Source organism: Rattus rattus, chromosome 11 (assembly GCF_011064425.1).
Source record: "Rattus rattus isolate New Zealand chromosome 11, Rrattus_CSIRO_v1, whole genome shotgun sequence".
Lineage (NCBI taxonomy): Eukaryota > Metazoa > Chordata > Mammalia > Rodentia > Muridae > Rattus > Rattus rattus.
Window position 1 is genome coordinate 72,631,362 of NC_046164.1, and position 143,197 is coordinate 72,774,558.

At 46.8% G+C, this 143,197-nt stretch overlaps 2 protein-coding genes and 1 long non-coding RNA gene across 4 annotated transcripts; 1 reads left to right on the forward strand and 2 right to left on the reverse strand.

Annotated features, from left to right (window-relative positions):
- Positions 1-5,513: 5,513 nt before the first annotated feature.
- On the reverse strand, positions 5,514-12,578 carry LOC116912605. Its single transcript, XR_004389473.1, has 3 exons — positions 12,154-12,578; positions 10,408-11,158; positions 5,514-8,868 (listed from the first exon to the last, which is right to left on the reverse strand). It is a non-coding gene; the product is annotated as an uncharacterized LOC116912605 (long non-coding RNA).
- A 2,290-nt stretch (positions 12,579-14,868) lies between these two features.
- Morc2 (MORC family CW-type zinc finger 2) lies at positions 14,869-57,561 on the forward strand. 2 transcript variants are annotated; one of them, XR_004389472.1, is made up of 27 exons: positions 14,869-16,015; positions 24,120-24,173; positions 27,235-27,269; positions 35,145-35,213; positions 35,718-35,808; positions 38,604-38,712; positions 42,458-42,617; positions 42,734-42,845; positions 43,297-43,422; positions 44,034-44,113; positions 44,912-44,994; positions 45,217-45,302; positions 46,350-46,490; positions 46,575-46,729; positions 46,879-47,007; positions 47,710-47,815; positions 48,312-48,444; positions 50,145-50,219; positions 50,301-50,678; positions 51,199-51,330; positions 51,800-51,854; positions 52,359-52,500; positions 52,612-52,836; positions 52,927-53,020; positions 55,142-55,330; positions 56,129-56,273; positions 56,441-57,561. XR_004389472.1 is itself a non-coding variant. In XM_032916729.1 (26 exons), the coding sequence occupies exons 1-26, from the start codon at positions 15,948-15,950 to the stop codon at positions 56,195-56,197; spliced, it is 3,096 nt and encodes a 1,031-aa protein (XP_032772620.1). In that variant the 5' UTR covers positions 14,869-15,947; the 3' UTR covers positions 56,198-57,561. The 2 variants fall into 2 exon arrangements, 1 of the variants encoding a protein (XP_032772620.1); XM_032916729.1 differs by having other exon boundaries at positions 56,129-57,561.
- A 16,000-nt stretch (positions 57,562-73,561) lies between these two features.
- Osbp2 (oxysterol binding protein 2) lies at positions 73,562-95,971 on the reverse strand. The gene is made up of 13 exons (XM_032915909.1): positions 95,863-95,971; positions 94,827-95,158; positions 85,970-86,162; positions 85,226-85,343; positions 83,565-83,619; positions 83,147-83,293; positions 81,945-82,190; positions 80,720-80,840; positions 80,401-80,504; positions 80,233-80,328; positions 79,981-80,156; positions 73,967-74,193; positions 73,562-73,740 (listed from the first exon to the last, which is right to left on the reverse strand). The coding sequence occupies exons 1-13, from the start codon at positions 95,969-95,971 to the stop codon at positions 73,598-73,600; spliced, it is 2,067 nt and encodes a 688-aa protein (XP_032771800.1). The 3' UTR covers positions 73,562-73,597.
- Between the last annotated feature and the right edge of the window lie 47,226 nt (positions 95,972-143,197).

A 143,197-nucleotide genomic window follows, 5' to 3' on the forward strand; every position in this document is an offset into this window, starting at 1 on the left:
TCCTGTGGCCTCAGCATGGAGAGAATGAGCCTATGGGTCCCCAAGCGATCTATGTTCAACAATTGATGAGATCAATGGTCTGTCTTTATTCCACTTCCTGGATCAATGAGAGATCTAATTTCATCTATTGTGTCTAAAGTTGAAGGCCTGATGGATCAGGATGACAGCTAGAGGTAAAGCTGTAAATAGACATAAAGCTATGCTAATAGTTTAGAATTATAACTTAACTCTGATTCTCGTTGCTGTGCAAGTACAGGATTTTTTCTTGGAGATGGGCTCTTAATATGTTGCTTAGGTTTGCTTTGAATTCAATCCTCTTTAATTAAAAAAGTATGAGTATGAATGTTATGCCTACATGTGTTTATGAGCACATGTGTCTAGTTTCCGGAAAATCCTGAACAATGTTTTTTTTTCTGGCATCTGAGAGCACCAGGCGTGAACATGGTGCAATGCATATATGCAGGTCCCTCCCACACACAAATCTTAAACAAAAGACAAGGAACAGCTACTAGCTATCCTAAGCCTTACAGGGTGTCACCTTAATGTCATTACCAACAGTTGACATTTGCTGAGGGCTTACTGTGTACAAGTCACAGTATGTGTGACTTTCTAACTGGCAGTTTGAAGGATGGAGTGCTATTTTTTTTTTAATAATATTTAACTAAACAGACTCAGAGATGATGGTTAGGATATGTTCAGATAGTGGAAGAGCATTGGAAAAGACAAAGACAATTCAAATATTCTCATCCAAATGAGGAAGGAATAGATAGTGGGCAGATAAGAGTGACAGATATCCAATGCAGAGGTCTCTTGGAATAGAAGAGGGCCACCTAGCTGATAAACAGTCTAATTTGTTAATTTTCAATGGGAGATAAATGCTTGATTCATGACTCAATTGTTCATCTACTTAGGGTGCTGTGCTGTCTTGTCTATAAGCCCAACAGTAGTCGAATCAGTAGTACAAATTCAATGAGATGTTCCTAAAAATGTTTCCATCAAGGGGTTGGGGATTTAGCTCAGCAGTAGAGCGCTTGTCTAGCGAGCGCAAGGCCCTGGGTTCGGTCCCCAGCTCCAAAGAAAAAAAATGTTTCCATCAAACTATTTAGGTCTGAAGGAAGGAACAATCTCAAATGCAATATAAAGAAGCCCAACATGTATTCTAGAAATGAAGCCCAAAGGTAAAAAGTTTAGGACCATGTTCGTCAGGAGCCTTCTGCTCTGTGGCTCTACCAGCACCCATAGAGAGGTCTTTCTTCCTCATAGTCCAGCAACAACATGCCTTGGATGCAGATATTGGGTTTACCTTCTTTCTAACTGGCAAGTGAAAGAAGAGGGGATGGGTACACTTTTAAGGCAAGTCTCAAAAGTTGCTTATGCCTTTGGCTACAAAAACCTAGTAGGTATGATTGCTAATCTTGTGTCATCTGTACTGGATGAGGGGGGAACAAAGAAACCAAGGAAAGCAATATTTTTAGTGTGTCAAGACTAAGCAGCGGAAGATCTACTTCCAATGCAGGTAAAGAGAAAGAACCTTTGTATCTAGATTGAACCATTTTCCCAGTATCCTGTTGGTTCTGCCTCTTTAAGAACCTGAATTTAGTGTGGTTATACTCGCCTAACAGGATAAGAAGTGTGTTTATTTGACGAACAGATGCAATGGTTCTCAAACTTCCTAATGCTGTGACTCTCTAATACAGTTCCCCAAGTTGTGGTGACCCTCAACCACAAATTATTTTGTTGCTACTTAATAACTTTTCTATGACTATGAATTGTAATATAAATATCTAATATGTGACCCTGTGGGATACAGACTCCCTGGTTGAAAACCACTGAATGAAAGGATGACCGATCTTCTTTCAGAATGTGGCTATCTAATGGTCAGCCCTTTCTCTTCTGTAGGAAGAAGTCTATCCAAAGGTTGAGCTTCGGTCATCTGGAATGCAAACATCTTCAAAGGGTAATTTGTGCAATTCATCTTTAAAAAAAAAACAAACAAACAAGGGGTTGGGGATTTAGCTCAGTGGTAGAGCGCTTGCCTAGCAAGTGCAAGGCCCTGGGTTCGGTCCTCAGCTCCGAAAAAAAAGAAAAAAGAAAAAAGAAAAAAAACAAAACAAAACAAAACAAAAACAAAACTAAAACCAAAACCTCCTGGAACTAGCCATGCACCAGGCTGGCTTTTTTTTTTTTAAGGTATGCTTAACTTTATTATTCCCATTTTATATGAGTCCACTGTAGCTGTCTTCAGACACACCAGAAAAGATGGTTGTGAACCACCATGTGGTTGCTGGGATTTGAACTCAGGACCTCAGGAAGAGCAGTTGGTGCTCTTAACCACTGAGCCATCTCTCCAGCCCCAGGCTGGCTTTTTACATGCATCACTCTTCCTCCTCTGTAGTTTTAGTGCTGTGCTGCCTATTTGAACATTACATTTTGATTAGAAAAATTCCAGGTTCATTGTAACAATATTCAAATTATATTCAAATTATTTTATTTAGAAACAGCATTTTCTTTTGTTAGCACCGCAGGTGATTGCTGTTGTAAGCTTTTGCCATCTGATTGATGTGAATAGTACATTTTTGGTGGTTGATTTATTTCACTGATGGCTTTGGCTATTTTCATATTTATAGAACTGCTGAAGAGCACACCGGCTCATGCACAGATTGAATTGGGCCACTGGAGGGAGTCACGGCTCTACCACTCACTTTAACATGGGCAAGTTACTTTATTCCTTTAAAGGCTGTCTCTTTTGCAGGAGTATTTCCTCTCTTAAAGCAGACTGTGAAAGACTGAAACAACACCTAGCATAAGTCAGCACTAAGTGATCAGCAATTCCATGAATGTGCCATGCTCTGATGAGCCACCCATTCTACAGTAGTCCCTTGATAGATTTAGGCTAGGGGCACCGGGTGTTTTAGTTTGTGTTGTCTACTCTTATGTTGACATAATAAAACTATCTAACAACGCATTTCTCAGGATATATGCCTGTTGTTACAGGACACACAATTGCTAGTGCGGTTAATTTATAGGAATCCTGTGTATGGGGACAGTAATCATAAGTCTTTTACTTATGTTGGAGATGTGTCTTTAACAAATCTTTTACAGGTTTGTTTTATATAGACAGACATATCTATCACACTATTTTATGAATGCCTACTGGTTTTCTTTCGGTTAATGTTACTTTTGAAGATTTTAGCTATACTATAAATTTAGCTCAGTCTTTTAGAAATTTGGGAATTCTTTAAATGCTAGTTTGCACAAAGGACCAGGATTTTATTTTTTTGCCTAAAGCCATGTTTCTGGAAGTAACTATCTCTGTTTCCCAACCTAATGGTTTTGGTTTCACATCCCCCATTCACATTTGCTCTTTTTGTACACTATTCCCCTGAATGGAAACATAAAATAATAAAGCTTTCCCTCTAAGACTTCTACAAGGGTCTCCCTACTTTTAATTCAGGGCAATAATAATAATAATAATAATAATAATAATAATAATAATAATAATAATAATAATATTGCTTTCATGATGGTCTAAAGTTTAATATTTTATTCTCTGGTTCCTTCAGGTCATTTAGCTACCACCAATAGAAACTCACTTAAAAATTACATTTATGGGTTGGGGATTTAGCTCAGTGGTAGAGCACTTGCCTAGCAACCGCAAGGTCCTGGGTTCGGTCCCCAGCTCCGAAAAAAAAAAGAAAAAAATTACATTTATTTGTATGTACGTTTGGCACAAATGTGGAAGTCAGAGGACAATTTGCTGGAGTTCGGTCTCTCCTAGATACTGGGTACTCAGCCCAGGTTGTCCGGTTTGGCACCAAGTACATACATCTGCTGAGCCATCTTAGAACCTGTTTTGTTTTTTTTTAAGGTGAATTTATAAAGATGTGTGATAATCTACAATTAAAGGAAAATCTGAGTAACAGCCCTTGAAAATCGGCTCTCAAGGGGATTTTACATCATTGTTCATATCATTTCTTTGGGACATTTTCATCGGAACTATTCAATTCCTTTTGCCTCTGTAATTTCTCTTTAAAATCAGAAGTTCTGGGCTGGAGAGATGGCTCAGCGGTTAAGAGCACCGACTGCTCTTCCAGAGGTCCTGAGTTCAATTCCCAGCAACCACATGGTGGCTCACAACCATCTGTAATGGGATCTGATGCACTCTTCTGGGGTGTCTGAAGACAGCTACAGTATACTTATGTATAATAAGTAAATCTTTAAAATCACCACTGCCAAACAGTGGTGGCACTTGAAAGCCAGGGGTAGATAGATCTTGAGACCAGCCTGGTCTACAAGCAAGTTTCAGGAAAACTTGCCAGGGCTACACAAATGGTCTCAAAATATCAAAAACAAATCTGAAATCCTAGTGTGGCAGTAATTTTGATAGTATATGCTTAGACTGCTTGAATCTTCGCCAGGAGTGTGAGGTCAGTATATTGCCATCAACTGTTCCACTAAAGCCACAGCATTGGGAAGCAAAGGGGTAGCTTTCCAAAGAAGAGAGCTCTGCTAGTGACAAAAGTGATTCGGGACAGGTCAAAGCAATAGATGTCCATTAACCCAATGTTTAAATGGAGAAGACACTCTTCAGTGGACCAGTAGCTAGGATGTAAATGTATACTGTCACAGCAGTCAAGAGTGTTTTAAGATATGGAAATTCGTCTAAGTTGAAAATTCAAGGTACATGTGTAAGATTTAGCAACCCAAAAGGCCTTTCTGACCTTTATTTCTGTGATACAGATTTTAAAAAGTGACTCATTTCTTTCTTTGCCTAATGTGTGCAATGCAATCAGGATTTAGTAGCCATCACTTTAAAATCTGGGGTAAATTTTCACGTACGATGAAGCTATCAAGTGTTGAATCTTGAGTTTTTAAATTGGATGCTTTAAAAACTAAGGAACAATTCCTAAATCTTAAGCTTCCTAATGTGAAGCAGTCAGCTCACATAATGTAAGAATATATGTATTAGATTCACTTAGGGGGTATTTTTTAATCATTTGATAAGCTCAGGGTTGAGTAACTTGCCAATGTCAAACAGTGGGCATTTATTTTTAAAATTATTTATTTTTAAATAAAATTTAAGATGTAGTCTAAAATAGTCATATAGAAGTTGAATCTCATGTAATTTACACTGCTCGAGTCAGTAACAAAACCTTTCTCTGCATTTACAAAGATAAGCACACACCTTTAAATGAATTCACACCAGACACACTTCTACCAACTGTTTCACTTAGCCCACTGTGGTCATTTTTCTATGTGCAGTCACAATAAGTGTACCTTATTTATGTTAACTATGTAGATTTTATCACTGAGTCATAGTGTATTCACCAAGTTTTGCTTGAACTTATGTACCTGTAAGTTTTATGTTTCTGTATTGTATTGTTTTGCCTTTAGAAAATAATTTCAATGTGGCCTTGACCTCTAGTTTAATATCTTGAACGTTCCAAGCAAGATTTCATTGCTGCTAATTACCGTTAGCCCTCAATTTTGAGTAATAGAAACACAACTCAAAGTAATTTAAACAAAAAAGGGAATTTATTGGTTCACATAACTGAAAAGTCCAGGTGATGTACTATTAGCTTCAGGCACAGTTGGATACAGGGGCATAAATGTGGTCATCAGAACTCAAGTCTCTTCCTCTTTTGGCTCCATTTCCCTCTGTATTGGCTTCATTTTCTGCCTGGCTTACTCAACATAGTAGGCCCTGATGGTTTGAGTTTTCTTCTACAAAGCTAAAGCATCTAAGAGAACTTCTCCACAACTGAGAACACCTAGGGTTGATTATCATTGGACAAACTTGAATCATGCATCCATTCCTGAACTAATCACCAGAGTCAAGATAGACTTTGCTGTGATTGATGAGGTTGCAACAAAATGTCCAGCACAGAAAAGAATGTTTAAACCACAAGGACTGAAAATTGGAAGAGATGGTTCCAAAAAACATCAGGAGGTTGTTAAGAGTGAGATGGAAATGGTCGTTGGGCAATAAAAAACTGGCATCCAGGATAAGACCAGATATAGAGAGCTTAATCTTTGCCCATAAAGTTGACTTTTAGCAGCTGGTATTTCTTCCTTGGTTAATCAAATTCTAAAAATCACCAGGAGTGATGTCTGTTCTGTCCTCAGGAAACCTACAATTCACTTGAATAAACAATTTCCTTAGCATCATAGTCTAGGATTCAACATAAGGTTCCCTTTCAAGTCAGTTTCATCAAAGCCCCACTGCAGTGGTGATATGAAGCAGGAAAACTAGCCACCTACTTGGCAAGCAGGTCTGTGATGCTATTTGAGTTAGTGGCAAATTAAGTTCAGCAGTAAACTTCTGGTGTTTCTGTTTCTTGTCAAGTTGAACTTATATTCATTTCTGAGTTACCAAAGAGAGAAGCAATGCAGTCTGCTGCCAACCTTCTATACGCCTATTAGATCAAATAGATGTATGTATCAGGTGTTGAAAATAAGCAGGGTTGTTCTCTAGAGTTGCTGGTCAAGGAATATGCAGCATGTTCCTTTCTGTTACGAATATTAGTTCTGGTGGGGGTAAGGTATGAGTTCCTTCTAGTCAAACTTCCTTGGTAGAATTGGGCACGAGAGGCTGAAAGTGTAGTTTTCTCAAAGTCAGTCAGTCTGATTGCAGTAGCATGTCAAAAAAGGCAGGTTAGGAGCTGAAGACAGGTAAGCAGGCAAACAACTTCAGCAGGGCCAGCCACACCAATAGTTAAGCTATAATCTAGAAGAACAGGCAGATTAATAATGAAGCTCTGTAAATTAGTTTTTGTCCTGGGTACTCCACAGGGTTTACTCCAGACATTATTTTTGGATCTTAAAGGGCCAGTTGGGTATAGCAGCTTTCATTTTCTTGCTCATCTGTGCAAGAACTGTCAGCTTAGAAGGCTATATCCTCAACGCAGACTTGAGGTTCTAGTTGAGTCTATGCTACATCTGGGAGCAATAGGATCGTAGAGCCAGGTTTTGTCATAGTTGGCTCTACTTTCTTTGGTAATCAAGTCTTCACCTTCTGTAATACAGCCCATCTCTAAGAATCATCTGAAAAGCAAGTCAAGACCTCAGACTGGTTGGGTGATACTGTTGATTTAGATGAAATCCAAGACATGAAGATAGTAGAAAAAGGCCCTAGATTAAGGCTTTTTTTGCCTTAAGTTTTGGTTTTTTCTACTTATCCACTTACTGATTAGATTCCCGATTCTTCATTTTAACTGGGTATGGCAGGAGGGAATAATTGGCAGTGTAGCTTAGTTTTGTTTTGAATATAAACACAAAGAGCAATGTAGAGGAATAAAGTGAATCTCTAATTTCTTTACAAATAGTAGTTGCATATACAAGCAGAAGTCATCCAGAGTTTGATTTGTTAACTGTGAGCAGTCTAACCAGATCTGAGTGATTTGCTGATTTGTGGTAAGAATCATGTAATCATAATTAGTTTAGAGAAGAAACAAGGATATAAAGAAGGCAGTTCCAACGTTTACCCAGTGCACTCAGAGTAGCTGATGGCGTTTGGCCCTTAAATTGACTATGAAGTAGAGAAATGAGATTTTTCACAGGTCACAAATTGAAGTCTTGTTCACTATGATGATTGGATAGTCAGGAATTTTATCCTTTCTATAAAAGTAATCTTAATGTCTTAAGAATACTTCATAGTAAGGAATAAAGTCAGTCACTCTGTTCAGTGAAGGGACAGGTGAAATTCCATTGAAATATCCCAAGGACAGAAACTCAGGAATACTGAAAAAAATTCTTAGCTGCCATTTATAGATTTTTCCAAGTTAGTCTATTTTTCCAGCAAACAGGTTGACAATATGCTACTTGAAGTGACTAACAAGCTATCACATCCTAGAGTCAAATGCCTATGTCAAACTTTGCCCACCACATACATATATCGATGGTATCAGGCATGAATGAAGACTAATCATTAAATATTTCACTGGGTAGAGGGAAACTGTCCAGCCACATTTTAAGTCACATGTATGATAAAAGATGCTCAAAGAGCGTTATCTTCAGAATCATCTGTTCCATGTAGTGGTGAGTAGTTAATTTTGAATAGACAAGTACAGACATGTTGGAGAAATTTAGTTTTGGTTTTTTAAGCCCTGGAAAGAGTATTTATTAAATAACAAAAAGACATGGAGCAGTTTAATAACTACTAGTTGCATCAAAATGACTTGAAACTCGAGACAATGAATAACCAGGTTGCAAGTCCCTTTAGGAAAAATTGTATTTCAATTCTGCTTCATAGTTAATGGTTATCCTTTGTACATGGAGTACCATAGTTAACAAACGAACAACTTGGTCTAAGATGGCCTCAAGGAGGCATCAGCTTCAATACCAGCTCTCAGGCAATTTACACAGACTTCCAAGTCACGTACTTCCAGTACCACTAGTTATAGGTTTCTGAAAGTTAACGGGGTTCTTCAGTGTAGGATACATATGAATTGTTCTCTGGTTATATCCAACTCCAGGAAGTCCACCTTGGATGGAATGCTATTAAAACTTCATTAGACAATGCTGTAGTTATCATTCTCTGGATAAAGCATCTTCAGACATGTTGAGCATCAACTGAATATGAACTGTTCTGAGTTAGAAGTACATAAAAGAATGCCATTCATGTCAAACACGTTTGTCTAGGGCAGTGGTTTCAAGCAGTATTTTCTGAAGAATTTTACATAAGGAAGTCCCTTTAGGCATCACCATGGTGGTAAAAGATGGTTGTGGCAGGTTGCAGTCCTCAACTTCCACTTCACTCCTTCATCCAGAGCAGCTTCATGTTACTCTGGACTTCCACAGAGCGTCCCTTCAAAGAACTTCATGAGCACAAAGCCTTTGTTAAATCAGTGATAAGTTGTTCACAAAATGCTGAAATACAAAAAATAGGTCATGCAAACCAGAATGTGGGTAAGCAAGCTCAATGCTAAGACAAAGTAGACAAAGTTTTTCTAGTCTTTCTCTAATGTGGATCATGTTACAGATCAACAAGCTTTATTATAAATTCTGATTAAAGTTGGGTTTAAAAATGAAGAGTGAACCATGACCTAGTGGATGTCTCATTAAGTATCTGATCAGCACAAACTGGGGGATTAAAAAAAAAAAAAAAAGATATGAAATTGAAAGAGGGTAGGGGACAGTTTTGGGGAAGTTAGGGGAATATAAATACATTGCATGAAATTCCCAATGTATTTTTTTTAAAAAATGACTACTAGGGAACAAGATTGTTGGTTTTTTAAGTTCTAACAGCACTGGGAAATATATCCATTTCTTTGCAAATATTACTTTTGAGAAGTCCATAGTTGGATGACTTCACTTAAGCAGTAAGATTTCAGAGGGCCACAACTCTAATTCTATGAAAAATCTCTTTTCTTCTTAGATACCTGAGGAGCAATCCCCTTAAAAGTTACAGGACTCAGTGGGAAGTTATTGCTAATTCAACTAAGACAAAAGTCATTTCCCCCCTATTCTTCCCTATTATCCCACAAATATTTTAGAGGTTCCCTTGAGAAAAAGGTAATAATTAAAATGTGTAATCCTCAGATGTAACACACTAATTCAATCAGTTAACGACAAAGTATGAGAAAGGGCGTTTCAAAGACAATGAATTTATTATGGGGTCTCCAGGCCAATCTGCCAATAATTAAGAATCACTGGTTATACAGCTGAGTCTCCCATTCTGTTAAAAAGAATGTAGGGAAGAAAAAAAACAAAAAACCACGCAGCACTCCATGTGTCTGAATGATGTATATAACTAACACACTGGATTAAATGAAGTCTTGCTGCACATCTTGAGACCTAAATACACTACACATACTACATATCTTATCACCTCATTGGACAACAAAAACTATAAATTATACACACATATAAAAGCAAATGGCTCATTCTACCTATTAATTTGGAAACAGAAGACTACAAGTAAACTTTCTGTGTCCAAGAAGATTAATAAAAATTAAGAGAAACAAGTGCAGATCTGTAGTTAAATAGTTCTTGGGGAGACCATGAAAATGAACAAGAAAAATCTAAAAACCAACCACCATGGAGACTGCTTATTCCTGCACTTTAGGGATGTTATCAAGGGATTCTGGTCTAGCTGTAGTTATCACAATTGCACTTCAAACATTGTGCCCTAATAAGGGCACCATATAAATCGGAAGCAGATGCATTTTTCAGTCTCTGGCCATTTTAATACTGTGGATAAAGTGAAGGCTAAGATAATGCCAAGAGTAATACTGGACTGGGAGTCAGAAGGACTAACTTCTACCACAGTGTCACCTTAGAATTGCTGAAGTACTTAAACTTCTGTTCCCTCATTTCAAAAAGTAGTGTGACTATGTTGGTAATTGGTATAAATGTATATGAAAGTGCTTTAAACCTGTAAAGTGCTATATAAACAGAGGAGATTACCATGTAGGTTCTATCTTGATATATCAAGAGGTCTTTTCAGGAATCTGGTTGAAGCCTTGTGAGATGGTTAGATAAAGGGATTCCTCAGTAGAATTTCTTAAATTGGTGTTAAAAGTTTTGGTTCCTGAGTAACCCACAGATGATACTATGAGGAATTCAATATGCCTTGGTTTCAATCCCAATGGGTCAGAATATCTGCTTTCTCATTCAGTAGACAGCTACAGATTTGAAGTAGGAAAATAAGAGTCCAGTGACCTTGACAGGATCCTAGGCAGTTCATGAAACTTCAGTCATTTGAGATTGTGGAGTAGGGTCCAATGCTGTTCTCAGAGATGATGCCTTTCTTCAGTGTTGACAATATAAACAAAACAAAATCCCCTGGTCCAAGTTTACTATGTGTCTCTGAAGAATAAACTGCAGAAATGAACTGTACATTTATGGAATAAACTTGGCCTTTGTTGTGATAAAATAGCTTCAGTTATTTGGCTTGAAGACTCTTGACTGCACTATAAAGGGCTGTGCTGAATCTGGGCAGAGTAGGACAGGAGTGGAGGTAAAGGCCACATCATGATGGCTGAATGCTTCTTGGGTCACAGTGGTCCACTGGAATGGTGTCTTCTTCAGTAGTAAGGTGGTAGGAATCACCATGGACAAAAATCCAAGTACCAGGTCTGTAGGCTGATGGAGTAGCAGAAGGAAGGTCATTGGACGGTCCAGGTGAATGAACATTCAGCAATCAGGAGGCACGGGACTAGAAGGGGCAGGGAAAAAACAGGTAAGGTAACAAACACATGGAATTATAAACAGAGGAGTCTTAACACTAGGGTGGGGGTCCACTGTCAGCATATCTACTGTCTGATGGGTATTCACAGGCCTGGCTTAGATGATGATAGAGAAATTGCTAGAGGGTCAGCAAAAAAAAAAAAAAAGCTGAATGAACAATGAAAAAAGTACCCTTAACTTTCCTGGTGCTGTCCTAATGCTGTCTTATGCTCTTGTCCTTTAAACACTGCCCTAACTTTACATTAACAAATTCTTTTTCTTTTTAAAGATATTTTTATTTTATGTATGTGAGTACATTGTCGCTGTCTTCAGACACCAGAAGGGGGCATCAGATCCCATTACAGATGGTTGTGAACCACCATGTGGTTGCTGGGAATTGAACTCAGGACCTCTGGAAAGGCAGTCAGTGCCATCCAACAAGTTCTATCTTGAGCAAGACGGTGTAAGGCCTTGTTTGGTCCCCATTCTTGTTTATAACACACCTAATTTGAATCTCAGTTCCTTTTTAGGTCATATGGTTCCCTAGATTTTTTTAAAATCTAGGACTAAGAAATAAAACATGAAATCCAACCAATTCTTTTTATCTAGAGTAATGTTAATTATAATGTAGCAATTGTACACTCACTGAAGATTAAGGATCCCTGCTTTTAAAAAGGCTTCATTAGAAATGGTGGTATGTTTGGGCAAAGATACATAAAACCAAGACTCTTACTTTCAGTGTTTGCTATATGGAAAGAGAATAAATGCATGCAAGGAACCAGACTTTGCATACAAGAGATTAAAGTTATCCTAAAGATGTTCTTTTTAATATTAAGAGAGTTACAGGGAAGAGAGCATCTTAGTTGTATGAAAATGGCAGAGATCTGCCAGGTGAAGAACCACAGAAGTGTATTTCCAGGGTAAAGAGTATGAACAGTAGAAGTGCAGAAATGAAAAGTAAGGCATTTGGGAAATGGCAAGTACCGTAGTTCACTTTGGATGGAGTGTTGTCAGTTTGCACTGAGGGTCTGGACAGAAGCTTGGGTCTTCAAGTTCCCAGTGACAGTGCTGGTGGCAGTGCTGGGTGAGTTGTTGCCTCTTTACTCACGGCAAGATCAGCAGTTCCAAAATCGAATACAAAACGTCCACCTCCAGAGTTCTGTCATATCTTGACAAGCTCTTCTGGGTCACAGGTCCACTTCTTGAAAATCTGGGACCCTGGAGTTCATGGTGGTAGCTCCAGTGAAAAGCGTATCCACTCCAACTACTGCAGATACTTCACGAACTCCAATCCTGGACATCTGTGTTTTGTCATGGAATTTCAAGCTTTTAAGTTCCAGTTGATTTGTTTCTCTCTTTCTCCAGAGGAAAGCCTTTTAACACCACAGTCTTATAGAGTCTTTTGAGGTACATCCAGATTTAATTACAAAAGAGCTAAGACCAACACAGTTTTTCTTCAAAACAGTCATTTCTCTTGAAAGGAAATCAGTTGTGTCTGGCCCTTTGGTAAAGGGAATAGTCAACTTATTTTTTAGACATTTGAATAAAATATCAGAATTGGTAACATCTAATCATACAAAATACACTTAAATATGTTTGTGTTCACTTGCTTAGAGAGCTGTACCACTTGATAAGCACCACTCCACAAAACGAAAATGTTTGAAACCCAACTGTTCAAACATTTTAATAGTGTTTGCTGGATAATGGCCTGGAATTTGATAAAAGCAGCTGACAACAAACAAACAACAAACAAACAAACGGCATTTTGGCCATTCAGTCTCACATTTGCAAGCAACTAGAATACAAGGCTGGCTAGGAAAAAGTTAAGCTTTAAAATGATTCCGAATATACTGATTTTGTGGTTCAGCCAGAGTCCAACAAAACTTTTTGGGTAACTTTAACCTTCAATTAAAAAAACAAAAACAAAAACCCAAACATCTTCGGGAATCCAACGCCTGGTTCAGTCTGTTCCAAGGAGCCTGCTTGCTAAAAATCCATGTGCACCATTAGCTAGTTTTGGCAGCACCGTTTAAAAATAAGCCTGTTCACTACCAATCACGCAAACCAGGGATACAAAATAGGAGCAAATAATGGCTGTCAATCATGGTTGTAAAAAACAATGAAAGAAAAGTAGTCAGGCACCAGTACGAGCAGCAGAAAACAATCGCTGGGCCAAAGATTACACTTCTTGTTACTAGAGAACACATTCACTCCTAATTGTAGCTGCTTTATATTGGGTGCCATTGTACCATATGCCTCAGCGACCCTTCAGGCACCCTATGGTGAGAGGAAAGGGCTTAGAATAAAAGCCAAGCAGTGAAGTGATGTTACCCGAAACAGCCATTATGCATTAAGAAGCAGCTCACATATACCAGGGACTCAAATGGGGGCTTCATATTGGTTGTGAAGGGTCCCAAGTGACATGTAGGCCTCAGTTTCCTCCTGGTGGCAAAAAATGTTCTAAACTCTTCTGGGTCACAGCCCCCTTTCAAAACTTGCTACTGAAGGATCTACTCATTCCCCTGGAAAACATTTTCCCATGTGTTTCTGTACAGAAGTTCAGGGAACCTTCCGATCTCCAACTTCAAAAAAAAGGTTCCCGGATTTAATTTCAGGGAATGAGCAATTGCTATGTCTTCTTGCAACTCAAAGAAAAATAAAAACAATAATCATCTTTATGTAAACCGACGCTTTTGAAGAGAGCTTCCAATTCCATACACACACTGATAGGCAGAGGAGGAAACTGAGGCGCAGACAAATTACAGAGTGACTTGCCTAAGGTCACTCGGCCAGCGAGTGGCTAGGCCCGGAAGCAAACCCACATCTTCCGACTCCGGGGCTCGAATCCCCACCCCGGAGCTGCCGCCAGAGCTCTCGCTCCCTACTAAGGTGGCATAAGTAGGAAAAGGCAAAGGAGAAAGCCCACCACCAACCATCCTCCAGCTCCCTCCTGACCCTCCAACTGGGTCCTAGCAGGCCCTGAAGGGTGGCGCCAGGCCTCCAGGCCGGTCCCGGCCACCCCAGCCTCCCCCGCCGCCTCCCCGGGAGCGGGGCGGAGCAGTTGCCCGCCGCCGCCAACCACCCGGACGACCCCTCGTCGGATCGCAAAGGCATAGGCCGCCGCCCGAGTTCTGCGTACGAGAAGAAAGACACGGCGCGAGCGCCAACGGCCACCGGGCGCGCGCCGCGGCGGCCGGGCCTGCGCCCCAAGAGCTGGATGCCAGAGCAGGAGAAAGAGCCGCCAACCGATCGCTCGATCGACCGCACGCCCGCTCCTTCGCCCTACCAGACCGGGGAGGGGGGGAGGGCGCGCCAGGGCTTCTTCGAGTTAGGGGCCTGACTCCCCGGCGACAAGACAAGATGGCTCCTCCGCTCTGCGCTGCAGCTACCGTCCCGGCTGCGTTGCTCGGCCCGCCCCCGGTACTGTGCCTTTAAATGGCGGAGAGGGTCAGGAAAGCAGGAAGAGAGGCGTGTGCCCTCACGTGATGGGGGAGGACCGGCTAAACAAGATCCGGTCACGTGGACCAACGTTGCCCGCCAATCAGAAGGTGGAGTCTCAGGGCGGGGGCGGGAAGACTTCGAGGTCTGTGATTGGCCGAAGGTGCGGTGGAGGCCTCGGCGGCAGGGCCGTCGGGAGTGAGCGAGGTGATTCGCGCTGCGTGCGCTTACGGAGACAAAGCGGTGCCTGAGGTAGCGGTGGCGGCCGCTGCACGGGACTCTGAGACGTTCTAAACGCTGAATCTCGTGACGCTCGTCCTGTCATCGTCTTTTCTGGCGCGGCGTGTCGCGGCACGGGCGGCGGTGGCGGCAGCGGCGGCGGAGGCAGCGACAGCACATGGTTCCAAGAGCGCGCTGCGGTGGTTGAGTTCCAATTCCGCGGGGAGGGACAAAGGCATCTGCGAGCTGCAGGCAACGCCCGATCCGATCTGGTGGTGCACTCACCACTGTCCTCTGTTCTCCCAGGATCTGGGACTAACTCCTCTCTGTCAGTAGCGAGGAGGTGGCCACAGGACCCAGGCCTGGGAAGGCCTGAGGGCCCGAGGCCATCTTCTGAAGGGGGTGGGGGAAGGGCGCGCCTGAGGTGATTCTGGAGGGTACATTGTGAGGTGTGTCTGTGGGCCACTGTGAGTAATTTCACCTGCTACCTGTGGTGATTGTGGCATAATAGCAAGCTGTGTTGGGGCGGGGTTTGGGAAAAGAAATCTGTCAGTCAGCACCAAGGACCTTTCTGTTGAGAAGCCGTGAAGCCAGAAGTAGCATCCTCTCCATTGCACTGTCCAGTAGAGCACTTTTTTTGAGGAGCCTGATGTCTTCGGTGGTGACAAAGTCTTCGGTGGTAATGATGTAGATGGACCGTCAGCTTTATGACAGAAGTAGGTCAATTTCCTGAATTTAGGAGAACAGAAAAGGACTTGAAGAACGTGAAGTTGAAGCTGTAATAAACCGCCAAGTTTGAAGACCATTCAGAACCGTTCACTTTTGATGTACGTCGGAATTGTGTGAAGGAAGCTTGATCCCCAGAGCACTTTAACGACTGTAGTTTAGAATATAGTACTTTCCAAAGTAATACATCAGAGTCATCGAAGTACGTAAATCACTCGCAGTTTCAAATATCTGACTAATATCCAATATTTTGGATAGATATTTGGGAAATTTTATTTCATGTGTCACTAAGAAAGGACAAACTTACACTTTACTGGACAGAGAATCCTGGGGAAATCTATTTCACTATATGTACTTTCCTGTTTACGGACAAAGACTGAAGACTCATCGCAGTCATGGCCTTCACCAATTACAGCAGTCTCAACCGAGCCCAACTAACCTTTGAATATCTCCACACAAATTCGTAAGTATCTTGCAGGTGATACTGAGGTAACCAGTAACTCCTCCTTGATGTTAATAAGGAAATCCTGTCTCCAGAAAATTTGGCTTTTTTTCTTTGGCATGTGTCATTGGAGTAAGATGTATCACTGGATGTCTTGAGCTCTGTATTGAAGAACTGAGATCAGTGAAATATTTGTAATCTAGAAGAAAATTGTTTTCACTTACTGGATCAAAGTGATATATTGAGTTGTTTCATCCAAGCGTTTAATAGGAATTCAACAGAACTGCTCTTTGGATCACCAAATTTGGACCATCTAGCATCAACTGTTGCACATCTTTAGTAACAACCTAGACAACTGGGTTTATAACAAGTGTTTCTAACAACAGCAACAACCAAGATAATGATGACATATAAATGACCAACTTGGAAGAAGAAAGCGTTTGTTAACTTTCAGCAAATGATTTGTTTTATCTTTTTTGTCAAGTTGGCAGTACATCCAATGTAGTTTATATATGCTAAGGAGGAGTTGAAATTTCTTTAAAGGCCTTGATTTAGGTAGTCTGTTCCCAAATATGTGAAATCATGGAAGCATGGTGTGTTCATGGTTCTTGAGTAAGTGAAGAGATAACATCATATGGTGTGGAATATTTTAGGGTTTATTTTTTTTAGTTTGGAAGCAGGATCTTTTTACCTAGCCCTGGCTGGCTGCAAACTTACTGTTACTGACCAGAGGTCTGCCTGCCTCTGCCTCCTAAGTGCTGGGATTATAGGTGTGTGCCACCAAGCCTTTCATTAAGTTATCTTGTCAAAATCTAATCTTTCCATTCACCTGTTACTTTTGGGCTCAAGGTAAGTATTAGAGTACTTGGATGAGGACGTAATGAAAACCCTAAACAGTCTAGTTAGAAGGACCATCTTCGGAGTAGGACCATTAGACTTCACGATAGTACAATAATTTTCTAGTCTTTTGTGATTCCATAATACTTAAAAAAACAAAACAAAACAAACTTCTGAATAGAAAATTTTTCTGAGCGGTGATTTGTAATGCTGAGAGGTTTTATTTTGTATTATTTAGGAAGGCTTGTTTCTTTTGATTGAGGCAGATCAGTTTAGAGATAGTACATTGGATACAGATTATGAATTTGGAACCTAGGTCACTGATCAAAGATGTTAGCATGGCCTTTGGCCACACTTTCAATATTCTTTATATTTAAGCTACATAGTAAGAATAAGCAAATGAAAGCACTTAACTGTTCATGGCTGAGCATGTTCTATAAAGGGGTCAGATTTGAATTTTGAAGTGACAAAACAAATTTGGAATTATAAATATTCTGAAACTTGGAAGACCCTGAACTGGCCTTCAGAATCTGTCTTATCCCAGCATCACTATAGACTTTCTGCAATAACAGTAGTACCAGCAATTCATTGCCTCCAGCTTCTTACTGTTTTAGTTATAAAGTAATTTCTAAGACAAATCTATAGGTTTAGAATTATTCTTGCCTTGCATTTGAGAAAACTAAGGTTCAGAATAATTAAAGGCTTACAGAGAGGCAGCTGGAAAGGCAAATTAAAGGTACCCAGATTTAAGACAGTATGAATTGACTATAGTACTTAATATTTTTAACCCAATATTGACTGTTACCTTGAAGGTTTTTCTGTCTATAAGGCAGAGAATTTAACTTCCTGATTTATTAGTCTTCCATTTTGGTTTATTTCATTAAACTTTTGAGGATTATCTCTCCTTTGTTATTGTATACATTATTAGGAGTATGTGAACACTGCCAAAGCAAGGAAGTAAACAGAGTTACTTGAATAAGGTGATGTTGAAAATTTTCTGTGAATTTTATCCATGTTGAATTGAAATTAGTGCTTGCTTCAACATAGAAGGATTGGCATATCATTTTGGAAACTCTGAAGTTTCTTACCTGGACCACAAATTTGATATTTGAAATGATTCTACTTTGAATGTGTCTTGTTTTATTTGAAGAAAACATTTAACTGTAGAACACCACAATGAGGGTGTTTTTCTTTTCTTTTTTTTTTTCTATTCTTTTTTTTTTTTGGAGCTGGGGACTGAACCCAGGGCCTTGCGCTTGCTAGGCAAGCGCTCTACCACTGAGCCAAATCCCCAACCTCGAGGGTGTTTTTCTTTTAGTCAAGGCATAACTGTGTATGTAGCTCAGGCTGGCTTGGATCCTCATAACCTCAGCCTCTTAAGTGCTGGGATTTCTAGTGTGGGCCTTGGTCAAGTTTTTTGGTTGTTGTTTGTTTTGTTTTTGTCATTATGACTTGATTGGAAGTTCATTCTTAGAGAAAGGTAAAACTTTAAAATTTTGTATATGTTGTAATAGTAGAATAGTAGAATGGTTCAACAAGTCAACTCCAGAGAAGGAAAGATTGGTCTGATGGTACCTTCTTTGTTCTGTTAAAAATTGTAAAATGCCAATTTCAGATGTTATAATTAACCATATTTTGAATTATAAAATTAACAGCATTTTATTTTTCTTTTTATGTAGACTTGCAAGCAGGGCCCTGGTTAGAGGGTAGAAATTTTTGTGGTTTTGTGAAAAGCCTGTTCTTAGAAATCTGACAACCCTATATTTGAATGCTGCTTTTCCATGCCTATACGCAGGGCAGCTTTTTTTTTTTTTTTTTTTTTTTTTGGTACACTGTTGTTATCTTCAGACACACCAGAAGAGGGCATCAGATCCCATTGCAGATGGTTGTGAGCCACCATGTGGTTGCTGGGAATTGAACTCAGGATCTCTGGAAGAGCAGTCAGTGCTCTTAACCACTGAGCCGTCTCTCTCTTCATTTGTAAGATGGAGCTAATATGTTAGTGTTTGAAGATTGTGCTATATAACAGTCAAATGGTGGTGTTTATTACTTTCTTTATATTGTTTATCTTTTTTTTTTTTCTTTCTTTTTTTTTTTTTTTCGGAGCTGGGGACCCGACCCAGGGCCTTGTGCTTACTAGGCACTTTATATTGTTTATGTAGAGTAATGCAGCCTGTCATTGGTGTTAGACATTAGATAAGTTTTAAAAATATTTTTTGTTTTATGTGTATATCTGCATGTCTGAATATGTAGGACATTCCTGCCTGATACCTACAGAGTTCAGAAAAGGGCTTCAGGGCCCTTGGAACTGGAGCTAGGGATGTTTGTGAGCCACCACGTGTGAACTGGGAACTGAACCTGAGTCCTGTGTAAGAGCAGTATGTATTCTAATGCACTGAGCCATCTCCAGTACCTAAGCAGGTACATTCGGAAGGATATGTTGGAAAGAGTAAACAGGTTTCAATTTTCATGAAAATTAAGTCCTATGATACTTAACTATTGATGGTTATTCTAGGTTATATCTGTATCAAGGCTGGAAACAGGTGCAAGTTCTCAGCCTGAGAAACCTAGTTTCTTTTGATACACATTTGTTTTATGAGATTATACAAGTTAGGGTTTTCCAATTAAAGGAATCTTTTTTTTTTTTTTTTTTTTTTTTTCGGAGCTGGGGACCGAACCCAGGGCCTTGCGGTTGCTAGGCAAGCGCTCTACCGCTGAGCCAAATCCCCAACCCCCAATTAAAGGAATCTTAAACTCTTTGGTGGTAGGCTTTGTGCCTGCCATCTTCACTATAGTGGTAATAGTAATGTTCCTTTGACATAAGATGCAGATCTTAAGTCATTTGATTTGTTATACTTTTATGTAGTCAGGTGAGCATAATGTTTAATATAAGATAACAGTTTTTTTATGTCTGTTACTCTTGGAACATCCTGTGACTTGCCTTTGGCATATAGTATTTTGGGGTAGTTTTATCAATGTGAGAAATGTACAGGGACCTGTCAAGTCAAAGACTTCTGTATTCCATATGACTGATTCCATATGTATTTCGTATGACTTATAAGCCTGCTGAAATATAGGTTGACTATATATTTGTGTGTGTATATACCCATGTATGTATGTATGTATGCATGCATGCATGTATGTGCACACACACTATTTGAATATAAAATGATTCCAGAATTTCTCAGCTGCCACTGCTTCCTCCTCTTCCTCCTCTTTTCTTTTTCTTTTGAGACAAGGTCTCACTATGTAGTTCTGGTTGTCTTGGATGGAACTCACAGAGATTTACCTCCCTAGTGCTGAGATTAAAGGTTTGTGCCACTAGCTTTATTTTCTACTAATCAAGGCAATTAACTATTGTCAACAAATTAAAAAACTTGGCAGATGGGGTTGGGGATTTAGCTCAGTGGTAGAGGGCTTGCCTAGCAAGCGCAAGGCCCTGGGTTTGGTTCTCAGCTCCGGGGGGAAAAAAAAAGCTCGGCAGAAATTTTAGTAGCTTTGAGCTTGTGGACAACTCTTTAAATTCAGGTTGACTAACTAGAGAAACCATTTTCTTTACATAACGAGCAAAATATTAGTTTGTTGCTGGAAATGCTGAGCTGGAAAACTGTTTCTTCTGGGTCACAAGTGTAAAATCAGGATTGAAAGTATCAGTTTGTAAAAAGCCTTTGTGTACCTATTAGTTGACTTTGGATAATGTGCAAATGAAACAGGTCTGTGAAGAAGGGGGTTTGGTGTCAGGTGATTTTTGAGACAGGGTAACCCCAGCTGTCCTGGAACTCAGTATATAAACCAGGCTGGCATCAAACTCAGAGATCCATCTGCCTCTGCCTCCTCAGTGCTGGGACTAAAATGTCTACAACCAGACTTGACTTGAGAAATTTTTTTTTTTTCCTTTTCTTTTTTTTCGGAGCTGGGGACCGAACCCAGGGCCTTCCGCTTGCTAGGCAAGTGCTCTACCACTGAGCTAAATCCCCAACCCCGAGAAATATTTTTAAAAATACTTATTTGTTATGTCTAATATGTACAGTGTGCCCTTTGAAATATTTGGCAAAAAAAAAGGAAACTTGCATTTTTGTGTGTTATGATTTTTAAGAAATATTTAGAACAATGGCTTCAGCATTTATAGGTTCCTATCATTTGAGATTCTGAGTATTGTTTCTGATTTTACCAAGAACACAAAGGCCCTTTAATGATACGTACTACTATACAAAAATACTCCTTAGCAACATTTTAATGTTGATCAGCTTATCTGAAATACGTATGTATAAAATACCACTCTTACTGGTAGCAGCAAAATTTGAGAATTATATGAAACGATTGGATGTAGTGCTTATGGTATTTTTTGTTCTTATGGAAAAGAGTATTGTAATTTTCCCCATAATTCTTTTTTTTTTTTTTTTTTTTTTCGGAGCTGGGGACCGAACTCAGGACCTTGCGCTTGCTAGGCAAGTGCTCTACCACTGAGCTAAATCCCCAATCCCTTCCCCATAATTCTTACTTACAGTTTTACAATCAAAGACCAGAAACATTTTCTTTTTTTGAGATAAGGTCTCACGTAGTCCAGATTGACCTGGAACTTGGTAAATCACCAAGGATGACTTTGACCTTCCGATCTTCTTGCCTTTACATCTGAGTTATGGCCATGTGCCACCATACCTAGTTTTATCTTGTACATGTTAGTCACGTACCCTACCAACTGAGCTACATTCCCCAGCCTAGAAACATCATTTTTTTAAGACAGAAGAATTTGAGCTCTATTTTATAAGTGAATTGGTACTATATTTTGATATGTCTTATTGTTGTACTCCAAAGGCTAATTTTTTTGAGATTTATTGACGTATATTAAAAATGTTTGTGTTTAAATAAATGAAAATTATTAAAAATAGAGTTGGCTATTTTATATTTCTAATACACATTCTGGATTGTATAGGAAACTAATTTGATATAATTTTCTGGCTTACATCTAACAGGAAGATAGATGACTGAGAACTTGAGAACAAATATTTGAATCCTGTTTTTTAAAAAAATAATTTGAGTCTCTATAGAGACCATCAGGAATTGCCAATGCTGACTATATTTCAAGTCTTCATGGTGAGGTATTGGGATAATTCAGTTAGCAGTAATTACACCTCAGAGAAAACTTAGGATATAGCCACTGTTCAAAGCTAGATTCCCCTCTTAATTTTGTTTTAGAGATAGGATCTAGCTATACAACCTGGACTTGCCTAAAACTTCTCTTTGTCCTCCCTTGGCACTATGGAATTACAGTTTGTGCCATAATGCGTATTGATTGGCTTTTTTGTTTTTTTAGAGTAGGGATCTAACCTAGGCAAGTGCTCAGACACTGAGCTACAGTCTGGGTCTCTAGGTTGACTTTTAATTTACATTATCTTTAACAATTCACTTTAGGTTGGGGATTTAGCTCAGTGGTATAGCGCTTGCCTAGGAAGCGCAAGGCCCTGGGTTCTGTCCCCAGCCCCGAAAAAAAAAAAAAAAAAAAAAAAAACAATTCACTTTAATTTTCCAACCTGTCACTCAGTCTGCCTGCCTGCCTGCCTGCCTGCCTGCCTGCCTCTCTTTTTGGTGAGGATTAAGTATAGGGCCTAAGCATGTTCGACAAATACCACACATGCTTATATCCTCAGTTTTTTCCTTAGATACAGTTCCTCATGTTGTGGCGACTCCCAACCATAAAATTATTCTTAAAGCTACTTCACAACTGTTATTTTGCTACTGTTATGAATCATAAATATTTGTGTTTTCCAGTTATTTAGGGGGGTTTCAACCCATAGGTTTGAAATTTGAAATTTACTTTTTTTTTTTTTTTTTTGGATAGTATTTTGCTGCATAGTCTGGCCTTGAGTTCTTCATCTTACTCTCTCTTCAATGATACAAGGAAATGATAGGCTCATAAAAATATGGGCATTGCTGCCATAACTTGTAGACACTTATTTGTAAAGAGAGGATTTTTAAAGGCAAGGTTTCTTTTAGAAATTTAATGTTTCCAGGTCAAATACTTAACATTTGGATTTTAGCCAAAAGAATAATTTGAACTTCATTCCATAAGTGAAATGGTGATCAAAAAAAAAAGTCTGAATCTGTGTCTTGCTACAAAGTATCTCTTGGATCTACTACCTTTGGATTAACAACAGATATATTTACTGATCTCATGGGAGAAAATTTCTTACTAAAATTCTAGGAAGTGATAATTTTACTTACTAAAAATTCACAGTAGAAAAATGAAGAGTAACTGACAAAAATCAGTTTTCCTGGATAGTTCAGTTAGGAAAAGTTAAACACCAATGGTTTATAGTTTGTTTAGACCAATATAATAAGTGGTTCAAGATCTTAAATGCTAGGTATTAGTGTTATATTTCAATCTAAATTTTTAGAAAATATCATCTTGACTATTGACTGAAATGAAAAAGCAAGAATAATTTATGAAAATTGATTATGGTTTGTGTCTGTTACTTTCTATTTCCTTTAAAAGTCAAGCTGGTTTTCTGGATGGTTCTTCCTGGACCTGTTCTACTTTATGATTAATGAAGACTGTTAGAAGAAAATACATGAATTAAGACAGGGTTAAAATGAGCATCTCTTTTAGCAGTTTGTGTTATAAATACCTGAGTGTGATCTGTACCAGTGAAAAGAGAAAACTCATCCTCTTGGGCAGCTTATAAACAAAAATACTTATTTTTTACTTTCTCAGATGTTGGGTAAAAACCAAGTCTTTGTCTAGATCCTTTTTTTTTTTTTAAATCTTTCTGGAATTTGATGTCTTTTGGGTATCTAGGAGGAAATTAGCTTTTTAAGTAGAGACTTCAGTGGTTATCTCCTGGAAGCTTCTGAAAGTTTGGGTTTAGTAATCATTTCTTTTCAGAATTCAAGATACTTATTTACTTCTAGGATTATATGTTTATAATTCCTTCTATGTAGAAACTTAGAGGTGCTTAAAGCAATGAAAGATAAAATACAAGCATTTTCCCCCCTAGGAAGACTATCACTACTTTTAACAGTGCATATAGAAATTCAAAGATTCCTTAAGGTGGGTTTTTCAATTAAACACAGGAAGAAAGAACATTTCTAGCAAATGGCAGGACTTGATAATTTGAGAGGAATTGTTAGCAAGGCGTGTGTTATGGAGAAGTTTAAATTTAGTACTATGCATCATTAATACACATGGGGATTTGGAATTTTTTTCTAAAGTCTCTTAAATGTTTTATAACTTTAAAACTCATGTTCAGTTCATAATACTTTTGTTGACTCTTAACATTTCTTATTTCAGAACCACTCATGAATTCTTATTTGGTGCTCTTGCTGAACTGGTTGATAATGCAAGGTACGTAGTCTTCTAACCTATAATTGCTTAGAGTGGGACTTTATGTATCATCAATACTTTTGCTCTCAGATGACTTGAGAGAAAGACATTTTTGTTCTATTTGTTGTAACTCCTAAGAGACTTGTTAGCAAGAAGTATTTTTATTAGCACAGTAATTGATACTTTTCTTGATTACCTTAAATTCATTCATTGCTCTTTGTGATCTAACCTAAAAATAGGAAAGTATCCACTTCCAAACCACCCTCCCTTGTGATTAGAGTGTGATAATTGTGAAAAGTAGGGAATTAAGTTAGGAGATTCAAACTGATGGAACACATACTATATTTGTGCTGCTAAGATGTTATACCACTGAATGCCTTTAAAACTAGGCCAGAGTTTTACATCTTCTCCCAAATACATGGTTTCATTGCAAGTAGCTTTAATCTTCCACTGTGGGTTGTTTGTTCATCATTTTGAAACAGGACCTCACTGTGTAACTCTGGCTGGCCTGGTACTCACTGTGTAGACGGAGCAGGGTGACTTTGAATTTACAGAGCTCCACTGACCTCTTCCTCTCATGAGCTTGTGCTGTGTGCTATTATGCCTGGTCTTGTATCTTCCATTGTTAGCAGCAGTGTTTGGAAGGAATCATATTTCAGCATTCATATATTGTGTTCTTAGTGTTAAACGAATATACATATTACTGTATAAGACCAAATAAAAGTTGGGGTTTGTTCACAAAGACTAGTTCAAACAAAGATTCTATTTATAGTTATATTATAAAAATATAATATTGGTTTTATTGAATGTAAACTAACACTCAGATGTATTATTTATTGACTAGTGTTGATAACTAGTGGAGGAAGAAGAGGTCATGGTTGATTGTATAATTTGGAACATCCTCAGTTAGTGAACTGATTAATTAATTCCTAATGTCTTTTCAGCTGACGTATGCTGTTAGTACTTTTTGTTTTTTTGAGACAGGCCTTACTGTATAGCATAGGCCCTTCTGCCTCAGTCTCTTGAGTGTTAGCATTACAGATATGCGTTATACTTTTTTAATTTTACTTTTGCTACTCTGTTTGACACCTGCTTATGGAGATGTACTAGATGACACATTGTACAACTACAAAATTCCCATTTTGTTTTAATTCTGATTAGTTCATAATTTTCCCATTCAGTTAAAAAATGTAACTTCATAGAATTATGTTTGCATTTGCTGCTAATTACTTTAGTGGAACTATGATGTGCTGCTGTGGCAGATAATTTTTTTTTTTTTTAAAGCATACTTTTCCTTTTTTCTTTCTTTCTTTTTTTTTTTTTTTTTTTTTTTGGAGCTGGGGACCCGAACCCAGGGCCTTGTGCTTGCTAGGCAGCGCTCTACCACTGAGCTAAATCCCCAACCCTGATAATTTTTTGAGATAGGGTCTCATGTAACCCAGACTGGCGTCAGACTTCATGTGTTGTTAAGGATGGCCTTAAACTTCCAATTCTCCTGTTCCTTTCTGAGCACTGGGGTTACTCAGTTCCTAGGCCCGCGTCACTATGTCCAATGTCAGGCTAGGGATCCAGCCCAGTGTTTTGTGCATGATAAGCAAGCACTGTACCAACTGAACTACATTCTCACTTCCTCAGCCTCGTATGTTAAAATATGTTTATGCCTTTAAGAATAGGTACATATGCAGGTATGTGTATCTTCTTTGTTTTGGTGCTAGGATTGAACCCAGACCTTACATGTGCTAAGCATGTAGTCTACCACTGATCTACATCTCCAGAGCTATGTGAAGTTTTAGTGGAATTTTTTTTTCATTTAAAACCAATAAAAGTATGCCTGTCTTTTTGTCTGTACTTAATAGAACTGTAATTCCAGACCTTTAAAGAGGTTATTATTTATGACAAGTTTGCATACTTCAACTGATTGCTGGAATCTAATGAGATTTCTTTCAAGATTAGGGAAGATAAAATTGTGGTCTCAGGACTGATTTGTTCATTACAATATTTGTCACAGATCAAGGTTCTCTGGTGGGTTATACTTTTTCAAATGTTGGGAAGAAGGAAAAATACATGTTGGAACATCTTTTTATGATTGCAGTAAAGTGAGTGAAAGAAACAAATATTTGATCTTGGTGTGTGTGCGCGCGCGTGTGTGCGTGCACAGGAGTGTGATGTGTGTGACTGCTGTTCAAGAATGAGACCCAGCACTCATAAAAGCCTAGCCTGAGAGTACATGCTTGTAACTCCAATGCTTGAGGATGAGGAAAGGAGAAAAGAAACCCTCTGGTACTTGCTGGCTAGCCACTATAGTTGAGTCTTCAAGATCCAGTAAAAATAAGGTAGAAGGTTCAGTAAGATGGCTCAGTCTGCCGCTAAGCTGATGACCATGATGAATACACACGGTAGAAGGAGAGAACCACTCTTCCAAATTGTTCTCTGACTTCTGTGCTCCAGGACCATGCACAGTAGCACACAACACAATAAGTAAATGTAAGGAAAAGGGAGAGCATATGTAAGGAGGACACACGGTATCAACCTTTGGTCTTCACATGCATGCTTGCCCAGGTACATTCACACATACATGAACATATACATGCTGTGTACATATACATATATAATAATGAACGATTTTTATAGTGAAATCAACATTGAAAGAATATCTAGGGAGGTTGACTAGTACAAGTTATAGAATGTGCACTAACACGCACAAATCCTATGTTTTATCTCTAGCAGTGTATCTATGGAGCATGGTAGTGCACACTTGTGTTCTCAGTGCTTAGGAGGCTGAAGTGGAAGGATTTGAAATTCAAGGCCATTCCTGGCTATATAGTGAACATGGAGCTGCTAGGATGTATGAAACTGTTAATAATGTATCCAGGTCCTATGTGTCATGTATCCTAAATAATTTGGAGTGCTTGAAATAGTTCATGCATATGTCAGGGAAATTATGTAATCATGTAAAAAAAAACCAGTCTTTTTTATAGCTTGAATAATTCAAAATAGTATGCATTGCACTGTGCATTTGCTGATTGATAGTTCATATTCTCATTTGTATCTCAAGGGTTTTTTTCCCCCTTTAATTTTGCAGAGATGCTGATGCCACCAGAATAGACATTTATGCTGGTAAGCCAGACTTTGGACCTTACATTGCTAAGCTTTCTTTTTTTAATGTACTTGTTTTTTTGTTTTTTTTTTTTGTTTTTTTTTTACTGTGGTTAAGGTTTCTGGAGCCTGGAGATGGCAGAATTTCTTTGTGTTATAGGTGGAAATGGCGCATTTCTGATCATATATGTCTTAGAACCTAGAAGATTTATGAGGATAGTGGAACAAAATAGTGGGAAGTAAAATGACCCAGCATTTCTCATCTTTCTAGAAGGCAAGATATTGTTGGAATTAATCCCTCACTACTCTCGGTAGCAGAGGTCCCTCCCTGAAAAGTTGCCGATGTAGCAGCAATAACTTGTAATTGATTTATAGAGATGTCGAGACCATGTATTAGTCAGGATGCTCTAGAGTGATAGTAATTAATAGAAGAAATACACACACACACACACACACACACACACACACACACACACATATGGGGGATTTATTAAAATGATGTAGAGGCTACAATCCTCTTTGGGATTCCCCCAATCCAACAATCCCAATCCAACAATGGCTGACTGTGAATGGAAGGAGAGTCCAAGAATCTAGTAGTCTCTCAGTTCACAAGACTGGATGTCTTCGCTAGTTTTCAGTATACAATGGAATCCCAAAGAGGTAGGTTCTAATGGCAGTGAAGGAATGGATGTGCTAGCAAGATGAGGACAAACAGGCAAAGAGCAAAAGCTTCTGTCTTCCATGTCCTTATATAAGCTTCCAGCAGAAGGCATGGCTCAGATTAAAGATGTATATTCCTGCCTCAAGATTCAGATCAAATTCATGTGCCTTTCTGTCTCAAAGGTTCAGACTAGAAGTGGATCCATCCACTTCAAACCAAGCAGAAAATCCCTCACAGGTGTGACCTCTAATTTCGAATTCCAGTTAATTCTAGATGTAGTCAAGTTGACAACCAAGAACAGCCATCACAAGTCCACCCTTGTCAACTTGTCACACATTCATTTCTCTATGTTGTGATTAATTTCCAAGTGAAAACAATAACCAGGTCATAATAGCCTAAATCATAACTATCCCACATATAATTGCAAGCATATTATATATTTAACAAGGTCATAATTACACCTAAAATGATATAACTATCCCTTGTAAAACCTCAAACTGATTATAAATTTAGAATAGGTGGAGATGTCCCTTGGGGGACATTGTTTTAGTATCTCAAACTTAAATATAATAACCATTAGTATTTCTTAATTGAAGTCATATTGCAGGATAAGAAAATTGAAAGAAAACACAAATATCTGTACGAACACATTCTTAACAAAACATGATAAAAACACTTATGTCAATTATAACCCTTGTTTCTGTAATTGGCCATGTGGCCTTACCTGGTATTTATAACTACCTTTTTCTACTACCCATTCCGTTCCACCCCTATCAAGCATCTCATTGGGTCTTGCTTTTTTTTCCCCCCTTGGAGGAAGAAGTGACTCATATCTTCATTCCTGAAGGATCTGTGCCTGGATTAAGCTGTTGTTATTCCCCATTGACTTAATCACAGGACCTGGTAGCACCAAGAGACACCCTAAAAGATCTTCTGCATTCCAGACACAATTCTTGTGACCTCCATTGTGCAGAAGCATTCCAATTTCCCCCAGGGTGATTTGGATCAGTCACCCCTCCTAACAATGTTACTCTTTTTTTTAGCCTGTTGGTTTAAAGGCATTAGAAGCCCAAAGTGGCCAGGAGGAAGTCTGAGCTTCTAGTTCAATGACGTGTTTGTTTTGTCTCCCGGTAGAAACATTCCCCATTCTGAAACCAAAACTTCCAGGACAGCAGAACTTAGGGTTGCAAGAAGAGTAGACAAATTTTCGTAATGGGGTCACTAGTGGTGATAGTGAGTGGAACTATTACTCTCTTTTCACCCCTTGATTCCTGGACCCATGAATTCTGGCAGTGCGAGAAACTGTACCATATATTGTATTGGATACTGATTCAAAGCATATACCGCCTTCTGGAAACCTTGCCACAGCTCTCCAGGCTGAAGCCACTTAATTGACAGTGCAATTCTTCCAAGGCCATTCCATCAGTATTGTAGGGAACATGGTAAGACCAGTGGATTCCATGGTTGTGGGCCCACTGTTGCCCTCTCTGGCTGTGAAGTGAATTGCTTGGTCAGAAGCAATACTGTGTGGAACACTATGATGGTGATTAAGGCCTTTCTCTAAGTCCATGGATGGTGGTTTTGGCAGAACCATTATGTGCAGGAAAGGCAAATCCATAACCAGAATAAGTATCTACTTTAGTAAGGACAAAGTTGTCTTTTCCAGAGGAAGGGGTCCAATGTAGTCAACCTGCTACCAGGTCACTGTCTCTGGTCACCCCAGGAATGATTCCATATCTGGGGCTCAGTGTTGATCTCTGTGGTTGGCAGATCTGGCACTCAGCAGTGGCTGTAGCAAGGTCACTTGTTGAATGGTAATTGATACTGTCAAGCCCATTATAACCCCATCCCCTGCCACCAAGACCATTTTGTTTGTGGGCCTATTCATCAATGACAGGAATGGCTCGAGAAAAGAAGCTGACTTGGACAGTCATTCTGTCTACTTGATTATTGAGCTTCTCCTCTGTAGAACTCACCTTTTGGTGAGCATTTACATGGAACAAAAGTATCTTCATATAATTTGTCATTTGGAGGGATCTAGCCATATACTTCTTCCCCAGATGTCTTTCTCACCAATTTTCTTTCTTTTTTTTTTGGTTCTTTTTTTCGGAGCTGGGGACCGAACCCAGGGCCTTGCGCTACCTAGGCAAGCGCTCTACCACTGAGCTAAGTCCCCAACCCCTCTCACCAATTTTCTAATCATGCTCTTTTAAGGTCCCTGATCAGCCAGCCAGTCCATTGGCTACAATGAGCAACTATACATTTTCTATTTCTCCTTCAGAGAAAGTCATTGCTGGTTTAGTAGACAATGAGGGTTTAATTTTCTCAGTCTAAGATGAAAAGGCAGTATTTTTAAGGAGTGAGGCTAAGAGTACCACTTAAGTGAAAAAAAAAAACCCTTGAGAATCAGAAGGTTCAATAGGGTCCTCCCACACATCCCAATCCGAAGTTAGAGGATCCCATTCTCTACTAAGTAATGCCCTTTAACTATGGACCCTCTGACTCTGGGACTTGAATTTTCATTGTTGGCTTGCCAACTTTATAATGAGGGCTTCAGTTTGATTTTCCATAACTTGAGCTCTGTGGCTTCTGGAGAGAAAACTTTCTTCTAGGCACACTTAGAAACTTCTAGGCTGTTTATGCACATCTGGAACTGGTCAGTTTATCACTGAGTTCTTTTTTGCCCTTCACCGTATTCTGAGATCTAGAAGCTGGTTGATTTTATCATGGAGCTCAGCCCTATCCTTTGTCAGTTACCCATAGATAAATTGCATAACAACCAGCATTATCCTGTTCCATACTTTCCCCAAACTGTCACAGTTTTAGATACAGGGTCACCAAATCTATTACTACTCAAAATTGGTAGATCAGTATAGTCAAATGCATTTATCTCCTTAAGTTCATAAATAGTTCATACCATGGGCTTTTAGTGCCCTTCACCCTCCTAGGAGACAGGACCGTTGGAGAGGCTTTACTTCATCCTTATACTTCTGTTGTTCTGGAGCTACTTCTGGTACCAAAACTTGTATTAGTCAGGGCAAAAGACATCAAAAACTCTGTCTTCCATGTCCTTATATAGACTTCCAGATAGAAGGTGTGGCCCAGATTGAAGGTATGTGCTCCTGCTTCAAGATTCAGATCAAAGTCAGATGCCTTTCTACCTCAGAGGTCTAGACTAGAAGTAGATCTACCCACTTTAAACCAAGCAGGAAATCCCTCACAAGTGTGCTCTTCATTTTTGCATTCAACTTGAAAACATTTGGAATTAACTGGAATGGAAATCATAGACCACCTCTTTGAAGTGTTGGGCTTAAAACTGGACACTGTGGCAGCCTCTGCTATTTTGCTTAGTTGGCTCTGCTGTTATATTTTAAGGTCATCTTTCTCCCAGAGTGATGGCAACAGTGAAAGGGCTTATAGTCATTATCATTCTCCTTTTATTTTTAAATAGTTTGTGTTCTGCCTATTCAGTATTTATAGCAATACCCTTTTTGGTCATTTTAATACTAAAACCTTGAAAAATAGAATTGAATCCATTCTTTTTTTTTTTTTTTAAAGATTTATTTATTTTATTTATATGTTAGTACACTGTAGTTCTCTTCAGAAGAGAGCATCCCATTACAGATGGTTGTGAGCCACCATGTGGTTGCTGGGAATTGAACTCAGGACCTCTGGAAGAGCAGACAATGCTCTTAACTGCTGAGCCATCTCTCCAGCCCAAATTGAATCCATTCTTAAATCCAATTTGGTTAATGAGATATATTTTATTGATATTCTTTTCTGAAATCTGGAAGGTTTTTGGTCATGTTTTGAGCAACATGCTTAGCTTTTGGAAATCTGTGTTTATGTGGAACATAGTTATCAGATAACCTTCTTCATGGAATCACTTGATAGTGGGAATAAAGCCCAGAACCATTAGAGTTGTATTATTAGGAAGACTTTCTAGAAAAGATGAGGCATTTGGACTAAGTTATTTGGAGAAAACAAAGCATTCAGAATACCTACATAACAGCCATCCTGCCCAAATTCTGAAAGCCTTCTGTTAAAAAGAGTGCCAAACTGGTTTTGTTATTGTTACTTGTTTTTGGTTTTAGACAGGGACACACTAATTAGCTTTTTACTCTTAGATGAAAGTAACAGAAAAAGTAGTACAGTAAGAGACTTCAGGATAATGATTGCCAAATCTCCTACATGGTGCCATCTTCCCAAGCTATAGCTGAGTTTGCTTGTAGGAGTGCTGGCAGTTAGCTCTCAAAGAAACAGCGAATATTCAAACTATTGTCCTGAGGATTAAGAAAAATGAGCCTCTACTTCAAGTGTTACTAAAGGGACACATCCTCATAGCTTGAGTCCTTATAAAGAAAAGATCATCTTTGTTCCCTTTGACCACCTTCTTTGGGTAAATTTTAGAAGGAAATCCAGAAAAATTAGATTATAAATAGAGTGCTCAGTGTGCTTCCTATTTGCCTTTGGAAAAGTCCAGAGGGTGAGATGAAGCCTTTGCTCTAAGAACCTAATATCCAATTGAAGAAACAGCACAATACAAATGGTTACAGACAGATAACTAGACCTCAAGGGAGCAATCATGACAGTAAGAATCTGGGCATTGTGGTTCATGCCATTAATCCCAGCTCTCTGGGGGTAGACAGGAGGAACACTTCAATTGTCTCTGCTACATGGGGAGTTCAAGGCCAACTCTGACTCTGTGGTCATACAGCACTTGTAAGCTGCATGAAGAAACTTGTAAAAAAGGGTTGGGGATTTAGCTCAGTGGTAGAGCGCTTGCCTAGCAAGCACAAGGCCCTGGGTTCGGTCTCAGCTCCGAAAAAACAAACAAACAAACAAAAAGAAACTTGTAAAAAAAAATTCTCTCTCTCCTCTCTCCTCTCTCCTCTTTCTCTCTCTCTCTCTCTCTCCTCTCTCTCTCTCTCTCTCTCTCTCTCTCTCTCTCTCTCTCTCACACACACACACACACTCACATGTGCACGTGCACACACACACGTGCACACAGCATGGGGACATATGGAGGGCAGAAGAGAACATTAGATCGTCTGGAGTTGGAGTTTTAGGTGGTTGGTGAGCCACCATTGTGATTCCTGGGAACTAGACTTGGGCCTTCTATAAGACACTATATGCTCTTTTTTTTGTTTGTTTGTTTGTTTTTGTTTTTGTTTTTGTTTTTTTCCCTTTTTTCTTTTTTTCAGAGCTGGGGACTGAACCCAGGGCCTTGCGCTTGCTAGGCAAGCGCTCTACCACTGAGCTAAATCCCCAACCCCGACACTATATGCTCTTAACCATTGAATTATCCCTCTAGCCCCATAGAAAAAAAATTCGAGATAAATCTTTGAACTAGGAGAACTTGAAACCACAGTTGAAGTTATAACTCTGCTAAAATAGTTTGGCAGTTACCCTAACACAAGGGTCTGGAAAGTAACTTCTTAGGTATTATTCAAGGAATTTCAGTGGTCTTGGGACTTTTCAAATGTATATGGCTCCAGTTTTTAAACCCCAAATCAGTCTTCACATAATTTTATAGCATAGTTTACATTAGTCTGTGTAGTGTCCATCTCTGGACAGGTCTGAGACAGTGCTACCATCATGCTCTGTACTTTACCCAGTTTGAGGCTTCATTAGACACTGCTTTTTATAGATGGAAAATTGGACGACTTTTAATACCTTAAAGACAGGAGTAATAAAAGCCCGTGTTCCTACTTGCCACGTTTCACTTGGCTTACCTAGATTTTGATAAGAGGTACTACCTTAGGGAGAAATGTTCTCATCTACAGGATCTTCCAGGAAGAGCCTCCTTCTTGAACTTTTAAGAGGCATTTTAATGAAGGTTCAGCCTCCTGAACATTGAGTGATACTTGAAAATCTCTGTGCTTTATGGTCCATCTAAAACAGTATTTTAATTCACATTAGTTTGTCTATTTAGCAGAGGGTAGTCATGACTCATTTAGTTTTACCCTGAGGGGAGGACAAAAAACATTTAAAACAGATTTGTCAGGATAGATAATTGTACAACGTGAACTGAAGCTTGGGCTCTTCTTTAGGGAGTAGGCTCCAAAGTAGCCTTGGGCTTGACTGTCTTACACAGACTTCCTCCTTTTTATTAGACTTGTTCTTGTCAACTTTTACACTTGTGTTGAGCAGTGGACCGTGAGCAACATGTCTACTGAGAGGTTGATGTTAGTGTTCTTTACATGGTTTGTTTGCATTCCCTGCTTCCACTTCTGCCTCACTCCCTTCTCTATTTTATATCTACAGATCTGATTCCCACTGTTTATGTAGGCTTCATTGAGTTAAAGGGCACCTCGATACTTGGTATGGTCTTTCCCCTTATTTAAGCGTCTTCTCCATTGTTACGACCTGCTCTGAGTTGCCACTTGACGCTGCATAAGACAGACACTAAGGGGTTGGGGATTTGGCTCAGTGGTAGAGCCCTGGGTTCGGTCCCCAGCTCCGAAAAAAGAAAAGAAAAGAAAGAAAAAAAAGACAGTCACTAAGCACATTGCTCATCTGCTTACTGGTAGCCACAGTCTGTTGTGTCTCCTTCCCGTTAGCCAGGAAGCCCTGCCACAGCAGCTCTGTATCTTCTCGCTAGAGGACTGTAGTTCTGATCAGCAGGTCCTGCCCAGAACCAAGAATCTCTTGCTGCGTCTTATATCATCTCTTCCTTCCAAGGACCTATATCTAGGAGAGGATATGACACAATCTGCATTTAGTCTAGTAGTGATCATATGTAAACATAGTAATTCATTGTTTAGGTAGCAGCTGCCACCATTGTACTCATACCCATCTGGCATCATTTTGAATATTACCTCAGACTTAAACCACACAGGAAGAAACTGTTGAGTTTGAACAGTTGGTGAGGCATAGTACATAGTAGACTACTCAGATGACTTGAGGTACATGGCATTGGGCAGATGTAAGAGCTGTAAAGAGAGGAGACGTGCATATATAAAAGATAGGCATATTCAGTAGTCGAGTGTGGTTCAATACTGGCCCCTTCCAATAGATCTTTGGGAGTTTTGTTGTAAGTTAGAAAGCCCCAGAGAAGCTTCACATCCTCAAGTGCCCTGACGTTTAATTCATACTAGCTTAGTACTTTTGGAAGAAACTAGATTTGACCTAACTCTTTTACCAGGCTTCACTTTGGTTCACCTTCTGTTCATACCCAGGCTGTCGCCCTATAAGTGGTAACAGCTGAATAATGGCAGCCGCTTCTTTTATAGAGAGGCGGGAAGACCTTCGAGGAGGATTTATGCTTTGCTTTTTGGATGATGGAGCAGGAATGGATCCGAGTAAGTGGTTATATGATGATTGTTTGTTTTGTGGAGCATAACAATTTATTATTTAAGTTTTTTTGTGACCTCACTGTTGTGGCTAGAAGATCCACCTGGGGAATGAAAAGCCTGTTGCAACATCTCAGCTTAATTACACTGTGTGTTTGCCGGGTCTTGTCCTAACATGGGAGGTGTTCAGATAACATGAGTGTCAACCTGAAATCAGTTAGATTACCGTTCTCTTGACAATACATTAATCAGCTTGTGCAACATCCTAGAGCCATAACTACTGAGGCTTCTTCCCCTGAGATTGTTTCCCATATTTTGGTAACAACACAGGACACTGGTGGTATTGATGGGCCAAGCAAGGATGTCCTTCTTATGCCTCATGACTGAATTTCCTTGGAGAGAGGTTTTGCTGGCATATAGCCATGCTTGTATTTAACCTGACTCATATTGCTAACTTTGAGAGGTCCGAGAAACTAATGCTAACTTTTTATTTTCTCTTGTCTACCATTTGAGGTGATGCTGCTAGTGTGATCCAGTTTGGGAAGTCAGCCAAAAGAACTCCCGAGTCCACCCAAATTGGGCAGTATGGCAATGGATTAAAATCGTACGTATATATATTGGAAGCTTGGCATAGGGCTGGGCACAAAATCAAATGGTGCATTCTTGCTGTCCTTCTTTTTGTCCCTCTAGGACTATAAAATCTGAAGCAATAGGCGAGTCAGAAAGGAGTAGTAATGCGGGTAATTAACCAACTGTCTAGCTGAATTTGCTCAGTATATTGATTAGTACGAATATCTAAAACATTGTTCTCTAGAGCTCTCTCTCTTTCTCCTATTACTGAATATTATTTTTATCTGTGGTTGAGGGTATGGGTGGTTCTCTTCTGGGGTTGGGGCATATCCGAGATGTCAAGGGAGTCACTTCACAATGTTATCAGCATGCTTGTGCCAGAAATACAGGCTTTCTGTCCTGGAGCAAACTGTCTTATGTGGACATCTTGCAAAGCCATATAGCAGGAGATCCATCTGATACCTTTAATCTGTTGATCCCTCAGACCTTGGTTTCCATTGTTTAGTGCTTAGAGTGTGTTTTTCTGTTTGGAGTGGAGCCCTGAGAGAAGGGGTTTCTATTCTGAAGTTGCTATCTCCATCTGCACAGAGCCTTTTGGTGGAGTGAGGGTTAGTGGAGTTGGAGTTTGTGCAGATGGAATTGAGTTGTGTTCCTGTCCTGCTGTGGAAACGTGTTGTTTATTTTGGAAAAGGTCGTGGTTTGATCTGTCAACAGCCTTGATTGGGCCTCAAGTGCATTGTGCTTTGGGTGTGGAGGAGAGAGTGCTTCCAAAGAGTCCAGGTGCTTGGTTCCTGGGCTTTGATTTCTTCTCAGCACAGGAACCAAATGCTAATAATAAGCACTTATTCATGTACGAGGAGGCACTGTGCTAAACTTCATATGGATGATACCACTTTAGCCCATGATGGGTGGGCTTTATTAACATTCTCAAATAAAAAAAGTTGAGATGTATAGGAACTGACTTGCCTGAGTGTACAGGTGTCACAGGAAGTGGTTGTCCATTTCACTTTGGTTAGACAAAGGTTCAGATCTTAATCTAGCCATTTAGTCTCTAAAGTTGTGACTTCTTGTATATGATCAGACTTATCAAGAGTTAAGGATCAAGTGCTCTTACTGCTTTGAGAGTTCCTAATCTGTGATCACAATGGGAGCTTTCCCCAGAGGATTCTGAAAAGGTAATCTAATTCCTATGAACCTGGGGTCTTGATAGTCCTTCGCAGACTTAGCTTTAACTTTATGATGTTTCCTAACCTAAAAAATGAGGTTCTAACTTCTGAAATTCTCCCTCAGGGGCCAGTAAAACGTGACTGAGAAGTGCTTAGAAGATGGAGAAGGGACTTGTACAGAGTTAGAATGCAGTTGTCACATGTTTAGGAGGTTTTTATGAAGGTCTCGTTGAATTGGAGCCATCTAGTGTTCAAAGTTCAGAAGTTAGGTGAGGTGATTTATGGAAAGCATGGGATCGATTGAGCAAGGAAGGTGATGTTTTAGAGTTTCTGGTAATCAGACTCTATAATCAGGATCAAAACCACAAACAAAAAAAGAGGTATGAAGAAAGTTTTGCCAAATTTGTGTGAGGGCAGTGCTGTCCACAAGCTGTGGGGAAGGAAGGAGCATACTGAGGTTTAAGGAAAATGAGTCCTGTCATCAGGAAAGAGAATTGACAGCCCTGAGGGTATCTATGGAGTGTCTTGGGAGTTTTCAAGAGTGCCTGGGAAATGGGATGTGACATTCATTTGTATGCCTGACATGCCAGGCTGGATTGTATGTAAAGATTAATGAGGCTTCTACCATTGTCTTTTCTCAGGGGCATTGTAAGGACTAATGAGATAATAGCCATAAAACTTAGAAGCTGTTCAGAAAAATATGGAACTAAATAGCCTCATTGTTGAGTAGATAGTCTTTCTACTGCTGCTTCATACTTCTGCCCTGCCCTGTGTGGCCAGGAAAAGCCTGTCTCTACCTGTTCTGTAGAAGGATTAACATGGCCTAACAGGAAGGAAGCCATTGGTTCCATTTAGACTTTTGCCAGATGAATTTTGTTTTCCATTGATTTTGGGGATTGAATCCAGGCTCTTGCACATGCTAGGCAAAGGTTCCACCACTCTGCTCTATGCCAAGCTTCAAATTTTTGCCTTGTTGAAGACAAACTCAGGGCTATAGAGTAAGCTCAAAATAGCAAAGCAATTCTGAGACAGAGAATGGCTAGAGTTACTGGACGTGGATATAGGCCATGATCTTCAAAGATCAAATTAGCATTTGTATTTGGTTAAGTGTCTCAGTCAAGTTTTGAAAGACTTCTGACACTTCTCTGGACAGTGTTGGCATTTGATGAGTGGATAGGAAGGGATTTTGTGTTAGTGAAGGAAGGACAGTATAGGAAGAGGGTGTGGCCCCAAAAGATGATGATGAATTGAAGGTGTCAGCTGCAGGAGTGAAATTTGATAACGTCACAGAAGACCACAGGGGCCCAGAGATCAGGCACGTTCATTTGTTAGGGTTGTGGCAGTAAGCTGGGAGGGACGCTAGGCCAGGGCTTGGGGCCTTGGTGAGTATATTCTAGAGGGATTGTGAGTAACCTAAAATCCCGAATGAGGGAAGTTTGCTCAAGGGAGTTATAGGTTATAGACTAAGGAATTAGAGACCCTTAAGAAGGCACAGCATGGAGTGCTGGCTGAGTGGCAGGGAACAAGGGCTGTTGGGACTCTGGGGTATTGGCGCTCTTGAGAAGAACTCTGTGATCAGCTTCAGTTATGCCTGGAAGGTGTGCTCCCTTTTCAGATGAGCTTCAAGTCCTTGGGGAATAATTGTTTTCTGTTTCCCTTTCAGGGGCTCAATGCGGATTGGGAAGGATTTTATCCTCTTCACTAAGAAGGAAGATACCATGACTTGCCTCTTCCTGTCTCGCACCTTTCATGAGGAAGAAGGCATTGATGAAGTAGGTTTTATCCTTGTGGCCTGAGTTGCTACTTGACATTTACTGGATTTGTCTGTGGTTCTGGGCTCCTTGGAGCTGTAGAATTAGAGCAGTGCCTGCTATTACAGGATGAGATGGGTGGATGCATTGGTTGGAAGGTGGTAAGGCAGATAATACCTTTATGTGAAAGGAAGTAAAATCTCCAGGTACTTCAGACAATGTCTATTCTGCTTCTGAGAATGAGACTGTGAAGTGGTAAGAAATAAGATTTGGATTTGAAGCTTTTTCATATCTTCAGGATACTCCACTTCTGTGGAGGGTGTCTCCATGGAGAACTGTTACCAGAGCAGTCATTTTGGGCTTCCCTAACTGATAGGAAATTATAGCTGGTGGTAATAATAGAACATCATAGTCTTTCCCCTATGACGATTATTTTATGGAGTATGTTGTGAACACATTTTCTTATTGAGGAAGTGTGTTGCTCTAACTTATATCAGAAACCATGAGTCAGACCCTAACCGGGTGGTAAAGCAGGTAGGAAGACATCAGCATGATCTTTGTTAATAGCGCTTTCCACCTGGTGTTACTAAAAGATGCTTCTTGCCCCCATAATTATTACTGTCCTGGAAGACAGGCTTAGTAATAAATCTTAACTTCCTAGAATATATTGGTAATAGGGACTAGCAAGATGGTTTGGCAGTTAAGAGAACTGGTCCCAGAGGACCAGGATTCAGTTCCTAGCACCATATGTCAGCTTACTACTTACCGTCTGTAACTCCAGTTCCAGAGGATCTAATACCCCCTTCTGGCCTCTGGTGCATAGACATACAGTCAAGCAAAACATCCTTATACATTAAAAAAAAATAAATAAATAAAATGTGGGGTTGGGGATTTAGCTCAGTGGTAGAGCGCTTGCAAGGCCCTGGATTCGGTCCTCAGCTCCGGAAAAAAAAGAAAGAAAAAAAAATGCGTGAGCTAAACAAAAACCTACCTGATTCTCTCTGTGGTCTGGTGGCTCAGACTAAAGAGCAGCTTTTCTCTTTTGAGACAGGGTTTAACTATGTGGTTCTGGTTAGCTAGAACTTGTTACGTATATACCAGGATGGCCTCGAACTCACAGAGATCCACTTGCCTCTGCCTCCTGAATGTAGCATTTAAGAACATATACCACTGTGTTTGTCAAGAGCGGGAGTAGGGAAAGTCTGTCCAGTGTCCTTTCAGGTCTGAATGATAGAGGCTTGAGAGAGACCTGTTAGAAAGAAATTCATAGTTGTCACTTAAGTAGATGGTCCAGTTGAGAATTTCAGTTTGTTCCTCTGTTGGTTAGCAGTGATCGAATTTGTACTGGTCCTGTTGAGATCTGAGCATAAATTTGTGGCAAACTAATTGATGTTAAAATGGGAACCTTTTTCTACCATTTTTAGTTATCCAATGAGTGGATTTTTTTTCACTCACCTACTAGATGAGGTTTGTCACCTTATTCAGCATATTGGAGAGAGATGCAGTGAGGCTGTAAAGAGCAAACCTGTTAGAGAAGATAGACAGCCTGGGCTGTGGTACTCAGCAATGTCACCTGGTGGAAGGAGTCTTGGCGTGAGTCAGTAAAAACATCCTTAAACCTCTGAGGTCGGTGCTGGGGAGAGAGTCTTGGGAGAACAAGGCCAGGTTGGGCCGATGCTTGGGGCCTTATTTGAGTGAATGGAATTTTAATAAAGCAGTTCCTAGTATCAGGTTCTCTTTAGAAAGTCCATGTGGTTACTTTGCAGTGATTGGATTAGAAAGATTTGGGGTGGACCAGCCGAGAGGTCCTGTCTATGGTAGCAAGCTGGGAGCTAAGAGAAATGAAGTTACCTTTAGAGTGAGACTGATACATTATTTGATGATTATTGAAGGGGGAAAAGAAAGGGATTAGAGAGACTTGCAGACTCTGGTCTGGTGGTTGGAACTAGTGGGCCTTCTGGGGCTGGGGAAAAATGTAAGAGAAGTAATAAAGAGGAAGGACATTGTACAGTGTAAATTAGTTTGGGACATGTAAAGTGAAGTCTGTCTGGAGTTTAGAGTCAATATTAGCTCTAGGCTGGCTGGCTGGCTTCCTTCCTGCCTGCCTGCCTGCCTCTGCCTTTCCTCCTCCCCACCCTCCTCTCTCTCCCTCCTTTCCTCCTACATCCCTAGTCCTAGACTCTGGAATGGTTAGTAGCAGAGAACATCACTTAAAAAAGAAAATGGAGCAAGAAAAGAACTTAAGACCTAAGCAGGCCAACATTAGAAGGTGTGGGTCCGGAGAAAGTCTAGGAGGAAAACTGGGAGATCGGCGACCTAAGAGCTCAAGCAGGAGTGACAGTGAAAATTAGTGCCTACAGATTAGAGAGGTGCTGCTCTCACCTGGGAAGGTGTAGAGACACGCTCACAGAGTGCACATGTGACTTGCTTCCCTTGAGGGAAAGGGTGGATTGAGACTGTTCCCTTACTTGGTGCTAGAAGGTCACTGTTTTGGATCGTACTCTAGTGCAAACTCTGCCAAGATTTCAAAATAAGATCATTTTCAGTCCAGGAGGAATGCGTCCAAGCCAGGGCTGTGGTTGATATGATTTCAGCATGAAGCTTTTCAGAAACTAGAGTGTTAGAACTCCTAAGGAGTTTTCACCCAGGCCTGTGCGAGGTACTGAATTTCCCCTTTGTCTGATGTGTGTGCCGTGTGGCTTGAGCACATGAGTTGCTTCATTTGGTTTCTGCACAGAGAGGATCCCTTTAGCCAACAAGGGATGATGAAGCCACTAAGGAAGACTTGAAGAAAAGGGACTCTTTTTTTTTTTTATTTTATTTTTTCTTTTTTTTGGAACTGGGGACCAAACCCAGGGCCTTGCGCTTGCTCTACCACTGAGCTAAATCCCCAACCCCTGGGACTCTTTTCTAATTAGACATAAAATCAAATTCCAGATATGTTGAGGAATTGTTATAATAAAGTATAAATCCATGTAGCCACAATTATAACCCAAAGTTAGAAGTCCCTTATGAACACCGGACCCATATTGTCCTCAGTGTACCCCTGGGAGAAATCACCACCTATTAATTTTTAGGATGATCACTTCCTTTATGTGGGCTGGGGGCATTGTCTGTCATTGGTGTTTGTGTATTAATTTCGTTTTGTATCTGTTCATGTGGACTGACAATATAGAAATTCATTTGTATCTTCTTCAGATAATACTACTGTGTTTGTGAGATCCATTCATATTTGTGACTGTGCCTTTACTTGCTTTTATTACCATAGACTGTTTCAGCGTAGTCATCTGTAGTGGGTATTCGGGTTATTCCTATGTTTGCTGGTATGTACATGCAAAAGTTCCTTTGGATGTATTTACTCAAAAGTAGAATTACTTTTTTTTTGTTTTGTTTTGTTTTGTTTTGTTTTGTTTCGTTTTTGTTTTGTTTTGTTTTTTTCCGGAGCTGGGGACCAAACAAAAGTAGAATTGCTAAATTGTAGATTGTAGTTTATATCTCTAGATTCACTGGATAATTGCAAATATATTTTTCCCTAATGGTACAAGTTAGAATTTTTACCAAATTAATGAAATGTCCAAAGACAGCCCAGACAGGCACACAGACTTTAGAGACACAAACCAGCATAGTGACAGGAGTTTGGGAAGGACCTAAAGCTACAGACCTGATGCCAGTCTACATAGCTGCAGGGACAAGAAAGCGGCATGTTTGGAGGAGATGGCTCTGGAGCCCCAGTCACAGTGTGTTTCTGTGCTAACCCCAAACACAGGTGATTGTCCCATTGCCTACCTGGAATGCTCGAACACGGGAACCTATCACAGACAATGTGGAGAAGTTTGCCATTGAGACAGAACTTGTGTACAAGTACTCCCCCTTCCACACTGAGGAGCAAGTGATGAACCAGTTCATGAAGATTCCGGGGAATAGTGGTGAGTGGGCTTTGACCCTGCAGCCCAGAGAATCTGGGAGCTCTAGATAGAGCTTGTGGTAATGCGGAGGGTGGGCCAGGGTTGGCTGGCAGAGAGAAAGGATTTCTCTTCCTCAGGAACACTGGTGATCATCTTTAATCTCAAGCTTATGGATAATGGAGAGCCAGAACTAGACATAATCTCAAATCCAAAAGATATCCAGATGGCAGAAACCACCCCAGAGGGCACGTGAGTATGGCTGGGAAGGGTGGCAGGATCTGGGACTGGTCTTCACTTCCTTAGATGACTCTAGGGAAAGCTGGAAGAGACCTTTCCTGGCTTTCTCTTGGTAGTAGCAGTATTGATCTGGAAGTCTGAGATTTCCTGCCTGCTTAATTGCAGGCAGTGATTCCTCAGCCAGGCTAAAGCAAAGATTAGTGGTTTCCTCTTCTAACTCTTTCATTGACAGAAGAGACTGAGGTCTGGGTCTAGGGATAGCGAAATTGCACTGGGGTTCCTGTAACGGCCAGGTGAGGTGTCTGTGGGGCACCTGTGCTAGGGACATGACATGGCAGGATGGAGTACCTGTGGTGAGGGACCATGTCAAAGTGGCATGAGCCAGGATGAGAGGAAGTCTATACCTATCTTTGGGCTTACTGTGGTGTAGGCAGCAGGATGTCTCAGTTCCTGCTTTCTCCAGGAAGCCAGAGCGACGCTCCTTCCGAGCCTATGCTGCTGTACTTTATATTGACCCCCGGATGAGGATCTTCATCCATGGACACAAGGTGCAGACCAAGAGACTCTCCTGCTGCCTGTATAAGCCCAGGTAAGGGCCTAGCTACCATGATCTGGACTGGGAAAGGGAGCCTGGCCACATTTCTCTGGGGTATTGTGAGGGTGGTGCAATGCAAAGCCTCTAACACTGCTGACTGTACCTGTTTACCAGAGATACTTCTCTCTGGAGGACAGAAGTGATCGACAGGCTGTTGGGTTAATTGACCAGGCCATTTAAGGGAAGGGCCTTCTGAGATGCGGAGAGTGGCACAGGGAGCTGTCTTGTCTCAAGTTCAGGAGCCTGTAGACCCTTTACAGGAAAGGAAAAGAGACTTGTTCCTGCTGTGAGATTAGATGGTGATTCCTGGGAACAGTGGTGAGAGGATCTGGGAGCTCTAGAGCCTCTGGTAATATGGAGGATGAGCCAGGGTTGGCTGGCAGAGAGGAAGAATTTCTCTTCCCAGGAACACTGGTGATCATCTTTAATCTCCTTAACCTGCTGAACACCAAAGACAGATTAAGTCAGGAATTGAGCCTGGATTCGTTCCATCACAAGGAACCAGGGTAACCACATGGGAGGAGGCAGGGTGCTTCCTGAGCTGCTCAAGTTGGCTGCCTGCCCCACTGCTGCTTGGCCTTCAGGTTGCTTTTTCCACTCTTCAGGATGTACAAGTATACATCAAGTCGTTTCAAGACTCGGGCAGAACAGGAAGTGAAGAAAGCAGAGCATGTAGCCCGGATTGGTAATGCTACTCCCTGTGTTAGGAGGAGGGATGGAGCTGGGGGCACTGCTTCTATCTGAAGCCTGGGCACAAGGCTGTTCTCCTACCATAAGTCAGTTCCTCTCCAGGTCCCCCATATCTAACCTTCCCAGTACTTTTCTCCACACTTGACTCCTCCTCCCACTGTTTCTAGGACTTTACGAAGGGCGGCAGTGGAATTAAACACACCTATAGAGTCTTACTTTAACAAACCAACTCTTTGGCTTGACCGGTTGAAATACCTTATAGTGCATACTGCTTGTCCTGAAACAGAAATCACAAGGTTTCTCTCCTAGAATAACCATAGTTCTCTTGGCTGTTTGATGAGGGTGATTGTCTACAGCATTCTTCAGGCTCCAACTCATGCTGATGGCTGAATTCCCATCGACTCTTATAATTCATTTGTAAAGCTTGAAAAGCATGTCAGGGTATAAATAATGCTTTCCTCGGGGTTATAATTTTTATTTAATAGACTTATCTCTGTCCCGTGTTGGCCTCAAACTGTGTGACCCTCCTGTCTTAGCCTGCCAAGTACTAGAATTACAGGCGTGTATATCTTGAGCATGACAGTTTTGAATGTCAGGTTTTGTTGTGATGGTTGTCTGTTTTTGTTTTGTTCTGAAGCAGTTCTTTAGTCCAAGCCTAGAGATGCCCATGTGGCCATCGCTCCTCTAGGTAGCCTTTTCCCTGTTAGCATATATTCCTTGTGCAGCAGGGACCATTCTGTGAAGGAAGGAAGGATGGTGGAGTTCTGAACCTTTGATTGCTTTTCGGTTTCAGCTGAAGAGAAGGCCCGGGAGGCAGAGAGCAAAGCTCGGACTTTAGAAGTACGCATGGGTGGGGACCTGACACGGGACTCCAGGGTAAGTCTTTACACTCAAACTCTCTTCTATGGCATATGTGGTACTGGGATCCAGTATCCTTAGCTTAATAAGATGAAGTGTCCCCCGTAAGGTCACTTTTCTGTGGAAAGAAGTAATCTGGAGGTAAGTTTTAGCATCCAGGTAATAGCAGTGTAAAAATGTCATCTTGTTTCCTGTGGCAGAGCAAACCTCTTCCACTCACCTGATGTCACACATTTGCAGGTGATGTTGCGGCAGGTGCAGAATGCAGCTATCACCCTGCGTAGAGAAGCCGATGTCAAGAAAAGGATCAAGGATGCCAAGCAGCGGTGAGTTCTTGGACAGCCCGTTAGTCTTTTAAAATGATGTAGCACTCGTACAGACAGGCTGCCATTTGGCACCAAAGCACTCTGTGCTCTTTCTGCGGATGCAGTCAAGAGCTTCTACTGACCTGTGGAAGGCAGGCAGGTTGACACTTGAAGTCCTAAACTCACTTCTTCACACTGTTGTACTTCTCTTATTCTTTTCTGTTAAGGTTGCCAAGAATGCCCGTTGTAATAAAACTTGAAAAATGTAAACTGTTTAAGTAAAAAAGTGTGAAACTCCCTTATTCTTCTGAAAATATGCATTTGAATTTTTTCTATGCTCATAGTTCATTCTCCCTACTGGCTACAGATAGAGAATGATACTATGGTTTGTGCAGTTTTATTTAGAAGGTACTGTGTGGTATAAATCGTCATCCCACTAGCTGTGTATCGCGTGACTCAGCCTCTGGGGCATGAGTTCCTCGCTAGACTCTGGTGGTTTCCTCACACAGTTTCAGCTTACTTCACTCCAATTTGTCCCGAGGTCTTCTTGACATGTCATGAGTATCTTCTGTATTTTTGTTACTTTTTTGCCTTTAAAGCTATTATATAAGCCAGGTGCAGTGGTTCACACCTTTAATCCCAGCACTTGGGAGGCAGAGACAGGTAAATCTCTGTTGTAGGCTATCCTAGGCCACAGAGTAGTTTGTCTAGGACTCTATGTTGAAGAACAAACCAGACTGAACTATTACTGTTATATATGTAACTGGGATTTTGCGGAATGTAAGACTATGATGTTATATTTATTCTACCATGTAACTCTGCGGAGATTTGCAGCAGTTTCACAGTTAAATCTATCCCTGTTTTGCTACATGAAGTTCTATGTATACACAGAGGGTCACAAGCCGTGCCGATCCTTATCAAGTCTAACATCACATATTGAATAGAGATGTAGAACTTTAACATGTCTAAAACTAAACTTAACATACCATTGTCACCATGATGTTTTTCTGCTAATGAGTTGATATGCTTGGTTGTTTTTTTTTTTTTTTTTTCCTTCTCCTTCTTTAGAGCACTCAAAGAACCCAAGGAACTGAATTTTGTTTTTGGGGTCAATATTGAACACCGGGACTTAGATGGCATGTTTATCTACAACTGTAGCCGCCTGATCAAGATGTATGAGAAAGTGGGCCCACAGCTGGAAGGGGGCATGTGAGTACTCTAGCAGAGTCTGCCAGCCCTGGTGAATGGCAGGAGCGTTTTGGTGACATAGCTGTGACTGCTCTGTCTTTGCAGGGCATGTGGTGGGGTTGTCGGGGTTGTCGATGTGCCCTACCTGGTTCTGGAGCCTACGCATAACAAGCAGGACTTTGCTGATGCCAAGGAGTACCGGCACCTGCTGCGAGCGATGGGGGAGCACTTGGCACAGTACTGGAAGGACATCGCCATCGGTAATGTGACCAGGCCACCAGGCCTCAGCCTCTCTTTATGAGCCTTAAGGTGCTTATGTGGCTTGAGAGGGTGACTTAGTTAGGACGAGTGTTTCACATTGTCACATGCTACAGCTCCTTCCCTCCTAATGTGTGGCATTGTCTTCTAGCCCAGCGTGGGATCATCAAGTTTTGGGATGAGTTTGGCTACCTTTCCGCCAACTGGAACCAACCCCCGTCCAGTGAGCTGCGTTTCAAACGCCGGAGGGCTATGGAAATTCCAACCACCATCCAGTGTGGTGAGTTGAGTGGTAGGACCTCTCTCCAGACTCCTGTCATGATATTCTTGTCTTTAGTCTCAGCTGGCCTTCTGACTTGACTAATATTCATGAACTCGGGTTCCACAAGGAACAGGATCTGTTTGGCAGTGGCTGTGTGAGCACAGTCTTGTGACCTGCTAGTTCCTCCTGTTTCTCTTAGTTAGGTAGACAGTCACCACACCTCAGAGACACTTCATACCACTTGGGCCAGGCTCAGTAGGTTTGGTACCATGTAGGGTTTAGAATGACGGACTGAGCCCAGAGGAAGGAAGGACTGATAGATCCTGATAGATGGGAAGGACTGGTGGATAGGACTTTTTTTTTAAAAAAAGATTTATTTATTTATGATATACAAGTACACTGTAGCTGTCTTCAGACACACCAGAAGAGGGCATCGGATCCCATTACAGATGGTTGTGAGCCACCATGTGGAAGAGCAGTCGGTGCTCTTAACCACTGAGCCATCTCTCCAGCCCTAGATAGGACTTGATACCATCAAGATCCCATGATATTTTTAATCCTTGCTGAAATCACTGTCTATAAGGTAAATCACTGTTTTGTAATAATAAAGAGGTTGAAAATCAAGGACATCCTTGCTATGAGCCTAGATGTAAGGAGCCAGGATTCCAGTAGTTGTTGATAGGTGTGTGTGACCTGTTGAAGGATATTTTTCTCTTGCAGATTTGTGTCTGAAATGGAGGACTCTTCCCTTCCAGCTGAGTTCAGTAGAAAAAGATTACCCTGATACTTGGGTTTGCTCCATGAACCCTGATCCTGAGCAGGACCGGTGAGCCTTTCTTTAACAAGGATTGTGGGTACTCTTCCCTCCCTGTGGTAGTTTTCTTTCTCTTGCTGTCAGAGACATCAGGAACAAAAGCAATTTAGCTACATTTCCAAGCATAGTCCATCATTTAGAGAAGTCAGGCAGGAGTTGAAGCAGGACCTTGAAGTAGAACCATAAAGAAATACTATATACTAGGTCAGTAACTCTGGCTCATGCTTAGAGCTATGTATGCTTATATATCCCGACCACCTGCCTAGGCATATGACTGTGCACAGTGGGCCAGACCCTCCTACATCAGTCTAACAAGGCAATCCCCCATGGGCATGGGATGCCCACAGGCCAATGTGATATAGGCAATTCCTCAATCAAGTCTATAGTTAAAGCTAACTTGGACATTCACTGTGCCTGCCAGTGTTCCCTCCAGCTCTGTGGTGGTTGCAGGACAGCGAGTCTCTTCCCTGTTGGAGCCTTGTTTTGCTACCAGTCTCTCTTTTCACAGCTGTGAAGCTTCTGAACAGAAGCAAAAGGTTCCCTTGGGGACATTAAAAAAGGACCCAAAGTCCCAGGAAGAAAAGCAGAAGCAGCTGACAGAGAAAATTCGCCAGCAACAGGAAAAGCTAGAAGCTCTTCAGGTATGAGGTCATGGGCAAGTGAGCACAGCCAGCCTGTGGCAGCATTTGTCCAGGACAGGAACCTTTGGTGGTTTTCCTGTCCCTTCCATTCCCCATGTGTTCCCACCAAGATTTTTCAGCCCTGAATTCTTAGTCCAAAAACTTCCAGTACACTTTATTATTTAGATAACAAACTATTTTGTTTGTATAGCCAAAGTTTATACAATGTATTTAGAATATATAAGCATTCCAGAAAATAAATATCCTATCGTAAAGAAATCACCATTAACTCACTCAATAGTTTTATAACTTTTCCTCCCCCCTCTCCTCCTCAACCCCCACCGCCATCCTTACCCCCAAGAGCAGGCATTAGCCTAGGGCTCTGTATGTTATCAGTCAGGCACTGCCACTGCGTTGTAGCCCTAACCTGTTCTTGCTTTTTATTGTATTTTTTTCTTGTACAGTGTCTCACTGAGATCAACTTAAATCTGAAGAACTTAAGTTTCTCTGGAGTAGCTAAGATCAGCAGAAGTAGCTGTTTCCAGTTTTGCATAAATACCTACACATAAAAGTCTCTCTAATGTGTAGTAGTCATAGGGAAGCACTCGCATTTAATACATGCACATGTTATTTTTAGTATATAATAATTTCCTGGTAATTTGTAAAATTGGAAAAGAATTCGCAAAATATTAAGGCTCTTTACAAGATCTTTCTCAAGGCATGCTCATTTAACCCAGTACTTGAGAGGCAGGCAGATCTTTGAGTTTGAAGACAGCCAGGGCTACACAGAAAAACCCTGTCTTGAAAAGACAAAAGCCAACTAAACAAGAAAAATCTTTGCGTTGCAGAAGATGTATTATTTTGTATTATTTTGCACTTTTTACCAGTGTTGAGAAAAGTAAGCAAAGATTAATTTTAATGTCTATTTGTTTATTTTTGTTTTTTTAAGATGGGTTTCTCTGTGTAATAGCCTTGGCTATCTAGGAACTTTGTAGATGAGACTGGCCTTTAACTCACAGAGATCCACCTGCCTCTGCCTCCTAATTGCTGGGATTAAAGGTGAGCACCATCATCTGACTAATTTTTATTTTTAAGGTTGATCAAATTTTTATGTGTATTTAATGTTTCCAGTGTTTCATGATTTCATGTTTTTTTTAATGATTTTTTTTTTTATTATTTTAAAGTCATATGTGTGTGTGCTCATGTGCACATGCATAAGGAATTTGAGTCAGATACCTGTGTATTCCAGAAGAGGGCATCAGATCCTTGTTGCGAGTGATGGGACCTTAACTCTAGTGCCCTACAAGACTAATCTATACTCTTAACCAATGAGCATCTCTACAGCCCCCAATTTCATATTTGTTACAAAAGCATTTTTCCTTCTTCTCTGTCTGTACAATGTACTAAACTTACAATCTGTAAATGTCTTAAGCATGTTGATCCTATCCAGTTTTCTGGCCTCATGACAACTTTTCTTCACCAGTCCTTTCCCACCTTTTTGTTTTCCTGTTTAGGAAATTTAAAGACTTCCCCAGTCTCTCAGTTGTTGAATCAATCACATAGGTACCCTTCGTGTGTGTATGTGTGTATTGTCTTTCAAGTGATAATAAAAGTTTTCAGAAATAGAACTGATCACTGTCCCAGGCACATAGTGAAATTCAGAAAGATACTATTTCATTATACCAAGATACACAATTTCATTGTTATATTTGTTTTTGCAGAAAACCACGCCCATCCGCTCACAAGCTGACCTGAAGAAACTGCCCTTAGAAGTGACTACAAGACCTTCTATTGAAGTAAAGCCCCGGGACATAAGGGAGGCAGGGCTCTGCTGGTGTCTAAGCTCAGGTCAATGTTCTCACTGTGGGCTTTTTCAGGAACCTGTACGGAGACCTCAGCGTCCTCGGTCACCTCCTTTACCTGCAGTGATCAAGAATGCTCCTAGCAGACCCCCTTCTATTCAGACTCCCAGACCAGCTACCCAGCTCCGAAAGACATCTGTTATCAGCTCTCCAAAACCACCTACCACAGCAGCCCGAGGAGAAACTAGTACTTCCAGGATACTCCAGCCAGCTGAGGCACCCCGAAAGCCTGCAAACCTTCCCATCAAGACCGTACCCCGACCCACCCCTACTGTCCAGACTCCCTCACCATCTCTAATCCCCAATTCCAAGAACCTTCGGGAGGTCCCTGCTCAAAAAGCCATCAAAACTCCAATGGTCAAGAAGCCGGAGCCGCCTGCTAAACAGTCCATGGTGAGATAGATGCTTTCCCTTCTCCATGTTCCAGCTCATTAGCAGGACCATAGGAAAAGTTATCCTGGGGAATCCAGGATTACTGAATCTTAAAGCTTTTCTGATGCGCCTGAAGAAAAGGCTACGTAGCTGAAGAGCCTTGCTCAGGACTAACACAGCAAGATCTTTACCCAGGGAACTTTTTGTTTTCACTCAGCACACCCAGCCTTGGTCTGCAGAAAACTTGAGTTGGCTTCTCACGGTGTGGGCATAGATGTTAACTTGATGACAGATGGCTTTGGTAGGTTATGGTCATAGTCATTGAGCGTCGAGGAGGTTTCCGCTGGCCGACAAGCAGGTTAAGCAGAAAGTAAGCTGAGAACTTCTCCTGTGGTCAGACCAGGAGGCTGTGTGTGTGTGTACTGAGTAATCCCAAGGGGGCTGGCATAGCTGCTCTGAATAGTTCCTTGAGGCTGCATAAAATCTTCTGCATCTTGGGAACTGAGCGTGGTCAGTTCATGCTTCTGCGCTTCTGCTTTAGGCATCCTCAGGTCGGAAGCGGAGTCTCGTAGTCTCAGATGAGGAAGAGGCTGAAGAAGAAGCTGAGAAGAGGAGAGAGAGGTGCAAGCGGGGCAAGCTTGCTGTGAAGGAGGAGAAGAAGGAGGCAAACGAGGTGGGTAGTCACATGCAGTTCACAGGGATTGCCTCCCTGGGCCTGTGCCAGCTCCCACTGAGTTAATGACTGAGGCTTTGCAAGGACTCTTGTTACCCAGATGATTAGAAATACGGGCCAGGGGTTGAGGGATTTAGCTCAGTGGTAGAGCACTTGCCTAGCAAGCGCAAGGCCCTGGGTTCGGTCCCCAGCTCCAAAAAAAAAAAAAGAAAAAGAAAAAAAAAAAAAATACGGGCCAGGTAGGATCCTAAGACGTCCTAATTACAGGCCAGCATACACTTGTGTGCATCTCGGTGCCCAGAATCACCTCAAATGTGCCGCTTGCCTGCTGTTTTGTTTATAAAGGTGGCAGAGGGTAGATAAGACACGGCGTGAATGTTACAGTTGATGACTATGGGTAGCCAGGTACACAGAAGGCTTTGTTGTAGGGGCCATTGAGGAAGCCTCTGATAGACTGTTCTCCTTGCAGCTCTCAGACAGTGCTGGGGAAGATGACCCGGCTGAACTCAAGAAGGCGCAGAAAGGCAAGTTTGGGGCGATCCCTGTCAGGCTGTGATGGAGATGGAAATGGAACCTTCACTGTCGCAGCTTCCTCCTGAAAGTTATCAGCTTCCTGGGTTTGGGCTCTGTTCCATCGTTGGTCCAGTTGTCCCTTCTTGGTTTTTTATGTTTCATTCGTGGTCCTAGAGGTTTTTGAGCAGATACTGATTGTATAGTTTAGTTTGGCCTTGAACTCGGAGTCTTCTGGAACACTGTCCAAGTGCTGAGATTGAAGGCATGTGCCACCCTGCCTGGCTTATTTTTTTGTTTGTTTTATGCTTTTGCCCTTTTTAATAGTTTTTCTTTGGTGTTTGCCCTTGGCAAATTGTTCATCCTGTGCCTTGGCTCCATGACAGCTGGAAGAACCAGCATTGCTAACCCTAGGTGTATACCTAGGGTCCACCTGTGGACTGCTTTATACATACAGCCTGGCTGAGGTGGGAACACGGATACAGTTCTCTGATTCTCACTTGTGTCTGAATTCTCAGATAAAGGACTGCATGTAGAGGTCCGTGTGAACCGGGAGTGGTACACAGGCCGTGTCACAGCTGTGGAGATGGGCAAGAATGTGGTTCGATGGAAAGTGAAGTTTGACTATGTGCCCACAGACACAACACCAAGAGACCGCTGGTAATGCCCTCTTCTGGGAGATCAAAATAGCAGAAGCCAGCTAGGGCAAAGAGAGGAGGTACCCCCATGTCCCCTCCTGGCACCCTCTTAGGAGCTCTGTGTCCCCCATAGGGTGGAGAAAGGCAGTGAAGATGTACGACTGATGAAGCCACCTTCCCCAGAGCATCAGAGCCCTGACACGCAGCAAGAAGGTGGAGAGGAGGAGGAGGCTATGGTGGCCCAGCAGGCTGTGGCCTTGCCAGAGCCTTCCACCTCTGATGGTCTTCCCATTGAGCCTGACACCACTGCCACCAGTACCAGCCATGAGACTATTGACCTCCTGGTCCAGATTCTTCGGTTTGTGTTTCTCTATCCTTCTCCTTGGGCTAACAATAATTCTGTACTCTTTCCACGCTGTTCTGAGTTCCGTCCTCCTCTCCTACTTAGGAATTGCCTGCGGTACTTCTTGCCTCCAAGTTTCCCGATCTCCAAGAAGGAGCTGAGTGTTATGAACTCAGAAGAACTAATATCCTTTCCTCTGGTGAGTCAGACCTAACTCTTGCTGTTTATACCGTGCCCGTGCGTGCTTATTGTCACTAGCTTCCCTCTCGCTGGGAAGATCTGAGTAGACAGGACTGCTGTGCAAAAAAGGAAGGCAGCTCCACCTCGGATTTAGGACAGATGCGCTTCCCTCTCCCTCTTCTTTGTCAAACCCGTCCTAGGTAACATTGATGGGATTAGACTCACTGTGCTAGAATGTGAGATCGCAGAGAGGTAAAGTGAGACTAGTGGCAGGTAGAGATGTGCATGAGGGCCTGGTAGCCCAGCGCACCTCCTGCTGGCTTTCTGCTTCACCGGCTTAGAAACCTGCTAGAGGTGGAGTTGCTGCTTCTAGGTAGCTGGCCACGGGACTGAGGGAAATGTTGCTGAGAGGCAGTGTCCAGAGCATCTTGGCGGCTTGGGTCGAGAAGAAAAGCCCTTGTCTAAAAACCTAACCAACCAAACAAAACTCAACCAGGGCTTCAAGTGCAGGGGACTCTGAAGTGGGGCAGGAGACTTGTGAGCAGCGATAGGCTGAAGGAGTTGGAGGTAATGGTACATCTTGAGTATCAGTCTTAGCTCAGTTTTATGTAGGAAATGGTGCTGAAGGAATTGTTGATCTGAACTAATGCTGAGGGCCAGATAGCAAGGAATGGGTTTGTAGGCTGCCTAGTGTCTGATCTGCTCTGTAGTCAGCATGAAAGTAGCCAGAGGCAGTTGGCAAATGGCTTGCTTTATAGAAATGTGCACTCAGCTGATTTTTGTCTGTTGCCCTTGCCTTTATGGGGGCACAAGACCTACCACATTCTTGTCACACAGTAAGCCCAGCCTGGCTTTGGCTTTTGCCCTTGTTTAGACCAGGTTCTCCAGACGTTCTAGGAGAACAGACATCTTCTTGCAGTTTGATTTGTTACTTTTGGCATCAAATTGTGAAATACAAAGCAAAAGCCATGGCCCAGCAGAACCTCAGGAGTAGGCACTGTCCACGTCTGAAAATAATATCTAGCTTGTTTTTGCAAAAGTGCATACCAGTACTAAGGCACAACTTTGTCTTCTAGTTACATTAATTTTTGTCCTTACCGGTGTGTAAATGGTGTCCGCTAGTATTTTCACAATTAAATGTTTAATATAATTGCCTTCAAGATATTCACTTGGGGGCCGAGAGGTGGCTCAGTGGTTAAAAGCACTTCCGGAGGTCCTGAGTTCAATTCCCAGGAAACACATAGTGGCTCTCAACCAACTGTAATGGGATCTGATGCCCTCTTCTGGTGTGTCTGAAGACAGCTACAGTGTACTTATATATAATAAATAAAACTTTAAAAAAAGAAAGATATTCAGGGGTTGGGGATTTAGCTCAGTGGTAGAGCGCTTGCCTAGCAAGTGCAAGGCCCTGGGTTCGGTCCGCAGCTCGGGGGGGGGAGTATTCATTTGAATTTGACTTAAAATTTATTTTGTGCAACCAAGGTATTTTTTATGTAGAATGTGAAGTTGCTCTTGCTATCATGGTATGAGATGATAGTCTTGACACACAACACAGCAGTCAGAAACCCCTCAATGCAGCAGCTTATGTAACTTCCACAGAAGCAGATGAGTACTAGAGTTTAGACTTCAGTGGGCAGCGGGGCCTGTGGTGGGTCTGTCATTGAAGATGCTTCCCTTTGTCAGTGGGTGTTTCTGAGCAGACACACAGGGGTACTACGTGAGTTGTTTTAACTACTTCGTAGTGAAGGTTCTGTTGCTGTGCAGCTATTTACTGTATAAAGCTGGGGATAGTTGCTGTTGGTTGGTGCTTGGTAGCTCTTTGGTTCTAACACTGTTAGGTAAGTCTGTCCTATTTTGGAGTTAGATAGGTGTGCTTGAACTAGAATGATCCCACCGTCTTTTTTTTTTTTTTTTTTTTTTTTTTCACGGTTAAAAGGTAAGATTTCCTTCTTTTTTTTAGCATTTGGCTGAATGCACGTGTCTTCATCCTCATGGTATCCCCAAAGGACTGCCACTGAGGTCACTTTACCATGATTCTAGAAGACTGCTTTCCCCTTATAGTGAAATAAAACCAAGCATCCTATGAACTCTTTGCCCTCCCCTCCTCTTCTCGTACCCCATATCTTGCTTCCTTCCACAGAAAGAATACTTCAAGCAGTATGAGGTAGGGCTCCAGAATCTGTGCCATTCCTACCAGAGCCGTGCTGATTCACGGGCAAAAGCCTCCGAGGAGAGCCTACGCACATCGGAGAAAAAGCTTCGTGAGACAGAGGAGAAGTTACAGAAGTTGAGGACCAACATTGTAGCTCTCCTGCAAAAAGTGCAGGAGGTGAGCCAGGAGCCCCCTCAGGAGCTAGAACAACTGGTCTCAGGGAGGGACTGGATGTCTCTTAGGACTCAACCACTCACAGGAATCTTTGCTTCCAATCCTGGCTGCTCAAAGCCCTGACCAGAGGCCTTGGGATGTTGGAGCTGCCGGGCCTTGTCCCAACCAGACCCCCCGGCAGTGTAGTTTGTGTGAGAGCCCTTTAAGCCACAGCAAAATCCTTATCTAAATGATACCCCAGACGTGCCTGAGTAGAAGTGGGACATTGCCCCTTAGGGATCTGGTATATATTTTCTCCATGGTAGACACTGAGAACCTGATTGATCTCTGGGGACGGACAGGCTGGTGAAGGAGCTGGAGCTATTAATGGGGTGGTGCTGTGAAATAAATAATGAGAGGCCGAATCCTGGGGGAGCCACTTGACTAGGTTTCTCAGGGTAGGGATACTTGCACTGAGACTGGGAGTTCACTAAGCTATAGTAGGGAATTGTGGACAGTAGGAGAGCTTGGAGACCTAAGTATGTGGTTTGAGCCCAAGAGTAGAAAACCACAAGGGATGTGGCATAGTCCAATTTTTAATATAAGACACTAATTAGTTTGAAGGTGTGCCGGTTAGAACCAGGGAACCTGATAAGAAAGCTCCCATACTTTGGGCATGCGGATTTAACTGAGATTTAGAAGCAGGGCAGGAGCAAGAAACAGAAGCCGACAGCAAGGGGAGAAGATAACAGGATTCCGGCTTAGCCCTATTCTTCAACCTGTTTTCCTGCCCCATCTGACTCCCGCCCCACTCTGTTCCAGGACATAGACATCAACACAGATGATGAGCTGGATGCCTACATTGAAGACCTCATCACCAAAGGGGACTGAGGAGCTGGGAGTAAGATCAACTCCTTCGCACACCCGCCCCTCAACACAGCAGCTTCTGGGGAGGGGAATTTCATTTGTGAGTTGGTGGACTTAATCTTGGTTTGAGTCATGTCAGACATTTGTGCTTTGGGAAGGAGATTCTTTGAATCTTCTTCCCTAAGTTTACATAAATATTTATTTTTTAAAAGAGAAGATGTTAATGCCTGCTGTGAGACCGTACTTTTTTTGTGTGACTCTTGAAAGGGCACAGAGTCTGAGCCATTCAGCTCCTGGCACCTCAAGATAGGATGAAGAAAGCGCCATCCTGAAGTTGGAGAGGCTCCAAGGGCATCAACAATGGGATATGAAAGATATATGGCCCCAGGGACTCAGCTCTGCAAGACCCTCCAGGGGTAATCAAAACAGGCCCAGTATCAGAAAGACTCTCCCTGTAACAGATTTCCTGGTGTCCAGTCAGGGCTGTGAAGGTCTGTAGGCTACCTGAGCAGCTGTCAGTCATCCTGGATGTGGCAGTATCCAGACAGCTTGGAGATGTTTGTTAATGCTCAAATTTCCCAATACACCACCTACTTTGTACTGGAGGAGCCATTTCCTGAGTCAACCACACTATCCAAGCTCAAGCATAGACAGCTCTGACTGGTCAGACCCTGGGCTGGATGGCTCTGAATGTTGAACTCCAAAGATTCTCAGGGTGTGCAAGGTGTGAGAGAGCTCTCTGGAGGAGACGGCTTCCTCAGTGGTGCTAGTTCCTGGAGAGCCTTTGCTGCTGCTTTTCTACTATGTACTCTCTGGGCTCCAGAGAGCCCTGCACCTCCCATGCTCTGGAAGTGAGGAGGAGGGACCATGTGCTTCAGACAACTACTCAGAGCCGGAAAGGCAAGAGCTTCATCTGATGGCTGCTGGAAGAATTCTGGTTCCAGTCACAACTCTTCACACTCCTGTTCAAGACTGACTTTGTACTCTTGACCCAAACCACCTTGGGATTTGTATCCATCAAGGCGAGGCTGCCACCTTGTGTCCCGTGGTCTCTGCGGAAGATGGGGGAGTGGTGGTGCGGGAACTGCACACATGGCTGGAAGTGCCTGCTTGAGCTCTGCCATCATGTTTAGGGGGTAGCATTCAGAATAGTTCTCTGAAACATTCTCCAATAGATGGGTTTCTGAGTTGGTGCACTCACCCCCCCATCGCCCCCAGCCAACTTTCTGTTAACCCTATCCAGGCAGGGTGTGGTCCATTTTTGTCCGTAAACCCACTGTTTAAAAGGAAATTGGCCCTGCATTTTTATTGGCAGGTAATACTCATTTTGATTTTTTTTACTTACACATGTAATCAAAATGTATTACTATAAATTTCTATTGGTGAGACTCCTGCGTTCAGTACATTCTTATGTGAGACACAAGACCTTTCTCTTCATTCTGTTACATCTCCACTCTTTGTTTTTGGCCTCACTTGCTTAATATGCACAGACACAGAAAAACTGCATTTCCTAGATGTTTTAGCTTTAACTTCCCTGGATGTGCTAAATCCAGCCCCACCTTTTCTGAGTGTGGGGTCTTTCCTGGGAACATGGAATAGCTGACCTGGAACTTGTTGATGATAAGGTGTTCACTGGCCCTAAGGAGGAGGATGGGGTTTAAGATGCTAAGTAACAGTGGACATGGTAAGAATTCAAATACTATAAAAGGCTGAACATGAAAAATAAGTCTCTCTACTACCTGATTCCTAAGTTCTCCCTGGAGATCAGAGTATTCATCTTGGGCACCCAGCTGCCCGTCTGCCCTCTTGGGTTGTTCCATTATTTGCCAAGGGCAACATTGCCCCGGAATGGCCTGTATGGGTCTACTTTGTTCTGAACCATCCCAGGGCACTTCATTATCTCGGACGTGTTGTCATGTAACAATATAAATACTTAACAGTCCTAATCTCTGCAAGAAAGCCGTGGTATGTGCCTTTATCTGTCACATTCGTATGAAGGGTGAGTTCCCGGAAGGACTATCAGATAGGTACTCATCTGCTGCCAACTTCCAGTTTCAACTCGTTAACTGCGAGTGTCTCCAGTCCTAACTGCTCACTGTTAGTAAAAGATTTCCTTTTCACGTAACTGAGCAGTTCCACTGGCTTGCCTAGGCTTCTGCTTTGTTGGTAGAGGTGTATGCAGTGCTGAAGAATCTAGAACCAGGCATCTGTTTGTAGATCATGAGTTTGCAAAATCCTCAAGGAAATAAGGATTTGTGATTTCTAACTCCATTAAGGAATAAAATGCTGTCTACCACCAGATAAAGATATGGATTAGAACAGGCTGAAGAAACTTCTTACCTTACAGGCTCATTATGTTTCCCAAGTCTGCATGACGTTCAGATACGCTGGCTGCCTGATAGTTTGCACCTTTAGGTTAAGCCCGATAAAATTCCAAATTTGCTGTTTACGCAGAACTCAGGTTTTGTGCCTGCACTGGCTACTTGATCCCTGTTGGGAAGATCGTCCGACAGGGTAGGGTGAGCCTAAAACATCCTAAGAATTCTACTGCAAGGTTCTGGATTGGAGATGAAACCGCAGGGTTCCATGTTCTACAGCTACATGGTACTCACTTCTCAGAGCAGCTGCGGAGCCAACTTGACCCAGGAGGCAGGACTCCAAAAGGTTCTACCTTCACCACTGCTTGAGGGACCGACTCCACGGTGAGCAAGGGTGGTAAGGCAAAGTGTTGCCATGCCTACACTTCAGTCTTGCCATTTTTCAGTAGTAATCTGCCAGGTGCCGGGCCCACCCAGGGCCACTGCTGGGCTCAGCAGAAACTTGCTTCTTACTTGGAAGGCAAACAAGGCCCTTACTCTTACTTCCTTCTCAAAAGGGCTTGTACGGCAGATCTTCCAGTTTAGTAAACATCAAGGGCAGGTTCCCCCATGAAGTTAGACAGTGCTTCTGAAAAGCCATTAGTAGTCTCTGCATTCCACCGGTTACCTATAGGCCTTCATCTGTTTACTGAGTGGGCCATACAGGGCTATGCTTTCCCAGGACTGCCATCAAGGCCATCTATTTAGCCAGTTTCATCAGTGTCTCAAAGGTACAGCTGGGCTTCCATTTGGCTTCTGCCAGACTTTTGCCATTTCTTAGGGCTCTCATCCTCAGCAGTCGCCAGCTAATACCTGAAGAGGAGGGGGCCAGGGGGTCATCCGCCCTTGAGGGCAAGAACACTGCAAACTCAGGTCCTTTGAACCTTCCTGGAATGCTACTAGGATTCTCAGGATCCCTTGCAGCCCCCATTTCTTTTAAATCCGTGGCCAGCTCTACTCTGCTACTCTGACTTGCTGTCCTTTCTGCCCTTCTTAAGCTCTAGGTTCTCAGTGCCCCTTCCAGATGTCTCACCAGTTGTGAGACTTGGGGTGTGTCTTAGTCAGGGTTTCTATTCCTGCACAAACATCATGACCAAGAAGCACGTTGGGGAGGAAAGAGTTTATTCAGCTTACACTTCCACATTGCTGTTCATCACCAAAGGAAGTCAGGACTGGAACTCAAGCAGGTCAGGAAGTAGGAGCTGATGCAGAGGCCATGAAGAAATGTTACTGGCTTGCTTCCGCTGGCTTGCTCAGCTTGCTTTCTTATAGAACCCAAGACCCCCCAGCCCAAGGACAGCACCACCCACAATGGGCTGGGTGGTTCTCCTTTGATCACTAGTTAAGAAGATGCCTTACAGCTGGGACTCATGAAGGCATTTCCACAACTGAGGCTCCTTTGTCTGTGATAACTCCAGCTTGGGTCAAGTTTACGCACAAAACCAGCCAGTACACAGTGCTTCACTTGACATTGGAGAGGGGCCTGGCAGTCTCTGTGGGTAACTAATGTTTAGTCCTGTAGGGCACTGGCCTTCCAACTGGCCAACAGTAGTGGTCGGAAGAGTGCACCCTGCCCCCAACCGAGACAGCATTTGCTCAGAGTTGCATAGGTGACCGTACGCAGGGAGGTTGCCCTGAGGGACTCATCAAAACCTGGGTTTATCTTAGAGGTGAGCAAAGATTTATTTTTTTATGTATCTGAATGTCTTGCATTCTTAGATGCCTGCGCACCACTTAAATGTGTGATGCCCTCAGAGGGCACTGAAACTGGAGTTTGTAAGCCGCCTGTGGGTGCTGACAAGCCTGAGTCCTGTCCAAGAGCAGCAGGAGCTCTGACCTGGAGCCACAGCTCTGGCCTCCAGTTTTCTCAGCTCATTCGGATCACTCCAGGTGACACTGCAGACACCCTTCTGTCCCGGAGCCCTTGTTTCTGCAGGGTGGGGGACCTGGGAAGGGCCTGCTTGTGTTCAGTTTGCCTTGAAAGGCCAGCCTGTGTTCAGGCTTAGCAGCTTTTCTGTGGGGCCAAGTACCTGAGGTCTCTCGTGTTCACAGCATAAATAGGTCTGCTCTTAGCTCCACCGCGGTGGCTGTTGAAAGGTAAACTCTGTTGTTGGCTTCGTTCTCTGTAGCCATGGCTGTTCTAGAGCTCCCACAGCGGGCTGACCTCTTAACAAGAGACCGCCATGCCTCTGCGTCAACTGTACTAGGATTAAAGGCTTGCGCTACCATACCTGACTAAACCTAAGTACTTTTAGGTTTGGGGGTTTCCTAACTGAGGAAAATCACTTTCTTCCCAACCTTGCCTCCACATCCACTTTATTGCAATGATTATTTTTATTCAAATCAGCCTCTGTGGAACTATTTGAGTATAAACAGTAAAGGTTACACCAAGATTTTTCTCCTGGGAGGAAATAGGTTTAATTGTGTTTGAAAATATAATTGCTTTAAATACATTTTACCTTTAAATATGTTTTGAGGTTGTTGACATTTTTATGTTAGTAGGCTCCCAGAAGGTTACAAATGGTTTCGCATTTGTTCATCATCTTTTAGGGGTTTGGAGCTAGCTCGTTGGTTAAGAGCAGTTCTTCCTTTTCCAGAGCTGGGTTCCCAGCGCTCATGTCAAGTGGCCGACACTTGCCTGTTACTAACTCCAGGGGATCTGATGCCCTCCTCTGGCTCCTGGCCCATGCACATAAATTTTTAAAAATCAGCTAAAAAGATGTTTTAGATTATCCAGTAGGGTTTTATATTTTCCTTGCAAGGGATCTACAGTTTTCTGACTAAATAAGCCTTTATAATTTCTTCACACAGCTCTAATAGGTTTCTGACTGAAGTTATTTACTATTTATTGCTGTTGTCACTATTCCAACGGGTACCTTTCTCTGTATCTAGTACTTACGGCTATTCATATGAAGAAACGCCAATAATACATGTAATTTATTTCTATTTTATGAACTGATAGTTATGAAAGCTTGTTTTTAAGGTCCTTGCTCAAGCACCTCCTACCAAACTATACCCCCAGCCAAGGGCTCCCCTGTTTTTAGACACTTTTTGTTTGGAAACAGCGTCTAAGTTGCCAAGCTGTCCTTTAATTCATTAGTCCAAAGCAGGCCTTGTATTTGAGAGCTAAGATTACAGACTTGGGCCTCTTCCCAACTAGCCTTCTTCTGCTTTCATGTGGTTGTGTGTGTGTGTGTGTGTGTGTGTAGATTGTTTACAGGAGCACAGGCCCCTTACTAGTGATTATAACACTGAGGAAAATCTCTCTCCCCACCAGTCATTAATTTCCTATAAATCTTCAGAGAGCGGTGGACCCCCATAAGTGATCCTTCTGTTTCCAGGAGAGGGTATTGATAGCCCCAATCTTATGAAGATTGTGCGCAGGTCATTACAGCTGTTGTGACAGCCATATAATGTCCTCTCATGCATGCCCCCTTCTTGGCTCTAAAATCCTGTCAGATATCCCGTTTATGTCTGAGCATTCGGCAGTCATTTATTCTCAGTACTTGGATCAGTTATTGGTGACCAAACAAACGGAGTCCTCTCTGATCAGATGATTAATTTAAAGGTAGATAGATACCATGATCATTTAGCAAACCAGCAGTTGCTTCCCCACTAGAGCCTATGACCTCTAGGACTATGGGCTTCTGACTGGTTTACGGTACCAGATAAAAATCTCTTTTGTGGGAGTGATTCTCGGATCTGATCAGAGAGCAGCTGGTACCCCCATTACAGACCTGCCACTATTGCACCTGTGGGCACATCTTGCCCAGCCAGTCAGTAATTTGCCTACAGAGTCCACATCTGAAAAAGACTGCTGATGGAAATTCTACAGCAGCCTGTGCAGAGGCTACAAAGGTCTTTTGAGGTATTAAAAACTGTTGGCTGGGCTCCCTGGCTCAGTAACATGTCTGTGAAAATATTCCTTATACCCTTTCCAGGTTATGATTATGTTTAAGATTTTAAAATGTTGGGGCTGGAGAGATGGCTTAGTGGCTAAGAGCCTGGTTTTGCTCTCAGAAGACCTGTGTTTGAGTCCCAGCATCCACGTGGTGGCTTACAACTGTCAGTAATCCAGTTCCAGCAGACCTGATGCTCTCTTCTGATTTCTACGGGCACCCGGCATACATGTGGCGCGCGCACACACACACACACACACACACACACACACACACACACACACACATATATATATATATATGAGCAAGCATTTGTTCACATAAATAAAATTTTAACAAACTATTTTAAAATGTCCAGTATATCTAGTTTTCATCTTTTTAGTGAATGTATGCATTGTTAAACCCAATTGGCCAGGAATTTACCACTTAGCTGTCTGTCTTTTAAAAGTCTACATTCTATTTGTATTCTATGGTTTTATTTATATTTGTGGGGGAAAAATTCCTGGTGATGAAGATGGAACACAGGACCTTTCATGCTTGAGAATTCTTTTTTTTTTTTTTAAGATTTATTTTATGTGAGTGCACTGTAGCTGTCTTCAGACACATCAGAAGAGAGCATCAGATCCCATTACATACAGATGGTTGTGAGCCACTATGTGGTTGCTGGGAATTGAACTTAGGACCTCTGAAAAAGCAGTTAGAACTCTTAACTGTTGAGCCATCGCTCCAGCCCCAGCCCCCAAGAATTCTTTTTAATGTAACACTGGGCTGAATATGTTATATTTTAGCTGTCTTTGTTGAATTTTGTTATCCATGCTACTAAAAAAGAATAAAACAGTTAAAATAGACAGATAAAATGAAAAGTTATTCCAGGGCTGGAGAGATGTGTCAGCGGTTAAGATCACTGAGTGTTTTGCAGAAGACCCACATCTAGCACCCACATGGCAGCTCACAACTATCTGTAACTCCAGTTCCAATGGATCACTCGCCCTCTTCTGGCCTCCTTGGGAACTGCATGCACATGATGCACAGACACAAGCAGCAAAAAGTCCATACACGTAAAAATCCTTAAAAGGGAAATGTAGTCTTTGTTGCTGCTATTCTGTAGGTCGTGTATTGAAAGTTGTCTCTCTCGTCCCAATCTCCCTTCTTGCCACCTCTTCTTTCCTATACAGATGATTCTTTTAGACACCCATCCCAATCTGTCAGGAGCAACAGTTTGGACCCTATAGTTTGGTTGAAATCAGGAGTTTCCTGGGTCATTCTGTGCAGCTCATGTCTAAGGCCCATCTGAAGCTGACACGGCAGCAATGCTGCCCAGGTACTGCCCGCATCTCCTCTCTACTCTGGCTGGTCTGTCTGCCCTGGTATTCATTAAAACAGCACACTTATGGGCTACTATCCTGCGAAAGACACTGGGGATGCCACAGTGTATGTGACAGACGCCCTCATGAAGCTCCCAGGCCACATGCAGTAGGAGACAAGCACAACCTGTGGTAGGTGGTGACCAGTGCATTGGAGGAAATGACGACTGCTTGACGATTTGTAGCTTGTGTATCTGTAGTTAGTTTTGATTTTGTTTTGACAGGGTTTCTCTGGGTAGCCCTGGCTGTCCTGGAACTCACTCTGTAGACCATGCTGGCTTCACCTCCAGAATACTGAGATTAAAGATGTGTGCCACTGTTGATTCTTCATTCTCCCTTCCCATGCCCCAACAGTTAGTTGAAAAACATTTATACTTTTTTGGGGGGGAAGGGGGGAGCAGTTATCTCACAGTCACTCGGACAACTTTTAAAAAATATATTAGAGTTCTGATAGGCAGCACGTTCCATTTGTAGATTTCCTGGAGCTGCAGTTACAGGCAGCTGTGAGCCTCCACACATGGGTGCTAGGAACTGAAATCAGGTCCACAGCAAGAGCAGAATGTGCTCTTAACTGTGGCAGTCTCTCCAGCTCCTCTCTAGCTCCTCTTCCCAATTTGTTTTCCCCCCAATTATGAAAATAATTATGAAAATTGTGGGCGTTATAGAAAACTCAATCTCTACATGGCAAAGCAAAGCACAAAAAGATAAGCCAGCGGCTCTCATCTCTCCCTTACAACTAGCGAGATTTAATTCTGACGAAGATGGAAACCCTTACGGTGGGAATTCTCAGTTTTGTTTCTGGTGGTACCAGGGGTCAAATTCAGGGTCTGGTGTGTGATAGACAAGTGCTGCACAGTTGGGGCACACCCTCTGGCCTGTGGCTTTTATTTAATAGGTATGGAGGCATGACAAGTTCTAGTTAAGATTAGTCTGAGTGACAGGCAGCGATGACATGATCTGAACAAGGCTCTTACAAGCTAAAGCACACTCTACATTGATACAATGCTGATTCATAACCAAATCAATAAGACTTCAATACGATGGTTTTCCAGTCTAGTGAACAAAGACACGGCCTCTCCTGACTCCTTTTTCCTGTGAACTGTATCTCACTTTCTCTTGCTAAGCTTCTGCTATGACTTGTTGCTGTGAGGGAAATGCTCTTGTCCAGAAAAGGGTGAGGGTTGATTTTGTTAGAACTAGCAGGACCTTGACTGGAAGCATCCCAAGGAGAAGCTGGGATTGTGTTGTTGTTGGCACATGCCTTTGATCCAGCAGGAGAATCTCTGTGAGTTCCAGGCCAGCTGGGGCTACACAGAGAAACCGAGTCTTAAAGGATTAAAGAAAAAAAAAATCCCCAGGAGGACACTTCTTTTAAAAAGCGGAGTTGAACAGGAGATTAGGTGAAACCCGCTTTAGTTATGGACTTTGAGGTGATCATGTATTCTGGGAACCATAGCACATGAACAGACACCCCACAAATCGTGATCAATGATATGGTAGGGAAAAGCTTTTGACTAAAGTAGAGGAAGAGAAGTAGAGAAGATTTACACTAGGAAAACAAACTGGACTAGGCAAATCCATGGCGTTACTGGACCTTAACCATTACCAGGTTGCTTTAAGCTTCCGGACCCTTTCTCTTCTTCTCCTTTCATTCTTGCTCCTGTTTCCTCCCTGGTTTGGAGATGAGGGTTTGTAAGTTTTCCTGTGGAATCTAACTCTGCTTACACATTCCTTCAGAGAATTGTTCTCTTTAGATCGCCACCAAGGGTTCAGCTTTCCTTCGTGTAGCTTGTAGTTGGGACAAGTCAAGCTCGCTTTGAGATCAAATACTGGTTTCTTCCTAGTGCCTGGAACCTGTTTCATTGTCAGCTTGAGCAGGCTGACAACTGCAGTGGATATTCCTTTCAGTGGCCTTTAGCTTGGGTGTCCTGGATGCAGCCTGGCCCTTTGAAGAACTCCCAGGTCGGGTCACCTGTGGAGACTGGCTTGCTCACTGAAGTCAGCTCATTATCCTTAGAAGCAGCTGGGAACTTGGCGTTCACTTCAGTTGCAGACAGCACTCGTCTGGCCCCTTCAAACACAGTTCCATGACTTTCAGAGCCATGGGGCGGGCCTTGAGAGCGCTGCTGCCTGGCCGGGGTGCAGAGTACAGAGAGTATGGAGTCTTCCTCCATGGACCTGGGTCAGTCTCTGTGTTGTCAAGCTGAGTTGGCTCATTAAGCGAATTGTCTTACATGTTTCTTTGGATCCTATTTTCCTTTGTTTTTTTTTTTTAAGATTTATTTACTTTATGTATGTAAGTGCTCTGTCTGCAGGTACTCCTGTGTGCCAGGAGAGGGCATCAGATCACATTATAGAAGCTGTGAGCCATGATGTGGGTGCTAGAAATTGAACTCAGGACCTGGAGAAGAGCAGTCAGTGCCTGTAACCACTGAACCACCTCTCTAACCACCAGGGCTCCATTGCTCTTAAAAGGCATCTTAGGAAGCTTGAGCTAGTGGCTGTAGACCTTTTATTGTTCCTGAGTTTGGGGACCCCCTGAGCACAGAGAGGTCTTTTCTCCAAAGGCCCCTTTGGAGCTTTACTGTGTTTTATTTTTCCTGAGGAAGCTGCAATCCCGTCTTCTTGGCCCTGGTCTGGCGGAGAAGAAACCTTTGTAGTAGTTCTGAGGTGTTGGTTTTCCTGCTTTCCTTAAGTCTGAAATGTAGTAGGATGGCTCCTCCTTAGCTCAGACTGATGACCATTTCTTTTTTCTTTCTTTCTTTTTTTTTTTTCCGGAGCTGGGGACCGAACCCAGGGCCTTGCGCTTGCTAGGCAAGCGCTCTACCACTGAGCTAAATCCCCAACCCCCACTTTCCCATTTCTTAACATAGGCACCTAAAGCCTACAAACTCCCTTCTTAAGACAGCTTTCATTATATCCTACAGATTTCAGTGTGTTGTCTTTCCATTTTCATTACAGGCTAGGTATGTTTTGCATTCCTTATTTCTTCAATGACCACTTCACTATTCAATAGTATGGAACTCTGCCAGTTAATGCATACTTTACGGTTTCTCCTCTCTCTTTTAAAGATCTATTTATTATATACACAGTGTTCTGTATATATATCTGCATGTCAGAAGAGGGCACCAGATCTCATTACAGATGGTTGTGAGCCACCATGTGGTTGCTGGGGATTGAACTCAGGACCTCTGGAAGAGCAGTCAGTGCTCTTAAACCCTGAGCCATCTCTCCAGCCTTACAGTTTCTCTTGATTTATTTTTTTCACCGTGATCAGATAGAATGCAATGGGTTGTTTCAGTTTTGCTGTATGTAAGACTTGCTTTGTATTCAAACAATATAATTGATTTTAGAGAAAGTTCCATGGGCAGCTGAAAATATGTATTTTGAAGTGTATTGATAGAATGGTCTGTAGATGTATGTTAAGTCCATTTGATCTGGGATGTCATTTCAGATATCTCTCTGGATTTTGTAGGAATGGCCTGTTGAGAGAGTGGGCTTTTTTTTTTTTTTTTTTTAAGATTTATTCATTTATTATATATAAGCACACTGATGCTGTCTTCAGACACACCAGAAGAGGGCATCAGATCTCTTTACAGATGGTTGTGAGCCACCATGTGGTTACTGGGAATTGAACTCAGGACCTCTGGAAGAGTAGTCGGGTGCTCTTAACCGCTGAGCCATCTCTCCAGCCCAAGAGTGGGCTTTTGAAGTAACTCATTGTTGTGCTGGAGTTAATCTGTGACTATGTCTAGCTATATTTGTTTAATGAAGCCAGATGCTCCTGTGTTTGGTGCTTATGCTTAGAATTGCAATGTCCCTTGATGGATTGTTCCTTTAGTCAGTAGACAGCGACCTTCTCTCTTATTAGACTTGAAGTCTACTTTGTCAGGTATTAAAACAGTGAGGCTCGCTTCCGTGCTCCATTTGTGTGGAATACCTTTTCCATTCTTTCGCAACAAGATAGCATCTGTCTTTTATGGAATGTTTCTTGAAGGCAACAAATAGTTGTATCCTGATTTTTAATCCACTAGTCTGTGCCTTTTGATTGGGGAATTAAGACCATTGATAATTGTTTTTATTGAAAGGTGTGTATTAAGTCCTGTCCTTTTGTTAATTCTGTAGTATTTATGGTTTACCTTTTCCTTTCTTGATTATTCAAATGTTGCTAATTCTTTTTGTGGCCTCACATACTTGTCTTCCTCTTTGGTCTGAAGGATTTCTTCAAGTATCTCCTGTAGAGATGGCTTGCTGGTCATGAATTCCTTTAACCTGTTTTTTATTGTGGAAAGTTATCTTTCAGTTAAGACAGATAGCTTTGCTGGGTATAATAGTCTGGTTCAATGTTGCCTTTCATTCAAGCCCTCCTGGTGGTGTGTGGGAGACTTTTCCTGGAGAGATGCAACACGAACAAATCTATTCATTACAAAAGCGGAACTCATGGCAGACCAAAGTATTGATTGCACCAAAGAATGACTTGGTAAGCCAATGAGTTTTTTCTTTGGGTTTGGATGAGGAGTTACTTACAGGAGCAGGGGTGACTCAATAGCTGATAAATTAGCATAAAGCCCACCAATATAGGTGTGGGCTCACCAACCCCAGAGCTCTCAGTATAATTATAGGCAACTTAACAGGTCCAAGAATCTTTCTCCAGCTTGGTTAGTCAGGTTCCTCCCTAATAGCTGTTTACTCATGAAATGCTTGGCGGGGCCTTCAAGAAACATTCTGCTTCCCAAGACAGATGATGTGTAGTTTATTTATCTCTGGAGTTAATGAACCTTCCTCCTTCCTCGAGGGAATGTTTTAGTTTGGAGGAAACTGCTTTTAAACTTGCTTTTAAAGTGTGTGTCAAGAAATCTCATGGGTCTGCCTTTATACAGTGTTGGTTATATGGTCATTTTCTTATCTGGACTTAGCCTCCAGTAATCATGACAAGAGGACAATAAAGTAGAGCCCAGAGCTATGGGAAATGGTAGTGGAGGAGGAAAGGGTCACAAGATCCTCATCTAGGTTATCAGTTACTTCTCAACGTAAGTGACCTGGGGAGATGCTAAAGCAGGGAGTGGAAAGTTACTGGAACCAAGTAGTCTGTGATGCAGCTTCTATGAGGTTGCCATCCGTGATGGGGTGGGGCTAATGTGATGATTCAGCTGCTTGGCTGTATCCAAGCTCCTGCAGCTGACTGCTCACCCACGCTCTGTATGTCAGCCTTGTAAACTCATCAGTAAACCAAGATGGACCTTCGGTCTGCACCAGCGTACCTCTGGGGTGACTGATGACTGTTCACTGGGGTCCAGGTCACTGTTGAGGGTTTTTTTTTTTTTTGTTTCCCAGAGCTGAGACGAACCCAGGGCCTTTGCTTGCCATAGGCAAGCGCCTACCACTGAGCTAAATTCAACCCCGAGGGTTTCTTTACCACACTTTCCTATGCTTTCCTTCTCTGTACACTGACTGGTTTAATTACCCTGTGACCCTTTTTCTGGTCATCTGTTCTGAATGCCTCTCATTATATGAACTTCAATCTTTCTCCTAATTTTGGGAAATTTTCTGCTATGATTTTATTGAAAATGTTTTCAATGCCTGTAGGAGGAAAAGCCTTGTCCATATTCCCTTTAAAGTGCTGTAGGTACCATATTGTCTGTGTGCTGGGCCTTCCCAAGTTCACGTCTTCAAACTCAGCTCTCCTAGCCTGTCTGTGACTGTGAGTGAGGCTTTCTGCCGAGCTTTTACATTTAACTGAGTTTTTCATTTCCAGATTACAGTTTTTCATTGTTTGCATTTCTTGAACTCCTGTCAGATCTTGCATTGACTTTACTCCATTTGGTCAATTGTGTTCTCCTGGAACTCAGTTTATTAACTTATTTGGACATGCAATCATTCTTTTGAGTTCTTTGTCTTGGATTTCATCAATTCATTCTTGGTGGAGGGCACTGCTGTAGGATTAGAGATTTCAGGATGTTATATTGCCTTGTTTTATGTGTTACTTGTGGTTTTGCATTGGGACTTGCGTGTCCTTCCCCCACACCCCCACAACATGATTTCTCTGTGTAGCCCTGCTGGTCCTGGAACTTGCTCTGTAGACCAGGCTGGCCTTTAAGAGACCTGCCTCTGCCTTCTGAGTGCTGGGATTAAAGGTATGTGCCATGACCGCCTAGCTTCATTATCTTGAGTTTAGTCATTGGTTGAGTTCATTTTTAAAAATATTTAGATTTTTTTTTTATTCTTTCAGAGAGCATTTGCGTGGTTAAAGGTGGACTAAGTTGTTCTGGTGACATTTTCCTCAGCTGGACACATGGTCAGGGTAGAAGGCACACAGTACAAACTTGCTTTAGAGTATTATCTGCAAATCCAGTCACTATTAAAGGTGCAAGCCTGTGTCGAGAGTGCAGCACAGTCAGAGAGTCCGCCATAAGCACCCGCCATTTTAGGAAGAAGGGGTCACTGATGGTCATGTGGTAACTGTTTTGGTAACTTCAGGTATCGGTGGAAAGGAAAAACAAACTCAGACTAGTGGTTCATATTAGCTTGACAGAAAGGGGGAAGAGGGATGGGCAAAGGGAATAGTCAGGGGCAAAGCAGAGGTGGTGAGGCAGCCTTGGCTAGAAACTGAACCGAGAGGCGAGAAGTTATGCAGTCAAAAGATGGACAGCATACCCCAATTCTGGCAGGCCGCTGAGATCCCCATGCCTGGGCTGCCTGGGCTTAGTGAAGGAAACTGGACAAGGAAAGAGGAGGCAGGAATAAAAAGGAGAGGTCTGAGGGGGGAGAGTGTGTGAATGCCCTCTAGCCTGTTTCTGTTTCTGTTTGAATTGGCAGCCTGACTCTTCCACTTGGGTGGTCTGGGTGGTCCTCTTTTGAGTCATCTGAGTTGCTTTCACACCCGCCACACCCTTGGCCCTTTACCTTGCTACCGTGTGCCCACGCTGCTGTGCAGGCCTTTGCTGCCCGGCCTGCACCCCACTCACAGTGGCACTTGGCACCACACAGCGCATGTCAGCACTATGTGCTTCTGGATGGCTTCTGTCTCCCCTCCCCTTGGGCTGCTGGGCTTCTATACATGTGGACTTCTCTGCACCACACTCTCTCCAATACCCCGTCACTCTGTGGGTCTCTGACTTGCTTCCTTTCTGTGTCTCTATGATACAAGTTCTGACTCTTTTGCCGGTTTAATCTGTGCTCTCGTCCAGCCAATCTCAACATCCTACTGGACCGTGATGCTCGGCAAGCTGGATAGGCAAGCGCATGCGCATGCGCATGATCTGAGGCCCCACACTGATGCCGAGCATGGTCCTCAAGCACAGTCCACTTGGTTGAGAGGGCTTTGCAATTGAACCCAAGATCGCCAGTCAGCTAGTCTGGCTAGCCTGCTTGCTAGCCCTACACTGGCCCCTGCACTTGTCTCTGTCCTCTGACAGCATGTGGCTTGGGACCCAAACTCCTGTCCTTAGGCTTGTGCAGCAAGTGCTTATCTGCTGAGCCACCCCCCAGACCCCTTAATTTGTTTTTATTGTCCCATGTGACCCAGTGATTTCAGGTCTTGAGTGGGAGAGTGAATCTGCCTGCTGCTGTGACTCTACCAATTCAGCTATCATGCGAGCCCTGCCTTTAGGGAACCAGAGTGAAGGTCAATTTTTCTAGGACATTGCGTTGCCACTTCGACCTGTTCAGAGTTGTGCTGGTCCATTCCTGACTCTTTGGATCCCACTTTGCTTCAGTGTGGAAGCCTTTGTCCTTTCTGAACTGGGCCCAGTGTGGCTTGTCCCCTCCCTTGTCTTCTGAGACAGGTCCATCCCAGAGTTGCACCCCCTGCTCACAGTGGCCACCCACCCAGGTAGGTGGAAAGACTGGATGCTGTTTTGTGGAGCCCGGTTGGAGCCCGGGGTGCTGGGCTTCTAGGCAGATAGCGAGTCCTGGCTCTGGTATGGTGGTACCCAACACCACCACTTCCCTCACCTAGAAGTCTGGGCGGTGGAGGTGGAACCAGCAGGCCAAACCACCAGCCTCTCTGCCTCCAGGCTCAGAAGCCAGTGGTCTGAGTTGCCTGGCAACAGGACAATAGACGTTGCCTACACCACAGTTGTCAGGCTGCATGGAACTCGCCAACCTTTTGTGAGGCTGTGGGGTCCATGGCCATGATGCCTCTACCTGGACCTTTCTAGGAATGAGCAATAGATGCTCCTGGTGGCCTTTGGGTAGCTTGTGGGCAGATCTGGGCCCAGTTCTGCACCGTGGCTGTGGTGTCAAGGGGTGCCCTTTCTCTGGGTCGGTAATTGGTGTCCCTCTGTCCCATCATGTCTTCCCCTTCCCCCCTTGTGGCTTAGGAATTGAGCACAATAAAGCGCCACACCTCCATGCTCCAACCCCCAGGCCTCCATGCTCCACCCCCAGGCCATCCACATGGCTGTAACCTTCATCAGCCACAGACAGACTCGGAACAGGGCTGTGGAAAACTCCAGAACCAAGGTTTTTATTATGATCAGAAGGTGCTTGCTTGCTCAGCCTGCTGGGAAGGGGTACATTCCAGCTCTAAGGGAGACCGGGTGACCTTCCCTCCCCCGCCCTCCCCACCCCCTCTCTAGAGTGGGCATTGTAAGGCATTTCATACGTGGTGTTTTCTTTTTCTTTTTTAATAAAAAACAAAACAAAAAACAAAACCAGGCCTGGAGTAGAAAGAAAGGCCCTGCAATGAACTTTCCAGATCAAACTGAAGTGAGATGGGTTGGAGGCAGAGGGTCTGAGGGGCAGGTTTCATTTCTAAGGTTGGCAGAAGCCACTGGGAGGGCTACAAGGAGAGGGCGGGGCTGGCAAGAGGCCAAACTCAGACAGGCAGTCTGTCTTCATCATTTTTCACTTTCACGTATCATAGAAATTTAAGCAAAATAGCTATGTCATATATATTTGTATATCATATATATATAAATTAGGCAAATAAAGATGTCAGGACTTCGGAGTGAGGCACCCTGATGCCGCCGAAGGACAAGGCGGGAGGCCAGGTGTCGGGAGCCTGGGTCACCAGCCCAGGCTAAAGGAAGGGTTTGTTCCTTATTGCTGATTTGGGGGCCTGATTCTTGGGCAGGAAGCACCTAAGGGCCCTGCCTTTCAGCCCTTCCTGGCCTCTTTGGGACTGGGGTACTGCCCCACCATGGCCAAGGCCTGGCACGGGGGCTGCCTTTGACTGCCTTCCCCCTGCGGGCTCTGCATGCCATGCTGGGCCGGCCAGCCAGGCTTCCTGCTGTCTCTGCGGGTGTTGCGCTCCTGGAGCTTGGACAGTCCAGCTAGAAAGCCCGGCTGTGTTTGAAGTGTTCCCCATTCAAAGGGGCCTGGCTTCCTCGTGTCTTTAAAAACGGGCTTCTTGCCAGAACCGTTCTGTGGCAAGAACGAACACTTGGAAAGTGAGTCTTCTAAGTGATGTGCTAAAAATATTTACTAAACCTCATCGTTGGAAAGAAATGGTTATTTTTTTTTTTCTTAAAAAAGTCAAAAGAGGCTCCCTAGGAGGGAAATATTTCCTCCCTGGGTTGGGATTAGTGACCTGGGCAGCCCATGGCCCGGCCAGCCGGCCTGAGTTGTGGTAACTGGGAACTAGGGTGCCCATGGGGCCCAAGTCAATGATAACAACGGGCACACGTGACCCGGCAACCTGGGGCTGGCAAGAACCCAGGTCAGCCCTTACCCCTTCTTAAGCGGTGTGGTCACGCGCGTGCGCACACGCGCACGCGCATTGGTGGGTTCTGTATTAAATCGGGTGCATTAAAGAAAAGTCTGACAGGCAGTGCAGGTGCCTGTATTTTCCGCAGGAGTGGCTCAGAAGATGTTGGGGCACATGTGCCAGTCCTTCTTCTCCTTGGCCTCCCAGTAGCCGCCCTTGTATATGCAGGCCATCTCCCCGGTCAGCGGGTCCAGCCTCTTCTCAAACCACAGCGGCGAATAGCCATCTGACTCCTTCTCTGCTCCGCAGGCACAGTGGGCGGGGTGAGTTGCCTGTTGCCTAGGCCACGCCCGGGGTTCACCGCCCCCTCCTGAGCTCTCCACACCCGGGTGTATATTACCCCTCCTCACCTTCTCTTCTACCCTGGGAAACCCTTCCTCACCGCCCCCCCCCACCTACGCCACACCATCACTCCCTGGGTGGGTGTCCATCCGTTCCCCCGCCACGCTATGCTCTGTGCTCACCTTCCTCCCCGCCACAGCCCGCCGTGCACGACTCCAGCCGCCGTCGCCGGTTCAGGCGCTGCTTCTCCTCCAGGCGCTGCTTCTCGGTGTTGGCCTCGTCCCAGCGGCCCCTCTCCATCAGCCGCTGGTCCGGCCGCAGGCGGCTGTCGGTGGGCGCCACGCCCTCCTCCTGCTCGTTGAGGGTCAGGGCCAGCTCCGAGAAATAGTACATGTTCTCCGCGTTCTCCCTGTGGCGGTGAGGCGGTGGTGAGCGACAAGGGTAGCCCCTCCCTTAGCGGGCTCCTTGCCCATCCTTTAGGAACGCAGCCCGGAGAGCCCACCAGCTGCGTGGAACGCGCCCTCTGCAGCCCTCACCCGGTACATCCACCCGCAACTGCTTCTCTACACTGGACCTCTCTTGTCCTTGTCCTTTTTATCCGTGTCTTGTGAAGGTTTCCCCTACTACTCTGTTTTGCAGTGTCAGGCATAGCCATGTTGGCTGCAGCACCTTGCCTATGTTGAGCACTCAGGTCGGAGATGCCTGTATGTTCATTGGTTGGAGATAAAATGATGCCCTTCTTTAGGGTTTTCTGCTTTATCACGCACAGCATTCCCTCCTACCTGGCTGGAACTGGTTCTTCGTTTGTTTTCTGATTCGAGATAGATGCTTAGCGCACTGTTTTTATTTCGTGTTTTTCTGATGTGATCCGCATTTCAAAACTGCACGTCAATCACTCCAAGTATGGCATTAGCTGAGTCGCAGCGCTTACCAAGCGCTTACCAAGGTCCAGTGATCACTCATGGTCTTTGGCTTTCATAATATTTTCTCTGTCCTACCGATTAGTTTGAAGCATTTTTTTTTCTTTTTTTCGGAGCTGGGGACCGAACCCAGGGCCTTGCGCTTGCTAGGCAAGTGCTTTACCACTGAGCTAAATCCCCAACCTCAGTTTGAAGCATATTTTGTGAATGGATAACCATGGGTTTTGGTTTTCTTCTTCTTTTTTTCTTCCTCTAGTATAATTGCTCTGGAGTCAGATACCACTGGTACATTTTTAGTACTCTGAAATGTGTCCAGCAGTCCAGCCTATGGACAAGTTGCATGTGGCCCACATGGGTTTGCTGCAGCTGGGCGACAGTATTCTATGGCTAACTAGTGGTATTTGCTGTTATTCTATGGCTAACTAGTGGTATTTGCTGTTCAGATGTAAAGCCTTCACTTTTATTTGTTTTCCTCCCCACAATTCAGAGCAACACACACACCCACACCCCACATGCATGCCTGGTGCCACGAATCCCCTGGAACTGGAATTACAGTTGTGCACTGCCATGTGGGTGCTGGGAATTGAACCCTGGTCCTCTAGAGGAACAGCCAGTGCTTTTAACTGCCGAGCCATCTCTCCAGCCCCATTCTTTACTTTCTTCCTCAGGATACACGTTTTGTAGATTAGTTGGGAATTGAAAAGCTTGTCTCCGTTTTATACCTAGACTGAAGCACTTAACACGTCAGGCTGCACCCTTATCCAGAATGCTGGGGAATTTGGAGCATTGTGCATGCATAATGAGATATGTAGGGGATGGGACTTAAGGCTAAACCGGAAACGCAGGTGTGTTTCGACTCGATCTTAAGTACAGCCTAAAGCAGGTAGAACACGGTATTGTGTGTGTATTGTTCACCCGCCGTGTCCCGGAGGATTCAGAGCTCTGGGTTTTGGTTCCTGACACTACACTGATGCCTCAGGCTTAACTCTGTGACCTCTGTTTCCTTGTGGCTCCATGTCCTTCTTTGGACTTCAAGCAGATGCTGTTCCCTATCTACAGGAGACTGGCCCATGGGGATGGGGTGGAAGTGGGGGTGTGTTCTTCCAGACATGAGGTCTGGCTTGTTCCAGGCTGGCTCAACCAATGTGAGGATGCTCAACCTAAGAGCTGAAGGTTAAAGTCTCCAAGCCTGGCCCCTCCATTTGCTAATCAAATGAATACAAAATGGTGCCTTGTGGTACACTGGGTTCCCACTTAGGATTATTGATTTTTGACACAGGGTCTCTCCACAGAGCCCTGGCTGTCCAGGAACTCATTGTATGGACCAGGCTGGCCTTGCCTGAGTGCTGGGATCAAAGGTGTGAACCACCACACCCAGCCTGTGTTTGGGCTTTTTAGAGGGTCGCTTTGCTGGGGCTCTGGGTGCATGCTAGGTGAGAGCGCTGCCTCCCAGCTGCCTTCACTGACCTGTGTGGTGGTTTTTCACAGCTAGGGAGTCACATGGTCTGCTGTGACGCGCATTTCCCCGTTGGATTATTTTTGCTTTTATTTTATTTTTTTTAAAAAGTGTCTATCTGCATGTGAGTTCCTGCATATGTGAGAGCAGACACCCAAGGGAGCCAGAAGGAGGCATCAGATCCCCTGGTGCTGGGGTTACAGTGAGCCACTGACATAGGTCCTGGGCAGCCAATTCAGGCCATCTGCAAGGGCGGAGAGCATTTATAGCCTCTGAGATACCTTTCTAGCTCCTAGGGTTTTTTTTGGGGGGGGCAGACTCTCATTCTGTAGCTTGGGTTGGCTTGACCTGCCCACCACCACCTCTAGGATGCTGGGGTTATAGCTGTGAGCTACCACTCCCCTCTTAAATCCTTTTCATGATAAAATAATCTTAATTTGGATGCTAGGGATTCAGCCCAGGACCTCATAAATGCTAACCATACTCCATCACTGACTTGAGCTGTAATCTAGCCCTCTTTCCTCTTTCTGTCTTTTTTCTTTTTTGAAACAGGGTCTTGTTGCATAGGCCAGGCTGCCCCTGAACTCAAGACCCTCATGCCTCAGCCCCCTCTGTCCTCCAATCACAGGTAAGCACCCTGGTACCCAGCCCTTCCTTCTTCCCTTCAATATTTATTTGGTTAGTTGAGGGCTTGTTTTGTTTTGTTGTCTGTCTGTTCATTTTTAGAAAACAGACTCATGGTGGTTTAAGTAAGAATGTCCCCATGCAAAGGCTTGCGTTTGAATGTTTGGTCCCCAGTTGGTGGAACTGTCTGGGGAGGATTAGGAAATGTGGACTCATTGGAGGAAGTGTGTCTCTGGGGGTGGACTTAGCTTAGGCTAGGTGGAGTCTATCTTCCTCTCCCACTTTTTCCCCCTCTCTCCCCATCCTTGCTCCCTGCAGATCAGGGTACAGTTCTTAGCAACTGTTCCAGTGCCTGCCTCCGAGCTACCATGTTTCCTGCCACGATGATAATGAACTAACCAAGCCCCCAGTGAAATGCTTGCTTTTATACGTTGTCTCTTCACAGAGACACATCATGGTGTTGTCTCTTGACAGGAATAGAACAGAAACTAACAGGATCTTACTCTGTATTTCTAATGGCTAGGAGCCTAGGCAGCGATCAGGCTGGCCTTGAACTCCGAACTCCTCTGCCTCTGCCTCCTGAGTTGCTGGGATTAAAGGCTATATCAAACATTCTGTCTTGGTTCTTAGTAGTAACCCTTTGCTAAGAACAGGGACTGTGGGTGCGCTCCCTCTCTCTCTTCGTGTACCCTTTCTTCATGCTTTTTTCCCCTCTCTTTTTGAGGCAGGGTCTTATGTAGCTGAGGCTGGCCTCAATTCACTGTATATCAGCTGGCCATAAACTTCCTATGGCCCTGTCTCTACTACCTGAGAGTGTGTGTGTGTGTGTGTGTGTGTGTGTGTGTGTGTGTGTGTGAGAGAGAGAGAGAGAGAGAGAGAGAGAGAGAGAGAGAGAGAGAGAGAGAGAGAGAGAGAGGGAGAGAGACAGAGAGAGAGAGAGGAGAAAGAGGAGGAGGAGGAGGAAGAATCATTCTCATAAGGGATAGAAGGTCAGTCATGTGTAGTTTCACATTCAGTGTGTGAATTATTTCTTAACAGGAGACTATCTCACTGGAGAGGCCGTCTGGCATTTCTTCTCTTACAAAGCGAGGTGTGTGTGTGTAGGAGGGAGGCACTGGTTGGTCTTTTTCCTAGTGGGACGACCATTCTGCCCCAGACTCTTTAAGTCTTATCCACAGGATCTGCTGTGCCTCTGCTATGTTTCACAGATCCATAAACCTCTGAGGGGCACGCTCCAGGCACTAGACAATCTCTAGGCCAATCGCTATTCCATTCTACTGCAATCTCCATGTCCCAAGGCTTAGGATAGGTCTTTCCTCTGGCCTTCAATATGTCCTGGTCTCTCACTGTTTAAAATAAACTGAGGGGCTGGTGCTATAGTTCAATGGATAAGAGCACTGGCTGCTCTTCCAGAGGACCCAGCACTCAACATGGCAGCTCGTGACTACCTGTAACTCCCCAGTCCCAAGTGATAGGACACCCCTTTCTGCCCTCTTAGGGCACCTGCATGCAAGATGTTGCATACATACATATGCAGCACACATTCATACATAAAATAAAAGACATTTAAAATACCTTGAAAGGCTGCCTTCTTTTTTTTTCTGAGGTAAGGTTTGTAGCTCAGGCTGGCCTTGAACTGCTGATCCTCTTGCCTTTGACTGTTTTGACTATAGTAAGTTCTAAATGAACATTTTCTTTAACTTTACCATTCATTCTATAGATTCTCTTGACCCGAGGTCTTTCTTCTTCTCCTGACTTTTAATGTGGGATCTTGTCTTCTGTGCTGGCACTCAGTGCTTGTTATGCCAAGCACCGGGGCTCTGCCATTAAGTCACGCCTCCATCCTCAGTGAGAGGCTTCACATTAGTGCTCTGCCACTAAGCCACGCCTCCATCCTCAGTGAGCAGCTTTCATCACTAAGCCACGCCTCCATTCTCAGTGGGCTGCTTTCATCACTAAGCCACGCCTCCATCCTCAGTGGGCTGCTTTCATCACTAAGCCACGCCTCCATCCTCAGTGAGCGGCTTTCATTGTTAACCTATTCTGCCTCCTTTCCACTTTTATTTGCTTCTTTCCTCCTGGAAAACTTGGTTTGCTGGTTACCGAGGGATGGCTGTATTCCTCCTCTTCCAGTCATTGGTAATGCCAGTCTGTCAGCACCTGGAAGGTTCCCGATATTGCTGAAGACAGCTGTTGGGGTGCAGGATTTCAACAAGTAATAGTTTTCTAAGAATCTGGCGGTTTGGGGCCAGGCACAGTGGTACATGACTGAAATCCCAGCTCTTGGGATGTTGAAGCAGGAGGATTGCAAATTTGAGGTTTGGGCTACATAGCAATTCCTGGGCCAACCTGACATGACCTGTAGCGGGAGAAACTGGCTACTTTAATAGACGTAGAACACCCTCTCCAGCAGTACCCATTTCCTTCTGGGACCCTGGGCTAAAAGCACAGCAGCTAGATACAGCTCCTGGCCTTGCTGTGGACCTCATGCAGCTGAGGACTGCTCAGGGAGTCTAGGGGTGAATTCTACACACACTTTCAGGAAGTGCTCTGGGACTCACTTGTGGTGACCAACGTGTAGGCCTTCCCATTTTACCTCTCTCTTTTGGCTTCTTGACCCAGAGTCTCACCATGGAGTACAGGCTGTCTCACTATGTAGCTCAGGCTATCTCACTCACTATGCAGCTCAGGCTGGCCCCAAACTTATAACCCTTCGGCTCTAACTTCTGAGTGTTAAAGTTGCAGGTATCCCCAGAGTTCCCATTTATGCTGCAACGCCTTTCTTCCAACCTGTATCCCGAGGCCATATTTGCTCTACTGAACCTTGCTGTGGATCCTCAATTTCAGCCATTTTTTCCTCCATAGGTTTCTCTTTCGTCTTGGCTGTAAGTTTCTCGCTCAGTTTCCTGTGATTTGTTGTCAAGCTTGACTTTTTTTCCTGTGGCGTTCGTTGCAGGGAAGAACTCTACTCGGTCACTTTGCTCAGTGTCTACACAGCATTTGCTGCCACTGACCGTCTTCATGCCCATGAGCTGTTGGGCCGCCACTGTTGGCACTGGGATGGCAGCCTCCTGACCCTGTTCTCTGCTAGACAGGTGGGGTGAGGGGAATCCTATGCCAGTCTCTTCCCTGCCCTCTTCTCTGCCTCTGTCTTGGCCCCCTTATCGCCCAAAGATGGCGCCCCACCCTGACTCACGGCAGTGGGTATTTCCTCCATAGCAGCTTGGCTGGCAGCGTCTGGTACACGGTTTTCTGCTTCCCATCAGAGCTGGGGCTGCTGTGCACAATCTTAGAACACTCCATCTGCTCATCCCAGGAACCTGACAGCACGTAGTGGGCCTTGCCCTGGCTGTCGCTCACCACTCCAGTCACCTGCGGATGTTGGCAGGACACATAAGCACACGGTCTGCTCTGGGCCCACAGGGCTCCAGGCTGCGACCCTGGTTACCTTTCGGGCTGCCTCTTTGGAGAAGTAGCTGTAGGGCACGAACTTCAGCTGGCACCGGTCCTTGGTCTTGTGGTTCACAATCTCAATGTCCCCTGACTAGTGAGAGCAGGCGGTGGTCAGTGGTCAGTCCCTGGGCCACAGGCCCCACCTCCCCAAGGATCCCCTGACCTGGTCAATCCAGAGCTTGCCCACGATGATGTTGTGCACGGTGGAGGTACTCTTCCTCCACACGTAGTGATTGCCACTGGCCTGGAATTCGAGGTGGATGGCACCTGGAGGCCAGACAGGTCAGAGGCCATGGGTCCCTCATGGCGGCTCTGGCCAGACCACCCACAGACCCAGGGTCAAGAACCAGAGGGATATCTGCAAAACCTTGGAGGGACGGGGTATAGGCTAGGAGATCAGTGGTCAGTGGGCCTGGGGGTCACAGCTGGCTTTCAGATGGGCAAAGCCAAGGATCCTCCCATCCAGGGAGCCCTGAGCTCACCAAGTGGCATGATGGAGATGTATTTCCCCCGGAACTTGCTGGCGATGGTGATCTCCTGCCAGAGGCTCCAGCCATGCTTAGAGAACACGTGGTGGGCAGCAGATGGGGGGTGATGGCTCACCTGGGACCAGACCAAGCTAGGTATGAGCATAGCTAGACACAGACCCAGCCAGGGGTCTTCATGCCCCCCATCCCAACCGCACAACAGCCAGGCTGTATTGCCTCAGACTCTTTTCAGGGTGCCTCATGGCACAACCTCACCTTGTCCCTAAACTCCCCTCAGGGATCCAGTGAGCCCAGTGTTCTCCCGTGATTATCGTCTCCCTTTTCTATCCGCCCCTCTCCCTTCTGTCTAACCACGTGTACTCTAGCACCATGCACTGCCGTGACCACTTCAACTGACCATTCTGCCTAAACAGCTAGACATTAACGTCCTGAGCCCCAAACCGTCACCCCGAACAACGAGAGCTTGCAGTCCTCACTGTGTCTCGGTGTCTGAACTGTACCTGGAGCCTCTAGGGCACTCACCACTGGCTGGATGAGGAAGAGGGGTTCAGGCCAAGGACTCTGAGATCCCCAAGCCCCACCTCTAAAGTGTCAGTCAGCAAATTTTCCAATACATTTTCCAATTCCTGTTTCACACTCAGCCACCGTAACCTTGTGGTGGTTACTGCTGCCACCTGACAAGTCCTTGCGGGCCCTGGGGTGTCTCTAAACTGGCAGCCTGCTCAGGCAGCTTTCGGGGTTCCTTCCGGCTGATCATGGGGCCCAGAGCAGCTCTACGGCACTGGGCCATCTCCTTGAAAGGTGTCCTGGTTCAGCATCAGACTGCCATGTGACCGTGTGTAGCATTGACTTATCTTCATGGGAAAGGATAGAGGGGATATTGACCAGGGACATGTCCTTCTCAATGTGCATGTCCCAGGCTGCTGCTTGACACTTGGCTCAGTGGTGACCTATGCTCTAGCTTGTCTAGACTTGCTAGTGACCCCTGTAAATTACCTTCTATTTTTGTTCCACTAATCCCTGGTTGGGGGATTAATCCTTCCCTCCTATGGCCAGACATGACTGCCTCACCAGGCTCTCCCACCATGCCCCTCTCTGCGTCTGGACCTGACCTTGCCATGAGGGGCCCAGTTGCCCAGTTAGACATGAACTGAAGGTTCCATCAGGGTCACAAGCTGTAGTCCATTTGTCACCTGGCCAGATGAATAGCTGACTTTACCTGCTCGCAGAGAGAACGCAGGCCCATGTCCTCCAGGCGGTCCAACTCGAAGGTCTCCCCCAGCATCGGGTTGAAGGGCTTGGCGATGCGGTGCACGGTGGTGGAGTAGGAGGACACTGAGAAGGCAGCCACCAGGCACATCTGCTCCACAGAGCTGGTGCAGTTCACCGCCTTGTCCAGCAGGTGGTGGTACTCGAGGTCCTCTGTAAGTCGCTGGAGCATGGACAGGGGCTCATTGAAGTTCACCTGTGGGCGTTGCAGGTCGCTGGTCAACAGTGTCTCTGCCTTTCTTAGATACCACAGGACAGACTGAGCTGGTGGCGCTGCCACAGTGAGGTTCGTGTCCAGCACCTCCTGCCTCCATTTTCCCCCTCAGCACATGTCCCTTGTTGACATGTCACTTTGTGTCACCTGAGGATGTATACTGTCCCCTTCTCTCACCAGGATGCCAACTTCATGAAAGCCATGGCATCAGGAAGCCACGTGCCCAGAGATGGACCATCAAAGCCAGACACAGTGGGTCCAGGGGTCCACAGGTGGGGGCCGTAGATACTCCCTGTTTGGAACCATGGACTAAGTGTTCTGTAGAGGGCTCCTGTGCTATGCAGGATGGGTAGGGATTGGCCCCATTGGCCCCATTAGCCCCAGACAAGTCAAGGTTATGTTCCCTTGGAAGGTGAGTCTTCCTTGATAACATTATCTTACTCTACTCTCTAGGGTGTGTGTGTGTGTGTGTCTCTGTGTGTATTGTGTGTTTCAGCTGGGCAGTGTGGACACAGAGACGTTAAAGTGTCACACAGTAAAGCTGGTTAACCAGGGGGCCCCAAGCCCTTTCTTGGTGATAGAAAGATGCCCTTGGATGGCTCTATGACTTTGCTGAGTCTCTATTTGCCAAGGGTGCACCAAAACAGCCCCTGGCAGGAAGGACTACCTGCCCCTAAACCTACCAATCTCTGCCACCTCTGTCTACCGTGTGAGGACAAGTGGGGGGCGCTATGGGGCGTTCTGGGATACCCCCGGCTCTTAATCACACAGAATCCTGCTTTGGCTGCTTCCTTCACAGTTTGAAGGTCCCTGTTCTCTGTGGAATAGTCCAAGGAACACAAAAGACTCAGTCACACACCCCTCAAGTGCCACCTCCCAGGTTCTCATGTGCACCCACATCCCTGGAGCCCCAGTGACTCCTGCCCAGAGGCGCCTACCGGCATGGGGATCCGGGAGAGCTCTCGGCCAATGCAGTTCTTCATGATGCTCCAGAGGTTAAGGCTATAGTTGGGTTTGTCAGGGATCCGGACTCGCCTCTTCACTTTGCATGAATCCTTGGGCATGAATGAGGCACCATCTAATACCTGCCGGGAGAGCAGGCATGTGCGTCAGCAGACCCCGAGCCCATCCCCCGTGAGTCCATGCACTTGCTCCCGACCCTCCAAGAACTGACAGTCAGTCATATGCTGCTACACTGCTTGGTGAGAAAGGCGGAGGCCACCTTCTCCTGTGCTGCATGGGAGGCAGATCTGGAACCCCAAAGGTGGCCCTATGTTCACAATGCTGATATCTCTCCAACCCTGAGGCTGAGGTGCCCGGCTACCCTTGGCTCCCGTGTGCTCCCCCCTCACGTACATTATCTGCTGAGGTCCAGTCCACAGAGGTCGTCCCAGGTTCACCCTCAGGCTTTCTGCAGAAAACGAAGGGGAGTCCAGTTGTGGACAAGTTCTGACAACTGTCTCTAACCCTGCCCGCCCTGTATCCAGACAGCCAAGGTGTAAGGCAGCCCAAAGGCATCCTATCCATGTCTGTTGTGGGACAGGAGCTGAGGGCAGAGGGACCCAGACAGCGGTCCAGAGAGGCCCAATCCTCCGTCATTGTTTTCAGTATGGGAGGCTCAGCAAAGCCCTTGCCTAGAGTCCTTGTACCCAGGCCCAAGGAGAAGACAAGTGGAGAGTCTGGGAGAGTCTGGTAGGAGCCCATGGGCCCATTTATCCCACAGATGAAGTGCCTTTATGTGCTTCCTACACTGGGGGTCCTGAAGTGTCCCCTCCTGTTCTCTCACTTATGGGATAGGCCGCTATACCTGCAGGGGCACTGAGGCTGATGGGCCCGGGCTCTAGGAGCCTGTGGATGGGCAGTGTGGCTCAGCCAGGCAGCCAGAGCCTCAGGAGACGGGCAGGAAGCAGTTGACTGTATGGAGCCCAGAACCCTTGGAGATGAGGAGAGCAGGTTCACCCTGGTTGCAGAACCATAAGGATTGATGATGTTGCTGGAGTGGGTGGACGTTCAGACAGCCAGGTCGTGCTCTATGCCAGCTCTGGATTTAAAATGCTACTGTAGCCTTTTTTCCTTTCTTTAAACACAGGAACTCATTATGTAGCCCCGGCTTGCCTGGAACTCCTGTAAACCAGGCTGGCCTGAACTCTTTTTAAGTAACTGTCTTCAGATGCACCAGAAGAGGGCATAGGATCCCATTACAGATGGTTGTGAACCACCATGTGGTTGCTGGGAATTGAACTCAGGACCTCTGGAAGAGCAGTCAGCACTCTTAACCACTGAGCCATGTATCTCTTCAGCCCTAGGCTGAACTCATAGAGATCTATCTGCCTCTGTCTCCTGAGTACTGGGATTAAAGGGGTGTGCCACCATACCCAGATTTTTTCTCTTTTTTCTTCTTTCTTTTAAAATTTAATATTCCTAGGAAACCGTTTTTGAGCTGAACACACACTACTGGTTAGACAGCTCCTTCCCCAGAAGACGATGGCTGGCACTTGTCACCAGCCTGAGTCCCCTGAGCACAGCTCCTGCCCACCCTGTCTGCTTCCCACTCTGCTCCTGCCCCCGGTTGTCAGACAAGCCGCGTCGCGAGCCTTTCCTATGGATCCGAGAGTCTGACGTCCTCTCTGGCCACTACTGTATGTTTACCTGTGATCCTAGAAAGCCCGAGTGGGCAAGCGTGTATGAAACAGGCTTCACAACAGGAAACGGGAGTGGGCGTCTCGTCTGTTACCAAATGATCACGCTGGACGGAGCAAAAGGAACCTGTGTGGTTCTGAGCAGCTGCATTTGCTGGGTCTTTCCCCCCCTCTTCTGTCTCCCTCCAGACTGGAAGCGATCCAGCCGGCGCCCTGGCTAACCTCCAGGTGCAAACCATTCGGGCATTCTTATTTATGGCTAACAAAAACCACGTAAGCAATGCTATCTTGCCTGAGGTGGGAAGAATAACCCAAGTGTGCCTAAGAACCAGAAACCCTCCCAGGCTGCGGCAGCCATCTCTGCTCAGAGCGTCCTACCTGTCTTCCTTGGCCTCGGTGATTACGGTGATGAAAGATGTGGAGTCTTCCATGGCGTCAAAGTACTCAGTATCTTCATCTTCTTCACTGTTCTCCCCTTTGGAAGTCAAGAAGCTTCCTGGACACACAGAGAGACTCCGTTTGCAATCTCACAGAGTGCACATGATGGAGTCTCCTCTATCCCGCCAGCCCCACCTGCCCACTTCAGACACCTGAGCCTGGTCACCCTGTGCTATGGCTGCCCTGGTCATCCTGGTCACCCTGCACTATGGCTGCCAAGGTCGCCCTATGCTATAGCTGCCCTGCGCTATGGCTGCCCTGACTTTGCTTTGCAAGGACAGGACATCTTTTCAACTTGTCATTGTTCAGATACTTCTTTCTAGAAGCCTCCTGATCTGTCCATGTTTGGTCAGACTGCCGGTGGCCCAGATTTCCTACCCAGGGCGCCCTAGCCTTATGTTAGGTAGGCAGCCACCCGACACCCGACCAACCCTGCCCCAGAGAGAACAGCTGGGCTCACTGAACTTCATTGGGACTTTGAACTTGGACATGGTGGGTGGGGATGTTGGCAGTTAGTGACAGGCAAGGGACATGCCGCACCACAGAGGGAGTCTGTACTCCTCGGCACAAGCCCGCATGGTTATAGGACCTGAGAGGAAAGGAAGTAGAGCCAGCGGGGAAGAAGGGGGTGAGGGCGGTGCTGGAGTGTACCCACCAGCCCAGCAGCCCTGCTATCACACACACCCTCGCTGAAGCTCTTGCTGGAGCTGGCTGGCCCGCCAGGGGTGTTGCAGAAGGCCCGTTCAAGACTGTTGTGCTGCTTGGCCAACTGCTCGATGGTTTCCTCCAGGTGGACGCGTTGCTCCTGCTCATAATTCAGAGCCCGCTGCCATTTCCGGCTGTGAATCTCCGCTAGTTCCAGGAAGTCCTTACAGGCCTGGGAAAGACCAAGGGCAAAGTAAGCCTTAGACTGTGGCCTGGCCAGCTCGCCCCAGCCAGGCTCCTTTTTTGGCGCATGCCCAACCTACAGAACCGGCTTTCCCCATCGCACATCATAGCTAGGACCTCTGCTGTCTGCTAGAAGATCCTTACTGGGTGCTAGGTCCCCAGAGCCACAAGGTAGGCTTAGTCTCACAGATAGACTAGTCAAGAAGGGTGGTAAGCCACATACTTCCTGGCTCAGAGGCTAACAAGTCTTGTTTGAGAAGAAGTAGGACAGCTGGGCATGGTGGGGCAGGCCCGTAACTCCATCCACACGGGAGGCTGAAACAGGGTTGTAAGTTCAAGGCCAGCCTCGGCTATAGAGTGAGCTCAAGGCCAGGTGGTGACTTAGTGAGACACTATGTCAGAATAACAAGTAGAAAGAGGGATGGGACTACAGCTTAGTGACAGAGGCTGTAGGTCCCATCTCTAGTGATAGATAACACATAGATCAAAGGGAAGGAACCCTAAGACTGGTACTTCCCACCAAGACATTTTATAGTACCTGTTACATACCTCTCTGCCTTTGTTTTGTTTGGTTTGTTTTGTTTTGGTTCGGTTTGGTTTCTTTTGGTGGAAGTGTGTTACTATGTAGCTGAGTGGCCAGGACTTGCTACACAACCCAGGATGATTTAGAACTCACAATCATCTTGTCTCTGCCTCCAGCCTATGTGGGATGGCAGGCGTCAACCCCCATGCTCTGCCATAACGCTTCTTGTTCAGGCTCCATTTCTCGTGCTGTGATAAAAATGCCCAACAAGAAGCAACCTAGGGAAAGGGGGCTTTATTTGACTTACAGCTCTAGGATGTGATTGAGCAGAACAGAGAAGTCACAGTGGTGCGGTCTATAAGAAGCTAGTCAGACAGCCACAGTCAAGGGCAGAAGGAAATAAATGTGTGCATGGCTAATGCTTGCCTGGCCCAGCTCCATTTCTTTACTCTAACACAGCTCAGCAATCCTTGCCTAGAGAATGGTACTGCCCACTGTGGGCTGGGATCTTCCCATATCCATTAACTTAAGACAGTCCCCCTCAGACATGCTCGCAGGCCAACCTAACCCAGACACTGAGACTCTCTCCTTAGCTGATTCTAGGTTGTGTCAAGTCGGCAAATTAACCATTCTATTGCTTTTAAGTTTTTCCAAGTACGCGACCTATTATGACATCAGACTCTTTTTGCATCCATAGGTGACTTCACTGCATTCTTACGCAGCAGGGTTGGGTAGGGAGCACTGGACTTGCCCAGCAGAAGGGGCATGGCCCCTGGGCCCAAAGATGCTCGAGTGCTTTCAGCTGCCCCCTCCCCAGCACTGTCCCTTACCTTGTTTCACCAACCCACCAGACTCCTGGGTGTCATGCGTGCAGCACACTATTCATGGGATGTCGAGTACTGCAGTGGCCTTTCAAAGGCTGCCAGAGGGACAGTGGTGACACAGAGCACTGAGGGTACACCTCCTAGATATGATCTTGTAGGACGCCAGCTGCATCTGCCCAGGCACCAGTCGCTCATGCCCTCAACCCCTGGGCTCCTCCTTCCTCCCACTCAGCCTGGGGAAATCGCCCAGCTCTGCTAAGGCCGGGTCCGCTCAGCTGCTGGCCTCTGTGCAGTTGCAAGCCGCTGAGTTTGGTTTTTTTGTACTAACCCTTTTCCTATGGGGTTCCTGAATGGCAGTGACTGTTGTAGAATGCACGCCAGCCCAGAGAATACTCAGCTGGGGCTCTCAACCTGGTAGAAATGGGTGAGGATCAGAGGTGTCCCAGCAGCTCCTCTGGGCAGCAGGGATGGACCAGTGACAAGCCCCCCTAACATGGACAGAGTCCCCATAGCTTTGCACCAGGAGCCATTCTCATTTTCAGCTGTCTCAAACCTTCCACAGGGACAACCTGAGCTTTGGTGGCCTTCCTGGCTTCCTGTTAGGGACCCATTGTACTGCTTGAGAGCTGGGTGCTTGGTCAGTCCTTTAACAGGCACAGATCCACAAGCCCCGCCCCCAATCATCTCCCTACTAAGACCTGTGATATGTGCTGGGAGCAGGGACATCCCACCTAAGAGGTAGAGGCTGACCTGGAGACATAGCGTGAGCTACCCAAGGAGACCAGGAGAGGAGAGTGGGAAATGCCAGGAAACTGAAGGGATGGAATTTGGCAAGGCCACTCAGCCCATGTCCTCTGAGAGTCTGAACCACAAGAGCCTGTGCTCATGTGAACCCTGACAACAGACAATACAGCAGCTGGGTCAGGGCTACACCAGAAGGTACCTCTTGGCTCATTCTGTCCCAGTAACAAGAAGCAGCAAAGTGTGTGTGTGTGGGGGGGTGTAGAACGTTCTTCTGGGCACCCCAGGAACATTCCAGACTCTCTTAGGAGCCCTGTGAGGTGAGTGGGCAGAGATATTCACCCTATTAATACCAAGGTGACAGGACTGAGGCTCTGAGGCCATTGCAGCAAAGAGGTGACAGGGCCAGGTCTGGGACCTAGGTCCTTAAGCCAGAATCAGTCCAATGTCTACCTTGGCTGCTGCTCCCACGGGTCCCATATCCCCATCAGTCGTTCCCACAGCCTTAAGTTCGACCCCAGGTGCTGTTGTCCCTGCCATGGTTGCTGGCCACAGAAAGGAGGCCAGACACGGTTGGGCTGGCATCACAGAAGGTGCCAATGGTGAGGGGACCTCAACAGAGCATGCAGTGTTTGGAGGGGAAAGCACTCTCATTTCCAGTGAGGGGCTGATGGGCTGAGGCCTTCACTCTTCCACTCTCCACTGAGACCCCTGGAGAAGGTACTGCCCAGGTCAACAAGCAGGTCGGGGTTTGGAATCTGTCTGCTCTGCGGGAGCCACCTCCCCACTGGGAGGCCCGTACAGGGTGAATGTGCTGAGTCCTGTTGTAGCTGGGAGCTAAAGGATGCCCCTCCCCCATCGTGTTCCAGGTTCTTCCTAGTGTGGGGGATCCCGGCAGCTGGGCAGAGGCCTCTGTCCTGGCTCGTCCCCACTCCACAGTGTCCTGATCACTTTCTCCCACCTCTCCAGGGCTCCTGAGTCATGTCAATGAGCATCTCTTTCTCATAATTCATGAGCTTGAAAACAAGACCCATAAAGGAGACACGTGACAAACATCAAATGACAGCCTAAGGTCACGGTAACAAATCCCATAAACTGGCATCAGAGACCGTGTGGTGTGGGCTTCCAAGAAACAAAAGCAAAAAGCATCTTCCCCCTCTCGTCCCCTGGGCTGCACTGCTCCCCAGTCCTCACGGGCCTCACCACACAGCCAGCATTTCTGCTCACCAGGAGCTGCTACGTGCATGTCCCCACAAGATCCCGACTCGGCCGGACTAACTCAGCTCAGAGATGTACGGGTCATGCTCATAAGCACAGTGGTAGCCATTTCTCTGGCACGCACAAGCAAGAGGGAAACATGGGTCTGTCCACGGCCATCAGGAGGTGTATGCAGGAATGGGGTCTGAGTCCCTGTGCATGTCATCTGTGTGTCTTCCAGGGACAGAGCCAGTGCTGCTAGCTTATGCTGTGAAGCTGGATCTTTATCGATGTCCCCAAGACCCTTGGCCCCACAGACCGTGTGGGATCCACTGGTCTTCCACAGAGTCTGGAGAATGCTCACAAGGATATTGGGAGTGACCTTCAAGCGGCAATCCCAGCCCTGGGTTCAACAGGGCAGCGGACTGCTTGGAGATACCCTGGTTCTATGTGACCTCCATCTACCCTGAAGTCACCACAGGGCCCATGGGTGTAGACGGACAGAGAGACAGGAAGTCGGAGAACCCACAGACAGCTATGCCTCATTTGAACCATATGTGGGTAGAGTGGGTATATGCCTGTCCCAGAGTGTCACAGCTGACTCTGTCCCTCTCTAGATTAGGAGTTCGATGGCGGGGACCCAGCAGTTACTGCACTGCTGGGGCTCCTTGCACAGATGGGCTGCCCTGCCTGCTTGTGAACTTCACACGCCCCGTATTCCCTCCCAGCCCCAACACACCTACCTGCTTTCCACCCCCAGCTCCCAGGGTCTTCTCGGCTGCCACTGGCCTTCTCCAGGCCTCATGCTGGCCACTCCGTGAAGAGACAGGAGCCGGCCTGGCTCTGCTGCCCTGGAGTGCTGAGCTGGGCAGTGCACACGGGGATGTGTTCACTAAGCTGGATTAAGCCTGGGGCCCAGCCAGGGGCACGGGTGGGGGAGCAAGGTGGGGGTAGGGTAGGAAAAGCTTGGCTGACCCTGCCAAGGCTGGGCATGGTCACATCTCCTGTGAGGCTCTGCCACTGCTACATCTCGGGCCAGAAAGTTCCTTCCCACCCATCAGCAGGAGATGACCCAAAGTCCCCCATTCATACTCATGGGCTGCTTTCCTGAAACCTTGGAGCCAAGGTAGATGGGCTCCATCTGGGAGCCAGTGTCAGGGTCCCACACAGGCACTGCCTTCCTTCCCTTCCTGTTTAGTCCCTCTGCCTCTAGAGCTCAGCATCCTTGTGGGACGAAGGACCTGACTCTGGGCCGAGGGACCTGACTGACTCTGGGCCGAGGGACCTGACTAACTCTGGGACGAGGGACCTGACTGACTGACTGACTCTGGGCCGAGGGACCCTGACTGACTCTGGGACGAGGGACCTGACTACTCTGGGCCGACTCTGGGACGAGGGACCTGACTGACTCTGGGACGAGGGACCTGACTCTGGGACAAAGGACCTGACTGACTCTGGGACGAGGGACCTGACTGACTCTGGGACAAAGGACCTGACTGACTCTGGGACGAGGGACCTGACTCTGGGACAAAGGACCTGACTGACTCTGAGACGAGGGACCTGACTGACTCTGGGCCGAGGGACCTGACTCTGGGATGCCTGTACAACCTGGGAATGACTCTGCAGGGTCAACTGTCCCTCAGGATGGGGATCAGGGTTCAATTCCCAGGCACTGCTCCTTCCTCCAATTCCCCAGGGTTGCGAAAGGGTCATGGGGAACATGGGTACTCCTGAGAGGCAGAGATGCAGGCTAGGGCAACAGGCTTCCTGTGGGGTAGGTGTGGAGCCTATTGAAATGCCCCAAAGTAGATGGCATTCAAGATGGCAGGCCTCCCCCTTGGGCCTGCCCTACCCTCTGGGGACTCACCTCCCTTCTTAGCGGGTGTCCATGGGATACACAGTTTCTGACCTGGAAACCTCTGTTCGCTGTACCCAGAAGAAGGACGAGCTCTAATCGCTTTTGCTCTTCCTAATCCTAATCCTGCCAGTGACCTCACAGTTCCTCCCATAGCCAGGGGCAGCAGCCATGGGTTTCAGCCTGTCTGGCCTTCTTCATGCCTATGTGTGGCCTGGGGCAGCCTCTCGGGCTCATGGAGGGTTTGTGTAGTGAGAATCCTGCTGGGCCTGGATGTCAGTGTCTAATCTAAAGCTCAATCTCCCTCCTCCACGGTCTGAGGGAGATATTAGACTCCTGGCAGTGGGGTGGATAACCACTGGGCTCAAATACAAGGTGGGAGATGGCCAACTGTCCGCCAGAGGGAGGTTAGTCTGTGCGGATGGCTCTGCCTTCAGCCACCAGTCCATACAACAAGATCCAACAACCGTGGGCAAGGGAGTGACGGAGGCATTGGGAGGAAAGGCTGTTTCCATTTGTGGCTAGGGTAGGACTTGCTAGGACCTGCTGTGCATCCAGTGTCTGTTCTCCAAAGGTACTTGGGTTCTCAGCTCCTGGGTAAAATTCTCTCCAAGACTCTGGGGTTGAGGCTGCCTGGCTCCTACCCTGATCCTCGTGTGGTCGTGAATGACTGGGGATAGCCTTCCTTTCAATGGCCTGAGAGCTCAAGGTGGTAAACCTGAGGGGAATGGTAGCAATACATCGTCTCCCTGAGTGCCCCCACTTGAGTGCCCCTGTGGGGAAGCCACTCTGTTGTCATCTCCTTCCTGGTCCCCTTCAGGTTCCTAGGGTAGTGAGGCCAGGCTACAATCTGGCCATCACTGTGTAACACCAAGGCTCTCGACCTTCCCTACCACAGGTGGGCTCTCCTGGCTGTGACTCATGCTCAGTGTTGGGGAGGCAGCTCTGTGCTTCAGTTAAAACTCCAAAATAGCCTTTCCATATTCAAAATAGTTCACCCCTTGCAGGCAGGAACGCGCACCATCTGGCTGCCGGTTTGCCAGCTGATTTCAGACAATTCTGGAATCTATTTTTAATCCACCTCCCCAGACCCTAAGTGAGCAAGCTGTCAGGAACAGAATGCTGGTCAGCTAGCAAGGGCCTGTTCCTTGGTCCCAGAAGGACCAGGGCGATGCTGTATCTCATGGCCCATCGCCTGCTGGACTGGACCGAGGACCCCATGGATCCCATGAACCCAATGAGGCTTTGGGGAAGTCCCAGCAATTCCCAGGGGCAAGTAGCTCTTTCTGTCTCTCTCCCTTTTCCCTTGATTGACCCAAATAGAGACCTGCTTTTTTTCTTTTATTTCTATGAAGTATTCAGAGGTGCAGAATATACCCGAACATCTCCCTGTACATAATTGCCTGCCCTAACACCCCATCTTTGTGTCTGTCTCTCATTAACACCTCCTGTCCCCCCCTTATATCTGCCATTGCAGCCTTCTCCAACTGGCTTGTCCTCTCTTGTCAACCCAATAAGGTGCCCCTACCCAGTGGGCTTTCCCAACATTGTGTGTCGAGATTTCCAGGTTCCCTCGTCCCTCCTACCAGCTCTTTGGAGGGGTCTGGGTTCATCTTGTGAGATGCTTGCTTCCTTGGTAAACTCAGGGACCCAGGGTCCAGAGCGAGTGCTGCCTCCCGTTCTCTCAGCCTGCTGTGCATTTGGATGATCTCGAGTTTCCACAGGGCTGCGTCTCTGGCCAGCCCTGTTCACTTTTTGTCTGCCCTGTTCTAGGGAAAGTCTCTGGGGCATCTCTGTGGAACTGGGGTGACGGTAGGTGTCAGGCTGTAAGAGTCCTCATTCTCCTGGCAGAGGCAAAAATGGCCACTCTGGGCACCCAAATAATACGGATGATTATGAGGACAGTAAAGCTACGGTGAGACCTTCATGTGGCTGTTGTGAGGGACAAAGTCTTGGGCAGAAAAGGGAGGACTGCTGCTCTCACCAAGCCAGCAGAGTGACAGCTCCCTCCCCGCTACCATTGGCTTATTCTTCAAACTTAGCATTAGGGGAAACCAAGGAGCCCGGCAGCTTCTTCAGCTTTATAGGACCCAGCGCCAAAGTGTGAGTTTGGAGCATGCTCAGATCCAGCCCTTAAACCAAGGGGAGATTCTTGCTACACTGTGCGACTGTGTATACTGTTCCCAGGCTTGGAGCATGGGGGAAACACGGACATGTTCCTGTGCTGAGCTTGGCAAATCACCTCTCCATGGTGCACAGGGGTTCAAGGCTCTTCCCCAACCCCCAGCTAATCCACTAGCGCTGTGCTATTATCTCCCCCTAAGTGGCAGGCTAATTCACAGCTACCCAAGCGATCATTCAAGCAGGATTTGCTGGGTTGGCTTTTATCAGCTGAAAAATGATCCACTGGGGAATTCTGCCAGACACCAAGCAACTCATTCGTTTGCTCCCACTTTCTACCACAATTCTCACTTGGTCCCCCCGCCCCTCTGGTTTGTAGAAGTCCTAGGTGCTGGGCCCTGTGCCAGACACAGAGGTTACAGGACCAAGGGACTGCAAGGTCCCTTTCAGGGACTATGGTCCAAGTGCTGTAATCAACAATGTCTAAAATGTGTGGGCCCACGGACGCTGTCTGATGCTGAGGAGGGGGTGCGGTCTTCCCATTTCCAGCCTGTGGGAGGTATGGGCTGATTTCCTTCCATGAGGCAGCAGGTTGTAGCTTCAGAAAGACTTGGGCTCACCTCAGCACTATGACCCGGGCCTTTCTTTCTCTTGCCAGAGCCCGTTCTGCAGGCACTACCCCTGCTTTCTGTTCCCAGAGAATGAAGGTGTCCATGACTGGCACCCAGGAGTCATTTTCTTATGAGGGATGGTTGGCTGGACCTGAACTGACTTCCAGAAGTCTTTTTCCTCTGGTCCCTGAGACAGGACAGATTCTCCCCACCCAACCCCAAACTTGAAGGTTCGCCAGTAATCCATGTGTGACAGCCCATCGTTTGTAAAATTGTCTTAAGAAGCAGGAAGGACCTGCCTGTCTCCTGCTGACAGCACAGGCCTGGGGAGGGCTCCTTAAGCAAGGTCTTGGTTATATGCCGCTTGGGGAGGGCCTGCCTAGCTGTGAAACCAGGTAACTACAGTGTCATAGCACCAGCAAAGGCACTGAGTGACATTTGGTGTCCTCAAATGGAAGAGGAATACTGAGAGGGACGTAAGGACGCTGTCCAGCCTTTGGGACACAAGAGCCTGCAGCACTAGCCACAGAGCCCAGGCTCTTAGGAACTGTTGAACGGACCTCCCTCACTTGTCCCACTGAAATCAAAAAGCCTATGATGTGGCCCCCTTTCAGGAATGCTGGATTGTGTGGAAAGGTATTGGTTTTGGAAAGCAACTTGGAACCACAGGGAGCAGAGTGCTGGTCTGTCAGGCACCCACCCACCAGGGACCTGTTGCTGATAGGGTGCCCCGTCCCCATCCCGAAGCTGTATGGCAGATGCTGCTGGTGGGAGCACTTACGTTGATCATAGCATTTGATGTGATGCGGAAGAGGGTGGCCCGCTCGTTCACAACCTTCAGCTTCTCCCCACTCTCTGATGGGATCTTAAGACTGTCCAGCTCATTCAGGGAGCGCTGGAGGGCAGCGCCATGCTTGGCAATGAGGTCATTGCACGTACTGAGGTCATCTAGCTTCAGTGAGAGGGTCTTAAGAGTATGGTAGAGATCACTGTTGTCAGCTGGGGCAGCAGGCTCTTCGTCGTCGTCCCCAGAATCATCTGAAGAGAGAAACACAAATGGCTGTAACCAACCAAGCCAGAGAGCCTCTAATGTGTGGGCTGCAGATGGCAGAACTCCACATCAGAGTGACCAGTGTCCCAGACTGTCGCCGACATTGCTCCTGGCCAAGGCTGCTGCACCTTAGCCTGGTGAGCCTATGTCTAGCTGAGTCAACGGGGGCATAAGAGAAAGGGGAGCTCGCTGGAATGACAGGGCTGTGGAGGGACCAGACTCCAGGTGCCTACCTACACACAGGTCACAGTGAGCCACACTGGTAGAGCACAGGTAACTGAGAAGAAACAGCGGGCCTCCCAGGATAATCGATACTTCTGGCTAACTCCATGCCTGTCCCTAGCCATGCCAACTGTCCCTTGCTCCCTGAAAACACTTGAGCACCCCTGCTTGGGGGCCTCTCTTCCCACCCACTGTGTCACTGATGCCTGGAATACATACACATAAACCAAGGTGTCACTGCCCTTACTGTCTGAAGCCCAATTCAACACCACTCCCTCTCCAAAGACTGCATGAGGATCCCCCGTGCCACAGTCAAGGCCACATTCTTGTCACCATACCCACACCCTGGACCATCTTCCCAATAATCTCTACCCACCCATCCCCCTTGCAGAACAAGGCCCCTGACGAAAAGATGGTGTGAGATGACATCAGGGCGCCCTCTCCTTGGTGCTAGTCCGCTGGGACTTCTGTGCAAGGGCCCGTTCCCTCACAACTCACACAGGTGCACAGGAGTCCTTGTTTCTTCCCATCTTGCTAGCCTGACCCATGTCCTCAGGGGCCTCTGTGGGCAGCTGGTCACTCCGCTGCTGCTTTGGTACTGGCATGGGATAGCCAAGAGGCTGACACAAGCCCGTGAACTTCCCAGTGCCCATCTGCTAAAGTTTTCGGCAGTGCCTTGTTTTAGAAATAATCAGAAACAACTTTTCTTAGATGAAGGAAATATGCAACCCAAGATATAAAATTAAAAGGGAGGAAAAAAGAATGCATATTTTGAGAGAACAGATTTCTCCCCACAGTAGGTATGTGTGGGTGGACATAACTTGGTCACTGTTCTGAGTGTGTCCTGAGCTCACAGCAATGCTGGGCTGGCTGGCTGCGCAGGACCTGAGCGAGGGGGAGCTGGGGGAAGCATCTACTGCACACCACGTCCCTGCCAGCTACAGAGGCCTCGGGCTAATATCCAGTCCCATCCCCCACTGGCCAGAGCAACTGTGGCCCAGAATGATCCAGTTCCGGGAGGCCACAGGAGTCACCGAGGGGTGCTCTGGGCATCCCTGGAAAGATAGATAGATGGACAGCAGGCCTTCCTCACTTTCTGCAAGAGAAAGAGTATGGTTCCCAAGATGCCAAGCTGTGGGCAATCTCAGTGCGTGGTGCCCAATGCAGGGAGCAGGGACTTGACTCCAGCTCTGATTGGTTGTTGGCCTGGCCTTTCCTCTGAACCACTGTCAGCTGTGCACCCAGTCACTCAGGTCAGCCTCAGCCTCAGCTACTGTACTCCATAACCCAGTAATGGGGGTCTGGGGGCAGAAAAGGTCCTGAGGGCTGGAGAGATGGCTCAGCGGTTAAGAGCACTGACTGCTCTTCCAGAGGTTCTGAGTTCAAATCCCAGCAACCACATGGTGGCTCACAACCATCTGTGATGGGATCTGATGCCCTCTTCTGACATGCAGAGATATATACAGAGCACTGTGTATATAATAAATAGAAAAGAAAGAAGAAAGAAAGAAAGGGTCCTGAAATTGACAGGCCCACTCTGGCCATATACTGGGTAGAATCTAAGAGCCAATCATGGCACCATTCACAATAGCCAGGATCTAGAACCAGCCTAGATTCCATTTGAGACGAGATACACAATGAGTTACATTGTTTGAAGGAAAATGGATGGAGCTGGAGGTCGTCATAAGTAAGACAAGCTGGGCTCAGGTAAGTCATATTTCATCTCAGGAGAAAATATGGATTTAAAAAGGAGTTTGAGACGAGGAGGAGGAGAAAGAGACTTGCAGGAGGTGGGATGTGGAAGCATAATGGGGCGTGTTTGGAGACCAGCAAATGCACACCTGTGGAAAGGACCTAATGAGGCCTATTGTTTAATATGGTTATTTTTTTTTAAAAAGGGTTCCTTGGGGCTGTCAGGCAAGAGAAATCTAGAATATTCGGATCTGTCTGTGGCAGTCTCGGTGCTGAGGAGCTCCTGGCACTGAAGGACGTGCCTCCTTCCTTGGCAAACAACCAGATGGGGGCCCGTCCAGTTGGGGCTTGCTGGCCATTTGATGTAGCTTACATGGTGAATTCAAATTCAAGAAGGGCAGCCAGAGACCCTGTCTTGTGTGTGTGTGTGTGTGTGTGTGTGTGTGTGTGTGTGTGAGAGAGAGAGAGAGAGAGAGAGAGAGAGAGAAAAAGAAGAGAAAGAGAGAGGAGAGGAAAGAAGAGAAAGAGAAAGGAGGAGGAGGAGGAGGAGGAGGAGGGAGGAGGAGGAGGGGAGGGAAAATGTGTGGACAGCACCTGAGGAGCCTGAGGTTGCCCTCTGGTCTCCACATGAATGCACATGGACCTGCACACAGATGAATTTGAAAAAGAAAAAAGAAAAGAGAAGAAATTACAAGGACATATTATTTGCACAGACTTGCACACATCTTTGTGTGTATTTCATCTCTCAATTATCGTAATTTTCTCCTCCTAATACAGTTTGAATATGTTCAGGATGAACGTAATCTTTTTCATGTGTACTTTGAACAGTGGTCGTTCCGATTTTTAGATGTAGAGTCAGTGGGTACGGGAAGGTGAGCTGTATTACATCTACAAGTAAAAATTATCTAATACGGTAGTAGTCCTTAAACCCGGAAACACAATGGCATTACGTCAGCTTCTGGTTTCTGAGTGACATCCCTAGCAGGTTTCCACCAAGTGATGCAAACAGCCGAGGAGTGGCTGAGCGTGTGAACACTTGCTTAGCACCCCATACCCAGCCACATGCTCATAGCTAGGACAATGGCTGCATGGCTTCTGTCCCCATTGTACCTCTGATGTGAGCCTCTACCAGGATGAGTTTATCCCAAGGTCAGGACCAAGCATTTAGACCACGATGTCACAGGGCTGCGGCTCTCAAGCTTATGTGTACTTTGAGGGTCCTAAAGTTTTTATGATCTATATATGCCATTCCCACGTTCTACTCAAAATAAAACTCAGGGTCAAGGAGGACCTGCGAAGAACATTAAATATCCAATCACTAAAGAAAAACCTCAAAGACTCATCAATACAGGTCTTGCTAAGCCTTCTGAAGACAGTAAGTTCAATGGAAAATTTCAACTGTATTAATATAGGAAGAGCAGCAGCAACTGAGACCTGGGGCCAATCAAGGGCATGTTCCTTTGGGGGTCTGGGGTCACACAGCGGTCCTCCCAGGTGCTGGGTCCTCCAAAGTTCAGAGGGAGGTGGGCAGGGTTGTGCACCAATGAGCAGTCCTTTCGAGAAACAGTGGAAACACGAGGTCTGCTTGAGCACTTCCCATTAAGTTAAAAGCTTTGCTGCTCAGGACAGTGCAGGAGAGCGCCTGACCCCCAGTCACAGGTTTTACAACAAACCAGTAGGTGGCTGGCAACTGTCACCTCTGAGTCAGGCCAGGAGTGTTGAGCAGGAAGGTGGCATTGTGCTGAGTGTCTGGTCTGGGCTCGGAACCCACCATGTCATCTGAGAGATTGCGCAGAACCCTCCCCAGACACCCGCAATGGTTTTGAGCTGGGGAGCAGCCACCTTTCTTAGTCACCTCTATGAACCTCACCTCGGAGGTGAGGAGGCTTGGGTCACTTAACTCCCTGGGGAGGAGGCGGCCCTGGTTCCTGGCTCTGGAGCCACCGACTTTTCTGGGCTACCTCCATTATCTGTGATGTAAAAACCAGCTTGGTCTCTGTCCTGAGCAACCTGTAGTGCCTGCAGAGAGATGGATGGGCTCTGGTCCTTGGATGAGGGACAGCCTCCTAATAGGGAAGATGACCATAGAAACAAGCGTGGCCCTGTTACAGAGGTGACAGGGAGGGTACTGCTGGGGACTCTCCTCCCCTGTACAGCCAAGGGTCCTGGGCTGCCTGGCATGGCTGCGGTCCCCAGAGCCCCTTCACTATCTTCCTCCCATCTCCCTCACAGTCACGGTGCAGTGGAGACGGGCAGCACCTGGAAGCGGGACATTCCTGCCGCATCCTGAGCATCCTGGTCACACGCTAATGGGGCAGCCAGGCAAAGCATAGAGGGCAGCCTCACCCTGGCTTCCTGTGAGAGCAGAAACCAGTCCAGTCAAGCTCTGGCTCCTCAAGGCCTGGTCCATCCAGGCTCACGCTTGCTTTGAGATGGGTACACAGAAGCCTAGAGAGAGGGCTTGGCTCATACCAGGTGTCCAAGTGGCACTTACCAGCCTACATTAAACCCTTATTTTGCCCAGGTAGCTAAGATGTTTTGTGGGGGGGCCTCGGAGCCTGAGACCCTAGGTGGGTCATCCTTCTATTTAGTAGGTTCCCTGGGAAACTAGTGGGGAAGCCGTCACTTATCGGAGCCCCCAGGTGGTGAGCGCTGGCCTCGGATCGCATGCTGTGCCCAGCTGCTGATGGCAGGGGCCCTGTGGGGAGCCCTCAGGTCTGCACTGGCAGGGTGCCAAGCAGGGACACTGTGCTTCACCTGCCCTCCCAGCAGCAGCCTCCTGAGAGCACAAACTGGAGAAATGCAGGGGCGACCTAGGGAACTATCTTTTCCAGGCCGCAGCAGGGGGTGAGGGGCCAGTCAGAGGAATACAAAGTGTACACAATACCCGCTCTCTGCCTGGAGAGGGGGTGGATGTTGGCTCCTCCATGCCCAGCCTGTGCCTAAACCGTCTGATGGGTCAAGGCATGCCTCTCTTTCTCTCCCTGTCTTCTGGGAGCACACTGCAAAGCCATGATGCCTCTACCCACCTACGCCTACCCTCCTTCACTGAGCCCGGGCACCCGCTTTGCCATATTTGGGGCTCCGCCTGGCTCTGTGCATGGCTTGTACTTCTGAGAACTGAAGAGCTAATGATGGCTTTGAACACTTGATCTTCCTAACTCTGCTTGCTGAGTTCTGGGATTACAAACATGACCAAGAAGAGAGTAGAACTATGGTTCCTGGTTTATGTGACGCTCGAGATGGAACCAAGGAGAGTAAGTGGGGAAACAGGTTTGGAGTGGACCGGTCCTACAGTGAGCAGGTTGGGGAGCTAGGGCCCATGCTTTGGCATTCCAGTCATGCTAATAAGATCATCACAAAACTGGTCTGGGAGAGGCGCACCAAGTCTTCATGAGATCAAGTAGTGACTTCCAATCAGGGACCCTGCACATCAAAGCCCCTCTAGGAGGACTTCTGTGAGTGTCTCCTCTTGCCTCAGTGGCCCCCATGAGATGAGTGGCCCCATCCCAGGTGCCAACCTGGCCAAGAAGTGGGTAGAGGGAGAGTATACTGCGGGTGTCCGCAGTCCTCACCAACCTAAGCCTTTGCCTCAGCACAGAGGGCAACTGGGCAGACCAAGGTAGGAGCTCACATCCTCCTCAGTGTTCAAGGGGATCCAGGGACCACACTGGAAAGGAGATGGACTGAGATGAGAACTTGAAACTCGTAGGGGGAAAAATGAAGTCCTTGGGGTGCTAGCACACACACACACACACACACACACACACACACAGACATAGACATATACACACACATAAACACATACAGAGAGAGAGATATACACATACAGACACACACATAGACACATCACACACACAAAGACATATGCACACAAGGACACACACAGACACATCACACACATACAGACATACACATAAACAAATACACAGGCACATACACACAGAGACACACAGAGACACACATATAGACACAAAGGAAGAGGAGGAAGAAGAAAGACGAGTGTAGGGCAGAAGCTGAAGCTGGAATGATGGACGTGCAAGCCAATGGACACCAAGCATCACCAGCAACACAGGCCGCACTAAGAGGAAGGTGTAGAACAGATTCTTCCCTTGAGGCTTCAGAGGGGTCTGGCCCCACTAGCACCTTGACTTGAACGTGTGGCCTCTGGAATGTAGAAAATAAATCCCAGTTGCCTTAATCCACCGGTGTGTGGTAGGTGGTCAGGACTGCAGCACCAAGGAACTAAAGCAGTGGCTTAAAACGGAAGGTTTATCGCACGTCCGAAACTTCCTATAATCAGGGTGGAGGTAGAGCCGTGATCCCCTCCCTGATACTTACAGGGAGTGGATACTTACAGTGAGGGGAGTGGATTTGCCTTCAAGGCTGGCCGTCGAGTAGTCCTGACTCCCGTTCCTCCCTCTTTAAGAACCTTGGAGGTTATGCTGGGTCCCACCAGCATGATCTCCATCTCAAGATCTGTAACCTAACCACACCTGCCCCGTCCACCGTCCCCCTGGCATGCAAAGCATCAGACTCTCGGGTCCTGGGGGTGAGGACGTGACATCTTAGAGCCACCAGTAGACAACTGCCTGGGATTGCTAAAACCTACCACGTCCTTCCTCTGGGGCTGCCCACGGGGGTTGGACTCTCTGACCCAGGGTGGATCTCTGGGTGGATTAGCTGATCACTGAGACTCCTTTCTGGGCCCAGGGACCTCATGAACCCTCTGGTCTCTCTGAAAAGGTAGACACAGATGCCACCCTGGCTAGTAACTCTATAAGAAATGACGGTCTGGTGTAGGGAGGGCCTGGTGGCCCTGTGTCAGCTTTCACAGGGCCTGTGTTAAGTGTGTCAATCCCGACGCTAAGGGTATTTTAGGAAGTATATATTCATAGTATAAAATAATGCACGACACATGCTTTGACCATTCCACCCCATTACTCTCTTGCTGACTCTTTCCGAGCAACCCCGCTAATTCAAGAGACACACACACACACACACACACACACACACACACACACATGAATGTAGCTTAGAGTCCGAAAGAGAGAGAGAGAGAGAGAGAGAGAGAGAGAGAGAAGAGAGAGAGAGAGAGACGAACAAACCAGGATTTGACTGAACCTGGCTTATTTCTCTTAACACAATGACCCGCAGGTCCATCCATGCTCCTTGTAGATGGCAATTTTGTTTTGAACGACGACATAAGGCTCCCGATAACACCATATTTTAACCTGCTGGTTCTGTGACGGGGCTGCAGTAAACTCAGATGTGATGGTCTCTTACCAACTTGCATGCTCTCCTCACTCAGGGTCACAGCACTCCAGACAGTGACAGGGTGTTTTAGCACTGGTGCTGCAGAGCTGAGCTCCCATGGGGATGTAAACGCCTCCTCTGGGGAAGGAGTAAGTGGAAGTACCCAGTGCATGGCAGCACAGAGCTGGCATGTAGTGTGGCCTGGGGCCCCAGGCTCCACTCGCTGGACTCCCCACTCCCCTCACCAACACAGGCCGTGTTTATACAGTGCTTACTGGTTTACTCCGCATCAGAGGTCAGACTGCAGACAGTTCCTGTTCCCTATGCCCCAGCTCCCCATGAGGGCTCCCCAAGTCTCTCTAGTAGTAGGAGGTAGAAGACTGGCTGTGGAGGCCCCTCTGCATGCACCACCGGGGTGAGAGCCCTCTTTCCCAAGGATGCTCCTAAGGAGGACAGGTTGCTACGGCAACTGTGGTGCCAGGTGAACTATTTTTAGAAGCAGAGCTTCCTTTCATCTTTGGAAAATGGATATTGGTGGGGAATCCCTGTATGTATGGGGTGGGTGGGGGTGGGGTAGCTTTTTAACCAAGAATGAGCAAAGCTGCAAGGCTGGTTCAGTCTGAGGGAGTTGACATGTAAAGGTGTCCTGTCCCCTCTCCAACCCTTCCCACCACCACTGCTTGCTTTTCAGTGGGGTTCTGGCTGTCATCATCTCTCCAAGAGGTCCTTGGGTTCAAGTCACAGGTGGACCAGTGGGGAGCCCAGCACAGGGGTGAGACTGGCCAGTGTCCCCAGAGCAGTGACAGGGAAGAAAGCAGTGAGAAGCCTAGAGAGGGGGAATATGTGACAGGGAGCCACCAAGGGCTCCAAGGAACTGGGCAGACCCTCAGAGGCGTGGCCTGGCCCTCCTGAGTGAACCTCCCAAGGGCATCCTGTGGGGCTCTAGTTCTGCTGGGCTACCCTGTGGCAAGCCAGATGATGCCTCACCCCTAGAGGAGGCGAGAGTCTGAGACTCTGAAGACTGGCCACCCAGACACTGGAAAACATGACAGGATCTAATCTGATGGAAAATCAGATAATGGCGGGTAATGGATGAATTGTGCAACCTTGGCAGATGGAAACACCAGTCAGGGCTCCAGTGTTCTCCTTCCGGGCCTTGCCAGGGCCGGTCCCATCCCTTCTCCCACTTAAGACCCAGGAGAGTGTACTGAGGAAGGTGAGACATTTCTCCAGGATAAGGTGGAGTGCAGCACCTTTGTTCGCCTGGGACCACTAATACCAGAGCTGCCAGGGAACCTCTCGTCTTCTAGCTAGAAAATGCTCAAGGGGCCCTGCACAGGAAACACCTTCGACGACAAAGAAACTTGCTCTCTAGATGGCCTGGAAGCACAAGCCGGTAATCCTAGCTACTCAAGCGGCTGAGGCAGGAGGATTGAAAGTTCAAAGCCTGCCTGGTCAACTCAGTGAGACCCTGTCTCAAAACAAACAAACCAAAAAACCCAAAGTCTGGGCCCCTATGGTATAGAGTGCTTGCTCAATAAATCTGAGGCCCTGAAAATCAACCCCCAATACAAGAAACAACAAAGAACAAAGCTTGTTTCCCTTCATCCAGGCACTGACTGGAAGGAGCCAGCGTGCACAGAATCAGAGCCACTGCAAGTTCAAAAGGGCACATGAGCACGAGTCAGGTGGCCCACAGAGGCGGGTGCCATTCCTCAGCAGAAGGCCTGTCACCTGGAGCAGCAGGCTGCACCCCACTGGCCTTGGTGTGAGGGCAACTCCTGGCAGCTGCCTCTCCTCCCGGGAGGTAAGGTATGGAGGCGTGAAGGCAGAGCCTCAAACAGTCACTTGCCCTACTCATGCCACACCTGCGGTGATGTCACACTCAACCTGGTACCCACATCCCCCTCCAGTCAGCTGAGGGCCCAGTGCGGATTCGTGGAGCCATCCTGAAGGACTGCAGGTGCGCATCCTGGACCCAGCCCTGGGGACAGCTGGTCCTTTCCAGGGTGTCTATGCCCCTCACCCTCCCGTCCCGGTGAGTCCTCCCGCCAGGTGATGAGGATGTTGGAAAGACTGGGAGCTGGGGCAGGTGCAGGAGGAATGGACCGGTGCCAGATGTACACGGGAAGCTTCACGGTGTGGACCCAGCAGAAGAGTTGCTCTGCTTCTGACCCCAACCTCTGGGGATGGGCGCAGCAGAGCTGAGGAATCAAAATTCTCCCCCACCCCTGCCTGCACCCAGCAGGTAGCTACCTCCCCAGGCACCAGCTTCTTGGGTCGGCTGGTTCAGACACAGAGCAAGACTCCACCAGGCCTGACTCTCTTTTCCCACACCAGCCTCTGCTGAGCACCTCTGTTTGATCCAGTCAGAAGCTCCTGCCTCAGGCCAGGCCTCATGTTCCAGGGGAGTCTGGTGACTTGGGGGTGTTTAGGGACTTCATGCTACAGCTCAGACCAGAGACAGAATCAGATGCTGCCTGAGGCCCTGCCAGCTTTGACCTCAGACACTTGTCTCCCATGCTCTGGGTGCCACCTCCCAGCTCTGCAGAAGTAGCAACCAAGGCAGATCTCCCTGCCACCCCCACTATCCTGACATCTCAGTAGAGCCAGCTTTTCCCTAATTTGCATGATGGAAGCTGGTCCTCGTCCACATTACATAGATTCCTCGTTGGCTTATGTTCTTATCATCGTGAGCTTTGCTCTATCTCTACAGCTTGGTTCCCTGTGGGCTGTTGGTCTGCATCGCATCCATTTGTGGGCTATGCCTTCCCCATAGCACTGGTTGTTTTCGTGAGGTTGGAGATCCAGGGCAGGGGGCATCTTCTTGTCTTTACTAGCATAATATAGAGGCACCACCTCTGGGCAGACCCCAAGCAAAGGCCTTTGAAGCTACTGATCTTTCCTTGGGCAGACCTTGGAGCAGGTCACTAGGCTGAGAGTTGGGGGGGATCAGCCTTGACCTTTGACTGTTTGTTTTGGGACAAGGTTTCTCTATGAGGCCCTGGCTGGCCTAGAACTTGCTAGGTAGACCAGGGTGACCTTCAACTCAGAGAGCTATCTGTCTCCTGAGTGCTGGGATTAGACGTGTGTACCACTACTCACACACCACAAGAACCTTGAATGGATGATAAATGCATTGGCGAGCCTTTCACGTGCCGTGCCGCTAATGCCCATCTCAGGGTCAAAGCAAGTGCAACTCACACCCAAAGCGCGGATCCAGCAAGCCACACAGAAGCACCGAGCCGGTCACCGGAAACTCTTGGGCTTACATTTTCCTGGCCCAGACACTGCCCTGATGGCTTATCCTTGGAAAGCATCTGATACTGGTGTAGTCACACTAGAACTTCCATGGGCAGTGCCTCCACGTAATGGAGGGCAAGTGGAGACAAAGAAAAGGGCTGTGTCTCCGGGAGCCTCAGGGTCCAGAAAGGGCAGGGTCCCCAAGTGCCAGAGCTGGGCATCCTCGCAGGACTGCATAGGCAGGCACCTGATAGATGAAGGGGTGACCCCAGAGACGTGGACTGGGAATGTGTCTCATTGGTGCCACCAAGGCAGCAGGCCTACGCAGGACGGCTGAGGTTAGGGTCTGGGGTTCGGGCCTTACGTTTTGCCGTCCAAGCTTCTCAAACTAAGAGAATAAAAAAGCAAGGGAACCTCTTGAGTTCCATGACTCCTCCATGATCTGCCCTGCAGAGACCAGGCCTCGGACATCTCCCACACTTCTAGCTGCAGCATGGTCCTGGGTCTGTTCTCACTCTTGGAGACAGGTGGCCTCCAGGCTGAGCTGGTTGGAGGATTGGGCCGATGCAAGGCCCGAGAGGGAAAAGGTATTAGAGAAGGAAAGATAGGGAGAGAGAAAGGGGAGGTGTCTGAGTGCAGAGCCTGAGAGGAGAGGTCCATGTCAGTGGGCTGTCAACTCCACTTCTGGAGCCCCCCCCCATTTCTCAGCAGCTGCTCCTCACAGCCTATTAGATACTCCCCAAATCCTAAGCAATGACAAGTCCCCAGAGCCTGGCTGACATCCCCCCATCACCTGCTCAGGAACCTCTTACGTAGGCTGAAGAAACTCAAACAGGCCAGTGACGCACCTCCCATATGTTCTATGAGCATATCAAAACATGATCTAGAAAAATCCGAAACCCCATAGTCAAAGCAGTTTTGTGTTACAGCAGTCTGCAGACGGCCAAATTTCCACCCAAGACCTACCTTGGACAGGCTCAATGGTGACCTTGATAAGGTCCCTTTAAATAGGCCACCTTAGTGCTAGGACCTTTATGTGCTAGACCAGCCAGGACCTAATGAAATCAGTAGGTGGTCTGTACAGCCTTTAGAGGGCTGTGCTGAGAACAGTAAGGGCTATTTAGAAATGGAGGGCCTTCGGGTCTCTGGGTTCTGTCCTGTATAAGGTCCATGTTCTTAATTCAGGCCTTTCACTCAGAGTTCTGGGCAGCAACACCACCACTCACTCACAGGCTATGCAGAATCCCTTTCACGCCACCCATTAAGTACTCTTAGGGCTACCACACTCTTGTGTCCTGAGCCCCCATTAATGTAGCAAATGCTGCTACCAGGACCTGTGAGATGGCTCAGCAGAACAAGGTGCATACCACCAGGGCTGAAGACCTGAGTTTGCTCCCCGGACCCGACTTGGTGGAAAGAGAAATCCAATCCCTGCGATTGTCACACACACACTTTATTTTTTAAAGACTGTAGCTATGGTTTCGATACGGTTTAAATCAGTCCTGCAAAGGCTCAGGTGGCAGTGTCAAGTCATGATAGAACCTTTGAAAGTGGGATCAGGTCACTGGAGCACTGACCACGGAAGGGATTAACGGGGTTCTCTCGAGACCCTGGCTAGTGTTCAAGCATGAGTTGTTATAAAAAGACCAAGCCTGACCCTGAATCCCTCTTGCTCCCTGCCTTGCCATGTGACCTTCCACACATGCTCGTGTGATGCCACTGACCAAGAGGCTCTCACCAGAAACAAATGGGCACTGCTCCACCTTGGACTTTAAGGCACCAAAACTGTGGGCTAAACTTCCTTGTTTTTAAATGTGCCTAGCCGCAGGTAGTTTTGCATAGTAACAGAGAATGGACTACTGAAAGTACTGGGACCGTGTAAGGCCCATGGTCACCTTGGGGGCTGCTTTCTTTCTGAGATTGGGCTACAGGGATCCAGAGAATGTGTTCGGAAGGCAGGGTACACCTGCCAGGCAACACAGGAACAACACCCTTCTTCCTGCTAAAACAAACCTAGAAATACACAGCCTATTAAAATGCCCTTGGATAACGAAAGTAAAAATATATTCTAAGCCGGAGAGAGGCTGGGGCAGTGGATGTTCAGATGGAAAGAAGAAGACAGCAAATGGAAATGCGGGCCCAGACAATAGGAATGAAGAAGGCAGGAAAAGACACGAAACAAGAAATACTGAAAATAACTGTATTGTTCCCACTTTTAAAATTCACATTTGACGATAACTGGTTCTATGATGCTCAAAAAGTATCTTACGGAGTTATGTTCCGTGAAAGGAAACCAGGGCCCAGCACCGAGAGCAGAGGGCATGAGGGCGTTGCGTCAGGCTCATACCTCTTCCCCCCCCCCAGGCTCATACCTCTTAACTGGGATGGAATATTATTTAGACAACTACAGAAAGTGAAAGGTACAGGGTGTCAACCCCAGATCAACCACCCAGAAGAGACCACGTAGCGCATGGACTAAGGAAAAGATATTGAAGACTGAAAGTAGACCATGGGAGAGGGAGGGTGAGGAAAATAGGCAGGACAAAACAAACAGCAAAACCCAGTAGGAGGTCAGCCAGATGTCAGCCGATGTGGTGGGATGCAATTGCAGCCACAGTCACTTGGAGTTTGGGGGAGCAAAGGGAGATCTCTGAAGCCCAGGAGCCTTAGTCCCAGCTGGAGGCCCTGTGGGATCTGCCTCTAACTGAAAACCAGAACCAAAGGGTAAAAAGGCAGAGATTAACACTAAAGAAAAATGGCCTCCGCAGTTTAATTAAAATACAGAGACTTACAGGGTTGGGTACTAGCTCGGTGGCGGAGTGCCCTAGAATGAGCAAAGACCCAGGTTCTATCTACAGCACTGAGTGGGAACAATCGGAGAGTTTATCAGACCGCGTATTTTTAGAGCATGATGCATTCTATGCCATCTACAGTGTAAATATAAAAGCCCAGATAAAATATCCAGCCATATGCTTTCCATGAGACACACTCAGAGGCAAAGAGACAGATGGGTTAAAAGAAAAGGACTGGAAAGGGAAACAGGCAAACACGAATCCCAAGAAAGCGCAAGCAGCCCCATCAGCTTTAGAAAGCAGACTCTGGGCAGACACAGAGGGAGATTTCCTAAGAACTAAAGACTCAGCAGCCTGAGATGACACTGTGGGACCCAAACCCAAGCTAATGACTGGGACACCAAATCAGGAAAAATACACCTTGCCGGTTAAAGGCTGTTTGAGTTAAGATAATTAAGAGGAAGCCCCTGTTTGTCCTGTGTGAAGTCCTTCAAGGTAAGGTTTTTATTTGTGATTAGTAAGTAGTTATTAGATCTGATGTGAACCGCAAGACAGGTTTTCTACCTACACTGTGGGACCCCATTCACATGATGGAATCCATTCCTTCTCCTTCACGGTATCTTTCTAACAATGTGTACCAGCCAACTCTCTGCCCCTCTGGCTGGCAGGGACTGCTCTCTCAAATCCCCACTTGGGATAAGGCAGTCAGCTGGCCAGTCCTGGATGCACCCCAAAATACAGCTTGCTTTAATTGGACAATTGGGGAACCGGTCTTTCCTCCTCAGGACTCTCGGAGTTAGCAATCATGGACTCCTAAGTGTGTGTGGTGGAGTTGGAGAGAATGAGGTGAAGGGCACAGGTCTGCAGTCACACAGGTTGGCTCACAGTCTCGGGGTTGGCTCACCCAAGCCCATCATGTAGAAAAAATGAGTGTGGGTACAGAGGAGCTTGGTCTCTATGTCCTCGTCTTCTTCCCTACCCATGTTCACAAACACACACATAGATTTCCCCCATTTCCCCTACAAATGGTAAGTAAAATAAATCTAAAACAAAAATGACGGCAGTATATACTCAAAGCAAAAGAAAGAGCAGAAATGAACGAACTAAAGGCAGAGTAACAATGAAAAAATGAATCTGAAAATGTTAAAAAGTTCTCTGAGGTCAACAGAGCTGGCAATCCCCCAGCAACATCAATTAAAAACTAAAACCGATGTAAATTACCGACGAGGGGAGAGGGGCGGAGCATTGCTTCAGATCTGGCTGGTATGAAGGGATATTGAAATATGAAAAATTGCTAGTAAGCCCAGCTCTTTCATTAAACAGAAATCTTCCCGAAAGAATTAACTGGAAGCTATATTTTAAAATTCATATAGGCTCTTTACAGAGCAATTGAACCTAAAATTACAACCTTTCCTTTAAAGAGACCCAGACCTACATTTTGCACTGAGTTCTGCCAAATACAGATCCGAGCGGAAGGTGGGTCAGAAACACCCCACGGGGCCGGTGCTGTAGCAGCAGCAAAGGCAGAAAGATATTGCAAGAAAAGAAAAATTGCAGCCTAAGAACAACCATCATCAATAGAAGTACAAGCTTTTAAAACAAGATATTAGCAAACTAAGATTACACAAAAAGGGGTGATATCATAAACTGAAATTCATCGTATCTCAGGATATCTCAGGAACTGAAAGTTCTACATTTTAAATGGATGCGATTCATATTAACAATACAAATTAAGACTGTAACAAACAACATTGAAAAATTGTCGAAATTTGATCCTGATTCAGGATAAAAACGGGACCCTGTAAAGAAGGAACATCCTCACAGATAGAAAGGCATCTACAGAAGGTCTAGTTATCACCAGACTTGATAAGAAGTAAAACCTGAAACACCGAGTGTCCCTGTTAGCCATCTTAGCCCCTGCTGGGGGCTCAGCCAGTGCAAGAGCCAAGGAAAAGAAACCAAAGGCAACTCACTCCATCGTGTAGCACTGGAAAGCCCCAGGGGACACTGGAGAGTTAGGGTCAGTGCACCCGGGTTTCTCTAACACCAGAGAGAGCACCAGAAAATAACATTTAAACAATGCCGCTTGTTACAGTATCAATACCAGCAGTTACAGACGGAGTGTTTCAAAGCTAAGGGAAAGTTTAACAGATAAATAAACACGGGCCATGTTCAGCGATCCGGTACCTCAGCATTGTCGCTCACTAAGCCACCTTACTAGTCGGTATAGTTTTTAAAAACTCAGAAAATAAATATTTGTTACGGATGTGTAAAAATGGACGCCCTCACACTCATTGGAAATTAAAGGCACGGGCACTTTAGAAAGCAGCTTTGTAAATACCACATAACCTAGTAGTCCACAGACCCAAGACGAAAGAAAAAATATTGTACTCAAAAACATTCATCTGAACATTCACAGCAGTAATTTTTTTTCCACAATGGCCCCAAAGCAAAGATAATTCAGATGTAGTCTATCCACACATGGGAATATTACTTGGCAATAAAAAGGAAGAAAGAACTAGCTGAGCACAAGCATCCTGCCCTCACTCGCTTACTCACTCATCCTCTGATATGGATGCGGCGTGACCCGCTACCTCATGCTCCTGCTGCTGTGCCTTCCCTGCTCTGATGGGCTGCACCCCAAACTGTGAGGCAGAGTAAATCCTTCCTTTCTTCGGTGGCTTTCGTCAGGGAGTTTTATCGCAGCAGTGAGATGTAACTCATGCAGCCAGTGATGTCCCTCCATAGTGCACAAATGAGCTGCAAAGTGTCCCACAGGGGGAAGACATGTCCAGCCAAAGCTGTGGAGCATGGTGGCAGACAGCTCTGCCCCAGCTCAGCCCCAGGGACCACGGCATGGCCAGACTCTGCCTGTCACACTGCGGGCTTTGCTTACATCGGAATCCCCTCTGGACACCTCAACTTCAGCCTCCAGTGGAACATGCTGTGAGTGACCCATTGACTAACAAGGGCAGAGCTCAGGGCCATCCAGGGCAGTGACATAGCCCTCTGTTCCTTCCAAGGGCACTAAAGGAAAGGTGAAGGTGGTTTTCTTTTGTGGAAGTTTCTGTTTTATAGAGGGTGGGTTCTTGAAAGACTCAAGTTGGGGTTGGGGATTTAGCTCAGTGGTAGAGCGCTTGCCTAGCAAGCACAAGGCCCTGGGTTCACTCCCCAGCTCCGGAAAAAAAAAAAAAAAAGAAAGACTCAAGTTGCATTGGTAAAGTGGCACACAGCCCAGAGAGAGAGAGAGAGAGAGAGAGAGAGAGAGAGAGAGAGAGAGAGAGAGAGAATGAGAGTGTGTATCTGCTGCCAGATCAGGTGCCAGCAACACTTCAGGCTCCATGTTTCATCAAGTCCCCATTCCTCCTCTTTCCCGGAACTACAACTATCATCTCTTGGGGACAGTATGACTGGCTATAGGCTTATCTTGCCTCAGTGTATAATATAGCAGCACCCTGGTGAATGGGGGTTCTTACAAGATACGTACTGTATTATTGTAGACAGCTGGTAGAGCACGGAGAAGGTTGATATCCCCAAACAGGCTCGAACAGCAGGTTTGTAGGGGGAAAAGGAGCCATTCAATAAACAGTGCTGGGCTGGCAGAAATCAACTACATGTTTTATATCCTCAGTAAAAAAAAAAAAAAAATTACACCCTCTGCCAAAAAACAAAAGCAAAACAACCTGTGTAGATGCAATAAAGATGCCAGTGTGAACCTTTAAAATACTTTATGAGGAAATGCAGGAAAGGATCTGGGATCTCCACACAGAAACATAAAAGTGATAGCCATAAGGCCTGATAAATCAGCTAGGAAAAACGAGAACAACCGTTAGAACTGGAAATACGGGCGTAAACCCAACCCCTGCGGTCAGTTGATTCCCAGCATGGGTTATAAAGACAGGCAAAAAGAAGAAAAATCCTTTAAGGTAATGTTTCTGGGGCAGAATGCATTAGATTAAAACCCTACTCCCCACCTCACACAGCATACGGAGTTAACTGGGCACAAACCAGCATTCCGTCAGAACTCCATCTATAAAGTTCTTAGAGGGAGACAAAGGTGACACTGCTAGAGTTCGGTTTAGACAATTAGACAAGGCAAACTCTTAGGTGCTGCGTCAGACGAAGTGGAAGCAGACATTTAAAATTTGCATAAAGGACTTGCATCCTCTGTGTATAAGGGACCCATAAAATGATAAAAGGACAGCCCCAACCAAAAAGAATAGAAAAAGAGTTTGAGCAAAGATTTCGCCAAAGATAACCAAATCCAATAAATACAAGAAAAAGGTTTCAACGTATGAGCCACCCAGAGAATGGAGACACGACTACATGAGATGCTACAACACTCTAATGGACGCAGTATGAAAAAAGTCGAGGGGTTGGGAATTTAGCTCAATGGTAGAGCGCTTGCCTACCAAGCGCAAGACCCTGGGTTCGGTCCCCAGCTCGAAAAAAAGAAAAAAAAAAAAAAAAAAAAAAAAAAAAAAAGAAAAAAGAAAAAAAGTCGAGCAGGAAACCACAGTTCTCAGCGAGGGTTCAGAGGCTCTGGTACCCCCACACACTGTGGTTGTGTAACACCGTTCAGTCTAATCCTTGGGCAGTTCGTTGTTGGAACACAGTCCAAGAACAGAGCCCTGTGAGAATTCTGAGCGCTTGTGAGAAAACTCCAAGAAACCAAGAGTCTTGTGCCCCACAGGTTTTTCAAAACGCAGAGCTTTCCTCGGAACGCTTTCGTGCCACTCCCAGGTGTAGCGACCGAAAGGACTGAGCTTACTCCAGCTGTCTTTAGTCACGTGTCTCCACGGAAAACCATGTCTTTGTCACATGTGGCTTGTTCTTGTGACTGAGCACCTTACATATGAAGCTTAACCCTCAGACTGTGAGTTGCCCGATGCTCTGAATAAAGCTGACTGTTACATGAGATTTTACTCAGCCTCATTTATCAGCTCCATTCTCCCACGGCCCCCCCCCCGACCTCCCCCACCCCCCCACCGGCTTCCCCACCTCCCGCTCCCCCACCTCCCACCCCTCCACCTCCCACCCCACCCCTCATCCCTCACCCACTCCCAACCCCTCCACCCACTCCTACCCCCCACCCACTCCCACCCCCATCCACTCCCAACCCCCTCCTCCACCCCCCCCCCCCCCCCATCCTCCTACTCCCCCCACCCCCCTCATAGATCGGTAAACAAATGGCGCCTGAACAGGAACCTGAACTCAGGTATGAGAGGGGGCCTCACAGAAGTGGGTGAGTGAGCAGCACATGGGCAGGAAACAGGGAAGGTTTGGCCTTCTTTTGAGTCCGTGCATCATTTCTTAAACGAGAAGACCAAGTGTAATTCCAGTTTCCAGAAGGAGAAACTTTAGATGAAGAAGCACGGGGCAGAGCCTGGATGAACATTGACGAGTCAACAATAGCAAGGGGGATATAAGGATATTAGTCACGACAAAGAGAGGGCTGGATGGACAGACTCGATGATCAAACCTTAAAACTGATAAAGGAAGCAAAGAAGGCTTTCCCTGTGCAGGCAAAATCAAAAGTAAACACGGAGCCGTCCATGTTGGCAACGGTGCCCTCTGCCCGCTCGCTGGAGCTTCCTTTATGGATGTACCCTTCTTGGCCTGACCCTGAAGCACAGGATGAGGAGCTGATATTCGAATAATGGATTCTCCCCACTTTTTGATGAGGACTTAGGAGAAACTATGAAGAATCTAACTTTACAACCTTGGCAAGTTAGGGCACGGCCAGAAAAAGTCAATTCTTCTACCAATCCCATCCCAGACTCCTGAACTGCACTTGGTATTTCCAGTGCAAATGCAACGAAATCAACGTGTTTGCCTAATTATGTACTTACCAATCAATTTAAACTCTAGAAGGAAGGGCGGCATTAAACAGTCTTTGCACACTCTCTCCAGAGAGGAGCCATGGCTACTTGAATCCCGACTAAAAGAGGCATCTGTGAATCGTGTGGATCCTTCACTGCCTTTAAACTTAACTATTTTCCCCACTAAACTGTCTCCTTCTGGTATTACAGCACGAGAGGGTAAACATTTGGAACAGATTTCGATTACACTGTAAGGGACATTAAATGCTAACTGCTTACCTAACTCTTAATTAGTAAATCAGGAGAGGACCCGATGTCAACCATTGATAGGGGTTTGGTTCTTGTGTATTATTATTGTTACCCCTAACTAACATCAGCTTAAAAGTGCATTACAGAACCCTGTGGATTGTCAGATTTCCCTTGTAGGTTACTACGGAAGGAGAGGAAACAATTATCCAGCTGGTACGCTATAGGGTTTTCTCATAGGGACCGACTTTGTGATTACAGAAACTGTCCACGCCTCTCCCATTCCACAGGCAGACGCTTGTGTCATTGATGGCTCATCTAATGGTATGGGAAGGGGGTTTCATGGTCCAGATACTCATCAGTCCATTAATACTTCTTTTTCCTCAGCCCAGCAGGTGGAACTGGATGTTATGAATCATCTTTCATGGTGAACTCATAAACCCTTAAATATGGTTTCAGAATCTACCTATGCTGTCGGATTGTTTCCAGCAATAGGCTCATGGTCGTGCACATTCTAAGCTCCCTGGATTTACTGCGGAAGGAAACAGGCAACCTGAGGCATTAACCTGTCCTATTCTCACTTCTCCAGAAGAAAGCTGGGAACGGAAATACATGTCATGCAAGTGGGTCCTCTAAACATGATGGCTTCCCTTCCGGGCTCCTCCAACCCAGGGCCATCAAGGACAATGGTAGAGGACAGGGGACAGTGCAAGCCACCAGAAAGATGGCAAACCTATAGCTAACGGGCAAAAGGAAACATGTACTGTATCACCAGAAGTCAAGTCTTCCCACCTGGGGTCCAGCTAAGGTCCTCTGCAGCAAGGAAGGAGTTAATCTCCCAATGACCCTGGGTTTATGCCCGGACCCTGGGTTGTAAGAGACTCATTCATTCGTTTGGAGAAGGGACTTTAATTTTTTTCCTTGGGATTTAAATCACTTCCTGTTTTGCAATAGGACATTTGTATTCCTATTAGAAGGCAAATATGTTTTATCAGGCACCAGAACTCTTAATTACATGAGTCTCGTGCCAAGCTATTCTCTAGATTTTTTTTTGACCAATATAATAACATAACCAATAGTATCGGACATAGTTTAGATCCCTGTTCTTGGTGGTGGGACAGACACACAATGCCTTCACTGTCCTAATAGTAGAATAGCATGATGGTATAAACCACTTTGGATATCCTGCTATTAAAATGTAAAAAGAGAGAGAAGTCTGAACACAGTTTAAAAATGGAGCCGTGTGAGAATTCTGAGTGCCTGTGAGAAAATTCCATGAAAACAAGAGTCTTGTGACCTCAGTTTCTTCAAAACACAGAACCGTTCTTGAAATGTGATTTTGTGCTCCTCCCAGTGCAATGGGTAGGAGTGAGTTGACTTCCGCTCCATTCTCCCAGGTTCACACCGTTATTAGGGCAGGAAACAGTTCATCAATTAAACCATGAGCCAGCAACGGAGTCACATGGCGCTGAGATCCCACTACTCAGTGTCTACACCCAAGAGAAATAAAAACATTATCTCCACTTAAAACCTCTGTGTTCGTGGCCAACAGTTGATAAACACAATGTTGTACATCCATACAATGGGATACACGGGACGGTAAAGAGAACGGCAGTCCTGAGACATGCAGCGACACGGATGAACCTGAAGGACATCACGCTGAGTGAAACAAGCCGCGCAGGAATGATTCCACTCAGAGCCGTGGTTCTCAGCTCTCCTAACGCTTTAACATAGTTCCTCATGCTGTGGTGACCTCCAACTAGAATTATTCCATTGCTAATGTGATTTTGTGATCTTGCTGTTATGAATTAAAATATAAATATCTGATATGTAGGATATCTGATATGTGACGTCTTGTGAAAGGGTCTTTTGATCCCAAAAGGGGTCGCAACCCACAGGTTGAGAACCACTTAGATGAAATAGTCAAACAGAGACAGAAGGCAGCCTGGTAGCTGCTGAGGACTGAGTGACGGCGCATGTATGGCTTTTTTTCAGGAGAGGTAGTGACATTCTACAGTTGGACGCTGATGATGGCTGTGTCATCCAGTAAATGTTTTTAAAAATGCAGAATCACTTATTTTAAATAAGGGAATCCCAATAGGATACGATTATAACTCAGTAACACTATTAAACAGCTTATCAAACACGTATCAATAAGCAGAGGAGGGCGAGCACACAGATGCTGACAACACAAACACTTCAACCTTTCTCAGCATTTGAAGATTTTCATGGACGTATTTAGGGAGGAATGCAAGTACGAGGCTCCCAGTCCTCACAGAAAACCTATTTCACGACTGTTTTAACCACGGCTATGCAGAGCAGGTTACCACAAGACACACGAAAAGGGTAATGGTAAATAACATAAAGACACAGATACATAACCATACACAGTGTAAAAGCACAGAAGGTTGGAAGAACCATGTATTACAGACTGACAGGGAGTAGGTATGTGCCCATCAAGGAGCTCACGCCTAAAACAAGACAAGCCCTCGATGGAAAGCAATGCCACACGAGAGGAGATGTGTCTCACAGCAAGCTAGAGGAAACTGCTCATGTGACTGGCAAGGGAATACCAACGACTACCACAGGAGACATCATGTCATGAGACTAAGGACAGTTTTGACATCTCCACGTGCCAGAGTGGACCGTGAGAGTGGTGCAGGCAGGGGAAGGTGCTGCATACACTCTGGAAGCTCGTTAGTCACTGTCTTGTGAACAGCAGTCCCCTTCCTGGATGGACCCCGGACAAGCTTCTGTATGTGAGTGTTCCTGGAGGTGTGTGTGTGTGTGGAAACTACAGTCAGACTCAGAGGACTGTGCTCACTAAGTCAGGGCTCCCAGTGATGGGAGTGTCCTGGCTGATGTGATTTCAGGCAGTTTACTTTGAAGAGTGTCTTTAAAGATAAGGAGGCGGGCTGGGGGTGTGAATCCCAGCGTTTGATCCCTTAGTACTGCATAAAAATCAAAGCAAAACAAAACAAAACACAGGTGTGGAGACACAGGCCGGCTAACCCAGCACTCAGGAAATAGAGGCAGCAGGTCAAGAGTTCCAGACCACCCTTGGCTATACAGGAAGTTTGAGGTCAGCCTGGGGTATCCGTGGGATCCTGTCTCCAAAAGCTAAAATTAGAATAGAAGGGACAGGGAGGAAAAAGCAGCTGTTTTAGTACAGTTCCCGCTTAGCTTGAGGCTGAGTTCTACCTTCCATCCCAGCACTCAGTAACAGCAATGACAATGAGAACTACTAACATGGAAGTCGGGTGGGGGAGGTGCAGGGGGGGAGGGGTGGAGGTGAGGGAGTAGGGGCAGGGGCAGGGGGGGCGGGGGTTGGGGCTAGGAGGGCAGGGAGTTGGGGTCAGGGAATCAGGAATGAGGGGTGGGGTGAGAGGGCACAGGGATGAGGGGATGGGGGGTGAGGGAGTGGGGGTGAGAGGGCACAGGGGTGAGGGATTAGGGGGTAAGGGGGTGAGTGAGGAAGTGGGGGGATGAGGGGGCAAGGGACCCATGTGAAGGGTGACAGGTGACAGTCTACAATATACAGATGGTGAGCATACAGAGGCTGACCATACAAGACCTTCAACTTTTCTCCATCTTTGAAGGTTTTCATGATAAATATTTGAGGAGAAGTTCAGGTAAGACTAGTCCTCATGGAAAGTGTCTTCCCCGACTACAGTAACGGCAGCCATGCAGTCAGGTTTCCACCAGACGAAAGCAGTTCATGATTAAGTAGCCATAGCTCCACAAGACACGAATGGATGAAAATAAAAACGAAACCAGGACAAACCCTTCAATTAAAAGTAAAGTATTACTATTCAACGATGAGCCATCTTCTACGTCTTTAAAAACGCACTATATTTACCCATGCGTGCTTGTGTCTGTGGGCGTGTGGGTGCATGTGTGCTGTGAGAAGACAACTTGCAGAAGTCATTTCTCTCTGGGGACTGAACTCAGATCCTCAGGTTTAGCAGCAAGCACCTTAGCCATCTCCGCCACCCCTCAATTCTTTTTTTTTTTTTTTTTTTCTCGGAGCTGGGGATCGAACCCAGGGCCTTGCGCTTCCTAGGCAAGCGCTCTACCACTGAGCTAAATCCCCAACCCCACCCCCTCAATTCTTGATAGGAGTTTTAAGTGCTATTTAATCCTGTGGAGGGTTCATGGAGAGACTAGCAGCAGGGTGTGAATCCCTTTAATTATGGGAATGATTTGCAAACTCTGTCTCTGCAGCTTAGCTCCCACATCTGCAAAATGGAGGACAGGACCTCAAACCAGCAGGGGTCATGGAAAGGGAGCAAGAGATTGGAAAAAGCTGTGTGTGGCGGTGCAGTCCTATCACCTGGGAGGTAAAGGCACGTTTGATGCCAGCCTGGGCTACATAGTGAGACCCTGCCACATGAGGTCATGTGTGTTTGCATGGGTGTGTGCGTGTATAGAGGGCAGAGGATGCTGCTATGTGTTTTCCTTGATCACTGAACTGGAGCTGACCGTGCATTGGCTTAGCAACGAGGGAAAAAAAATTGTCAAAAATAATCTCAGCCAGAGGCAGTAATTTAGGAGAGGCTGGATTTATACCTACATAATGTTCCTTCATATAGGGAATCAAACTGGTCCCAAATCTAAGTGAAAACTCACACATCAATGCCTTCCTAATCCAAACATTGAAAATGTGGGGGAAAGATGAAGTGTAGGACCATGTGTTCTGTGAGAGACAGAGCAAAGGCAAGCCAGAAGCCACTGAAGAAAGTCACACACTCTACAATTCATGAGACACTCCGGGAATGCACCCTAGTTGTTGCTGGGCTGAGCCCTGAACTCCCTGATCCCACATAGTAACCCACTGAATCCATTCAGAATGCCACCTTGTGTCACAGGCCTAAGAAATTAATCTCCAACTACTGTCTCTGCTGCCTGGGAGGAGCCTGCTGGAAAAGTCCTAACAGTCCCCACTCATTACTGTTGGTATTCTGTCTAAGCTCCGCCCCCACAGTTACCTGGCAACAGCCAGGTATGCTCCGCCCCCAGTTACCTGGCAACAGCCAGGTTTGCCCAACTTACTATAAAAGGGGATGCTTACCCCCTCCTCATTCTCTTCTCCTGCTCTCTTCTTTCTCTTTCCCTCCTCCCCTTTGTTCCTTCTCTGCCCATTCCCTCCCCACTTCCCTTCACGTGCTCATGGAGGATCTTTACTCCTCTCCTCTTCTCCTCTTCTATGTGGAACTTTGTTGGCCCCTTGTGTTTTGTCTGGACGCGAGCCAAGATTTCTACCTCAACAATTACCAGCAACACAGGCCACAACTGCCCCTGCTGGGGCAGAGGATTTGGGGGAGGGGAGAAGTAAGTGGAAAAAGTGTCCGGAATGTCCCAAGCAAGCGTTTGATCACTTGCCTTGTTTGGCCAAAGGAGGCGAAGGTGAACAGAAGGGCCAGATGGGCACCAGCAAGCTCACAGGATGAGGTCAAAGCCGGTACAGAAATGGCCGCAGGGAGGGCACTGGGCCTTGGAGGACAAGGGTCCTTGTGTGCTGGCTACTGTGGGGCGGAGCAGCAAGACTATGCGTGCCTGGCTTTGATCTCTTCATGAGGAGTGGCCCCGTGAAAGCTAAAGAGCAGGATGAGCGTGGACCAGCGGACCACTTCCAATGAGAGCTCTGGGCGTGGCCCCGGCTCCGCGTGAGCTCGCGTGAATGGCGGTTCTCAGGGGCTGCCGTTCACAGGGCCTGTGCTCATGCCTGGATCAGTTGTCACTGTCTTGAAACAAAAACTTCTGTGAGGTACCTGCATTTTAAATTTTGCACTGGGACCACAAGCTATGCAGCAGGGGTTGCTGGGAGGTGAGAGATCTAGGACCACTTCTCTGAATCCCGACTCCTAAGAACTGCGAGTTAGCCTCGAGGTCCAAAGAAACTCCATCTGATACACGCCAGATGTGCATCTTGTCCATCCTGTTGGGATTCCAGGAAGGGCAGAAGAAAAGGAATCTGCTGAGCCAGGAGTGGGCACCCAGAGATGTCCCAACTAGTGGGGACAACTCAGCCTTTGTTTTTATTCTGAGGCTGGGAATGGAAGCCCGGCCCTCAAGCATGCTAACCAAGCTCGCTGCCACAGAACTACCGCCTAATCCTTTTGTTAATCAAACACAAGCAAGGCCTTAAGGAGGTACAGGTTATGTTAGCATTCTAAGCTCCACCCCACCGTTACCTGGCAACAGCCAGGTATGCCTGACACTATAAAAAGGGATGCTTGCCCCCTCCTCCATCGATCCTTTCTCACTCTTGCCCTCCTGACCCCACTCTCTCCCCATTCTCCTCCCTCCCTCTCCACGTGCTCAGGGCTGGGGCCCTACTCCCCCTCCCCATGCTCTGAATAAACTCTATTCTATACTATACCACTGGGTGGCTAGTCCCTCATGGGCCCACAGAGGCAGCCCCTTCCCCCATACCTCACCACACCTCCATAGAACATATCCTCCCTCTCTTTATCTTTTTATAAACACATTAGGGTGTACCCAGCATATGCCTGTGAGCCTAGCACTTGAGAGACTGGGGCAAGTGGAACCTGAGTTCCTGGCCACTCAGGGCTCCATAGTGAGACCCTGTCTCAAAAACAAAATGAGGGGACTGGGGAGATGGCTCCGTGGCTAAAGTGCTTGCTATGTAGTCATGAGGACCTGCATTTGGATCCCAGCATCCATGGAGAAGCTGCGTGTGGTGGTATGCAGGGGGGCTGGAGGGGGAGGGTGCAGACAGGCAGATCTCTGGGCTTGCTGGCTAGCCAGCCTAGCTGAATCAGTGACTCCAGGGTCAGTGAGAGGTAGAAGATGACAGGGGACGGCACCCAGGTGTCAATCTGGGCTTCACTGCACCTTCAGGTGCACATGTGTACACCTTTACGCATGTGTAGCCACGCACACAACCCACCCCTCCAACATCATCCCTTCAGAACAAATGCTGTGGAAGAGAAGGTCCCCAGCCGTGGATGTCATGAATGAGGCAATTTTGGCAAGGGGGGACGGCGACACCAGAGGGAAGTGTTCACACCCTGGTATGCAGGCAGCCCACTCCCGGGAACTTGTCCCAGAAGGAAACACAAATGAAGAATCCTTTCATGCCAAAGACGCTCAGGCAGCAGTCTGGCTGCGCTGATGATCTAATCAAAAGAGAACTGCTGAACAGAAGGAAAGCCATTCTGCAGACATTTGATACAATCAAGCCCGCAGTCACACGGGAAGCTGCCTGAGTGAGTCGAAGGCCCTGGGAAAATGATGTAAGAGAGCCATTCATACGAAGGAAAAGTACGGACGGGATGTAAGGAACTGACAATAGTGCCCTGAACTGTCACGGCCGGCGCCATAAACTCTGTGACCTTAAGCATCTAGAACTGCTGTCCCAAGCGCGTCCTTAAAAGTAATAGCTGTCCAGGGACAGAGGAGTGGCCTGCTAGGCCAAGGACAAAGTACACGGATTGGAGGGCTGGAAAGAAGGCTTGGGAATCTCCAACAAATGAAGGATCTCAAAATGGCTCCAGGGCTGAATGGTAATCTAGGTTCTCAGCGGCTTCCCAAGTAAAGTTGCTTATTCCAGGAAGAGCCAGGAACCAAGGAACTGCCCCCTTCTCCCATGGGACACACAGCAATGACCCTAGGGCACTGTCCAGGTGGGGTGGCAAAGCCGAGGCCATGGCTCCCTTCTGTCCTGGCATGGCAGTTGACGTGGGCAGCTGCTATTTCAGCAGATGTGCGTCAGCAGTCATTCTTCAACATGACGTCAGAGGAAAGGACATAAAAGGAAGTTTATCTTTAGCAGCCTGAGGTCCATGGTTTTGTCATCATTCCTATTGTTCCTCCGTGTGATCAGATGCATTGCTAGTGTGAGTTGATTGGCCCTTTCCAGGAACACCGGGCACCAGAGAGTGAATCATGACTACACGGGCAATGACCGACCTGCCCTGTAGGACGTCCTCTGGAGAGGTCAGGACTTTGCTTCAAGTTGGGGGAGAGGGGTGAGCTCCAGCTCAACCTTGAGAATACAGTGTTCTCCTCAGTCGGCTGGTTACCCTGATGTCTCTCTACTTGGTCTCCCAGGGCTCTGGTGAGCCCTGTTCCAACTTTGGCCTATACCTGAGCCCTGGTGGGGTCACCTCTCTTGGCTTGGCACCCGAGTGGCCCTCTGTTTACTGCTTAGAGGTCACTGTATTATTCTGAAGGCCGAACATTGACTCTGAAAGATGTTTCTGTTAACAGGGCTGTTGCTTATGACGGAGCAGGTTGTGTACTGCATGATTCTGAGGGGGAGGGGGCCCACCACACTGGACACTGTAGATTCATTTTTAATGTAACACGTGTCCAATCATTGCAAGAGAAGAGTATTTTTTCTTCCTGGCAAAATAATATAACAATCTTAGGATGAGTGGAAGTAATGGGTCTTGAGGAGTCTGTCAAGGCTCCAAATGGGCACATCGCAGCCTCCGAGCAACAGATGAACCGCCCCCCCCCAGGTGCTATACTGCCTTCCCTAGACTCTTGGGGGGGCCTCTGACCAAAATACACTCCAGGCTGCAAGGTTGGGAAACAGGTTCCCTGTCGGAGTTCCGTTGACCCCATATTTACTGAGTACACTGGGCCATGGCCGCACAAGATGGTGTGTTCCTCCGCTCTGGTGTGCTTTCTGTTTTACTCAGACCACTCAGCCTGCCCTTAGGAGCCAGTGTCAGAGGCTGCTTGCCACCCAGGGCATGAGTTCAGCCTGTGTGTAGCAGTGACAGCGAGCGATGCCTGCTCTACCAGCCTCTGCTAAACTCTCCCTTTGCCAACAGCGCTCTGCTCCCCAACCTGCCCAATGCTACCACACAAGCGTGCTCACAACATGCAGAAGCGGCTTCCTCTCTAGCACCTCCCCTGCTTCTCCACCAGGCACACCCTCCCCAACCCCTCAGCTACTTGTCCCCAGAGGGCCCTCCTCCTGGGCTCCCTAGCAATGCCTTTCTCAGCTCCTGTGCGTTTACATCACTGAAATTCTTGAAACCTCTCCTCTTGGTGACCTGCTGTATGTCCCAGACTCCGACTGTGGTCACACGGCCTAGGCTCTTTCCTTGGGGAGGTGCAGAAGGATCAGAAGGGAACTGGCCTGTGAGTGAGGTGAGTAGGGACTGGAACCCTCCACCCCTTGGAGATACCTGGCTACAGACAGGGCGCCCCACCCAGCTTGAGAGAATGGCCGAGAAACGAGATTTTCTGATATTCGCAAAAGGCAGCATGGCTGTCTTCCCTACCTCTTCCCTCTGCCTCTGAAGCATCGTCGCAGTGCTGTTAACTACCCCAGCTTTTAACCTTTCTCAAGTGACAAGGATTCCCCCTCAAGGCACCCTCCCCATTCCACAGGGTCTGAGGTTCCTCCCCAGAAAATAAGCCAAAGCCTTGCTGTTTCTGCCCAGGGGCCAGGCCCCAGGAGTCCAGAACATTCTGTTCCTTGGCCACCCCTTTGGCATGCAAACACCTGTCCCACTTTTGCCTTTGTGATCTTAGGACAGTCATTTTTCTCCTTGAGCCTCAGTTTCCCCATCTGTAAAATGATAATGCCAGCTGTCCTCTTGCTTGCACCCTTAGGGATGCTGTGGTTTGAAACTAAGCACGCCCTTCAAAGGCTCACACTGCAGGGTCGGGTCACCGGCCTAACTTCACAGTGGCTAAGTCCCCCTCCTCCCTGCTTCCTGCCATCCAGCACCACTACCCCCAGCCCTTCCACCGCACTATTCTGTGCTCACCAAGCACGGAAGCAACAGCAGCCAAGCAGGTGCTGACGACCGACCTAAACAAACACATCTCTTGTTTTGTCACAACGACAAAACGCTAACATCAAGGGTTCTCCTTCGAAGCCCTATGGTGGCTTCGTTTTCCTTCCATATGGGGGACCTGGGGTGGCCCAGGTTACCTAGTCAGACTTCTGCCTCCAAACCATCTTTATCTCCCCGTGCAAACGACGGCAGTGAGGCACTGCTCCTGGCTGCATGCAAAAATCACACAGGAGCCTAAAATGCACCAACATCCTTACATGAGCAGGTACCGTGTGCTAGTGAGCAGCCGGAGGCCTCTACACACGTGACTGCCCTTCCTGGGGCCACACTGAGCCGTAGTAACCACTGGGTACGGGGAGAGCCTTTAATTGGGGCAGTCCTTTCCATGAGCCATGGGTCACCTCCAGGGATGTCAGAGCTGTACCTCCCTAACCATGTCTCCACCTTTACCTAGACACTATTAGCTGTCACCTCCCAAGGCCTGGTGTCATAGCCTCTTTCTGGCCCACTCCCTCCCACTTCTCGTCTGTCACAAGGCTCCACGACCTCCCTTTGGCCTCCTGACCCCTATCCTATCCCTGGTCCCACTTGTGCCATTGCATGTGTCCTTTAACAGGCGGGACTATTTCCACCAGGATGTCCTCTGTGATTTTTACCTTTGCCTCACAGATTTATCTATTGTGTCCCCTCCCTCCCTTCCTCCCTACCACCCTTTAGTAAAACCACTTGCCACAGTGGCACCAAACTAAAACTAAATTCGAGGATAGGACCACAATAGTTTCCTTGGAGGCTCAGCTCCTGACCTAGCACAGCTCCTGTGAGCCCGGACAGACCCAGAGTAAGAACATGGGCATCTAGAACAGAGCCAGCCCCCTGCTTCAGGCCTTGTGACCTCAAAGGAACTCAGCTCATGTGACCTGCAATGAATGTCAGAGCCAGCCCTTCAAAAGGTTGTTCCCAACCAGACCCGACTTGAGACTTTCTGAAGGGCCCTGAACCCTAACCCTATATTGGCTTTCTCTGGTGTTCTGAGGGGCTCCTCTGAGAATGTTCCTGGTGTAGTCCTCAAAGATAATAGAGGTCGGGGAGGGACATAGATACAAAGCAACAACAAAAACACCAAACCCCAGGCCCGGCGCATGGTGGCACGCATCTGTAATCCCAGTATCTGTGAGGCAGAAGCAGGACAGTTGTGAGTTTGAGGCCAGCCTGGGCCATACAGTAAAGACCCATCACAAAACCAATAAAACCTGACAGACTTTCAGGGAGTAAAAGTACCTAGCACTCACATTATGACCAAGTACCTAGCACTCACATTATGACCAAGTACCTAGCAACACTCACATTATAACCAAGTACCTGGTACTCACATTATGACCAAGTAACCAGCACTCACATTATAACCACACACCTCTAGGAAGTCTCATCACTGAGTTTGCTGGGAGCCTGTGTGAAGACATCCGCCCTCTATGGCCTGTGCCAGCTGCCATCATCTCCTGTGTTGGAGACACATCCTTCTGCCCTTCACTCAGTTTGGTTCTCTACATCCCACAAGGGTGGCCAAGATGAGCTGGGCCCAGAAGACAGGAGGCAGTTCACAGGAGAGCAAGTGAGAAAGTGCCATCTTCACAGCACCCAAGTACAGCCTGCTCAAGGCTGCCTGACCTCTGGGAGCACACCATGCTGGGCCCCCGTCTCCCATGTACGGCCTTCCAGATTTACATTCCAGCCAAAAATGATGTATAAGTTTAACACACACACACATACATACACATCCGCAGACACATACTCATACATACACCAATATACTCACAGACACACTCATACACACATGAACACATACACACACATTCACATACGTACTTATCTACACAGAGATACACACATATACTCACAGGATACAAACACACTCAGAAACACACACAAACACACATACTCATATACTCACATATACACACACTCATTTACATACATACTTATATACACAGACACACACATACACCCACAGGACACACACACATATACATTCACATGCATACATACACACACTCACATAGACACACATATTCATACAGACACACACACACACACACACACACACACACACACACACACACACATACCACATAGGCAGAAGGCTGTGCTGCTGAATTTGGGGACACCTAATCTCTCTATCAGGCATATCCACCTGCACCTGCAGAACACCTCTGCCCAGGATACCTGTGAATATGACTCAACACAAAATTGTTAATTTACTTAAAACACCACTTTTTTTCCCAATTGTTTTTGTAACAACCTCACCACTCTCAAACATGACCTTGGGCGCTGACCATGTTGTGTGGTGCTGAACAGGCCTGAGTTCATCGTTCCCGTTGCCTGTTCCTTGTGCCTACTCTGTCTCCTCTGAGTTCATGGCCATCGCCGATCCACACACCTCAGTTCATGCTTGTGTCTGAGCCCTGTCCTCAGAAGACAGACGTGGGTTTGTTCTCTCTCTCACCCCTCCTATGGCTGCCTTTCCAATGAACTCTCTTTTGCAAGGCTCCTCGTTTCCAGTGACTGACATGCTGTATGGTGTACAGAGTGGCCTGGCTGGGTGACACCCAGGGTTGAGTGGAGCTTCCCTGAGTTTCTACATGAGCCTTCCCGCTTTGTGGCTCCCGAGGCTCTATTTGAAGCACAGAGATACACAATATCTCATCTCAGCCTTACTGCTAGGTAAAGAGATTAAAAGCAAACAAACGTGTGTGTGTGTGTGTGTGTGTGTGTGTGTGTGTGTGTGTGTGTGGTCATCAGAGAACAATTTATGGGAGTTGGTTTCTCTCCTCCCACCATGGCTTCCAGGGATTAAACTCAGACTGGCAGTCTCAGTGACAAGTACTTTTACCATCTCCCTGGCCCTGGAAAGGTAGGTTTAATGCTCCAGACTTTGAAATGAGGGAAGCCAGGACTGAAAGGACTAGGAACCAGCTGGGGGTCAGGCAAGAGCTTCCTGCCACAGACTCCTTGGGCTGCTCCTCCAGTGGTTAGGGCTGGAGCTGTGTTGGAGGCTACCCTTCTGGAGCCCCCTTTCGGTCACTCTTAATGGGGTCACGAGTTGGCTGCTGTAGACAGGGATAGACTCAGGGGCCTGTGACCTAGCGGTAGAGTCAAGACAAGAACCTAAGAGCCCAGGTCTCTTTCTGGCCCAATGACGAAACGGAACTTCCAGAGGAGCTGCCCGTGGGAATTGATTCCCCAGGTCACAAAGTTCCGTTGCTGGGCCATCACAGGCCGGGTCACAGCTCCTGCTCTCCAGAGCAGGCAGAAAGCCTAGCTCCCTCTTCGACTTGGGTAAGGTGGGCTGCAGCGTGTGACACTATTTCACTGGGACCCGTCTATAAGGAGGAACTTGTCTGAGGACATTTCATGTTGTCTGAGCCGAGGAGACCAGCATCTGTGAAGTGAGGGGGGGGTTGGAGTTCTCTCCATGCAGAAAGAAAACACCAACCTCCCCTAGCTGATGGCAACCAGGCCTCTGTCAGCCTGAGTCTCCCCCTCTCTCTCCCTCTAGCAGGCATAGTCAATGCTAAAAACGGAAGGCCGACAGTTTATCTCTAAAGTTCTATTCAGGACTTCCTAAGCTCACCTTCCCACACACCTCTGCTGGTCCCGAGGGATTCCAGACTGGGGTCTGAAATCTGCCTGTTCTTGCCTGAGACATTGGCCACAGGGTCTCCTGGTGACGCTCTCGGCTGTTCCAGGTCCCATTCTAAACACTAGGAGCATCACACATGCCCCCAGCAAGATCTAGGAGGGAAGCAGACCCCAAAGTCACTCAGACACTGCCCTGCTCACACCTTTGTTTCCACCTTTGTGGCTTCTGTCACAACCAAGCAGAGAGCAAGGTGGTGCTTCATCACATACCCTTGTTTGTCTTCATGTAATAGTAACCAAAACCACTCTATAGGCAGAGAAAGAAGAGCCTCTGTGGGTTAGGCCCAATGCTTATTCTTACTGACCCCAAGAATAAATCCAAGCCGATAACAGAAACATCATTTAACCTTACATATGCATAAAGTATATATCCAAAATAAAAACTAGAGATTAAAAACAATCCTTTACGGGCAGGGAACGTGCACTGAATAGCATTCATACGACTGGACCGTCGTAGCAGGTCAGGATGAAATACTGGACGTGTTTACTGAAACCTCTGAAACCCTACACCTGTGTTCAGAATGCCACAGGTCAACCACACTCTCCATGACTTCCAGGCTGAGGCTTGGTGTCCTGCAACTCTGGGGAACACAGGAGCTAGCCAGACCCTAAGGAGCCATTGGCATTGCCAGTCAACGAGCAGAATTAATCGCAAGGTTTACTACAGGCCAGGACAAGGGGCAGTCATAGCATAAAACGAGCTGTTTCTAATCAAGGCATATTAAGTGAAGTTAACTGACTCTGTGTCTGTTAGGTCAACAGGGTTAAAGAATCCTGATTTTCCCAAGTGAATGGCATTAGACCAGAAACACTCATCAAGGTAAAGAGCACTCAAGATAAAGTTTCACTCACGGCAGTCTCCAAAAAGGGTTTCAAGCATCAAAAATGGCAGGCGAGAGAGACTAGGGGCCTATAAGACTGCAAAGCAGCAGTTTCCTCTCAACGTGAAGTCAGATCCCCAGCAGGCTTCTGCCAGAACACTGAGGCAGTCAGTCAGGATCACCATAGTAGGACAGGGGCATTCTCAGGGGTGGCCCTTGCTCAGACCTAATTGGCCACTCCACAGAGTCATGCAGTGAGCTAGGGTGACTCCAGGACGAGGCCCATATGGATGGCGCTGCAGTTCTGTCAGCGCTCTGGGAGCCTAAAGGCCCTGAGGTAGTAAAGACCCCAGGCCGACCGAGGAAGAAATAGGGTAAATGTTGGGGGCGGGCAAACACGATCGCCCCTAACAGACCCCCTCTCCTGTCCAAGAACAACTGGATTGGATTTTTTTTCCTTCCCCCTCCCCCAGATTAATCGACCCCCCACCCACCCCTGCTCATCTCTAGCCGCAGCCCCCTTTCCAAAACTCGCCATGCGCAAAGCCACTGCGCAGCGTACACCGGGAGGGCGCGGGAGAAAGGGGTTCCCCGAGGCTCCCCGCGATCCCCACGCCATGAGCAAGTGACATCAGAGGCTCGCGTGGACCGGTCCTGCAGCAAAGCCCGGCGTGGGGCGTGCGTGCGTGCGTGTGAGGGGAGCCCGGCCTCGCAAAGCCGGTGGCACTAACCCTTCTTAAATTTATTCAGGCAGCCAGAGCTACAGAAGGAACGCACGGAGGCCGTCTCCCAGCAGCCGCGTCCCTTCATCCCCGCGGCCGCGGCCTCCGAGTGGCTGGGCGCTACATGGCGTCCGACTCAGGGCGCGCAGCTAGGAGGACCACGGAACGGAGGCGGCGAGCACTCGCCGGTCCGGCGTCGCGTCGCACTGAGCACCGGGCCGCCCTGAGCTCGGTCCCTTAACCCCGTCAGCGCCGTGTGAGCCAAGCTGCCTCCCCGCCTCCTCCCCCGAGCCTGCGTGCGACCCCGCGAGCTCCGGGGCCCCGGGTGTGGGGCGGGCTTCCCTCGGCCACGTCACGTCTGCTCGCGAAAATCCGAGCGAAGGTGCCGCCCCCCTACAGCAGCAGGCTCGGTGCTGCTGCATTTCAAAGGAAGGGTGCCCTTGAGAAGCCCGGGCACGTGGGAAATGGGGTGGCCTGGAACCTGACGGTGGATGATTCCAGGAAATTGAGGTCACCGCTGAGACCGGGTCACCTTCTAACCGCGCTACAGCAGCTGGTGCATGTGTCCAGCCACCTGCAGCTACCTGGCCACCTTCTAGGAGGAAGGCAACAGGCAGGGGCCCCGGGGACTTCAGCTCCTTTAGGTACGTCTGCTCCTTTAGGTACAAAGCTGCAGGCATCTGGGACATCTGTCTCTGTTCAGACTTTTATGAATACAAGCGTCCTGTGGCAGTCTGGTGAGCGTCACAAACCCAGTTGTCCAAATGTGAGTTTCTTGCGCTTTCTCACAACCCTTCTTCCACTCCTCTCCCATCAGCTAACTGCAGGACCCTCCCAGTTGCTCAGCTAAGAAACCTCAGAGACATGCTTAACTGACCAGCCTTAAGACCACAGGGACAGCACTGGCGGGGGGGGGGCAGTGCTGGGAAAACACATGCAGGACCCCACTGTTCTCCATCACCCAACTCCAGAATCACGGACTCTTAGAAAGCGGCCCAGAAAAATCGTTTCCACTCTGACTGCTCGCAGTCCACACAGTACTACTACCCAAAAGATGCCACTCAACGTCAGAGTCAACATAGAAACCCACACGGCAGCAGTCTATAGACGGAGCCCTATCACCGGCCCCCAATCTTCCTACTTTGGAGAGGCCTGGAACAGCTGCCTAACTTCCTCAGTCACTGGACTACAGTGAGCCCCAGCCTCGGTTTACTGGCAGTTTTTATAGGATTTGTGTGTGCAGGAGTCAGTCCAGAGCAGGTCATTTAGTCACATGCTCATGTCATGGCAGCTGGCAGAATCTCACTAAAAGCTGTACCTCTGTCCTGAGCGAGGAAGGGCAGGGCAAGAGAACACAGTCCTGCGGGTCTCCTCACACTCAGCCACTCTGGATTACCCAAGGAGTCAGCAAAGAAAACATATCTAGAAAAGAAAATGTAGGAAATAAAAAAAATAATAATAAAGAAGAAGCAAACAATCTCGAAGTCCTGGGAGAGCACATGCACACAAACACATAAGCACATATATGTACACACACATGAACACATGGGCATGCACATGTTTGCACACTCCTTTGAACTTGCACACATAGTATATGCATACACACGAACGCCCACGTGCATGCTCACACACACCGTGCCGTCTTTGTATGTATCTTTATTTTGTACTGTAAGACATTATCAAGTTCTGCTCATGCACAATGGTTAGAGTCCAGCCTAGGAGGATATGTCAGCAGAAGGGGCACAGGTGACCAAGCAGCAGGGTCAAGGAACCCAGCATCAAACCTCCAGTCACCGCCAGGACACTGCTAACCAGGCTCTGACTACACCAGGCTCCTCTTGGCTCAGACTAGTGACATACACATACTAAAATTCATGTACACAAATCGGTGTATGCACCTGTTACATGTGTGTGTGTGTGTGTTCGTGCATGTGTGCAATATCCAATGTCCATCCCAGTGCCAGAGGCGAGAGGAAGAAAGAAGCTAATGTGAGCTCAGCAATGTGGCAACATGGAAGGACAGTGAGAGCCACAGGTATGTCTCCACTCTGCAGCCCCGTGTGAGGAGAGGATGCTTCAGCAGGAGAGGAAACAGCAGGAAACGCCACTCCTGTCACCACTGAGTAAAGGCGGGTGCAACCCAAGAGCCCAGCTGCAGAGGAGCGTCTGTTATGAGCTTCATGGATGCCAAAGGGCTATGTAGACTTACATAGGCAATGGCATCACAGATTAAAGCTTACGCTAAAACCCAAAATGCTGGAACAAAAGGAACGCACACAACTCGTTTGTAACTGAGTGAGAGCTATGCATGAGCAGGCTTGTTCGAGCAACAGAGGCAGGGCCCAATTTCTTGGGATGCGGCTTCTTTCTTCTCCTCCATCCTGTGTGCTCTCTTGGACCTTTACTCACTGCCAGTTTCCTGCACAGACTGAACTCCCTGAGGACAGAGAGTGTGGCCTCCTCTCATCGTTCCCAGCTTCCGGTGTGACCTAATAGGTACTCACTGACTGAATGGGTACAGGGGTGACTCAGAGATGAGATCAATCAGTTGGTTGCTCCAAGTGGCTTAGTCACTTACCATGAACCCCTCCTGGCTGAGCCCATCGAACCAAACCCCTCCTGCCTTCTCCCGCTTTCCACTGTGGTTCCTTCGGGTCTGTGCTTCTGATACACAGCACCTCACAGCTTCCTTCTTCCTCTGTACAGGAAAAAAGGCGGGGATAGCCCACAGGTAATGGCCACAGCCCCCAAGGCTATAGAGAGCTGTGGCTTCCCTCTGACTCTCAGACTTATCATTAAAGCTGAGACCCCTGCCCCTGTGGGGCTACCTTAAGAATGAAGTTTTAAAGCAGTGTTCTAAGAATAACCATACACAGGCGCTGACTACCGCTGTCATCAATAAATAAACGACTTTGTGCCGAAGCCAAAGAATTAATTCAAAAGCAATTTGTGAGAACGGGTTGCTAGGCAATTAAAATAATGTCTGAGGGGAAACCTCGTCATTGATTATGCTAAAGTTACAGAATTATGGGAAAGAACGTTCCATTCACATCTGTTTGATAAAAAAAGACAGGACAGAGATGGTCCTCTCAGGATGAGCCTGGTGGGGGCAGCAGGGGGCTGCCAGCCCTGGAAAACAGCTCTCTTGAGTACCAGGAAGCACAGGTGGGGTTGGTGCCACCAGCCAGTTCTAAGAACCCTGATCTCTTTACAGCCTCCATTCAACTGCTCCTGTTGGTCATTAACAGAGCCTTTTTTCTTTTTTTTTTTGTTTGTTTGTTTGTTTTTTTTTTTTTTTGTTCTTTTTTTTCCGGAGCTGGGGACCGAACCCAGGGCCTTGCACTTCCTAGGCAAGCGCTCTACCACCGAGCTAAATCCCCAACCCCCAGAGCCTTTTTTCTTGTTGGAGCCTCGATATTCCTTCCACTGACAAATCCCTGGAGACTATCCACTTGTTGAGTCTTCAGTCTTTACTTGATTTTTACTTAAGGTGACAACAAATACAGCTGAAAGTACAAATCTATTACAGAACATCCACCTTTGGTGGCTATTAAAGCAACACAAATTAACAGCCTTGATGAGCTCATTTAAATATATTACAATCGCCACAAATCTGTTTAGTCATTTACAACCTAATACTTGAGAGTCCTGGGAAGCAGATGAGTTCCTGTTCTGGAGTGTGGGACATTGGTGGCTCACCCCATGCAGGATACAACAGCTCATCGAAGGCTGTGTTGCTACTGCTGCCTTGGAATACTGTCCAAGTCCTGAGAGTTTTCCCTCAGGAAGTGACCAGAGACTCACTGTACAGAGATGCTCACCTCCTCACTGTCAGTAATGACGCAAATGGAAAAGTCAAACGCTCAACAACTGAAGGACGACTCAAACATTAAGAGGTACCAGCTCCATGGACTGTTACACAGCCATTAACATAATTATACAGAGTGGGAAACTATTAGCTAAATCGACAGGGTAAAGGACTGGCCATGAAGTAGCTTGTTTAATTAGATGCCTAAGCTGAGAAATACATGAAGGGTCAGAAAAAAAAAAACCAACAACGTAAAATTCAAAGGCAGGTTTGTGAGAACATGAGATCACTGGCACTCTCTCTCTCTCTCTCTCTCTCTCTATATATATATATATATATATATATATATATAGATATAGATATAGATATAGATATAGATATAGATATAGATATATAGATAGATAGATAGATAGATAGATAGATAGATAGATAGATAGATAGATATATGCTTTTTACCTTTTAGTATGGTATGTCCCGAAGTAACAAAAATCACATCCAATCAACTGACCACAGTATTTGATACCCTTTCCCAAGAGGGGAGAAACTGGGAAGAGAGAGTCTTTGAAGATTAGGTGCTGTGCTCGGGAAGGATGAGTTATTTTAATAAACTATGGGTAACAGGACGAGGGAGAGTGACCAGAGAGCAGGGAGTCAGGACTGGGGGTCCCTACCTTATGATGCCAGTGAGGCCTTCCAGAGGGTGGGGATAGACTCAGATTTGCGACCCACCTGCTGGGTGACTTAGGCTCTAAGTCTGGCTTGCCAGATCCTCAGCCAGAAATGGCGCTGGCTCTCACTAGCTCACCTTGTCGGGTAGGAGCTAAACGGAAAGGCCTCAAGTCCTAATTTGAACTCCAACCTGAAGACCTCAGAACGGGATGCTTCTAACAGAATGAAGCCATGGAGGAGGAGGGCTAACCTCTGATAGGCATCCTTCTAGGGAAGGCAGATCAGGAGATGGACATCCAGGGTCCATGCAACAGGGAGAAAGCAAGCCAAGGAAAGTAGCCTCAGAAGGGGCCAGGCTGCTGACACTGACCTTGGATCTCTAGTGTCCGGAAGGGAGAGAGTGGGTTTCTGTTGCTTTAACTGCCTAGACTGTGGTGTCTTGGGAGTCTGCGCTGACTAACACAGCTCCTTATGCAAAGTCCTGGAGCTGTCAGCCCCAGCCCAGGTGGGGAGAGTGATCCACACCAGGGCCAGGAGCCAGGGACTCCCAACCACCTTCCAAAGCCTCGCTGGACTCAAAGGTCCAGCCCCATGCTGAGCTCAACTGTCAAGCGTAGAATGGCTGCGATCCCCAAGAAGACTGGAGTGAGGAAGCGCAGTGTGGTAAGCTCAGCTGTGTGGCTGGTGAAACAGACGTAGAGAAAGAGCATCAAGCCTTGGTCCTCCAAGGAGGACCTCCAAGCTCCACTTCCCCGGCACTTTCCCAACCTCTGATCGACAGATCCTCTGACAATCATCCAGACATTCTTAGAGCCACCATCACGAGTTTGAGAGAGGCCTGGTCTACATAGTGAGCCCTTGTCGAAGTATAACAAAACAGAAACCAAACAAACAAACATGGGGGAAAATACTGAAAAAACATACAACGGAAGACATACCAACTGGAATGAGTGATGCCACGGCATCACGAACTCCAACTACCCAAAGGGTGCCATGGCAACAGATGGTTAGCAAGCTTTGGGATGTACATGATTGGCCATCAAACAGACCAAGACCTACCCAGTCTCAAAGGCAACAGGAGAAATGCAAAACAGACTGAGGAAGTGCCTTTTTATTGGCTGTTTACCTGGTGACAGAGTAAGAACAACACTAAGGAAGCTGACAGTCCACACTGTTGGAAGACATGTGTGCGTGCGTGCGTGTGTGTGCACGAGCATCTCTGTGTGTATGCATGCTTGTGCCACACTGCTTCTATGGAGGACAAAGGATACCCTGCAGTAGTCAGTTCTCCCTTTCTAACTTGTGGGTCCTAAGCCACCAGGCTCAAAGGTGGGACCCAAATCTGCTAAGCCATTCTGTCAGCCCTCCATCTTCTTCTTCTTTTTCTTTTTTTTTTAAGATTTATTTATTTATTTTATGTACAGCATTCTGCCTGAGAATGCGACTTTAGGCCAGAAGAGGGCGCCAGATCTCATGGTTGTGAGCCACCATGTGGTTGCTGGGAATTGAACTCAGGACCTCTGGAAGAGCAGTCAGTGCTCTTAACCGCTGAGCCATCTCTCCAGCCCCCTCCATCTTCTTTTAATGGCAAAGTCTCTCATTGAACTTGGAGCTCACCCATCAGCTAAGCTGGCCGGTGGCAGTCACCTAAGGGTCTGCCTGTCTCCACCCTACTCCCAACAGCAGGATTACAGACATGCCCAGCCTTTGAGTGAGGATTAGGATATAAACTCAGGCCTTTGTGTTTGCTCAGTAAGCACTTAACCCACTGACCCATGCCCCCAGGTCCTTTGAGTTTTGCTTGGCCAGCAATCTGGTAGAGCCTGCTGATATTTATCATGTGTACCCATGCCACCCAACAATTCCACTTCTTGGGAGCTGTGCTAAGTTACACACACCACGGCGCTCTCTGGGATCGTAATAGAGAGTAAAGAATCTTAATCAGCCATCAACGGGGAAGTTAACAAAATTAGGAGACCCTGTAGAGTTCTACGCCATTACTTGAAGCTGACATAGATCTAGTTGAATTGGCACACGAGGATCTTCAAAATACACTAGGGCCAGAGAAAAAGCAGAGAGTGGTTTAATGTAATCTCATAGGTGCACTGGGAGGCGTGTGGGGGAGGGGCACCTTTCCCTCCGTTTGGGAACATTTTTGCATATGTTCCACTGTAACAAATTGTGCAACTCTCTTGGGAAGAGAGTGAGATGGAGGGAGGTGACGAGAGATGACTAACGTTTGCACCATATATCTTAGGATCCATTTAAATATTTCACAGTGTTATGTTTCCTAAACATATGTAATCCTCGCAGAGATGGGGACAAACGGGCCACTCGAATGCTTGCTCATGCTGAAGCCTGTGGTTGAGGACAGGGTCTGGGGGTCACGTCAGAAAAGCCACCACACCAGTGCACACAGACCAACCTGGTAGGCAGCAATCAGAGAGGGACTGGATCATTTGGCGCATGCGTGGCACAATTCCCAAGAATCGGAGGAGCAGAGCCGCCCATGGCGACGGGCCCTGCAAAGAAGGGACACAACTGCAACCAGGTGTGGAGGGACCAGGGGTCAGGTACCTGTCATCCAACCAGGATAGAGGCCTCAACCCACCCTCAGCTTCCAAACTGCTGGCAGCAGCTCATGGCCACAGATACTGGTGAGCACGGGAGTGTGGCGTGGGCATGAGGAAAGGGCACCCATGAGGGTATCTGGGTGTCTGCTTTGCACTCACCTCCTAGGCCTGCTCTGAGATATATGGTCAGAGAGGTGTCAGGACAGTGACAGAGCTGCAAGAGGGTCTGATAGACAGGTGAAGAGAAAAGACATCAGGAAAGGCAAAACACGACAGGTGTGCCCTTGCACGGCCACTGAGTGTAATGCCCTTGCTGGAAGCTCTCCACAGGTCCTTCATGTTATATCAACCATGCGCTTGTGATGTCCTACCTCCCTGATGCTTTTGTCACTCACTGTCCTCTCCTTGACCTCCAGTACCAGGCAGTGGTCAGAAGTTCATAGTCTTCACATTCTGTGGGACAATGCCTATGTCCATGGCACAGACCCCTTTCTGTCTTAGTGTCCCATCCGTGGAAGTGCTGTCTCTCCTCCAAGCCCTAGAACTGCCTGCACAGCCTCTGCTTTTTTGCCCCAGCAGAGCCCAGCATCTCTTCTCTGTTTCTTCATGGCCACTGTGGTGTGGTTTGAAGGAGAATCGCCCCTGTAGGCTCAGATAGCCGAATGCTTAGTCCTTGAGTTGGTGGAACTGTTTGGGAAGGATTAGGAGGTGTGGCCTTGCTGGTGGAGGTGTGTTACCCCAAGTGAGCTTTGAGATTTCAGAAGACCAAACCAGACCCAGTCTCTCTCTGCCTTCTACCTTCTAGGCTTAGGATGTAAGCTCTCAGTTACTGCTCTAGTGCCATGCCCCTCTGCCTGTTGCCATGCTCCCCACCATGACATCATGGACTCACCCTCTGGAACTGTAAGCAAGCCACCAGTTAAATGCTCCCTTGATTATGATGTCTCTTCACAGCAATAGAACTAAGATACTACAGTTCTTTCTGTCCTCAGGCACCTGCTGCATACCTGAGGGTCAATGGCTTTACTTAACTAATCTCTCTCAATACCTAAGTGGAAAAAAAAATCCCTGAGTCCTTCAAAGTCATCACCCAATCCATCTGCGTCAGCTGCATCATCCTGCTCGCGTCCAGGGTCTCAGCTTGCATGTCCCCTTTATGCCCAGCCTCTGGATTATCATAGGGACAATTGACTGAAATCCTCAATTCTCCCCTCTCTACCTCTAGGGGCTTCAGCGGTGGCAGGAAGGCTGAAAAAAGCCATAGCCCAAAGCTCTCAACGTACACTGGCACAGGAGGCTCTGAGTCCCTGCAAATGGTCAGTATCTTGAGGGCCTGGGAAGGTTGGCTTTCATTTGACTTGTCCCAAAGCTGCCAAAACCTGGGAGTGAACACAACATAAGTTCATTCTCCCACCACTGTGGATGCAAGAGATCCAAGATCAAGATGTCAGGAGGCTGTGCTCCCCTCACATGCTCTAGACGTGATTCCTTGCTTCTTTCCATGCCTGCTGGCCTCAGGAATTCCTTAGCTTGTGACATCATTCTACCTCTGCCTTGCTTTTCCTGTCCTATGTCCTTATATGGTATCCTTGTGTATGTGTGTATACTGTACATGCCCATGTTTGCATGTGTATGCCTGTATGCATGTGTGTGTATGTGCCTGAGTATGTCTTTGTAGAGTGTTCTCTTGTGTGTGCATATGTGTGACACATGTTCATGTGTGTTCTTATATAGTGTCCTTGCATATGCATGTGAAAGTATGTGTCCATGCATGTATGATATGTGTAAGTGCCTATGTGTGTCCCTATACAGTGCTTTTATGTGTGCGTATGCACATGTGTACTCTGTGTGTGTGTGTGTGTGTGTGTGTGTGTTTCTATCAAGCTGCATTAGGAACCTGAATGACCCTACCATAAAGATTACATCTGTAGAGACCTATTTTCCCAAATAAGGCCACACTAATGCAGCCATAGGTCTGAGGCCTAATACTGCAGGTGATACACAGGGTGAGACTCTGGTTCCCATGAATGGCCATGAGGTCAGAGCAGGGAGGAAAGTGGCCTGGAGGCTGCAGGTTGGATGAGGAGGAGTGCTGGCCGGATCTGCCACATTTAAACCCCGCCTAGGCATGGAGAGCAAGGTGCATTCCTCCAGCTGGAGGCTCTCCTCTTTGCAGTGTGGGTTCCAGAGTTGACCTGCAGAAAGGACTTCCCAGAGGCAGGAGCTATTAGAGGAAGGCTCTTCAGGAAAGCAGTGACAAGAGCAGAATTTGTCCCAGAAACACACAAGGCGAGGCTCAGAGGAATCCCATTAGGGAAACTGGCCAGATGCAAAAATGTCAACCTTGATAAGGAACTGAGTCAGGGCTGAGACTGCACGGCCTGAGGGAATGAGTGCAATTAAAAAAAAAAAAAAGTGACAGGAAAAGGGACAGGGTCTGGCTGCAGGGGGTAAGATGAGGAAGGAATGAGGCTCCTGGGGGTGGGGCGTAATGGTGGCTGGAGACCAGGTGGGACCTGGTTCCTGAAAATACAGCCCAGAGAATGGAACAGTTCAATTAGGAAAGCAGGCTCCAGGGTGTGCACAAGAGCCCTGGAGGCAGGCTACTTATGCATCGGAGCTACGAGAGATCCACTGCCTTTTTATGTGACTACCCAGTGCCCAGGCTCTTAGCAGCAGGTAGGATTAGATAAAAGGAGGTAGGAACTCAACTGGGTGACCTTTATATGACCTCCTCACCCCTGGAATAAAATTCAATGTCCAAAGCAAATGGGCTTCCCAGGCTGGGGGCCAGTAGGGGGAGCTGTCTGGCTCATGACATTTACCCAAGAGTCTCTACACAGGTACCAGGACTTATGGAAGCTTCTCCCACAGAGTTACCAGCATCACCCGGGCTGGCTACGGAAGTGCTGTGGTATAGCACGGTGGGAGGGGCACCAAAGAAAGGGGTGGGGAAAAGATCCTTGGCAGGAGACAGCATGCTGGACACTGGCACCCACAACTGTGATCAGGTCTGCCTCTGCCCACCTGGGGCACTTGTCACCACAGTGTGAGGAGAGAACTGGATTCTGCACATGGAGATGGGGTGTGACTTTGGCGTGCCTTTCCTCCTTTGGGACCCTGAGTTGGTGTGAGGTCCTCTTGTCATACTGGAGACATCTGTGGTGACCAAGCCACTCCAGCTCTTCCTTGGCATAGTTAAGATGGCAATGGTTCTCTACTCCTGGCTAGTTTACAACTGAGCTGCTTTCAGAATGCCCTGTGCCCAGTGTTAGCCACAGGGATAGGCAGGACATCAGCAAGATGGGAAGGCAGGCATTGCTGGGGAAGATGCAGTGAGGTCAGGAGGCCCAGCTGCAGTCCCAGCTGCAGACCCAGCTGCAGACCAAACTGCAGTCCCAGCTGCAGACCCAGCTACAGTCCCAGCTGCAGACCCAGCTGCAGATCCAGCTGCAGACCCAGCTGCAGACCCAGCTGCAGACCCAGCTGCAGATCCAGCTGCAGTCCCAGCTGCAGACCCAGCTGCAGATCCAGCTGCAGTCCCAGCTGCAGACCCAGCTACAGTCCCAGCTGCAGACCCAGCTGCAGATCCAGCTGCAGTCCCAGCTGCAGTCCGAAGCCCTTCCTGGGAGTTGTTTCTTTGGATAAAGGCTGCTCATGGCCTCGGGTGTTAAATCTCTGATCCTCCTGGAGGAGCAGTCCCTTTACCTTTTTACCCAGGCTCCAGGGCTGGCTAGCCAACATTCCTGGATGACATCTGACTCAAAGGCACTCCCCACCTTGGGGATGTCTCCTCCAAGTTTGAACCAGGCTATCTCAGGTTAGTTGCTGAGGCCATCCAAGGTCCTCACAAATTTGAGAATAAAAAATGTAGCCAGTGGAGGCAAACTGTGAGAGAGACATTAAGAACACAACTGAACACCTGTGTGCCAAGCTGGTGCTGTGGCTTTTACAGTCCAGGTCGACAGTGCGCTCTCCACCTTATAAACCATGTGTCAGAGGCACAGAAGGGCCACCCAAGGCTCAACCGCTTTCACCAAAATAATGCTGGTTCGATTGTTAGGCGTTTGTTACACCTCGTCGTCCTTTGCCTTGAGGAGTCTAACAGGAAGATTCAGCTCATATTCCTCAGACACTTTGACTGTGCGACTTATCCGCGATGTAAGCAGCAGCAACAAAAGTATTTGCAAAACAGAATGTGAACTGGGTCTAGGATTAGGTATCACTAAGTATCAGCTATAGGACTTAGCAACTCTCGAATGGTACCTCCTTTGGTTACAGAGGAGACACGAGCCGGCTTTAATTATTAAGGAGGTTTTAAGTTGTTCAGAATATGGGTAAAAATAGGTAGCCCGATTATATTACAGATATGCAGTATGCTAAAAATATACGCACACCCCTCAACTTGATCTAACTATGGAAGACTCTTTGACCATGAAGGTAAAATCTTCGGAACAAATGACCGGCAAAACTCAAGTACACTGTTTTCCCAAAACAAAAACAACGCCCTCTGCTTAGCTGGCCTGCCAGCGAGTCTCTGGATTTCTTATTTTATGAAACACGACAACAAGGACATCAGAGTATAGTCATGAGTCAGCCATCCTTCCAAAGAATCATTTTCTAAATGGTTCATTCATTCAGCCAAAGTACAAGCTAGTGGGGAGGGAAAAAAAAAAAACTGAAGTGGAAAGAAGTGATAAGAAAAATGTATATGGAGAACACATAATATCCTTCTTCCCTCGTGACCGTCTCTCTCTATAAAGCATCAGTGACAGGCAAATGGTACCCGGGTACCCAGCAGTCTGCTTAATTGAGCAATGCTACATTCTTGGCATGCATCTCCACAGCACTGCAGCACCACTGCAGCTCACACTGACCCCCAAACCTATACATCACCTCATACCTCTTCACCACCTCTCCTCTCACCGGCACCTCCGAGGATCGGATGACTGAGGGCACATGCCCACCAGAGACCTTTCCCATAGACACGGCTCAGGCTAGACAGAGCAAAGCACACAGCCCGGGTCCACCAGGTGAACCCACTAAGACCCGGAGGGGTTGGTTCATCTAGAACCGCTGGGTTAGAATAGGCACCTCACCGTTTGGGATTTAACAGAGACCTCCAGGGCCTCAGCATGTGCCCCCTTTACCTCCACCCACTCTCCACTCCTTTATCTCCCCCTACAAACCAAAAGCCCTTTGTCTAGGTAATCCTACCCCCTCCCATAGCAGCCCACCCACCCACCTCAAGGAGTTACCAGGTCTGTCTGACCTTGCCAGGTGATGGAGATGGGAACCGACTGCTGGTAGGAGCGAAGGCAGAGGTGGCCCATCAAGTTTAAACACATCTCCCCCTTCAGCTGATGGCTCAAGGCAGGAGGGGGGCAGTTTTAAGGGCTGAGGAGGCCCTAAGGCTCCTCTAGCTGGGTAGTTTCCCAGAGTGACCTCAAACTGCTTACTCAGAGGCACAGGCAGGCTGGAGAGGGCTTTTCCTGTGACAGCCACCACTGGAGTTTAAAACCCCCCTCTCCGTGCCGGGAACACGAACGAACGAACGAACACACACACACACACACACACACACACACACACACACACACACCTGCCTGTTCAGTATCCACTGCTGTGCACATCTGTCTGAGTAAAGCTCCTAACTCTCAGGTGTACATGGCTGATCCTCACCCTTGAAGCCCCGATGACAACCTCAGGCATCTAGGGAGAGGAGAAGGAGGTGGTGGGGAAAAGGCATTTACTTCTCGCTTACAGCCTCTGAAGGTTGAAGCTTGCCTTCCTCTACTAAAAGATGGCTGGCTTCTCTCTAGGCTGAATTCAGTGCCTGAGCTTCCAGGAGTCAGTCCCCAGCACAGAGACGGAAAGGTGTCTCCCTTGGGACATTAGCCTAGGCAGCATCCTTCCCACTGTTGAACTGCTGGCGGCACACAAGGTGAGAAATTGCCTCCTCCTGTCCCACTTCTGCCTAAATCCTTTGTCCCTCCTGTGAGGGCAAAGGGGCCTCGACCCAAGACTGGGGGCTAATGCAGGGGCAGAGCTTTGAGCTCAGCCTCCAAGATGCTCTCAGCTAGGGCTGGGGAAAGGCAAACGTAGCTCAAGGGGCCGGTCGCCCCGGGGCCCTCCTGCCCAGCCCGGTCAGCCCGCCAACTCACCCCAGGGAGGGGCTCTCCAGAGTGGATGTGGATCCGGCCCCGGGACCGCGGGGACTCAGTCAGCCTCCACCTTCCCGCCGCGCTCTCAGCGCGTCTCGGTGCTGTGCCGGCTGCCGCCGCGGTGAGCCCGCGAGGAGGGCGGCGCTGGGGTCTGAGATGCGCTGCGCCGGGAGCCCGCCTCCCCGCCGCGCCCGCCGCTTCAGCACCGCGGACAGCGGCCAGCCCCGCGCACGAGCGGCCTCGCCCGGAGGCCGGCGCCCCACCCGAGCCTCAAGCCCCTGCTGCCGGGCTCTAGGCACCCGGCTGGACAAAGGCTAGCTCCCTTGGAAGGACGCGCGAAGGAGGCGAAAGCACAGCTCAGCCTCTTAAAGCGCATCGGTGTGATCGGGAACCCGACCTGGCACCTAGGGCGCTATCTGGGCTGGATCACTACCGGGGAGGAGGCTGGCCCCTCGCGTGAGTCCAGCATGGGAGGGGCCCAGAGAAGATCGGTGCTCAAGCCCTCATCTCTCCGCTATCATATGTTCTGGATCTGTCTTGTGAACCAGAGGGTGTTGGGGTTCCATCCGACCTGCAATTTCAGTCCTTCC

Excerpts from the sequence above, each read along its gene's own strand:
- Morc2 (XM_032916729.1), top strand. The coding sequence starts at position 15,948 with ATGGCCTTCACCAATTACAGCAGTCTCAACCGAGCCCAACTAACCTTT. Across the intron at positions 46,730-46,878 it reads CTGGAAGGACATCGCCATCG|CCCAGCGTGGGATCATCAAG; the intron begins GTAATGTGACCA and ends ATTGTCTTCTAG. Across the intron at positions 52,837-52,926 it reads CTCCTGGTCCAGATTCTTCG|GAATTGCCTGCGGTACTTCT; the intron begins GTTTGTGTTTCT and ends TCTCCTACTTAG.
- Osbp2 (XM_032915909.1), bottom strand. The coding sequence starts at position 95,971 with ATGGGCACTGGGAAGTTCACGGGCTTGTGTCAGCCTCTTGGCTATCCC. Across the intron at positions 80,157-80,232 it reads CCAAAGAGGCAGCCCGAAAG|GTGACTGGAGTGGTGAGCGA; the intron begins GTAACCAGGGTC and ends CAACATCCGCAG. Across the intron at positions 73,741-73,966 it reads GGGCTGTGGCGGGGAGGAAG|AGAAGGAGTCAGATGGCTAT; the intron begins GTGAGCACAGAG and ends CCTGCGGAGCAG.